The sequence below is a fragment of the Nesoenas mayeri genome, assembly GCF_963082525.1.
Source record: "Nesoenas mayeri genome assembly, chromosome: 1".
Lineage (NCBI taxonomy): Eukaryota > Metazoa > Chordata > Aves > Columbiformes > Columbidae > Nesoenas > Nesoenas mayeri.
This window is the reverse complement of record NC_137541.1, coordinates 62,940,991-63,054,908: the sequence shown is the minus strand read 5'-3', so window position 1 is coordinate 63,054,908 and position 113,918 is coordinate 62,940,991. Positions and strand designations below refer to the sequence as shown.

The window sequence follows — 113,918 nt, the reverse complement described above, 5'->3', positions numbered from 1 at the left end:
ACTCTATCTTGATAAATAGGGTCATGCCTCATGTACTCGTGTTAAAGAAAAAGGTTTAACCAGATAATTATATTTACAACCAATTCAATGTAATTCATGTTATGTACTGAAATATTTAACTTTGTAAATTTTAAAATCAAGTGAATGTGCCACTCTTCCTTGCTTACTGGCATTAACCTTTTTTATTGTATCAAAAAGCCCATTTTAACAACTATCAAAGACAAAGGATCCAAGACCAATAGACTAAAGTGTTACCAATGAAATAGGTAAAATGCCCTTGTTTTGTGCACAGGTATGAATTCTATCTTAATTTTTTTATTACTAGAATTTCAAATCAAATTTATATAAATATTGCATAAGAATTATAATACTCTTCATTATTTCCACTTAGAGAAAAATTTGAATATAATAAAGCACATGCAAGTTACAATGTATGATACAGTATTTAAATCTTACCTATTCATTTATTACCATTTCTAAGGAATTAGTTTGACAGAATTCTATAAAAATCCTGTGATGAAAAACAACTGTTAAAAGTGTAAAATGATAATAGTTGCCTGATTAAACTAAGTCTCATCAAACATGAGTCATAAAGTGTTCAGCTGAAAGCATACAGGAACTTCATAATGTTCTGAACAGCTTCACCTGTAGTCCGATACTTCGTGTTGCTTTTCTAAGAATGTAATGGTTCTGTTTTATAATTTCTTAATCCTTGGAGTCTTTGGGTTGAATACTAAACATGTTTAGCAAGCCTCAGGATCTTAGGAAACAAAGTTAAAGTAGAAGAAGCAGCACCACCTGCTGCTGATAATCAAATCATACATGAACTTTCTCTACTCCCAAATTATCTGCAAAGCTACTCAGAAGTGCTAAATGAAGAGATCAATAGCACTTGGTTTTCAGGAGGACACCCTTCCCAAAAGGAATATTAACTATCTGCCCTTTCTTCACTGTTGGACTTCAATTGGTATCCTGATTCAATCTGGGGTTTCCATGATGCAAGCATGAATGTGGATACATGAATTTCTGATTTCACTACTGAATAATGCTACTATTAACATTTCAAGTCATTATAATCAAACAGTGGCAAGTGTTAGATGTTAATTCACTAAAAACAATTTAAACTCTCTATTAAAGTTCTAACTGGATTTATTCTTTCCTTTTTTTTTATTTTCTTGTGCTTACTCATAATACAATGTCACTACTTGATGACAAATAATATTTCATACTGTGTATGTAACATCATTGTGTTGCAGAATCCCCCAAATACCTCAACAATGTCTTTGTTGCGCTATTCTCCCCATTTAGCACTTATAAGCTTTTCTGGTAACAACCAATAAATCAAAAAACAGAGCTCTCGATATGTACAAATATTAAAAAAATAGAATTTTTGCTAGTTTGCAGTTCATGTAATGTCATCTTGACCATTCTCTTCCCCTCTCTGTACAAGCTGTCTAGAACAGTAAACTTTGCTCCATAAATAATAGTGTATTCATGCTTTTATATGCATTTATGGTAGGTAAAGGTTGGAAGAGGTAGTTGACTGATTTTCACTTTTATCTACTTTGATTTCAGTAAAGGGCTTTGTCACTCTGTATGCTAATGCACCCTTTGGTTTGTAGAATGTACTGAAATGTTTGCAACCCTCTTGGTATCAGGTCCAAAATGTGAAGCATTACTGTTAAGAGGGTATCTTTCTAATGTATTTGTATGTATAGTTTACACCTCTGTGAGGTCTAATAAAGGATTATGGTTAATTAAAAATGTGTTGCAATTTCCTCATCCACAAAGATTTTGCAGTAATTTGCATTCTTTCTTTCTCTTCACTGGCATATACATTTCAGTTCTCAAAATATATCAAAAACATGACATACCTTAATAGGATGTGCTTGGAAACAGCTTCCAGGAAGACTTTTTTTCTCTATGCCTTTCTAGGTACTGAGGCCAACTTGTATCTCCACAGACCTTGGCCCTCTTGGATGTGCTCAATGTTTGCTTTTCTTCAGTCTCTAAATTCCTAGAGTTGCCATAACTTTCTAATATCACAGAATCACAGAACGGTTGGATTTGGAAGGGACCTCTGGAGATTATTTAGTCCAACTCACCTGCTAAAGCAAGTTCACCTAGAGTAGATGGCACAGGGATGCACCCAGGCAGTTTTTGAATGTCTCCAGAGAAGGAGATTCCACAACCTCTCTGGGCAGCCTGTTCCAGTGCTCTGGCACCCTCAAAGTAAAGAAGTTTCTGCTCATGTTTAGATGGAACCTCCTGTGCTACAGTGTGTGCCCATTGCTCCTCATCCTATCATTGGGCACCACGGGAAAGAGTCTGGTCCCATCCCCTTGACAACCACCCTTGAGATCTTTATAAGCATTGATAAATTCCCCCCTCAGCCTTCTCTTCTCCAGGCTGAATAGACCCAGCTCTCGCAGTCTCTCTTCATAAGAAAGGTGCTCTAGGCCCCTAATCATCTTCACAGTCCACCACTGGACTCCCTTCAGTAGTTCCTTGTCCTTAAACTGGGGAGCCCAGAACTAGACACAGTACTGCAGATGTGGCCTCACCAAGGCAGAGTAGAGGGGGATGATAACCTCTCTCAACCTGCTGGTCACGCTTTCCTGAATGCACTCCAGGATACCATTGGCATTCTTGGCCACAAGGGCACATTGTTGACTCACGGTCAACCTATTCTCAACCAGAACTCCCAGGTCCTTCTTAATGCTGCTTTGCAGCAGGTCCACCCCTAACCTGTACTGGTGCCTGGGGTTATTCCTCCCGAGGTGTAGGACCCTATACTTGTCCTCGTTGAATTTCATCAGGTTCTTCTCTGCCCAGTCCTCCAGTCCATCCAGGTCTCACTGAAAGGCAGTACAGCCTTTTGGTGTGTCAACCCTTCCTCACCATTTGGTATCATCAGCAAACTTGCTGATGGTGCACCCAGTCTCTTCCTCCAGGTATGACAGAAAGCAACCTCACAACAACACTGCATAGCTCCCTCATCACCCTCATGTGTATCCCTTGTGGTCCCAAGAACTTGTGTATCTCTATTTGTCTTAAATACTCCATAATTCCATCTTTTGTTGTGGGCAGTACTTCACTCTACCAGTGAACTTATAGTCCTGGGAGGTCTGAGGACAGCCTTACAACTGCAAATGTAAACAGACACAAAAAAGCCCTCTGGCTAGGAAGCCCCTAAATTGTATATCAATGGAGTACAGGAAAGTTTCAATACATGTTGCCTTTCCCTAGATTTTGATTTTGGCTAGAGTGTAAAACAGTTTCCTGGACTGGTTTTGCATCTCATCTTTACTCTGATTTCTTGTATTTTTATCCTGCCAGCATAGTAGTCATTCTAAACTTGAAGGACACAATCCCTTAAGTTATAGCTTTCATGCATCTTCTATATTTAAATATTCATAGCAAATAATTTTTCAACCCACACTGTCATAATAACTGAGCAATTTACAGAGATTTCAGTTCAAAAATAATCACTCAACAATAATAAATATATTTTCATTCTTACTTTCTGATGTTGAGACGCAGTAATCAGAGACCACAACAACTTTTGGATTTGGTTATGTGGCCAAGAAATATTTTTTTAAAAATCTATTCATTTGCAGTCTTAATTACAATTTTCAAGCTTTTAATCATATGTATTGCATGCATTGCCACGAACCTTCAGTCTTGCATGAGAAACATGTACTTCTTATTAAATACAACTCTATGGCAACACAATAAAAATAAGAGCACTTCGCAAGGATTGAGAAATTGCCCAAGAAACTACTAATAATTCAGGAAAAAAAAATCAACACTTTAGTGGCCAGCTCCTTTCTTCAATTGTGCTCTTCCTCAGATGCAGTTGCTGCAGATTAACCAAGCCTGGATATTGGCTTAACGGAAAATTATCTTATTGCCCTAACTTGGAATTAGTTCTGGATTACAGTTGAAAAGAAAAATCAGTCTAGAAATCCACTGCAACTTAAAGGCCAGCAGGACTTCTGGAAGGTTAGTAAAAATTTAAGAGTAGCAGGAGCTATTAAAAATGTCATGGAACATTTTTTTTTTATTTTATTAGTGCAAAGTTGACATTGTGTGTGGAGAATTAAGTTGTCTAAGTAAAAAAAAAAATATATCAGTCTAATTCAGCTATGCATGTTTTTGTCTTATATTTTCATACTGGTTTACACTTGGTTAAAAATACCTTTATTCACACATTGTTGCCTTAATTTTGGCTTACGACCATATGTTTTTACTTATTATATCTTTTGGACATACTTTTTAGATAAAGTTGATTAGTGGTGATTCTAAGCAAATCTTTCATCTCTGAGAAAAGGAGCTACTTCTGAGAAGTATGTTTTACCAACTAAGAGGGCGACTGAGAAATTAACATTCATAAGACTTTGTATGGGTTGTGCTATGCATCAGTGGTACACAGATATTTCTGCTGGCTTTCTGAAAAGAAGTCATTTGTCATCTCTGTATTTTGACAACCAAAACATTGAGAAGAAATTGAACAGAACAGAAAGAAAAGTATTAGTCAAACTGAGATAAAATGAAGATTAAAGCAGGATTTCCAGATTACCACTGGGTTGGTTTTTGTTTGTTTGGGGAGTACTTGGATTACCCTTTAATACAACAACTATTTCAATTAAAATGCACTGTCTTTGGACCAGACTTCAAGGCATCCAGGAATCATCTTCTCAGCATGTGCTCTCTCTACTAAATAATGTTTTCACCAAATAATGTTTGGTTTAGGATTTTTTTTCCCTTCTGTTTCAGGTATCACATATTCTTTGCTAGATAGTGACCTAGTGCAATAGGAGAATCAGCAAATGCCTTCCCAGACCTTCTAACAAAAATAGCTGGTAAGTCTACTGATTTGGGCACACTGTCAAGAAGCAAGAGATAAAAGCTTAAACACCAGCAGACTGAAAATGGAATCAAGTAAGATCTCCCATTGATTTGATACATATTGCATCTAGGTTTCAATTTGGAAAAGAAAAACAAAGCAACAATCCCAGCATTTTTTGGGTGCCCGATACTGCACCATTAAACATGCCCTCGCTTTCCTGGTGATATCAACTCCTTTGAAGACTTAAATGCTATGTAGAATGGATTACAGATCCAAGCGTGGCTTTACAGAACAGTGAGATATTTTAATTCTTCAGGTGCAACAACTCTGGGCACATAATATACTACACAACTCTAATCATTGAAATAACGTTTAGGTTTAAAAGCAGATAGAGCAGAGAAAAACACTTATTTGCACCATTAACAGGACACAGACAAGCTGCTATATTTTGCTCAGTTTTCGACTAGGCATTGGTATTTCAGATATATATTTTCTTTAATCCTTGTCAATAGTTCATGTTCCTATCACATCCATAATTTGTATTCCAGTCCACATTACAGAGGTATCAGCCTGTTACCTGCGCTTGGATTCATAGCAATTTTATTGAAATTACTTGACTTCAGAATCCCTACAAAAATCTGTATTCATTCTGTGCAAGGGACATAGTTTTCTCCTTTTCATATTCTTCAAATCCTTGCTTTTCTGAAAATACTTTATATCATTGCCTTTCCTGCAGATCTTCATCTGTATGTTGTTACCACTGTCGGTACTTCCCAGCTACAAATATTTTTTCATACACATAACTCATTCCTAGCTCTTAGAGCCAAATCAGTCAGTAAATGTCTTGGCAATGTGACATGTCAAGCATATCCCATTGTTTAAGTAATCAATAAATCAGTGATTGACTTCAGGCAAAACACCTGAATTAGTCATTTCTGCAAATATAACTTACTATTAACACATTTCCTGCTACTCTTGTTGTGATTAAACAGCATACAATTTTTTCTACCCAGCTTTTCAATGTAGTTCAAATACTGCATGTTCTCTGCTATGCCAGCCAGAACAGCACCAGTTAGTATTGAAACATTTCCTCCTATCCTTAATTTCACTTTTTGCTCTTTCAATTCCAGTGTCCATACTGTGTAATCACAAAATCAAGATAACAGCTGAACTAGCAGCATGCAAGTTCACTATCACCACACAAGGACTCCAGTGAGTCAAGGAACTTCATCAGCATCCCAGAAACTTAAATCTCTCATTCAACTGGCAACATTGCTACTGCCTTTCTGGGTAACCACTGACATCTAGGGTTTTCCTTTATATCAGTTTGAAATTCCCCTTTCTGTATCCTGCAGAATCCCAGTGGCTAGCAAGTCTGGCTTTGAAATACTGCTGGAATCTTGATGATAAGGTCAACCCTCTTTCTAACCATGGGCACTAAATAAAGAAAATCTTCAGTTGGCAGTATTTGTTTTTCAGTCTTCTTGCTTTTCTATTTCATTTTAACAAGGAAATCGACTGGTTCTTCAAACTTATTTGCCCTAAGAGCCAATGCAGTAACAGAATTACCAGTATAGAAATGCCATCTGAATCTTCAGCCAAGGTTCTGTGAGGTACTTGAAGCATTACATAAATATGTACTATAAGTAGGCCCATTTAAAATGTTTCTCATTAATAAAAGTTCTATTAATAAAATCATTATAATTCTATGACCAAAGTTATTTTTCTGTGTAATGTAAGTCTATTGATGCAGATGGACTATTTTTTTGTCTTGATTAACAACTGATATGCATTTTGCTACTTCAACAGAAAGCTATGCAATGGCTTTTTGTCTTTTTTACTTTCTCTCTCTGGATACTTTTTTTACTTCTTTCATGGACATTTTTCAACAATATTTAACAAGAGGTACGTTTAAACCTTATCTTATTTAAGGATTTTAAATAACTATATGATTTTAAAATAAATTTAAAAATATAAACTACAGGCTTCCTGTATTTCATGTAGCTCTGATTATTTCCCCTGTCAGAGTACAAATCCCTTGATTTGATTTTGTGCTGGTAGTTACCTTCTTTATACATGCTGTCTTAGCTCTAGTCTCCATTCCTTTACTTCTTCCTTCTTTCTATTCCCTTATCCAATGTGAAAACTATCAAATCCACATATTCTTTCTCAGAGTTTGAAAGAGGATTCTCAGAGAACAGACAGATTTTATTCCTTTACACCCTCCGGTTTTCTTTATGCAGCTGGGTCTTTGCTTTTCAGGAAATACCGTTCGTTAAAGAGCTGCCACCACCATTTGTTAAAGTTTGCTTCCTAGAAAGTATCCGTATAATCATGTTTAGCTAACACAATATATCCAAAATAACAATAGTCTGTAAATGTGTATATACATTTTCATCTGAAAGTACTTTCAAATGTACTGACAAATTATTATTTCAGAAAATGTAATTTACTACATATCTTATTCTAAACCTATCCTTTCTGACATACCTTGAACATTCATCAGTACTCTAAGTGCCTTCTTCCCCTCTCTGTTTCTTTTTCAACTGTCATTTTGTGTGTGCACAAGTTTCTTTGTACAAAAAAAACCACCAACAGTGCTAAATATTTTTCCCCATCCCCCATGTTCTAGTAATTATACATTCAGAGAATCTTTCAGGAAGCATTTTCGATGGTATTTGGCTTCTGTGTGAGAGTAAGCGTAGGCCATGAGGAAGAAACTTCGTGCTCCCTTTTGCAGCTCACTATTCCTTCAAGCTTCCCAGCAGCAGATAAACACAGTAATTTATTTGCTTAGAGCTGAAAATTTCAAAAGAATGTTAACAAAACCTCCCTTCAAGGCTTTCACATCCTCAAATGTGGGAAACGAATGGTGATGTTTTCATTTAACATGTGTTGGACAGAATAACTTCTGCAATATGGCTCAGAACACTGGTGTCAGATACAGGTAAATTGTTCCTGGCAGGTTGATTAAAAAGACAGTTTATCTGATGACACCACAGAGTTTTTCCAGCATCTTGTGATTTCTTCCTGGTCTGTTACATTAGTTTCTTAAATTCTCTCAAGCATCAGAACAGGTGAGAATCATTAGAAGTACCCAGACATATGCAACACAACCTTGTGTAGGTGAGAGATCTTCTAGCTGCACAAAAAGCTTACTTAATGTGCCATATAAAATTTTGCAAGGCTCATAAATCTATCAAGGCAAACAATGGAACAAACAAAGGCAACTTTGAAATAGCTCTCCCACTCTAAAAGTTACTGTTCAATATTTGGCTAGAAGTAATAATCAATAATTTATAATACAGTGGATTCTTTCCTATCCTGCTTGCGCCCTTTATTCAGAAAGTTTTATTCCATGCCCAATTTCAGAGTGTACATACAATTACAGACACTACTCAGGAAGAGAATAAATCCGCAAAATTGTAACCTGAAAAGTTTCAGGAAACTGAAAGGCAAAATGCAAAAATGTAAAAGTTGAAACATAACAGTAATTATATAATACTCTATGATGAAGGCCCCTCTAAAACTCTCCGTTTAGATATGTGTCATGTGGTGCCTCAGATTACTGAAGCCTGAACACATTTTCAAGGTGGTATGCCATATAATTTGAACATAACACAAAAAATTGACAGTAACTAGTACAGATAATTACATTATGAGATCATGAATGAATAATTCTTTCTACTTATGGAATATCTCATCTTGTTTTTCAGAAGAAAATGAAGCAGAATTATCTTCATTTTGCACCAGATGAAAGTAAAAGACCAAATTCTGTCTAACTTGCAGAAAATATACAGCTAGTCCATAACACAATCAAGAGCAGCACTCAAGAATTCTAACTCTGTTTTTATATTCACACTTAAAAGCAAGTATCTTACTACAGACATTCTATTATTCTAGATTTGGGAAATAAAGCATCAAGTCTTGGATAGATGTGATGAGAAAGCTACTGAAATCAATCGGAAGTACTGTCTACGCCTTTGAAATGTTTATGACATTCTTTTCCAGTTGCAAAGAGATTATCTGTCTTCAATGTCATGGGACAATGCTACTTCATACATTTAAGTTTGTTGCCTGTTTCTTTAAGTTTTACTTTTAATCTTTCCTAGTAACTGTTTCAAATTCTGTCTTCGATGATAGAGAATTTAACCTGTGTACTAAAATACATACATTAAGTCAACCCAGACTTTTCAGAGTCACTTCAAAGAAAAATTAAGCTATTACATTTACTTGAACATAGTGTTAGGTGAAGATATCTCATATATATAGGGAATATTTTTGTCCCACTTTTAACCTTTCAACCTAAAATTTACATATGGAACTCTCAGATATCAGAATCCACAAGACTGCAAATTCAGAAGGTGATAGTAAGCTAGTATCCTTACATCAACCTAGGAGTCTTATTGAAAACACCATATAATGCAGTCCTCAGATATCACAGACTCCTAAAAAGTTGTACAAATTAAAAACAGATACAGGCTTCTACAAACAATGTACATATTTATATGTAGCAGTTTCAACAGCAATCTAAACTATATATGTACTCCTAACGGGTTTATTTTTCTTCTTCTTCTACTAAAACGTAGTCTCATGGCTTTCCTCATAAAACAGTCACAGATATTCAGCTACCAAAAGAGACTGTAAAGGGTTTTCATATCTCTCTCTGATAGTCTGTTGAGAAATCAATGCCTGGATGAGATCAAAACAAGAATTTATTTCATGTAAGCAGCCAAGTGATACTGAATTAGGAGAGATCAGCAATTGCTACATATTTCTCAACACTCGTTCTGTCAGTAGGGCTGCACAATAGACATTACTCTTTGTCAAAAGACTTCAAAACAGACAAACAAGAAAAAGAAGTTAATTCAAAAAGATAACAAACCAATACTTTTTGAAACACTGCTAACTGACACCCCTCTTCTAACCACCGTGTGGGTGGTAAGCTTTAGGAGTCTTGCAGTACATTTATGAGGGAAACAACAGCATTAGACAAAACAGCTGTAACAAATACACACTAATTTACCCAGCTGATTAAAGTTTCCAACTTTGATTGAAAAAGGAAATGCTCTAAAAAAATCTCACTGTGAAAACAATTCCTTCAGTCTCTAGAGAATAGAACTGTATTTATATAAGAGGAAAGATTAACATGCAATTCAACAATGTCTTATCAAAAGCAAAAGGAGACAATGAGAAATTGAATATTCATCAACACTCCTAAAAACATTCACAGGGGTTTTTTTATGCTTTGGACAGGTTTTGAGTCTGGAAAAGACAATACACTAAATTCATGTGCCAATGATTTGTCATGCACTTCGCTCAGAAGAGGATTAAGATTTTGCTTATTTTAAAGGCTTGGTAATGACATCTCTGTTTACATAAAATGTCAAGAAGAAAGCAGTGAAAGCATGTAAGCACCTGATTATTGATCGAAGAAAAACATTCATCTCACTGTAAATTCAAGATCTGAAGAAGATCAGCTTCAAAACTAAGAAATTATAGTGCATATTTTCCTACTTCGAGAAAAAGTCAGATGACTGCCTCAAACTTATACTTGGAAAATATACTATGGATTTAAACTTGTCATTGAAAAAAGTTTCAATTTAGAAGATTATGCATGTAGTTTATGTATTTACAAACCAGTATTTTGAGGTGAATATATTTTGTTTAAAATTCTCATTTTAACGTTCTAGGGCATGCAGAGGAGCTAATCCACATTACAAACTTGAAGAGGAACACCAACTGACCCAGGGACAACTCTAAATGTCAAGTTGCAGCTTTGGCATTAAAGTACTAATTTTTGTCATCCATATTAACAAATGCACACCAACCTCACTGTAGAATTTTACACATCATGAGACACTGAACAAGTCATTTCTCATTTCTATATTGCTATTAATTTTGGCTAACTTTAATTTCTAACTGTACTTTAGCATCCATCCACTTGACTTACTAGAGAGAAATAGAGAGAGGAATTTCCAAGAAGTTTTCATCTTTCTCCACAGTGTATTTGCACTCATTCAGCACATCTAGATGTAGCTATTGAAAAATTTGATTTCCAGTCCTTCCCTTTAAGCAGTGGAGAAAAATGTCCTCTGAAAATATCATCATTTCGTCCTACCATACACAGGATGAATTTAGTGGATACTTAATATTTTAAATATTAATGTTTCAACGTTCCATTAACACAAAATCTAGGACTAAGAAATTGTGACAAGCCTTCTCAGATAGCAGCTGAGAAAGCTTTATCACTCAGGTAAGATGATGCTATGGATCCAAAATTACCACTTCTCTCCTGAGGAGTTTCTCACATCCTAATACAAAGAGGCCACGGTGTGGAAAAAAGGAGGCTTTTTCAATATTTTACACATAGATTTAATGTTACAAGAAGAAATATTCTTAATCTCAAACACAATTTACTTAACTATTTTCCATTTCTTAAGGAGCTGATTCACTGTAAAATGCGTCTTCCAAATTAGGGGAGGAGGAGTGGAAGATAGAATGTATAATAATTTCAGAAGTGCTAAAGTTTCCACTGCAATACTGGAACAATTTTTGCATCAAATTACATAAATGATGTTGAATGCAAAGTATCCAAATGGATGCAAAAACTACCAGAGGTCTAGAAAATGTGAAAAACAGGGAAACATGAAAGGCTTTGGTTCTCTTAGTTTTGGAAAATGACAGTAGAAGAAATAAGACACATCAAAAGATTGTTGCATTCCATTAACTGCACTGTCTCACTGGCAAGTGATATTTATGAGTCTGTCTGTATAGTGCAAAACATAAATATTGAACATTTAGCAGAATGTTACAGATATGCATAGTTGAGTTCAAAATTTATATTCTGCACATTTCTTTTTAATTCTCTATAGGCAATATTGAAATCTAGTGTCACTGTAAATTTTGAAATTCTTTATGCACATGACATTCCAACAAAACTACACAATTTGCTGAAAATTATAAATAACCTAGCTTCAAAGACTTAAACGTTCCTCTAAACTGGACATTTTTGTAACAAAGTAAGCCTTATTTTATATCTGAAAAACAAGAAAAAGCAGCAGCTGAAATGTGAAACAGGTACAGATTCCAGATTCATTTAGTATCCTTTCTATGGCTATATTATTTTAGATTCTGTCTCTGGTTCAAATTCTCAGCAGACACACTCTAACACTATGCTCAGCATGCAAAATGTTCTGCTCCCTAAAATATGACTTTTTTTTTAAATGCATAATTTTGACAACTCGGTATCTCTCAATAACACAGAAATCAAGACAAACTCTCTACCTTCATAGCAGCGGAAATCCCAAAATTTTAAACACACTTATTACAGTGCCAGTGTGAAGATATTCACAGCTAGTAGGGTACTTCACTCTTATATTTGTTGTTGATTAAAAAAAATAATAATAATCTGACTTCTCCATTTGGTATTCCAGAGATGTGAAGCAGCCACAAGCCAGATTTTTTTTGCATAATGCAGAATTAAGGACAACCATACAGGAAAGTCAAATATGTCAGTGGAGTGGGAACCTATAGGTTAAAAAGTATGAGGCTGCTATGAACAAGAAGGAGGAGAGGGAGAAAAGAGCCTGGGAAACCAATGGATCATGAAAGTGTACCAGGGATAGCCGACCAGAGCAACTCTGAGGAAGTTTAAGAAGTGCACGTCTGGTTCCTCTCCTCATTGATTTTGACAAATCCTTTTTTTGCTTGTTTGCTTTCAGCCCTGTCATCTTGTTTTCTGCCTTCTCCTCCACCCCATCCCCATTTGCTCTGTAGCTTCAGCTCTCCTAACTTGTTGCAGTCATCGCAGCCTCAATATATCCAGTTCAGTGAGCTCGACAAATTTGGCACTTGCCTGACTGTCTAGCATGACAGACAGGGAACCTTTAGAAGATTTTGAGAGGAGCTGCAGCTCCCTGACTTCAGTATAGTTTGAATGCATGACAGCCCAAATGTGATACAGGTCTGACTAACAGAATAATACCACTCATATGTGCTGCGTGCAGTAGGTGACAGCAGCTCTGAACATTTCAATTATACATTCCTTAGGTTAGAAAATGAAAAATAGTTTAGCTATAAGCCTGCCAAAGAGCCCTATCCAAAATCTAGTATGATCAATGGAAACCTCTTCTTTCATATTAATGGAACTAAAGAATGATTTTAGTCTGACTGGAGTTTGGTTTTGTTTGTTTTATGAGAAAGACATAAAGCATGACTATTCTGCAAAGCAAATATTTTTACAGTCCATCAACATTGTAACAGATAGATAACTCAAAACACAAGTTGAGGAAAAATCATCTACAATCACTCTGAATGTATTAACATCATAAAATTCAGAGAGGAAATCAAACCTTTCAGTTTTGGTGTCTTGTTTTGAGCTGCTTACTTGAACAGCTTTATTGCTCTCCGTATGTTACTGGCTAGAGCTCCAACTCCTACATAGAACAACTGGTCAAGGCACTGTTTAAAGAAAAATCCTGAGTTTGTGCACAAGAGTAAACTGGAAACTCATCCTTTCTGACATGATGAAAAACACACTTATGATATGGCACTGAGCTTTAGAGTGCTAAGATTCCAAGGCTCATGCACCAGGCAACATTCCTGTCAGCAAATTTTACATGCCAGATGTCTTAGAGGAAATTAAATCCTGGAAAGCAAAATCAGTAGAAAAGAACACTAGGTTTATTTCATGAAAACATGATCGAGTTCGTTTAGTACAGGCTAAATGCTGTAAATGCTGTAGGGTCTTAAATTGAGCAAAACTCCTACTATAGTCTAGTACTTTACTGATTAGAAATCATAGATTTTGGCTCAATGTGGCTGATGTAAGACAGATTTGAGGTGTTGTGCTGCTACTGTAAAAAGCTTATAAACATATACACAAGTGGAAAGGGAAGAAAAAGAAAAAATTTAAAGTGATATTTGATAAATGAAAATTCTATCTTTAAGTTAATACAAAGAAGAACAGTAGATAGCAGGAACAAATAAGTTAGGAAAAAAACCCTTTGTCTCCATAGATAAGTTTGCTTAATTAAAAATCCTGTTCATCATTCTTATAAAGCTAAGATTAAAAAGGGATAGGAAAGTCCACCATGGGGGTGCAGAGACACTATGGACTTAGATTGCAAAACAAGAATTGTTTTGGTGTGCTTGAGACTTGTACTTACAATACTTCAGCAAAACAAAAAGTGTAATTATTAAAAAAAAAAGAGAAAGAAAGATTATAAATTCTAATAATCTGCTAACTACTTTGCACTTGAATCAAGAATAAGAAAACTAAAGTTCGTACTACATGACTTTATCCTTGCTGAGTTCCCTGGTAACGTATGGCAGAGACATGATGAACTGACCTAATTTCAGTTACTATCAGAATGTGCAGGAATATAGCAACAGTACAGAGAAATGGAGTTCGTCTATCTTCATTTTCAAATCAATGCGAAAAAAAGACTGGAGATGTAGTATCTCTAATCTTGAGTACTTAGGATACTACAATACCTTGACTTATTTCATAATTGTATATTTTAATTATTTATTTTTATATCTTGATATTTGCATAAAATAATTCTATTTGGGGGAAAGTGTTTTGCTATTCAATTTTTTTTGTTTTTATTTGTGGGTGTAAACATTTGCAAGACAGAGACTGAAAAGCTCTTACACAGTTCTGCAGAATGGGATTCTAATATGCTTGAGCAGAATGAGACGCTTCCAAGTAAACACCTGAATCAGAGTAAAAATACTAACTTTTAGCACTTGCTACCTCATGCAAGCTCCATGAAATTCCTTTTGCATGGTCTTTCTTTTTGAGGTCGCATTTCTTGTCCCTCACTGACCTTTCTCTGTTGAGAGTGCAGAGAGGTGAATAGTTAATAGTACAGACTTCTGGCATTTAATAAAATTGGGGAACACTTACTCTGAGAAAGTATTACACAAATAATTCAGAGGACAGAAATTTTGAAGAAGGAAAGCTAGTTAGAAATGTGATAGTGTTACTGAAAAAATAAATTGGGGAAAGCCATATACAGCTTCTGTCAGAGGTTTTGCTGACATTTTAATGCCCTTAAATAAATAACAATTTCAGAAATATTAACCAACACTGACAAATTTGAAGGGCCAAGAACTAGAGGTGTTGAACTCACCATGTCTTTTAGTAACAAATGAGAGCCTAACTCCCCAGGGCTATTTGAATAACCCCAGCTCTTGGCATTTACTGGGCAATTTCATCTCTCTAAATTCAAGTGGCCTTAAATCATCGGCTGTAAGGGGATTCAGGGCTACAGCAACCAGGCTGCCTATTGGGAGCTAACTTGGACATTTGGAATGTAAAATAATGGAAATTGTACTCAAAAGTAACAATTTTCTTTTTACTGTAAAGGTAGTCAAACACCAGAACAAGTAGTCCAGAGAAGCTGTGAAGTCTCCACCCTTGGAGATATTCAAACCCAACTAGACATGCTCCTGAACAATGTGTTGTAGTTGATTCTGCTTTGAGCAAGGAGGTTGGTCCCTTCTCACCTCAACAATTCCATGAGTTCATAACAATAGAACAAAATTAATGAGGTTGGAGAAAATCGTAGTAACTAATTAAAGTACATCCTTGAATTTATATTTACCAAAGGAAGTGCAATGGAATTACAGATACTTTAACAATATGTTGATAGGTGGAGAAATCCAAACAGCAGTTTGCTATGTTGCCTTCCAAAAATCACTAGTCTCGTCCATTCTAAAAGAACTTTGAAAGTAAGAATTAATTTGCATTTCAAGGAGTAACAAATAGAACACATATGTCATCTTATAGTGTCATCAAAGCAATTTAGCTGTATATTTGATTTTATCAGACCTCAGTTATTGTTAATAACATTTGCAATGGGTTGGCCTTAAGTAAATGAAGAATATGACAAAGCACTAAGATGATCTAGTATTCTTATGTTCCATAGTGTCTCTATCACTCTTTCTTACCTATTTAAAACATTTAAGTGTTGATCATTTTGGATCTTCTCTTCCCCAAGCTTATGCTTAATTATATAAAAGAAAAAAAAAACATGCTGATTAGCTAAGGAAGCAACTGCCTCTTCATGATATATTTCTTGATAGCTTTACCATAAAAATGGAATCCCACTTACATGTAAGAACAAATAAGTAAAGGACGTGGCAATAGCCTTCTAAATCAAAATGTCCAAATCTTTTTGCTTTTATTGCCAAACTTCACATAAGCATAGACTGGTGGCTATCAATTAAGTGCAATTTGTATATGTTTAATGTTACAGAAAGATTAGAGGTGGCTAGAATGCGTCTAGATTTCTGTTTGAAGAAGGCTTGTGTTAGAGCTATGTAAATCCCATGAGTCATGTGTATTAAATGTAGATGTTTTATGTCAACATAAAGATTTAAAGGGTCCAATCGTATTTCTAGTATCCCTAGCAAAATGAAAGACAATTATAAAGAAGAAAATTAAAATTATTGAAATAACTGAGAATCATCAAAATTGTAAAAAGAAAATTCTATTGCTTCCAAGAAGATTTTTCATATTTGATCAACACACACATTCCCACAGTGGATGAGCTTCCCCCAATATTATTTAACATCTTCCTTGACCTACATTTGAAACTGATATTGTTATAATCATATTTCTGTGTTTGCAAATTAATAAATTCTCCTAGAAGTTTCTAGTCCAATGTCCTTGAAAGCACTTTGGTGATGAAGAAAGCAATAACCAGCTGCTGCTTCACAGATGCTAAAAAGCGTAGAACAAATGATACTGATTGTAATGATATGTTGCAAAAGCAATAGCACTGGAGCACTTCTGTTGAAGGCAGCCTTCCTGTTAAACAGAAGACCAAGCACAGACTCTTCCTCTTGTTTTGCTACGGATTGCAAATCTCTTAAAATGCCAATAGGGTTTATGACTAAAATTGAAAAGAAATTAGAAGAAACCCAGCAAAGGGACAAACAATATGAGCTAAGACTCCTGTGATAGTGGAAATTACATAAAGCCTTCAGTTAGCTAGTAGGACATAGGAATTGCAATCAGACAACATCCAAGTACAGATTTCTTGAATTTAAGTTAATTTACTGAAGTTATTTTATTTTCCTTAACTTCTGCTGCTTGAAATTAACTTCCACTGACAGCTACAGATCTTACTTTTAAATAAAGCTAACTTCCTCAGCTCAAAAACACTATCAATTTTTCTTTAAACATGCAAGTATATTTGATTGAAAACTGGAGATTTCCTGCTTCATGGAAAATGTCAATACCAAAAAAAAAGAAAAGGAAAAACAAATCCAGGCAAAAACAAACTAAATACCAGTCAAGAATTAGTCAATATTTCATTTTTCCACTAGAGAAAAAGTATTCATATACAAGTGCTTGTTGATATAGATTAGAAACATAATTTGACATGGTGCAGAATGAACTCATACTAATCTGGGAGGAAATACAGGCTGTTGAGACATCTTAGGAGAAATAAGTAATTGAATGTCAGAACCAAATATTCTACATATGGAAATATTGACATTGATAGTAACACTTAATTAAAAAAATTAATTATACTGAACTAAACTTTTGTGGAGTCTCTTGAAATGTATCACATTTGTACAATGAAGAGAAATGTGCAGATCACAGCTGGTTTCTGTGACAGTTCTCTGAGTAAATCTATAACTTACAAACTGGGAACATAGATCTTACATTCTAAACATAGATCTTACATTCTGTACAAAGAAAAAAAGCTTTCAGAAGTGAGTCACTGGGTAGGTGCTGTGGATGAGTAACAGCAGGTAAACAGTTTTATAGAAAAGAAGTTCTCATTTGTTGGTGCAAGAGGACTACATAGTTTGGATCTCCTCCATTTGAATAGTCAAGGACTATTTACTAAACTAGAGAGAAATGGATTTAATAACAAAAAGGGAGGGTAAAATGTGGGAATAAATGAACACTTGCTTAAGACAAACTCAAATCACCAAGAACAAGTTCATGTCACCAAAAGACATGTAAAGAATTCATCTGCCTATCACCTGGGCTCTTAGAACTCTGATATAATCTACAGTCAGAATTTTTCATTTCTGAATATATATTTAGCCTAGTTGATATTACTCAAAAGTGATAGGATGATCTGCATGACTGAGCAACATCATCACTGAGTCTAACCTTTCTAAGGTGAATCAAGCAGTTAAAAACCAGGAACACCCTCTGTTAAAAAATTAAAAAAAAAAAAAAAAAGACATAATTAAAAAAACGTAGTTTTGAAATTACTGACAAAAGTGAAAACAGATAGTCTTTAAAGCTTATTAAAGTCCAAGATGCAATTCTTCTTAGTAGAGTTTCAGATGAAGAAAAGGAGCTTTCAGCTTTGTTGTCACTGAACTATCTCACTGCAGCAGCAATTTCAATCCCTTAACACTTAATTCACTGACCCTGACAACAGGTAAAGGTGTCAGAGACCCTCTGGGCTGAAATGAGATGCAACGACTGTACTGCTTAACTCTGAGACAAACATCACTTCTCTAGGTTCCCTGTGCCTGGTTTTGGATAGGTGATATTATATGAGCCTCCAAAATAATATAAGTTTTCTTGGGTCTGCAGGTATCTTTCCATGATCACCAAGGCCAAAGGTGCCTTTATACAGACTTTATACAAATCTTGATAGATGCGAGAAGCAGCTAAACCTTGATTTAAGGTCTTACAGCTTCCTTCCACTTCTTAGTTGTAAGGACTGTACTTGGCCATCATATTGCACTTGATACTCTTTGATAAGGTTCACTTGACCTTATGTTCCTGTTTTCCTGACAATCTTTTTTTCCCATATGTTGATGGTATAAGAGATGCAATAAAACTTCAGTGACCTTAAGTAACTTTGTTTCACTCAGGAAAATTCCACCTTGGCATGTAAACGCACCACCAGCTGAAGGATTTCAAAGCACAAGTTCCATCTTGCTGACTTCTCTTTTCACAGGTGGGCTACATTCTGAAATCTAAAAGTAAAATAGCTGATTAAAAAAAATGAACCCTGATTTTTTATACCCTTTACGTGCTTTCTGTCATTTAATTAGCTTTACCATGGGATTCTTTCTCAAACATAGTATGAGTGCAGAGCCTGCCTTCCACCTGGGGACCCAAGTCCTCATGCTGCCAGCCAAAACCAGATCATGCAGCAGAAGTTAAATGAATCTCAGCTGCAACAAAGAAATGAACTACCTAGGATCCTGACAAAGTTCTACATGGTAATTCTAGAAGAAAAACTGTCAAAGAGAGCTTTTCCCCTATGATGGCCTATTTTAAAATATTTCTTCCTACCACAAGTTTCTTACTACATTTTCATAAAAGTCAAGATTTCAATCAAACAATGTTTTATCTTTTTATATATATACATAATTCATTCTTACCATGTCTGGAATTGTTTACTGCTTTAGTTGATTCTCACACTTTCAGTGAGTAGGAAAGTTGCTTAGTAAAGTTTATTATGTGCAGACAAGAGAGAACAGACCTCTAATGTATGTATTCTAAGATTAAAGAAAAAAGAGCATAAGTCAGAATGATTAAATAATGTAAGAAAATAAATCTAGTAGTTGGTTGCACATTCTAACAAAAGGGTTGGTTTTTTAATTCACAAAATATGACTAAATATATTATTTATTAATGAATTGCCCTAACTATGCATTCATCCAGATAAGAAATAGCAACATCTCTAGCACAAAACCATTCAAAAAATAAGACACTAATGGGATCAGACATTTATTACATTAAAGCAAAGACAAGCAAAAATAAAAGGCACTAAAGGGTATAACCATGACTGACTTAGAGGTTGATAGAGATGCTGTATTGATGACCTTCCCCTACAATCTTTTTCAGTATTTTTTGCATCACACTGGAATCCACAATAGTCTGTTATTCTACTAATTACAAAATTTCCAGACAGTGCAAATGCTCTTCTGACTAGCTCTTTGGTGTTAAACAGAAATTACCAAATAAAAAACATACCCCTCATTTTTGTTGCCATCAAAATGCGAAAACCATAAAAAGTAAAAGAATACATTTCAGTAAGAAAATTAGTTTCGTCACCTAGATCAAGTAGACCCACAGTCATAAGTTTTACATAGAACTTTCAAAAAAGAGCTGGTGTGGGTTTTCCATTTTGGCAGCTGATATTATCCAGAAAAACTCAGCTGTAGTTTAAGTGTTCCTTTTTCCTGCTCAGACTTGTAGTAGCTTTCTAGATTTCTGACAGTCATCCAGATTTGCTAGTAAATAGCAGCAAGCAACAACAGAAAAGTTAATATGCTTTCTTGTAAAGGCAATGTATTTAAAAATCATAGTAGCTTCAGTAGGAGTAAGTATTTCTGCTTCCAAGTTTCTAGAAGTTTTATGTAATAATAATTGGTAGAAAAATGTGATGCTCTTTATGCTCCCACAAAAAGAAAGGCTGTAGTCTCAACTATAAACAAAAATGGAAAAGTTTTCATAGAACAATTTGGTTTTTCTTTGCTGTGTAGTCTACAGTATTCAAGACTCTTCATGATACTAATGTTAAAATACGAAGTAGGAACCAGTACCTTATTCTGTTCCAAACTGCTCAGTTAAAGTTTTACAAGTTCTGCCTTTTAAAGGATATGTACTTTCCCAGCATTACAGCATTTTTCATCAAAACAATATAAGATCAGGTTTTAAACTGGAGGTCCCACTACTATCCTGTATCTGAATGCTAGGAGTTTCTGTGTCCTCCAGCCACCTGCATTTTCCATTAAAAAAAATAAAGAAACCAAGCTATCCAATGAACATTCGCCCTCCATTAAATGCTTATGATAGTGACTGTGTTTATGAAAAATTACAACAATATTTTACTAATGTTTCATGATTAAAATATTATATAATTATAAGCAGTATCACTGTATATCATTATTATTGAATACAAAAGCATCAACAAATACATAGATTCAATGCTGGTGACACTACTGAATCTGCAAAGTCAATGCTGAACTTGAACAATGTTCAGTTTAATATATGAGACCTCCCAGCAGCAGAGGTTTATAGCAGCAGCCTTTCCTATTACTTTGCAGTCTGGCAAGCCTGTGCTAGAAAGGATACTATTCCTTCTTTTCATGCTCCATATGGCTATAAACACAAGAAATCTCCAGGAAAAGAGAACTAACCAGGACAGTGTTGTGAACACTGGGAAGAAAAAGAGTTCATGCAGTTTGAAGTAGAAACAACTGAAAGGTTAAAATTGACATGGAGAATCCCCTCCTTGTTTTCCACAAGAAGTGAATAATAAATAAATTCATATGCAATAACTCTCACTAAGCAAAACTCTAGATGTCACTTTATCGAGATTAAAGGTCCCAAATCATCTGCTGCTAAAACTTGTTCACATGTATTTATTCTGAAAATTCCTCATGTAAATAAAAAACTACTGCTCAGAACTGTTGTATCAGTCTTAGTGTAGGACAGTGAAAGGCTATTATTCTGTCAAAATAATTTGTTTATTCATATTTGGCTAAAATATTGTAATTAAGTCAATTAAGAAGTTCCATGGGATACATGCTAAACCAACGATTTGCTCCCCATAAATTAAACCACAGTCTCTTCCACTTCTTCAGTTTCAAATTAGTGCTTGCTTTCTTCTTTTCAAACATTCTTCTACGGAAAGTTACATACACAGTTAATTCTGAAGGATCTGTGTATATCAGAAAGCACTGGAGCTTTCACTTCTTATATCCCCAGTTAAGGCTGCCTAAAAAGCAAACTCAAATTGACAAGTTGATAAGTCAGTCAGAACTTGAGATAAGCCCAGTCTCCCTAAAGTGTCACCTTGCCTCATAAAGGAATTAAGGATTAAATGACAACTAACTTTTTTGATCACCTGCTAATATTGCCCGTGAGAGCAACAGGCAATGGAAAAGTGTGTTCTGCAGTAGCAGTAAAGGCACCAAACAGCAATTTTCTGCTCTGTTAATAATGGGAACACACAACAATTTCAACATGCAACCCAGAAGCTTGCCATCGCTGTTCCAAAGTCATATTCAAGGCACATAGTTGAATGGTGTAGGGAAGATCACAATTCTGCTGCATGTGTTACATCTGTTCACAGACACAAATTGCTGCTGCCTGTGCTGTGTCTGTTCAAGGACACAGAGGAATTGTTTCAAAACTCCGAGCTTAGTACTTTTACCAGTACTAAATTCATATTTTGAAGAATGAGATATAAAAAAGCAATTAAAATCTCTGATCATAATATATTAAATCAGATGCAGTACTCTGGGTAAATTATATTTTTTTTTCCTTCAGGCTGCAATTCTTTATGTCACTAAGCTTCTGGTGACTCACACCACCATATCGCACCAACAATGCTCTCAAAATGCAAATTGCCAATGACTTCTTTTAGCCCAATATAAATCTGGGAAATAAGTGTAATTCAATGCAGTATTTCCGAGAGTACCATAAACATCTTTCCACATAAGTCTAAAATAATGGCAAACGAAGTTCACTTTTATGCCCAAAGCTATTGTCATGTTGAATAGATATGATGTAATATTTGGAAAACAGAGGCATTCTTGCATATGGCACACTACTTCACAAAGCTAACATACTTTTTATGTATTTGAATGGGTATCAACAGAACACAAAGAGTTGAAGTTTTTCCTGTAGTTGGAACGCTCAACCATATTCATTCCCTAGAGCTGAAGAAAGCATGAACTGAGACAGAAGCTTGCCTTTCAGTTGGGAAACTTAATGGGTCTCTCCTCCTAACCACTTAGTTCACTGACACTTATAGGAAGTTATTTATCTGCAAGACCCCTACTTTTCTTCCACAGCCCAAACAAATTTGTTTGAAATTAGCAGAGATGCAGAAGCTGAGAACACACTCTTAGAAAATCCAGATACTCAGCGTGACTGCCTAAGTCTCATTTCCTTAAGGAGTCAGGGTAAAAAACATCAGGTATATGTCAGAAATTTCAAAATTACTTTTTGGGGTAAAGAACATCTAATTTCTTCTGGAACATGCTTCTTGTTCTCAATCAAACCAAAGTTTGTTGGTGTTTTTTTTTGTTCATCTCACTATTATATACAATAATCTTAAGGGGAGCATAGGAAATGATGTTCAAAGGAGCTGTGGTCAGCTGTACTATTTTCACCCAGGGAAAACTAAAAGATGTTCCATCGAAAACAAATAGCATGCAAATTGCCTGACTTTTGCATTATGGGGTAGAAGGAGAAAAGCATCGCAATAATCTTGTGAATTTTGACCCCTATTTGCAGATCAGATAAGGTTAGGTAATAAATTCAGCTTCTATTTAGATACTATGTTAAGCCACAAGTATGTTTCTCAGTGAGTAATCTACAGGTGAATAAATTACCCAGGTCTGGTGAGGCACATCTAAAATATGCAGTGCAAACGCTCTTACTTACTATCAGTTTCTGGAGCCAGCCAGATATAAAACTAAGAACTGAGTAAGAACTGTGTCTATCAGAGAGAAGTACTTGATCCCCAGTATTCTGTTAAAGAATAGGGTTTTTTTCCAAATCAACATAGAGTTGTAATACAGTTGAATTACACTAATGTAGTGTTCTCATTGAAGGGTAAAATTAAATGCCAGTGACAACAATTAATACTCCCCATCATCACACTAAATTTCCTTGATTACACATGAAATCACCAAACTAGAACCGGGAAAGAGATGTTGTATTACTGGCAATACTACTGTAGCACATTACCTGCCCCATTTATGCATCAGCAGTTGACCAATAGATATGCAATGATGTTAAAAACCATTTTAATGACCTTGATGGCAACAGAACAGTATAAATCATTGTAACACAGAGCCAGTGCTACAAAATGAAAGAGCTGCTTGACTTAATAACTTGGTATACTGTTGTCAAGCTTAAGCTAGAAATGGGCTTAAGTGCTTTGTTGATATCAATCCACTTTTTATTCTCTAAACAGGATGAAACAAATGTGATTATTTACAGAGTCTCAGTTGCTGCAGTTGTTTGTCACCCCTTCCATGAATAGTATTCCTGCTACCAGTAGTCTCTCACTTTCGGAAGCACTTAGCACAAATATAGGATAACAGTATAAATTCTTAACAAAAGCTATTTTTATGGCGGCATATATATGTATTTCACAGGACAGGTCACACTTCAACAAGTTTTCTAGTTAAAATGTGATAACTGTATACCTGTGAATGCTTCAGACAGGCCTTATTTTTACTTTCTTATTAAACGCTTAAATAACACATTTCACTTCTGGAAGTGACAAATGAACCCCATGAATAAGTTACACAAAATCTAGTTACATTATTTACCACACCCCAATCCCAAATCACCACACATATCAGGAAAGTGTCGATTAAAAGTATGAAGGTACAAGATTTAGCTCAAAGCTTGTCTTATTAGCTAACTATAGATCCAGCTCCTCTTTTAAACTTCCGTATTTACAGCATAAACTCCTACAGTTGGATTACTACTCATTGTTTTATTATTTTAGAAAACCAAATTCTCCATACTATTGCAAACTCAGAATATTTTCAAGAACTACAAACACATCATGTGGTAAACAAATGAATTAACAAAGAATAAATGTGTTCTATAATTTCCTAATTTATCCTCCCAAATTCCTTTTATTTTCTTTTAATTTATGTTTCAAAAATTAATGTTTGTAACCTCTATTCCTTATAACCTAAAAACAAATACAGCATACATAGGCAACTATAAAAAACCCTGTTTCTCTACCAGCCTATAGCTAAAACAATCTAACCCATATTTTGAGATTTTTGAAAGTGAATTTGAAATATGCTAGCTAAACAGTAAGCTACTAGAGCAGATACAGAAATCACTCAGAGAATTCTACAAGGTTTATTAAATACAAAATACCTGACAGAAATTATCGGGAAACCTTCAAACTACAATGCTTCTCATGAAAAATGCAAGGATCTTATATTGGAGAGAGCACATCCATTTTGGATATAGATAAAACATGTTACACTAATGGAGAAATGATAACACATATAAAGGGAAATTAAGCTGTAAAAGCTAATGAATGGTTCAAAACATTTGAGATAATACTTTTGCATGTTGCATACTGGTAAAATATATACAAAATCAAATATAATACCTCTTACATACCTACCTACAGCAGATGGATAACATTAAAAGTAGAATTCTAGTTGTTACTGTTCCAATTAAAAAATATAGCTTCTATTCTCTTCACTACAAAGATGTTTTTGTTTACATCGAAGATCAAATTCTGGGCCCCAGTCACACTCTCAGATACGGGTGCATGAACCTAATCAGCTATGCAGTTATTTCTTTTGTTACCAGGACACATTTCTTCAATGGCTGAATATATAGTCAGTCATGCTTAAACATGATTCTTAGGCAACTACTGTGCAGTTCCAGTTTCTTGCTCTTAGTATCGCCTTTTGAAGAGTTCACAGGAGATTGTAAAGACTGAAGAGAGATGATCTCTAATTAGTTTTATGACTATGAAGCACCATATGAAAAACTGCATATAACATGTTTCATGATGACCCAAGCTTTATAGAGCAAAACACAGAAAAAAAAAAATCTATTCTGCATAGATTTCCTTTTTGGTTTAGGCATTACAGTTGATTCACTATCTACTGATTAAATCTCCTTCCTATTTCGAAAATTTAAAGGAATAGAAAGTTCATAATTTACCATAGGTGTCTATATGAACCTCTGATTAAACTGATACTTACATACTAAAGAAAGAACTGATATCTCACTTATTCCCAAAAGCACAGAGCCACGTTCTGTGAACTACCAGAGTTGTCTTCCATTTTCAAATCAATATAGATTCAAAAACTGCATTCCTGTTCTAAAGACAGAATATCATTAAACAAGATACAGTTCTATTGATACTGGAGCTAATAAACATGCTTGGGTTTAATTTACAGATTATGTATCTTAGGAAAGAACAAACAATTAAAAAACAAGCTATGTTTTAAGAAACGATTACAGGAAAATGAATGAGGATGATAATTTTTGTGAAGGTGAAGGAAAGAGGAGCGATGATCCTCTTCTCAGTTGAAAAAGTGATGTTAGACATGCAGGTAAAATACATGATCGGTAAGTAGGGAGAGTTTCTGGCACAAATGAACACAAATATTTAGCAGTAATGAAGGGAACCACTCTTACTCAAACAAGCAAAACACATGAGCACCCTTCTCCAAACATGACACAGCATATGATCAGGCTGAAAGGGAAAAGGTACATTTAGTTCACAGCACTCTCTTTTACCATCAACAGGACCTACAAACATCTCTAAATCAAGGACCAATCTTACAGTCTGTTGACTTGATGCTTTCCATCTTCACCAGCTGGCAGTACTGATCTAGACTTTCCCTTTGGAAGCATTCAAGGACATATGTTCTTCTGCCCAGAGTAGCAACCAAATCCCTTTTCTCTTGGAAACGAGAGTGCTTACAGTTAGAATTAATACTGACGTACATAGCTGACTTTCTTACCCTTCTTTTATAAAGGCAGACAGCTGTCCCTGAGATCTGGTATTGTTAGACATTTAAAGGTGATGTAATATTGCAAAATTTATTATTATTGAACTTTGACTGCATTACCTACCTTTTGTCACCCTTTGCCAAGACTAAAATGCCTAGCATTTGTGGATTCCAACAAGCTGGTAACTAATAGTAGTAACTGCTGTTATTAGTATTACAAATTAGTTGGCAGATAAATATTTACACTTCTCCTTGTGAATTTTTCCTCATATACTCCAGCTCTAGGCTGAGTTCTACTCAGTCATATGTCAGCAACACCTTAATTTAAGCTTGTGACATTTTAACATGTAAGATCATGTATTTCATGGTCTGGCTAAGCTGGAAATGTCAAGTCAATGCAAAGATCTCAATGAGACTCACTTCCCAGTCCCAGAATACTCAAAGGTAACGAACTTTACTATGTTTCTGTCTATGTATACATTCATACAGATATTTTTACTTTAATGAATAGCTATTGCTAGTCAATACCAGAAGTGTTTTGCATTTATATTCATTCTGTTCTACCTATGAGCTCTTTTGGACTACTAGTAACTAAATATTCTGGCTGGTTTTGACCAAGGAATGCCACAAAGTTCCATTCAGACTTTTTAATTCTAAAAACAATTATTCTATAGCAGATTGTATATACAGAATGTATTCAATGACACTTTATAATATACATGTCATGGATTTCATATATGTGAGAGCATAAGACCTCAACCTCCCACAAATGAAACTTCTGTGTGACAAAGACCCACTATGTTTTGAAATTATTGTAATCATAGGCACATACACACAGGTAACAAAACACTACATTTTCATTTGCAGACTTAGTTCAACATATATCATGCTTTTCAAAAAACCCCCAATGGAATACATCATTAACATCAATTTCTTACCTTTATATTTAAAACTATCACCAACAATTATTTCTGACATAAAAACAACCTGCTTTGTATTTGACCGTATGTTCTCTATTCTAGCTGATGACCAAATTCTGCTGTTTCCTACAACATGTATATTTCTAAGTCCAATTATAAATTTAACTTCAGTGATCTCTTTGGGTTGATAAAATGCTTGCTGATTTAACAAGCTTCATCTCTAAATGATGTTAAAAGAAGTAACAATTTAAAGTGGGAAGAACATGTTACATAAGCTTCACTTGATAATAAAGACCAATATTTCATTCAGCACCTCAGCTCTCACAAAAATATGTCAACTTAATGGCAATACCTAGCAAAATGTAGAGCTTGTCTATTTCTAATGAAAAAGCACTTAAAGGACTGCAATTAAGTACGTCATCGGAAGCATGATTTTGCACGATCATCATGTGGGAAATATTGCAGCGACAATCTTATTCAATATAATCAATGTCATGTAACTGTTTAGCTTTTGCACCCATTTTAGTATGCTGATGATAAACAATTTCCTTACCATTCTAGAAATGTTTGCCTGTTTATGAAAGCAAATTCCACAACAGGAAAAAACACAGATGATTGCAATTGACACATTTTTTTAACATCAAAACACTGTTGGCTTTTAAGATTATCTATGACTTCATCTACAAAAATATTCAAGAGATTATTTAATCAGAAATGATGATGTAAGGAGAGTACTAAATAAGGACCCATACATAAGTGCTCTTAAGCACCAGTTTACTATAAAAATATCATAATAATGGTAAGATACATTATTTTTTGTTTCAACTTACATATCTGAGGAGAAGGCAAATGAACCAGCTTGGCATCTACTCTGGACATCTTCATGTCTTACCACACAGTTCTTCATATATTACTCCATGACTTTGATAACATATACATACAGTTTAGAGCAAATATTATATATTATACATAAATCAGAAAGTCATATTCTGAAGTCAAGTAGGTCATATTCTTTGTACAGAACTGTCAAGAGGTGTGGAACCATACCATATGAGTTGACCTCTCTGTATTGTCTCCAACAGCTGTTTCTATTAATGCTTAAAAAACCTATGGAATGTAATAAATACATGCTTGTTGCCCATTTATTAAATATGAAGAGAAAAATGACTCTCCACTACTTTCCACCAATGACTATACAGCTCTCCATCATTTGCCACCAATAAATATAATGTCATCATATTTAAAAGTCTTGTATTACATTTTACAAAGTCTTCCTTTATAGATAGAGCAGTAGAACTCGTTTTTGTCCTTCACACCCCTCACCAGATTTAATTCCCTCTGATCTTTGTTTTTTCTAAGGTAATCTCACACACCCAGTGAGTGTGTGTCTATAGTCTCGCAGGTACCTGCCCTGGCTTCCACATCCCTTGTGAATGTGTTTGAGTTTTGTCAGGAGCTTCTTGTTGATCAACACAGGCCTCCTGTCACCTTGCCTTGAGTTTCAGAAGAACAAATCTTGAGTTTAGAGGAGGTGACCCTGCAATCCTGGACCCTTCATTCTCTCTGGGCCTTCATTCCATGGGTTTGGCCCAAGTAGAATTCTAAACAGAGCAAAGTTTGTTCTTCTGAAATTCAAAGCTGTGATGCTATTTGCTCTATTCTCTTCTCTCAGAATCCTGAACTCTTTCATAGTCACTGCAGCCACAGCCTGGTCACTTTTCACATCCATTTACCAATTATTGATATCAGGTCCAGAGTGTTTCTCTCCCCTCCTATCAGCTTTTAAGTCAGTCTGCATCAAGATGTCATCATCAGTGAATTCCAGATGTGTCCTGGACTGTTTGTGACCTGCTGTGTTGCCCTTCTAGCAGGCAGAAATGCATAGAATTTTTTTTAATGTTAAAATCCAATCTTAAAACCTGATCATTCCTTGCCCGGAATTATCTAGCATGCTTATTTAAAACTAATTATTGTAATTATAGATGGCACCTCTGAATCAACAGGTAGGTAACCAATTACAGCTAACAGCCAATTTAATTTCATTTAACAGCAATTTTTAAGCATGAAATCTGTGAAATAATTAGTAGCTCAAGTTTCCAAAAAATTTTGAATTAGGCTTGGGTAAGCAATGGGTAAATGCGATCTCTGTCCTCCATTTTGCTCAAGAAAAACATATGTCAAAAACACAGAAGAGATTTAAAGATCCCTACATAGTAATAAAGACAGTGCTGGAGATTTTGATAATTTTGTAAAGGTTTGATTTTCTTCCAATAGGCCCATTATTTTGAATGGCAAGCTGGTGCAAACTGTGATACTGTAAACAAGAGTGAGGAACAAAAATCAATCTCTGAGTTCAGATCCTAAGTAGAACAACACTGGCAAATCACTGTATAGCCAAAAAGAATCACTACCCATGCAAAGTAGCAATGACTCATCCAGCTGAAGCTGTAATTTATATTGGTTCTATTTGTGTATATGTACCACTTCCATTTAAAATAATAATAATAATAATCTCTTATATAAATATCATGTGTACTCAGATGCCTCATACTCATGCGTATAGCATAAAGGGCAAGGAACCCTTGCTCCTTTAAAAGTCACATACAAATCTATGTCCGTAGCAGCCAGGGTCAGCAGAAATGGAAACAGAGTATGTTAAGGGACGCATGCTGAAAACATCTCAGAGAATCAGACATAATGTCAGCAAGTAATTATTCTTTGAATGTGAAACAATTTGGATATAACTATGAATGGCAGAGAGCAGCCCCCAAAATGGTGAGACAGAGCAATTTCAGCTGCAAACAACACTTTCATCCAAAACTTGGTATCTAAATGAATGACAAAGTAGAAGTCCATGCTTGGCAAAAGTCATTGCAGCAGTACATTTCACAGAAAAGACCACTGATGTTGCTTGCCTTTGGGCAAAATTACACTTAATATCAAAATATGAGGGATGTCAAGCAAGCACTAAACGCAGGAATACGCTAAGCTATTTTACTGGGAATTTAACTGTGTCTAACAAAATATAACTCCGGATAAGGCAAATCTTTCATGATTCGATATCAATGCAAATAATTCTTTATATTTCACTGACAACAACACTTTCTTCCATGAAAGATGTCCCTGATTAAAACAGCATTAGCTCATAACCAGAATGAGATACTTTAAAAGCAGAAAGTTTTTTCCTTCTAAATAACTAAATTTTTGTGTAATTCTGTATCTTATGGCATTGATCTTTGTAGACCTTGGTGCTCATCTGTCTAGTGGACTGCTGCCACAGTTAGCAACCCTGGCGCCTGTGTTTATAGATTTGTTCAAAGCTTGCTGAAAGCACTGGATAACAACAATCCACACATCTGGATTGTCAACACTAAAGAAGCAAACATCTGCCAAAGTAATTTGGCTGACTCCAACAGGCGCTCATCTATGAGAACTACGAGGCATGCTGGCATGAAGGTACATAATCTACCCAGAACCTTATGTGATTTCTTCTGGACAGCTTCCATTGGGATCTCCAGTGTGACTGACATTCTGTACAGCAAGTCTTGAAAACTTTCATAAGTATCTGGCTGTACTTTTGAGTATCAGTGGTAGCACAGTCTCATCTGCAGACAAAGGTAATACAGTGTATAAACCTTATGATTAATGGCCTGCAACTCCCCTTCCTTAGAGCCTGTGAGACACATGTCTCAAACATGTAAAAGTTCACATGCTTGTGATGAAAAAGACCCAACTATAATTGATATAACAGGAGCAGGTAAAATTTAGATAGTATCCTGGCTTACATAATAGTAAAGAAAAAGCATTGCAAGATTACAATACTCTCAAAATAATAATATCACTCTTAAATCTTGGATAACAATCACAAGCATTGCAATAATATTCTACTGCTGCAATTAAGAGGTCACAAATATTATAAGGTTCTGTAAACCACAGTGCTTATACCATAGGAATGGCAGGAGGAAACAGTAGAATAGTCAGTATCAAGGACTGGTATGGCAAACAAAAGAGAGAATACGAGATGGGTCCTTTCTAGGTTTTAAATTTTACTTCACAATAACAGAATGAAAAGATACCTGATTCCTCTGGCTAGGGCCCAGAGGAGAAACCCAGACCCGCACCTCAGGTATATGGCTCAGTTTACCACATAAAAAGCATACTACGGCATTTCTATGTTCTTTTCAGGCATCACAGCTTCTTGTAAGCACCTCTGACCTTTGTTTTCATTTCAAGAATTACTTACAAAATAGCATATCTCAAGAACGTACCTCACATCCAAAGCAGTGTAAAAATACTTTGTGGACTCATAATGCAATGTTACTTACTGCTTCACAAGAAACAAGGTTCCTAAAAACTGAGGCTTATACTCTCTCACAAGAACAAAACAATAGTATTCGCTGCCCTGTAATAGTACTTGCTTCACTAAGGGTTAGTGGATTATTTCTGTGCTCTTTTAAGATTCACTAAATGATTTGTTAAGGTTGCTTAAATAGTTTCTTGCATTGTGAAGCTTTTCAATTTTGATAATATTGAAAAAAAAACAAGTTTGACTTTTATGTAACATAGAGCTGGTTTATTTACTGTTCAGTCAATACTAGGCATTAGGCTCAAACACTTGTATGTGACAATTACAGTAGTTATACCACCAAATAAAGTTATTACAGTTGTTTCATAATTCATGCCTAGAATTCAAAATAACTGTGAGAAAAATTTCAGGCACATTATCACCTAGATTTTGTTTACTCACATATACCACATCAGATTTCAGATGTTAGGAGTTCATATTTCATTGTAACAAGACACAACATAGAAGCAAAAAGTTTCTCAAAATAGTTTTTATTGCTCTGTAAGAAGCAGTAGGTTATTAATTACTATAAAAATAAAAAGCCAATTTGATAAACTATAAAATGTAGAAGCTAGTATATTAAAAGATTTTACATTTTTACTTAAATGCACTTTCCTCATTTGGGGAAAAGTTGGTATATCCAAAATGTCTTTTAATCGAGATATGCTTAGTCCTGCAAGAGATACTCTCCCATGAAACTTCTTATTAAGAAGTTACTTTGGCAAGGTGGTTTACTTTTCCATGAAGTTTAGCAGTGATTGAGCAGTGATTAAAAAACCCACAGTTCCAACACTGCTGGTCAGCTCTTCCATGTAACATCCTCAGTTCATGGATTAGTGTTGTATCACTGCCTGTTTCAGCAGGAATTGTTACTACTCTTCCCATACTTCCCTAAGACTACGTGACATCTCTCAGCAGCACTCATATTCCTTCCTTTGACTTATTGTAACAGGTTTAAAGACAAAATGTATACTTGCCACCCATGACTACGATTGATGTATTGTAGACTTGTCTAGACTATTAAATAGGAAACTTACTTTCTCCTTCATAACACATCAGTAAAAGAAAAAAAACAAAAACAAAAACACTGTACAAAATCAGTTTTGCTACTGAAAATCTACAATTTGTTCCTAGTCTATAACACTACAGAGAAAAAGCAGGAAAAGCAAAATGGAGAGTGAGGGATGAAAACAAGGGGGAAGCGGTGCTCTTTCTGCTTAGACAGGTTCTTTGTCAACTCCCTAGTGGTTTGTCTTGACTAGGAGGATATTTGCCTCCCTGCGCAAGCTTAAACATTAAAACAAACAAAATTAAGAGATGGGAACTATCTAAGAGGTACACAGCCACTGAATGAGTGGCTTGAATCACTAACATTAAGAGATTAGCTGAATTTGAGCTGGCCCCATTTGCTTTCCAGATAAGGTTAAAAAAAAATGTTATGCAGAAATTCCCGCATTTCCTTTCACAGAGTAATAGGTAGACTTGAAAGACTTCAAAATAAATGACTGACTTTAAATTTTCTTTCTACATTCTTAGCACACATATCCGACTATATTATACTTGTAGCTGGGAAAGGTCCATTTTCACAAAGAAAATGCAGACAAATATAATTACTTGAGTAATATAATAATAAAGATTTCTAGATATAAGTTCTGAATAATGTCACCTGCTACAATGGACATCAAAATACAAATTAATAATTTCAGCTGTAAAACAGTAGTAGTCTAAGCTATTGTTAAATTTTACGCTTTTCAACTCTTTTGTGAATCAGTTTTGATCAAAAACGGTGATAGATCACGCCTTTACAGCAATCCTACTTGCTTAGATAGATTAGTTCCTTTTCTTTAAATTGCCTTAACGGGAGGTAAGGCTTTATAAACAACACAAATGGACATAACTTCTTCTGGGAACTTTGTTACACTGATCCATCAAAAGGAACTAATCTGTGCTGTTCTAAAAGCATACAAAGAAACGAATTATCCATGCTAAAGAAATTTTTAAGTAGTTCTAAACAACAGATGAGATTAGAAGGATTATAGAAAAGATTACTCCTTAATATGAGTCATTTTAAAAGAATGAACTCAGCCATTGAAGTGGTTTCCATTCAATCTGTAAAATATATAAAGTGGACACAGAAGGAGAACATACTCATTTACAACTGGAAAAGCTTTCTCAACATTTTAAAACTGTTTCACTTCTATGCAAGCATTAAGTAACCAAGAATGTGTATCTCATCATACATGTTAATTCTCTCTCTCTCTCTTTTTTCTCAAGGTTTTCTACTCTCAGTTTCAAAATCTCTGCAAAAGATAGAAGATGAAGATATGTTGCTAACCACATTAAATCTAGGAAAATCTCTTCAAAATAGAGATAGAGCTGCGAAGAGAGTTGCTATACCTTTGCTGAAGCATTATATGACTGAAGACAGCAGTGCTTTGGATGAAGAGGATGACAGAAACATGAAGTTTCTGGTGAGCTTTCAGTTTTACATTTTGGCTTGACTGTAAAATGGACATTCTCTTTATAACCCCTTAGAAAACAAGTACATTAACTTAAAACAATAACCTGCTGAATATACCAAATATCAGTTTAGCACACTATAGTCAAGAACAAATTTTCAGTTGCAATTATCTAATTCCAAGATTTTAAAATGTGTAACTTGAACAGTCGAATAAAAGAAACCTGATTTTTATAGAACAATATGTAGCCAAAACTTGTGGGAGGAAAAGCCTATATTTGTGTTTGACTCAGCATGTCCCATATGCAGCAACAGGTTTTTAAGCCCACCAAATAGAAGACTCATTATTTTCTCATGTTCTTTAACATAAAACCATTTCAGCCATTAATTTTAAAACAGCATCTTGAAAGATAAAATACTTGCACCGCTAAGTATAAAGTATGAAATGTCAAGTATAATAAGTGAACATAACTGACTTTCAACTGTTACTCTTGTTTCCCCTTAAAACAGGACACAGGTTCGAGACGTGATTTCTTAAATCATGTTATGCCAATCAACTTAGGTAGAAAGCAACTACCTTATCTTGCACTGAAGGGAGCCATGGCTCTTCCAGCTGACACTGAAATTCAAAATATTGAATCAATAGAGGAAAGAGAAACTGCAGATGAAGAAGATTCAGTTAAATTCCCTATAGGAAGAAGAGATTTTGACAGTAAGTATATTTTCACTTTTACACAAAAATTATTTAATTCAGGTAAAGAATTGCAATTTCTATATAGCAATTTAATAAAGATTCATATTAAAAAAAAAAAAACCACGTCATGTTTGGGATTTCCTAAGGCTGATGAAATCTTGGATTTCCATTTTACATCTATTATATTCAGTCCATGGTGGAGGAAGCATTTGTTATATTAATATTTTCATAGGCCATTAAGAATTATAGTCCTCTGATGATTTAAACTTTCAGATTTTTTTCCTGTAGCTCTCAGGTGTATGCTGGGAAGAGTCTATCGACCTTGTTGGCAAGTCTGAAAACTACTGATCTACATGACCTTCTTTGAAGATTAAACATTTTATTATGAATTTAATGTAATTTGAAGTTCCTGTGTTTTAGTGTGGCTATATATATGCATCCAAAAATATATTGCCATCACACTGTAGAGGGAAATATAATTCATTACCAAAACAGAACATAGCTGTAATTACTAACATTGTATTGTTATCAAAAAATAAAAGACTTCTGCATAATCCAGACTTGTAAGTATTTGTTTTATTACGCACAAGCTACTTCCACTTATTTGAATACGAAAGGAAGCAATTAATAAATTGCACCTTTTTCTTGCAAAATTTTACAACTTCTGAACCAGTCAGTGTACCGTGTATGTCAAAATAAAAACTTACAGATGAAAAAAATCAGTCAATTTTGCCTGACCAGCAATCAATTTATTCTTGCTTGAAGTTTTGCTGCGTTTTCTTTTTTCACTGATTTTGCTGTCCAATTCCTCTTGAGGGTTGTTTGAAGTCTTTGGTCTTTTAGCATTTTTTTTCAAAAATGGTTCATTTTCCTTACCACAGATTACTTTGTCATTATTCAAGCCCATCTGTTCATTCTTGGAATTCTTGTTTCTTGGCTGACAACTCAGCTTTCTCATTTCTGTAAAACTTCTAGTCTGCTGAACATTTTCAGAAATAGTTCCAAGCACTGGTACATCGAGACTTGAATTCATACCTTCTGTCATGTAAGAATATCAAAATTATATGTGAAAAAATAAAAAGTTACCTAGGATTATTCATTTTTTTTTCTATCATAGAACTATCATGTGATTATTTTAGTTCAAAACTAGTGCTTTTTCAGTAAAAAAATCCTTTGCTGGTCATTGCAGTTACATTTGCTATGTGTTCATAAGCGTACTATCAATTTAAAATGACATAGCTTAAAAATATTTGAATAGCAACTTAACTTAGAATTGGATTTATAACTTTAAGATATTGGAAAAGATGCTTAAATGGCCTATAAATTATAGATATGATATGGTTTATAGAGGAGTAAATCAATTTTTTCCTTTCGTTAATGGCAAAACCACAAATTTCACTCAGCTTACTTTTGTAAAATAAGTAACATTATGTAACGTATGTAAAATGTATCTTTTTTACCTCAAGATAACATCAATATGTATTTTTCAGACTGATACTGTCAAAGCATTAGCATTTCAATTTTAATGCAAATACACTTAACTGATCATAGCATACACAGAGCAATGAGACATCTAATTTTTTCTTGAAAACATATTTACACTTGAGTTTTACTAAAGCCTTGTTTTATATATTTGAATAATTAGAAATATTAGTATCCCATTTACTTATTTGAACCTACTACAGCTCACCTGTGAGATATCCAGCTTTTAAATGTCGCTTTGGTGCAGGATGCATGCAGGTTGGAATTTGGTTACTGCTGAGGAATTGCTGACCATTTCTTTCACTCAACTCATTTTTATATGTGCATGCAAACTGAGATTTGATTGAAGATTGCTTCATCTGTAAACAGCAATTTGGTATTAGCTTGATTTATTTACAAAAGACAATATTTGTAAGACTAATGAAATAACAAGTTTCCCCGATTATTCTGTCTTTAAAGCTTTTAGATCACGTAAAATACCAGAAAAAAATAGTGTGCTCACATAAAAAAAAATATTTATGAAGTATTTATTTACGAAGTGTAAAGGCTTTCAAGAATACTAATAAATGATTCTATTAAAGTCCTAAAGTAATTTTAAAATAATTTTCATTTATTTCAGAAAGTTACATATTAACTTTAAAAGATTCAACCTCAGATTTTCTGTCAAAGTCCCCTCTTTTGATAGACTGCAGACTCTACCATTTTGAGTAGCAGTCATAGATACTACAGTGGATTATTATACTTCTACAAGTCATTATCTTTGAGAGGTCAGTTCATAAATGGCAAGTACAGGATGAAACTCACAACTTAACCAATTTATACAGAGGACTGCATAATAGCAACATTGAAAAGGAATAGTAGATAATATAAACTAAGCTTCAATATACCTAAACCTGGAATATAGAACATTATTTCAGACTCATCTTTGGCAAATTTCAGATTTCCCATTTACTCACGAAATAAAGTGATTTTCTCCTTGAATGCCAATGTCTAACTCCACATTTGTCATAGAATCAAAGAATGTCCTGAGTTGGAAGGGACCCAGAAGGATCATCGAGTCCAACTCCTGTCCCTGCACAGGACAACCCCTCAGTTCACACCATGTATCTGAGGGCTTGTCCAGTCTCTTCTTGAACACTGTCAGGCTTGGGGCCGTGACACCTCCCTGGGGAGCCTGTTCCAGTGTTAATCTACTCTGGACTTAAAACTCTTACTGTGAGGGAAGACTTTATACATACACATTCACAAGGTTTTGTGTGCTTCAAGTTTATGCCTGAGCTCACCGAGTCATTAAGTGCATGTTAACTTTATACTCTTTTCAGAAAGAGTTTTAGAGGATAGAGAAGTTATAATTAGAATAAGCTTTAAAACTTGAAATAATTAACAATGCAACTCAAATCTAGTTTAAATTTAATCAACAACCTATTGTATTGTTACAAGATTCAGAACATAATGGGCTTACACTTTCTTCAAGCTGTTTCTGTAATAGTAATGAAAAATAATTTCCTATATTTCTTGTTTCTTAAATGCTTCCTTTTAATGCTTTAAAATTCCCTCAATTCTTTATTGTTCACCAGATGACACACTTTCAAAATTATGCAACAATAACTTGCACCGAGTTCAGTCATTCATATTGCAAGAGGCAAATAAGCTACAATTTGTGCTGACTTGACGAAGATATAATAAACACAGCACAAAGAACAAACTTGAGTAAGAAAGCCTGATAACCACCATTTATAACCAACAATAAATTCAGTTATTTTTTGGGACACCAAGGTTTCTTTTTACCACCCTCATCTGACACTTCACTAATTCAGTTTGCAGAGACTAGAATATGTGGAGTCAAAGGACGGAAGATCAAATACTGAAAAATTTGCAGCATAAACCCATCTGTCTGCTTCAACTTCACTGAAGCTTGAAATATGTCTCAGAACTTTACTCTGTATTGCATCACATACCCTGTAGTCATTTGCAAATAGTATACAAAGCTCTACCAAATATGACTTTTTCAGCTGATGCTAGTACTAATCTAGAGGGTATATACAAATCAAGAGTGCAAGACCACATTTGTTGAAGCAGTCAAACTTCCCAACTGGTCTAGAAATGTATATTCACTAGTAAAAACAACTGTACTACATTAAGTGAGGCAGCAATAGGTAAATTTTAATAGCAGAGCAAAAGAGCACAAGACTAGTGTTGAGTTCTACAGTAGAGCTTCACTGGAATGCTTTTAAAGAAAAAAAGGTAACTTAAAACTCGATTGAAGCACACATAATGCAGCCTGTGAAGAGTTTGAAACCGCTCCTCGAAATTAGAGTTATTTCACATTAAATTCCCCAAAATTCACTGTATTGGGGGCACCATTCCAATGTCCCACAGCTCAGGGAGAGCAAAAAGACATTCAGAGCAGAATTTGCTAATCAAGTAGTTGCACGAATGGCATACAAGTAACTCAAACTTAATATCCCCTCTCCTCTTCACAAGCAAGTGAGATGTTGCTGTTATCCCTATACAAAGAAAGAAATTCTGCTGCATTTCAGAAAAAGAAGTCTGCTGTTAGTCCTGTTCAGCTGGAAGAAAGCATGACAGAATTTAGGACAGTGTTTCAGCACACATAGGTCAATTACTAGTGGTAATAAGTAGATAAAGCAAAACATTCTCGCACCTTGACTTCTGTATCTAGAAAAGTTTTTCAGTTGTTCAAGATGCCAATATAAAATATTCACTTTTATATGAAATATCAATGGTGCATGCTCTATTTATTTCTAAAAGTCTAGTTGATAATCTATTCCAGATCTCCTTCCAGCATCTGCATACAGAGAGTACTGCCAATATTTGGTCAGTAAGAATGTTGAGATTTGGTTTTTATACACTGGAATGGCATAATAGAATTTGAAAACCTACATCAGTAACAACAAACACATGTTTTTATTTTCTAGCCAAACAATTAGAATACTATTTGGAAGAGGAAAAGAGATAAAAAGAGAAAATGTCTTTTCTCCACCTTTATCCTTGCCCTTTTAAAACAACAACAACAAAATATTAAAGATTAGCTGAAAGAGAAAGTTGAAAAAGGGAAGGGAGTGCAAAGGGAAGAGTAACAAAACAATAAATGGTTCGGATTATTGCCAAACCAAGGCATCATGTTATTCAAACATGAAAAATGTCCTGAATAGTTCAGGTAATAGAAAGCTTTCATTGTACTGAAATGATCCAATTTTTTTAGCATGACAGTTTACCAGCCTTTTGCTATCCTAAATTAACCTATTACTGTTTTGAGAACATTTAACCTCAAATCACCTCATTATAGGGTTTCAAAAGTACTCAAAACTCATAGTTACAGATCCTAGGAAAGTAGTTTAGGAGTCTTGTAGGGAAAAAAAAAAAAAAAAATCTATACAAGTGTGGTTTATCAACTGACACTAATAAAGTCTTTCTTCAGATTTTGTGCTGAACATAACCTCCTTCTCCCCTCACAATACTGATTTTTAGCATACTCCACACACACCGAAACTTCCAGTCAGTTTAGTGTTCTCCATAATTATACTCCACGTAAAAACAAATATTTCTTAAATAGATGGGACTACTACCTGACAAAGATTCTCCTCTTCATTACTATGAATTTTCTGTTCACAATTATGGTGGGCATACAGAAAACTTTTGATAACTTCCTGCTGATAGTTTTCCAAGTCACAGTTTATTTGCAATGGAATCACCAACAAGCAAAACAATTCTCTCAAGTAACAGCATTTAGAGAACTAAGCAATGAAAAATAAAAGCAGTGCATGAAGCTAAATATTAAGTCATTTTATATACGCACGAACAAGTCACATGAGAAAGGCAGACTGAGATTTTTTTACTTTGTGGAGCTTTTTCCTTGGAAGGATTTCTATACACAGTAAAATTACAATGAACTTCAAGCATGCCAAGATTTGTTAGATTGCTTAAGCCACAAATTCTTTTTAAAACTAGAGCTACAGTTATGTTCCCAATTGGAAGGAAACAGTACCTCATATAGGAAAGGTTGTCTACAGTTACATTACGAAAAAACCACGCCAAACTACTGAAAGTCCTTGCAGCTGTTTCAGGGTAAATGTGTTAACAACACTGTAGGATTTCTAAAACAATGTATCAAAAGGCCAAAGCAATCCTAAATTTACAAAAAAACAAAAACCAAAATGAAACAAAACACACACACCAAAAAAAACAACCAACCAACAAAAAACAACAACACAAAAAAAACCCAAACCAAAACAAAAAAACCAAACATCAACCCTGGTGATCTCTCATATATTGCATGCTCACAGCCTAATAGCTTTTGTTCCTTCTTAAGTCCTAAATTTCCCTAGTTATACCCAATCCCATTAGTTCATTAGTTCAGGAACAGTATTTTACCAATAATTTGAAATTTGGTGGAGAAGAAAGGTGAAACTCTTATTGTGTAAGATTTTTATTCTCTTAAGTTGCTCTTTAACCTAAAAGAAGCAGGTGACTGTAACAGCCCTTCCATTCCCCTCTCCCACCAATAAGCAGGATTTACATAACCCCATTGAAACGAAACAATAGGGTATGTACCCATTTTAGATAAATAGAAGTACAGATTAAAGAAACAGACATAAGGTTAGATGAACCCTTTTTAGATAAAATACCTCTCTCCTGTCCAGTTAAACTTTCTACGTATTTTTATAAAGCAGAGAGGAGTGATAAGTACAACTGACAACAAAAGACATAACTCAGTAGGTGTTCTATGGACTTTTCTGAATTAAAGACTCCTTCCACAAAACACCATTCACCAGAAGACACTTAAACAATATATTGCAAAGTTGAAACTCTAAATTGTCTCTCAAAGGAAGACTTTCTTATTATTACTCTTACCCGCTTCTACTAGAAGCAATGAAAAAATGCAACATGCTAGTTCCCCAAACAACTTTCTCCTCAAGGGATAAGAGCAACAGCTTTGCCTCCTAACAAATGCTGTTATAGTTAGGTGATCTTTCTGCATCTCTTCCAGTATTTAATGAGGATCGAAAGACAAAAATATTTCTTTGCCTTGCACTGTTGCCAGGAATTTGTTTTGGCACAATGGAAATACCACAGATTTATTTGATTTTTAAACACCAATTCTAGTTTGTGACTACCCTTTTACTTTATCCACTTTCCATATTTTTAGATATTAAGCACATGTGCATCTTGTTGTGCCCTAGGTCTAAACATTATCAATCTCCATTCCTCCACATAATTCTGCAGAATTCTTGTAAGAGATCAGTTCCCTTCTTAAGGAAGGAGAGGGCATAATGATTTGGGGGTTTTTTGTTTGTTTGTTGTTTTGTTTTAATTTAGAGAATTATTTCTCCTTTCACTTCCTAGACTGTCCTAGAGTTCTTTATTCAATACATGCATTCTGATGGGATTCAGTATACAATCAACCTAATCATTACTACTGTGTTTTTCTTTCCCTCTCAAATGCAGAAAAGATTACTTTTATGGGACAAGTACTAATGAGAGATCACAAATTCGTAATATAGACTAACCATGAAGGGCAGCATGGTAAAAAAGTCCTTAGGACAATTTTATGGAACTAACTAGTGCTACCATCACACATATTGCACAACAAACTTCTCAGAAGAATCACTGACATTGAGAAGAAACATCACGTTCCTATCGTCTTATTCAAAAAACATATGTATGATATCGCTCCTTAGGTAATTGTTAAAATTAGTGCATTTTGCATAACAAAACTTAAAACTGTGAATTTCACAAGCAACCTGTACACATTTCAAGACAGTTGTATGAAATAATAATGAAAACTGGTATTCAGTGTAAGGAGGTGATAAATACTACTACAGCATATGAGATCTATGGTCATGCACAAACCATTCATTGTCCCAGGTGCTCCACAGTAAAGACAGAACAAAATTTATTACTACCAAGAGACATTACAACCCAAGACAAGAAATACATGGGTTCATAGAGAATGGAACTGATACTGTCATTGTAATGGACACCCATCTCAACACAAAGTGCTGCTATATTTTGGGGAGAGGTTGATTTAAAGGCACAGAAAAAGGTTTTGAAGGAGGATAATGAGTTCTGCAGACACTTATAGGAAATCTCTTCAGCCATAAGAAACAGTACGAAACAGAGAGCTGAAAGAGCTAGTCTGAAAATTAACAAACCAACAGTGAAGATTGGTAGTGCAGGCTGAATTTAAGCAAGAACAGATGTCTCAAGTTAGCAAATTAGAAATCATCATTGGGTTGGGATAGGTTAAAACAAGCATCTTATATCAACTACAACTTAAAGTGACAGATTGAGATGCAAACAGAAGAATAGCATCTAGCATCTAATCATTTTGATAACAAAATTTTGTGCAGCCATCTCAGTGAAGAAAGACAAGGCAAAGCTGCAACTATCAAGTCAAAGAAAAATACACAGTAGCACACCAAAAGCTAAAATAAGCATTTAATAAACAATTAATAAATTGCAGTTGAGTGGACATACAAATAGAGAATATATTCCAGAGGTGCTATGAGAGAAAAAGTAACAGGACACTGCCCTCAGTGTTGAATATGCCAGGAAAGACACCTCAAAATCAACAGCTGGGTATTCACAGGATGGTACAGAAGTAACAAGACATGTCAGTTTTGACACTTAGGTGTCACTAAGGACACTTAAGTCAGATATAGATCTGTGAACTGTTCATGTAACAATAACAGCTGAACTTCTGTTTGTAGAAGTATTCATCCACAAAGAAGGTATGGAAAGAGAAAAAGGAAGACAAGGAAGGAGAAGAAACATGCAAAAGAAACTCTGTAGAAATTGTTAGAAAGGTACAAAGTAAGCCAGAGAAAGACAAAATGAAAAATTAATATTTCAACAAAGACAGCAGAATTTTATGTGAGAGGATGGTGACCAAAGTTGAACATAGAGAACTATCTGAGTATTAGTTAGAAAAGTTACTAGTTGCTCAGGTACAGCAATTCTAGTTGACTGGAAGGAGAAGCAAGACTAAAGTGAACATAGAAATACCAGAACAACTCCAGACTTCAGAGAAACATAGTGCAGTTTAGATGGCAATGTTCGGCTGATACACAGAAAAGAGAACTGCAAACATAATGTGAAACACTCAGACATGTTATCTTGCTTAAGAAGACACTATGCTGATACATAATTAAGGAGCATTTAAACTCTGAACTGCACGATTTTTATTTTCACTTTTTTTTAAATGCAAAACCATCTTGAGATATTTGACCTCAGTTCCATGTTGTACTTTGTTTCTCTGGTACAACAGGAAACACTGGAAGAAAGCTGTAAAGTCTGGTTGTCATTACTAGTGGCAGTTTAGCATCCTCAATGTTGGTCTAAGACAAGGGTGTCAAACCACTCCCACATTTATGCAGTCCTAAAGTTACATTCGGCCCTTTGAAGGCAACAACAAGGCTGATGTAGCTCTCAGTGAAAATGAGTTTGGCACCCCTGCTGTATTGTATTAAAAAGGATCATAGGAGTCACAGAACCTTTTTAGATTTAAGCACTACAAAAGCAGCAGTATCATGATGAACCTTTGCACGCAATTCCTGCTCCTGAATTAGAACTTGTTCAATTATTCAGAGACTTCTGAAAGAACTACTATTTGCTAATCTGGTATTTTTGGTTAGCAAACAAGTATTTCAGAAAAAGTAAAAATAGTTTCATAATATGATTCGACCTCAAGACTCACATTTTTGTTAGTTTGTGTCAAAAACCTTGTAAGTTTCCAGCAAAAGTCCCAAAATATGACAGGCAATTACTTTCAAATAATAATTTTATTTGTTTTGATACTGAGCACAGCTGTTCATGACTCCAATTACAAAACCTCCACTTAGATAAGAAACTGTCTCTTTCAATGTGTTATGCAAGCAGCATATCATATTTTTACTATTTGATGAGTAACACTGCAATTTAAATGAGCTGTTTATTGTAAAATTAATATAATGCAGATCCCTCATCAGCTTCAATCTTTCATAATTCACCTACAAGTTTTAAGCTAAATTTCACCATAATTAGTGCATTTATCCAAAACCCCATTCCAAAAAAAAAAAAAAAACACTCAGAATGAAGTTGGAGTATATTTAAAACACATACTGGAAATATTGACAGTGCTTTTAATTTTACTCCCTTTTAATGACTTTCTACTTCTCAAATAAGTAATACAATAAAGTTCTCCTCATGTCTAGTGGCAGAAACATATTTTGCATTTTGCTATTCTAGAACTTATTCTGATGGCTTAAAACACCTCTGTTTTCTTCCTTATTTAATAATTACATTTGTGCTTTTACCTGTTGTCAGGACTAAGCTTGTAAAAAAATATTAAGTCACTATTTTTATTTAGCGCTCTATTGAAATGCTGTGGAAGATAAAAGCTCTGACTCCTTCCATAGTCCTAACATTCAAGTCCGACAATTTTGAGGAAAAAAATAACTACATAAAATGCAGTACACTGGAAGACTGCAATTTTCAGAAACAGTTAAGTTGTTCCTTTGAATAGTGCAACTCACAATACCAACATACTCTTGTAATGTTCCATTTCATCTACAAAATAGCAAACATTAGCATCTTTATTTTATTGCTCACAAAGAAATGTCATGGAAATGTCCTCAGAATGTTACAAATAAAAAGCATTCCCAAAAAAATGCAACAAAAAAGTAATTATTACACTTTTAGAATGCCTATATCAGAACCAAAATCAGGTGCCTGTGTTCAGTTTTATTGTTGTTTTCACATAGCTTCAGTTTTATTTCTACAGTCCTGAAATACACAGATGGTTAAATGAAGCAATATAGATTAACTCATTACATCTCCATTAAGAGATCTGCATTAGGAAGTACTTCTAAGTCTTTCCCACCTGGAGTTTTAGATATTTCCATTCATATTACAACACCGTTCAAGTTGGGCCAGTTACCACTAGTGAATCACAATTCTCTTTCTTTAGCTATGTGATACATTTAAGGCAAGTATTTGAGAATTTTAACACTGCTGTTTTCATTTTAGCATTATTACTTCAGTACATCTAGGAGTCGCATAGCAATTTCTACACAGTACCTCCTTTTTTTTTTCATCCATAGATTTCTGAATACGTTGTCTAAGAGGCTTTGGAGAAGAATCACTGGATTGTGCTGGAGATCTATACTTAAAAGAGATAAGAAGTATTTAGAACGTGTAAAAGCAATTAGTTAAGAAAAATAGCTACCACACCAAGTTCCTCAGGAACAGGAAGATATCTTCACTCTCCAAGCTTTACTTTGTTTTCTCCCGTCTTAAGTAACCACATGTACTGTGACAACTGAAGACAGCATAATGAAAACAAGCCTACAGTTCCAATTTCTGGTAGCATTTTGCAGTATGTTTATGACATGCAGTTCTGCAGCTGGTAATGAGTTACCAAGTCACTATTCTACTCACACCCCTTGAATAGCATCTGGTTGACATCCAAAATAATTTTCCTCATATTTAAAGACTTTTCAATAGAAGCACTCACACACACAAAATGCTTCCACCCTCCTATATTTGAGTATGTGAATAGTTACGTACAGGGATGGAAAATGTTGATGCATGTAATGCAAAAAGTTATTGATGCATACAAGAGGGGATTTTCTGGTTTTGAAATAAAAATAAATAATCCATGCATCCGTAAATAGTAACTTCTCCGTTTATGCTCATGTCAGGCAAGTGTGCATATAAGGACAGTTATTTCAAAAATAACTCATTATTTTATTTATTTAGCTCATTCTATTCAATTATTCCATGAATAAAATCTATTTTGTTTAGTTCATTCATCATTTTATTCATTTCTATTTGTCTCTGGTGCAACATTTCTGCAGGACCTTGCAATGCTTTTGCTATTTAAATTGCCAAAATATGTGGCTTCAGCATACTCCTGTCTAGACTGTTGTTCTGCTTCGTGAGTCCTCTTCGTAACCCGCAATGACAAAATTCTCAGCATCCCACTACTCCAACAACTTATGATTACTCAGGATGAGCAACTTATTAAATCATCACTGCTCTTCAGTGCTCTTTAGTTTCCTTTTCAGTGCCCACAGAAATGGATTTTCAAGAGATTATGTGCTTTGTACACCAGATCAACATGGATGTTCCTTAAATAGACAGAAATTTTTAAAGCAAGAGAAGAAATGAGCAAGTAATGACTAGCTTAAGCATTACTAGGATGAGAAGATGATGAGAATGATATAAAGAACAGCAGCAAACAAGTTGTCCCAAACACTGAATACCTGTTGAACCTACAAAACCAGAAAAAGAGATCTTTTATTGCAAAAAGTTATCAAAATACTTAATCCATGGTCAGGCAAAATTTAACTCTAAAACATAAATAATATAATTAATGATATCAGAATTACCTTATTTTGATTTCAATAGCATCACTACATTTTTGTGTTTGCTTAAAAAATTTGAACATACTGTGGAAAAACAGCATACTTCTGCCTTGCATGCAGCTTCAAAATATTAAAAAATAGCAAGAGAAATTGTACAATGCAAATCTAAAAAGAATATTTTACGGAAGATTGAAATGAAGTGCTAACAGAAGGAAAATATTTGACAGATAAACTAAAGGACAAATAAAATAAGAAAAACCTCAGCTTGGTTAGGATGTTCTAAAACACTGAGAATGTATTGTCAGTGCTTACATTCAGTTCCCAAAATGCATGTATTTCATAAATTTAAATGAAAATATTTCTAATTAAAGAAATCCAACCAAAAGTTAAACAACACGATTGCTGCTTCTCAGCAGTGGCTTTTTTTGCAGGATTTCAGTGCAGAGAGATTTATCTACCCAAATAATCTAGAAATTTATTGAAAGAACAGTAAAACAAAGCAAGAAAAATTCCTGAAATGCTGAAGTTTTGAACGAGAGGTGCTCTCAATTAACCTCAGTCTACACCTGAAACATTAACACTGCTTTCTCAAATTGACCTGAATCCAGACAAAACTACTCACGAACTTGAAGCATATTGAGATTCATTAGTAAAGAAACCTCTAGAAATAACAAAAAGCATTGTGAAAAACTACCATGTAATCAAAAACCATAAACCATTTACTATATGAGGTGACCAACAATATGATGCACAGAATCAGATTCGTAAAAAGAATATGAAAACTGCAGTGATGTTGACTGCCAAAGGTACTGTCATTTATCCTGCAAACTGGTCCAGATTTACTGTTAACAATAGATTGGCAAGAAGACTACAAATACCATAGATCAAATATTTGAGACACAAGCACTACCAAAAAAGTGCTGTGCCATAAGGTACCTGTACACTGGTACAAATCAGAGTGACACATTAGCTACTACTCTGTGTCTATTAAGGTGTTCAGCATTCATAAAGCAACTAGAGCCTTACAGTAAAGCTGCTTGAGAAATGCAGAACACAAAATCCGATAAAAACTGAGAACCAGCTTTGTTTGCAAGTTTCAGTTCTTGCAAATTTTTTTATTCCTAAAGCAATAATTTAGGATCATAAATTCAATATTTTTAATATTATCTGTGTGCTTCCATTTAAATATTTGATTTATAATTAACTTATTTAAAAAAACTATATACCAGAAGATAAAATCTAAAACAAATGGATCACTGAGAATTACTAAGGAAAACATAAGAATTGTCTAGATTATTATATAAATTCCCAGATAGCAGTACCTGTTTACACCTACACTGAGAAGATTTTAAGTCAAACAATGTCTTATCCTTTTGAGGAAAATTCAAGAAAATTAATTCAGCTGAAAAAAATCAAATGAGGTAAGTGAAACCAAAGCTCTCAGTGGGCACTCTTATTCAGAAGTGTTTTAAAACCCATTTTAAATTAAGGAGTTACTTTAAAGGGAAAAAAATATCAAGATCTCTAGCTGTGAATAATAGCAGCATTTAATTCAGAATAATAATTCAGGTGAGCCTTGATTCCATTCACATCAAGGATTAACCTAAATCCTATTAAGCTCCTTTTCATTCTGACAAAAATACAAACACAGTGTGGTTTATTAAATTCACAAAACAATTTAAAAAGCAACGTGGATCAATTTTCCTGAATCCAAAGTATCAGAAAAATAAGAGAATGAAATCAGATGTATTTACATCTTGTTATATAATGAAATAGAATTGTATAGCTACAGCTATTCTCAGATATTTGAGGTGAAAGAAAAATCCACAATATGTTGTTATACACTGCCTTTTACGCTAAAATTTACAGGTTTATTTAAACTTATTACTGAAAGAATTTTTTTAAAGTTTTATTAGAGTGTGCTTGTTCCTTTGGCTTCCTCAAAGACATCAAATGATAAATCTAATAGAACCCTTAAATTCTTCGACTTTCAGGATCCTCCGTGTTCCAATTTAGGACCTATCACTGGTTTGCTCTTTCCTTGCTGTTAACCTCACAGCCTTGCACACTCTGGTAGTGTTATGGTGGGATCATGGGAAATGACTGCCAGCAGCATAAGAAACACCCCTTCTCCTACCCTTTTCATTTTAGCTCCTCTTTTATGTCAGGGAACCCAAATATGTGCATGCACTGAGCTTAATAAAAGGCCACACAGCCCCTGCCCTAAGGAACAGACACTCCAATCACTGCTAAAGGCACCAAAAGCAAGGACAGTCAATAAGGGGTTTGAGCAGGTCCTTACAAAGACAATTTTGTTACCCTGAGAAAAGCACTAATGCGGAACCAACCATTATACTACAGAGGATGCTCATCTGGGAGCCCTCACTGCTTTACTTCCCTGCTGGCCACCAGGTAGAGCTTTTCCTCTCCCTCCTCTTTTGATTTTATTCTTCCCCAAAGCACCTTTCACCATTAGAGGTAACATATGCCATCAGCTACTGACCCTACTAATAAACCTCCACGTATGCGAATTTGTTTCAAGATACTTTGTGCAGTACTATCCTGATTGGTGGATCGTAACAGGAAAAAATATTTAACCATTTAAAACTTCTTCTTCAAAATAATTATTATGTAGGAAGAAAATGGGATATAATCCAAAAATCTCTTGTGTTGTAGCTAGATAAAGAAGGCATCTTCAAAATTAATAGTAATCTAATTAGCTACTGAACAGACAGTATTTGAACCTAGGAGTTAAAATTCAACTTAAGAGGTGAATATTTGGAAGGTTTGTTGCAAAGGATATTTCCTCACGGGTTTTGTTCAGCCTAGAAATGTAGTAGCTCAAAAAGTTCATATTATCAAAGTATCTTGAAGATAGAGCAAATGTGAATGAGGACGCAGAATACTTTTGAGACTACTTTAAAAATGCTTTCCCTTTACACCCAACCTCACAACAGATCACACTTTGTTCATTTGCTTTGTGTAAGTACTATTAATGCTTTTTTTGCCATTCAGTATAAGATTTCCTAAAAAAAACCAACCAAATGAAAAAAACCACAACACCACCACACACTAAACAAATACAAAACAAACACAAAAACCTTCTAGAACTCACCTGAAGAGTGTCAAAACAGAGGTGATTCCAAACAAATTTAAGTTATCATCATCATATAAGAGTTCTGCTTTGTTCTGCGTAGGAGGATTGACAGCTTCTTCATCCAGAAGAACTAATAAGACCTTTACAGTATCTCTGCCACAATACGCAGTGCCATGATTTATGGAATGCAATTTTGGCTGAAAGTAAATAAAATTAAAAGGAACAGACAACAGGAAATGTCAACAAGCCAGCCCAATAGGTCACCTCCAAAAACAAGCCATATCAGCATAAGGTGTGAGAATCCCTTCCTTCTCCTTCCCAATAAGCATTTATGTGGAACCTGTGTATGGGAAAGTTTCTTCCTCATTCCAAGCAATTAGTAGAGTTTAGATCCCTGCCAGCTAGAGGTATACACTGATGAGTAAGTCACACAGATACACACAAATATCTGTGACGAAACCATGCAGCAGATATTAACGTATTATTTTCTCACAACCAATTTGAGTGCTATGGGATACACAAGCACATTCTGATGAAGTTCAACTCCTCTTACTAACCAAACCTGTTAAAGTAGTTGGTTAGATGTGAAATTTCCGTCAAGATTTGACAATAGAGGTATTTGGCACAATCTCCTACTGTTTGGAACAGGATTAATTCCTCACAATTTCCCACAAAAATAAAGAATTCCTTAAAGAAAATAATAATCCACATCTGGAAGTGCTCAATGCTACAGTCAGCAGTATAGATGTATTATAGAACTCCATAGCCACTATGGGACTGCAAGAATTGCAAGTTTGCTACATTTTTCTTTAAAAGTACTAGGAGTTCCACAGAGAAAGTTAGGACTTAATACACAGTAGTAGATTTGAAAAACTATAGGCTTTCTTATTTACCAATACAGAGAAACATTGAATAGCCTGACTCCGTTCAGAAGGACAGGAAGAACTGCATTTATCTAATCAGTTAACTGCTTTTAAACACAGTCTTGAAAAGATCAAGTTCTATTTCTCTCTCTATTTGATTACATCAATTAGTGTATGTAGCTTTCAAGAAACCATAGCAACATATGTCAGTCAGTTACTATAAGTTATAATCAATAGCTAGAAATAGCAATTACACAAATGGTTGTTACTTGTCTTTACAGAATTGGCCTATTTCAGTACCATTTAATTTCCTCAAAATTTATTCTGAACTTCTTCAGTCGTTATATCACCACATCATAGATTTTTATAAAATGTCATGTGTGTCACAGTAGATTTGTCTTAATGAGAAAAGTACAAATTTGGTATCGTCTTGACTGATTATACACAAAGGAAAAAAATAATTTTTAGAATATAACATAACCTCCTAACTGCCTATTGATGACCTTCAGAAATCCTATGTACTACAACAACAGTGACCTTGTGGACTACCCATGGTCTAAAGTCATGTTGTACAAGGCACAGTAAGAAATCAGCAAGCTCAAAATCATTACTCAAATTATTTTTTCCATAAAAGAGTTGACCGGTCTTTCAAGGGTAGTGACCATTAGCTACTCCAGACTATTCTGGCTAGTTCCAGAAACATCAGCCAGATTTCATTTATGGTAGTAATTTTCTCAGGAAGAAATTTATCATAATTCCTATTAGTCACTCATGCAGTCTTCAATACAAAGTAGCACTTCCTGCTACATAAAGTAATAACTTTTCCCAGAGCTCTAGATTCTTATAAAACAGGTATTTGCAGGAAAACTGAGCAATGACAGAAGATAATGGCCACTGTCAGGAGAAAAGCAAATATTTTTCTAACAAATTAACTCTTTTCAGGCACATTTTATGAGGAAGCAGTCTTCCCAAAAGCTAGCAGAGGCATTATTTTCAGCTCTATAGTTGAGATGTTGTTTTACACCTGCACTCAAAGAAGTGAGTCAGCCTCTTACATATGGAAAACATAATATCCTATCAGAATCAGTTTCTCTGAATATCAAATCTTTTTTTTTTAAAAAAAAAAATTATAGTGTCAGACTTTGGAGGTTTCTTTATAAAGTAAAAAAAAATAATAATTTTAAAATAAGTTATATGTGAAACTAAGCACAAAGCATTAGTCTTTGCTGTCCTGAGATCTCAGTGGTACAACACAGGTGCTCCATTTTTTTTTATACACCTTAAATTCATTTGGAAAGCTAATGCGATTTTGTTTTGTTTTAACTAGTAATGGTAATGAACGCCTCTATATGCTTTATAAAATGTTCTTCTGCATCAAACTCCACTAAAATATACAATTTGTTCTCAGTCTCTTAATAGTTGCTAAGCTTCCTTTTCCACCCCTTGACTCTGAATCACATATTGAAGTATTATCATTAAAATGGGCATTCATTACAGTCTTCTCAAACTTCATTTACATAAAGAAAAAAAAAATATTACCCACACCAAAATCAAAATAGCAACACCACAACACCAACAAATTTAGACAATTTACACACACTCCACTCCTCATACCTCCACCACAATTACAAAAACTAAAATTCTCCACACTTTTTCCACTCTAGCAATGTTCAGTCCAGATTTTGCCTGTTACTTCTCCCAGTTACCATCCTTGTCTTTAATTCCTCAGGCTCTGCACTAAGCACTAGAAAGGACTGTAGTGGGCTGATGTTGGCTAGCCACCAGGTGCCCTATCACTTTTCAAAAGGGAGAGGGAAATATGATGAAAAGCTTGTGGAGCCAAGCTGAGGACAGGGAGCTCACTTACCAATTACCATCATTGGCAAGCCACACTTAAGGAAGCAAATCAATGTAATTCATTGCCAATTAATCAGAAGAGGATCCTTCCCTTTTTCCCAGACTCAACTTCACTCCCAACTCTTCTACCTCCTTCCTCTGAGTGGCACAGAAAGATGGGGAATGATGGTTGTGGTCAGTTCCTAACACACTGTCTCTGCTGCTCCTTTTTTCTCACACTCTTCTTCTGCAGGTGGATTTCTGCTCCACTGTGGATCTTCATGGGCTGCAGAGGGACAACTAGCATGACGATGATCTTCATCACATGCTGATGGGGAACCTCTGCTCCATGCCTGGAGCACCTCCTCCCCATCCTTCTTCACTGAGCTTAGTGGCTGCATAGTTGTTTTTCTTATGTACTCCTACTCCTCTCTCCCAATTGCTGTTGCACAGCATTTCTTACTCTCTCTTAAATATATTATGGCAGAGGTGCTACCACCATCACTGACTGGTTCAGCTTTAGCCAGCAGTGGTTCCATCTTGGAGCTACCTAGAACTGGCTCTGTCCAACATGGAGGCAGCTTCTGGTGTCTTTTCACAGAAGCCACCCCTGCAGCCCTTCCCACTACCAAAACCTTGCCACATAAACCCAGTATAGCAGTAGATTTGTCAAGCCAAGTGGCACATCAGTCACATCCAGGCCACAGTCATCTCTAATGACTCTCAATTACATGCACACTGTGGTGAGAATGGTGAAAAGGATTAACTTAAAGCCCATCATCCTGTTATGTACTCAAGGTTCCTCACTTAGAACTATAGTAGAACCTGCCCATCCACAAGTAGATGGGATATTCCAGTAATCGATTAACTTATCTCAAGAACAGGCAAAAAATTCAACACAGAGCAATACTCACAGTAACATAATTAAGTTCATAAGCTGCCTTCAGGTGCCCATTTTGAGAAAAATATTAACTTCACACTGTTCTCAATGAGCTTAAGTATTTAACCATATTTCCTACAACACTAGGATACAACGATCCTTGCTACCTTTTTCCTCAACAAGGATACTGGTAAGAAATTTTATAGATTAATTAGACTATTAATACGGCCTATGGAGAACAATAAGAAACACAAACTATTTTGGAAAAGTAATTTTTTTGTGAATGTCTCTGAAGAACAAAGTTTGATTAAAATAGTTTTACCTAGCTTACAATGATCTAAATTTTCATCAACTTTACCAGTAATACAAGTAGCTAAATAAAGACAAAACTGATAACAGTGATCAATTTTTCAGATGGGGAAGAGAAAGAAATAGAAGTATATGAAAGGGAAATGGGGAAATACAGTGATGGAAGATTCAGGGGAAACAGGAAAATGAGGATGAAATATATACTCCAACTGCTCAGTGGAAACACAGATTTTAAGCAGTTTAACTAGCCACTAGGGCCTGGCTCTCATTAAAAAAGGCCTATGGAAGTCTGATTAAAATTTGTTTAATATCTTATATTGCCATGGGGTAATTCCAGTGATTGCACAAAATAAAGGATTCTAATGAAGTGCACACATTCAAAGCATCCATACATTTTTAAAAGTTTCCTAGGCAAAGATATATAACACTAGACATTTTGTATATTGACAACGTAAAATAAAGTTGTTTCCATCACAAAAAGGATCATAATGTAAGTCTGAGCAGATTCAGAGTATAGAAACCACAAATAGAAAGCCTGTTTTCTGCTCTGCACACCTGACTTAAAGAACTTTAAATATTCTGATTCCTTCCATGAAACTAAAATAATTACTAATTTCATTAGTGCCTTGAAACACTAAAAGATAAAAACTCACACTTTGATTGTTTGGGGTTTTATTTTTATTCCCCTCCCACTCCACATTTTACCGCATTTTAGACTTCTTTCATATTTACCCTTATTTTGAATGCCTTATCCTTAGAAATACTTGATGCTGAGCTAATTAAAAACCGTGTATTTTATTCATAATTACTGATACTTGTTCTCAAATCTTAATTCCACTTTCATAGGTTTGTTTATTTGTAAACTTGTTATAGTTGTACTGCCTTGAAATTAGTGGCAAACCTCACAGTTGTAAGTATCTACATCTATAACTGCACAAATAAATTAAGTTTTGAAGAGTACTTTATTTATAATTTTGAGGTAAGAAATTTAGTTTAAGTAAATCAACTTTTCAAAATCCACACTGTAATTCTCAACTATAAGCCTTGCAACAAGTTTAAAACAACAGTGTAGAAGAAGTGACACTGCTCTGTATTGTATAGGAAAAGACAATATTCTGTAGAAAATCCTTTAAAAATAAAAAGGAAACAAAATAGACAAAAGACATTTGCTTTCTTGCAAAGTTAAATAGCAAAAAAAAAGAAGTCACTTTACCCGTGCTGGACTGACTCCAGTAGTGCTGGCAGTCATGACTTCATGTTGTGAATCAATAATATTTTTAATCTTCAAATCCAAATCTTCTACAACTTCCTCTACTGCCTGACAGAAAGGATCCCCATTGCTTCGGCCTTTTATCAAATGCATCTTCACTGTTGACAGAATTCGCCCCCCTGAGATTCTGAAAATAAGCACAGGGTCATCTCCGCATTAATCCTGGCAGCACTTTAGTATACTTACAAGTGTTGAGTGTAGCCAGTCTTCACAGCTACTCAAAACTCTTCAGAGAACTGCTTTTATCTTTTAAATCAATCAGCAGTGTAAAAGTATTGTCCAACATAATAGTTTGCTAAAGAAGAGACTATAAAGAAAGGTAATGAATTCAGCATTTAGTCATACTGAGCTGCAACACAAAACTAACTTCTCTATAAAAGCTCAAAGAAAAGTACTTTCTTTAAACCCACAGTTACCCCTTTGCTCATAAGCTGTTAAGTCTAAACAAAATGTTTCACTGAACCACACATTCCAGTTTAACAGCCTATTAGATTTGGATCTTTTGTGCTTCATGAAAGTGCTTGAAAATATCAATCTGCTTTCAATTTTATTTAAATAGATAGTAATTAGACTAGATGAACATCATTGTTTGCCATAAAGGCACACACTATTAATCTCTTTTTTCAATCAACAAGAAAAAATGCCTTCTGAAAAAAATACTTAGTAGTTTAATTAGGAAAAGTCCATGCAGTTTGACAACAAAAACATAAATAATTGGATCTGATAGATACAGGGGATTTATTTCAGCTCTTCTTATAGAAAGATAAGAAGGAATTTGTGAGTGCACCTAAACTATGTTTAGATTGTGAATTTCATTTCATGATCCTGTACCTTGAACCATGCAAATTGCATGTATGATAGACTACTTAGGAGATCACTTTTGGATGAGAACTACTGGGTCTGTTCCCAGCAAAACTCTTGAATGATTAACAGTTACAGTTGTACAGATGACACTCCAATAGGTAGAGTATTGAGAGAACTAGACCATGTCTTTTTCCCTCAGACTGGCAAGATTCACATAGTCTATAAAAATAGAAATATAACAGGCTTCCAGGTAGACTGTATTATCCTGAGTGCATAAGAAAAAGAAAAAATCAATTACTACAGAATCACAAGAAAACCCAAAGATCTTGTGCCCAAAAAAATGGTTAAAGGGCCTGAGGCTCTTGGGACAATGCACGTTGATTTAGCCCAGACCTGATGAATGAGAAGCAGCAGTTACAAGTACAAGAATCCCACTGGTCATTTGTCAGTGTAACTTTTCCACTCAGGGGTTGAAAGTGCTGCCCTGAACAATGCTGCCCAAAATGAATAAAATAAAAGAACCTAAAGCTTAGAATTAGAGTGAGCATAGTCCCATCACAAGAGTGGAGAATGCAAGTGTTAGGAGCTAATTACTTATTTTGCAAGTATAGTGTGTGGCGAATAGCTGCAAAAGCATATGGAGGTACAAAAGCAGGAACGAACCAGGTTAAGTAAGTTAGCTAGAGAATCGCAGATCTTATCTCAAAGATTATAAACTATATTGAGACAGCAAATGTGTCCCAACTACTTTAACGAAGACTTAGTGAAAGACAGAGTAAACTTGAGTTAAAAGCTTAATAATTTTGCCCAGTACCTACATGAACCGTGAAGCACTAGACTGCATGTTTTACCATCGCTTGAGTTTGGGCAAATAAAAAAAGCATTACAAGAACCACTCAGCTCTCCTACATCATAAGGTATATCTTCCAAGAAGCTTTTTGAAGTTGCATGTTGTTTGGAAACTTTATCATTGATTCTCTGGTCTTCTCAGAACAGGAACCCATCATCCAGACCAACAAAGTTGATTATAATCAAGATTCCTCTTGCCCCACTGAGCAATCATTTATCTTCTCTTTAACATCACATACATATAGGCACTTCATTATTTCCCTGGGACATTTTGTCTTCTATTTCATTCTCCTTCTGCTTATTTTCCTCAAGCTTTTCAGAGTGTGGTACTCTATATTTTAAACTCTAATCTATAGAGGGTTTTTTAATTCATTTCTTTCCATTTTACATTTTTACATGCAGACTTATTTTCACCTTTGCATACCAGCTGATAATGCATGTCCCCCTGTGCTCCTGCTTACTGAGCCTAAAAGGATTACTTTTCTTTCAATTTGCAAGGTTAGTTTGTACGCATTAAATTCTAAAGATTAATTTTAGAGTTCTAGTTGGAAGAACCTCCATCAAATGAAACTGTGTATTTACATTCATAAAAACTATTAATATAAAACAAGAAGACAGGGCTAGGTAAGAACAGGAACTGAGTCAGAGGAAAACTAGTTAGTCTATATTGTTCCCTGTTAAAACACATAAAGGGAACAGGCCAGAGACTTTGCTGTTTTGGCTTATTCTGGCTGAACAGAAAACCTGAAGTTGAAACTTTTTTTGGTTTTTTTCCAGGTCAAAACCAAGTATTTCCACACAGTTCTCAGCTTCAACTCTTACAGATTAAAGATTGTTTAATTTACAATAGATTTGCAGCCTGGGTTAAACAGAATAACTTGTGCTTTGCACAATGCATGCACTTAGTCAAAAGAAAAGTCACCCTTTGAAGTGTCTCTATGCACAGGTCACAAATCGGCCAGATCTTAGAAAGGCTAGTTAGAAAAGAAAAAATTAAATAAAATTAAAAAAATGTGGTATACCTCTGCTCCAAAAAACACAATTCAGTCTAACCACAAGAGAATGAAAAGTTCAAGGGGAAGAAAGAAAAAAATTATCCAGTACAAGTTGTCAAGAGGTAAGAAGAGAGCACCGCTGAAGTTCTGTCTCAGAGATGCGTATATGAACCATAGCCAAGTATCCTAATGCTTCTTGCCAATTTGCTTTATTTCCCTCAGCCCTAAACTGACACTTTCCAAAATAATACCCTCAAACGAGAAAAGCACTGTATTAAATGAGTGGTATCTGTTCCATAAATACTGTGCTGATCTTCAAACTCTAAGATAAACAAGCAGGTGAAGGGATTGACTGAAGTTGCCTTTGAAAGCCAGGTTCATCAGTCCTTTGTGTCAACAGATTTCTTGAGCTTATCTACATCATTATAATTTCCACACATTTAACATACATATACACATATGTATGCTGGAAGAAAAAGTATTATTATACATTTGGCAATGAGCATCAGTCAATTTTGATATTCATGGTCTTAACTTAAATGCTATGCAGTGTATGTGACTCGATTACCTTGTAGCTTTTGACTAAAAGAAAAGTGATAAAAACATTTTCTATGTTTATTTTTTTGCCTCTACTACCCAATGCCAACTAAGGATATTTGCTATTAGAAGTAAAGTTCATTTAATCTCTTTTTCTCCCCATATTCCTTTTTCTTTTCCAGGAAAGAGTTCCAATCCACCATCAGATATACACAGTACTAACTGGAGCAAAGAAAAGGAAAAGTTTATTCATGCTTCAACTAGAATTTATATAAACAGGCCAAGACATAGAATGCTGATCTAATGTGTGTGGGTTAGTACTGAAACACTGCGCCACAGCTTATGCCATTTTACATCAGGATATGATATAACAAAATAAGGTATCTTGTGAAGTTTGCTTTATTAGTCTTGAATATATTTATAAAATGTTGAATCCACCTCATTTGTGATTTTATGAATATTTCAAAGCTTACTACAGAAAGTCCTAACTAACCATGTCTAGCAGTTTCAAAAAGTACAGTCAAGCAAGTCTCAATAGGAGAGGCATTCTTTTAATCTCTTTATATGTGCCATATAAACACATATCACACAGGTGGAGATGGCTAGAGCTCTGTCCATGCTTATAGAGTCCTTTTTGTGGCAAAAAGAGTATCATACTTTTCCCAGAAAAGACAATTCACTAAGTCAAAAACCAACTCAAGAAATAATGATCTTAAACATGAAACTATAAATTAACTTAATAATAAACACACTAGTTCTATTTAAAGCAATCAAATAAGTTATCTGAGCAACTTAAGATCCACCATTAGGACTTCATTGTTAGTGAGGTTTAGAAGGATTAATTGAAAGCATGAAGATAAAAAGCAAACATGGTAAAAATGCAACTTGGGTTTTGCTTTTTTTGTTTTGTTTAGTTTCATTGTTTGAATTTGGTTTGTTCTTTGTTTGGGTCTTTTGTTTGTGTTTGTTTTTCCCTTCTCTGATAGCCTGCATTATTTTTCATTTGCTTCAGCAGATGGGAAGAGTCCAACAAGCTCTACCATCTTCCATTACTCAGTCACAATTTACTCTCTTATTTCCTGTGCACAAAAGCCAGGACTGCCCAGGACTATGTTAAGGGATGCATCTCAGACAACTGAACTGGCAGCCTCTAAGTGTTTAGTTTTACAGACAATGTTCAGTTACCTTTTTCTTTTTTTAATTAAAACATTTCCAAACCTTGTAGATGAACTGATGGGATGAGGGGCTCACTACCCCCAGCATGAAATGGCATTACAAGAGCAGTAAACTGTTCAGGTGGGATTCATCTCACCTGTCTTATACCCAGAGAGAAAAAGAGGTATCTACATGAAGATAAAATGAATCACACGCTAACAATGCCTTATTTGCATCAATGCTTCTAAAGGGAATTTAAAATAAAATAATACAATGTAAAACTTCACCTGTTAACTAAGCATTGTATAAATCATATCTTCTGTCAATGGCTGCTTCTACTAAAAATATTTTCATATCTTGTGCCTGCTTGAACACTTTTGCCTTACATCATCTGCATCCCAGTCCTATCTATTTCCATCTAATTTTCCTTATCAAACAGTTTTTTATCATGTTGAGGTAATTAATTTATAAGAAAGTAATTGCATGTCTTGTCTATTTTCTTCCTATTGAGATTATCACATAAACAAGCTCCTCTGCATAACTAAAATTTAAATTACATCACCAAGAGTTCTTCTTACAGAACTGGGGCCTTAGTGTGCAAAGTTAATATGATGCAGAAGCATTTCGATTTATTTTCTGGAGATACACATTTTTTTTTGAAAACACTAAAGTAGCACAGAGAAGGAAAAAAATAAAAAAAAAAAAAAAAAGAGTTGAGGATATGGACAATGTTCAAAACCTGATAAAAAGCAGAACAGACTCCCGAAGCTTATTCCAAGAATAGAAAACAATGTATCAAAATTCTGTTATACTAAGGTCAACATTTTTATTCATTCATTTCAACTTCTCTAGAGGTTAAATATTGATGACAAATATATATCTATCTAACTTATGTAGTGGGAACAAAAGTCTTAAAACAGGCTGTAAACACCTAGTGATGATGGGATGGGAGGGAATCCCAGACTTTTTCTTAGTTATGGATTTTGTAAGGTGTTTTAGAACTTGATAAGAACTGAACATTAATCCAATTTTTGAATTTAGACCTATATGAATAGAGTACCAATCTAATTCTATTTTCAAATGCAAAGAAGCAGGATGTTAACTAGAGCTTTATCTACCTGGGTTGAAAAGCAGGGAAAAAATTCCCTAAGAAACCATATAAAATACAAATGCTCTTAACAGAGCAGTAACTGTACCTTTAAAACAAACCCAATGTTTTTTCTAATTATGTTATATGCATAAATTTAGAAAAGAAAAAAAAAAAATCAGTAGTTCACTTTAATCTGTATTTCAAAATTTCAGCAATAAAACTGTATCAGTCAACTTACTTTTTTCTTTTACATATACATCTAAAGTCTAGGTAACTATATCTAAACATCCATAATACTCAAAAATTTCACTTCAAACAATGGACACATGCATTATTTCTCCAATTTTTTAAACCATATAGAACTAAAAATTAGGTGAAGACCCTACCTTAAGCCCTTCAGAGTTTTGCAGTTTATTAGATCCAAAATAAAAGTACAGAAAAAAAAAAATAATAATGCTGTTGCTAAGTATTTTTCTATGTTGCCGCTGCGACTTTTGTTGTGTTGCCAAAAAATTTCTACCTTTGGCTTCTTCAACCAAACTAAAAGCGACTATTGTCAGAAAGCGCCACCATCTAAAAGATCTGGTACCTTACCAAAAACTTACTGGAAAACTCAAAATTGGTGTTGTCAGTGTCTGCTCTCACCAAGGCTAATTTGGGATATTCTTCATAGCAGGCAATGCTCCTCAAGTCCTGTGATGTAGCTACTATAAATTTAAATATGTATTTTCCTCAGAATAAGATTCTTGATCTGCAGCCCTGTGCGCTCCATGCTACAGTTCTGTTGTTCCGTCATAACATATCCAATGTAACAGCTCCTTCTAGACATAGTCACTTTTCTGCAATTTACTGAAAGTTATCAGAACCAGAATTATGGGCAGGGAGCTGCCAGACTGCTGCTGCTCAAATCTGGATTAAAGGGAGGCCATGGAAACAGATGAACTAGTAGTTTCATATTTGTATAATGGCATAACATCAAGATTTTTCTGTCCAGCATCAATATCAAGGTGCCATAGAACCACAGCCTCCATGTCTTCTTTTTGATTAAGGGACTACACTTGAATTTCAGTATCTAGGACATCATGATCAGTGTATTCTCCAGCGCCAGCCTAAGCTAGGAAGGAAATGGATAACAAATTACAAAAGTTACAATTTAATTAAATGCAGTATTGTACAATTGGAACACTTAAAATACCACACTTCAACTGTGACATCTTAAGTCAGACACTCTCAAAAGACCAGCTTTTTCAACATTTTTTTTTTCTTGCAAATCCAATTTAAACCACAATTCAGTCTATTTTAGTATTACTTACTTCTTAATATTTTGAAACATTCTCAACATTAAGTTTAAATGACATCAATCAGACTAAAAATATCAGTATTTCCATTATAAAGTTAAATGTGTATGTAAAGCAGATAATTCAAAGTTATGTTAAAACATGTTAGTCTTTGAAGTGGCAAGCATTTTCAGGAAAAAAAAATTAAGATTCTGGTTTAATCCGCATTTTTTGTTCTTAAAAAATAATTATTTTCTTACACAATTCTTTCTGATATTTTAATATTTCTTCAAAATGCAAGATCATTTTTAACTAAGTCACAAGCCCAATGTTTGTTAACATGCTAGAATGCTAATACAGTCTTAATTTGGTTCATTCTATATAACCAGTTAATATTTTAAAGCCACACATATTTATTCTTCATTTCAACAATGCAATGAGTTGAGAAACTAAGGACAGTTTGGGGAATCACAGGTTCATCAGCCTCAATGTGTTCTCTAATAAAATAATGTAAAAAGTCCTCTGGGAAAACATTTCTGGTATGTGAAGGATTCTGTGGTGGCTGGTAACTGTAAGCATGGATTTATCGAATGTAAATTATGCCTGACCCATCTGTTTGTCTCCTGTAATAAAATGACTGGCTTTGTAGACCAGGGAAGAATGGTGGATGCCATTTACCTTGATTGTAGCAAGGCTCTCAACACTGTCAGAAAATACTCTAAACATACAAATTTGGATGTTACAGAATGGATGGATAACTAGAGTTCAAAACTGGTTGGATGGTCAGGCTGAGAAGGTAGTAAACATGTAACAAATGGAGCACCATAGGGGTATATCCTGGAACCTGTTTTATTCTTTTAAATATTTTTGGCAGTGACACTGTGATAAAACTACATGTTTATCAAGTTTGCAGATGACACCAAATTGGATGGAATTGTCAATATACTTGAGGGCAGAGCTGCCATGCAGAGATACCTAAACAGACAAAAGGAATGGGCTGACAGGAACCATATGAAATTCAACAGGACATACAAAGTCTTAGAAAGATATAAACCTTTGCAATGATACAAGCAGCTCTATGTAAAAGAACCCGGGACTCTTGGTACATGTTCAGCAAGCTAACTGTGAGCCAGGAGTGTGCTTTGGCAGCAAAGAAGGCCAACAGTATCCTTGGCTGCATCAACAGTAGTGTAGCCAGTAGTCTGAGGAATGTGATTATTCCTCTCTAATCAGCACTCGTTGGATCAAATTTAGAATACTACATCCAGTTTTGGGCCCCCCAGTCCAGGAAATACACTGATAAACTGGAGCAAGTCCAGCAGAGGGCTGCCAAGATGGTCAGGGAGATATGCCCTGTGAGAAGCAGCTAAAAGAACAAGTTGTTCAATCTGGAGAAGAGAAGGCTTCAGAGAGATCTACTAACAGCTTTCCAATACCTACAAGAAGGTATCTAAGAAGATGGAAGCCAGGCTTCTCATGTTGACAGTTAGTGGAAGGAAAAGAGACAACAGGCATAAATTGAAACAAGAGAGGCCCCAGATTGATACAAGAAAAAAAAAACTTCACCATGAGGAAACTCAAGCAGTGAAGCAGGTTGCCAAGAGGGAGACTCTGCAGTCTCCATCCTCATAGTTTTCAGAGCTTCATTGGATAAAGCCCCGATTAACCTAGGCTGACCCCATAACTGACCCTGCTTTGAGCAGGGTGTTGAACCAAAAACTTCCCAATGTTCTTTCCAATTTTAATTATTCTATAATCCTAAATTTAAGGAGTCCAGTAGACAATGTTTTGCACACGCTTGCACAACTTTCCAGCAATTTTAAAACACAAATCTCCAGGGCTGTGTGAAAGCTATCCAATTAACTCAAACATTCAGCACAAGACCAGAAAAAGTCTCACATGCATTTTCTCCCAAAATATTACTGCATCTCCAGATGTAATCACAACTTCACAAAAGCAATACATAAGAAATAGCATTTTCCCTGTCAAGGGAAAGATCAATGCACTAATCATAGAAGTATTTTCATTGGAAAAGACCTTTAAGATCATCAGGTTCAACCATTAAGCTAACACTGCCAAGTTCACCTTTAAACCATGTCCTTAAGAAACTTATCCATGCATCTTTTAAACACCTCCAGGGATGGTGACTCAACCCCTTCCTCTGGGCAGCCTGTTCCAGTGCCTGACAACCCTTTCCATGAAGAATTTTTTTCCTAATATCCAATCTAAACCTCCCATGGTGCAACTTGGGGCCATTTCATCTCGTCCTATCACTTGCTACTGGGGAGAAGATATCAACACCCTCCATGCTGAAACCTCCTTTCAGGGAGTTGTAGGCAGCGATAAGGTCTCCCCTCAGCCTCCTTTTCTCCTGGCTAAAAAGCCCCAGCTCCCTCAACCACTCCTCAGACTTGTGCTCCAGACCCCTCACCACCTTTGTTGCCCTCCTCTGAGCTCTCTCCAGCACCTCAATGTCTTTCCTGTAGTGAGAGACGCAAAACTGAACACAGGATTTGAGGTGCAGCCTCACCAGTACTGAGTACAGTGGAACTGTGACACAAGTGCAAGACCAAGCACTTGATCTCGTTGAACTTCATACAAGTGGCCTCAGCCCATCAATCTAGCTGGTCCAGATCCCTTGGTATGGCTTTCCTAACCTCCAACAGATCAACACTCCCACCCAATTTTCTGTCATCTGCAAACTTAGGGAGGGTGCACTCAATCCCCTCATCCAGAGAACTGATAAGGATATTAAACAGAACTGGCCCAAATACCAAGCCCTGTGGAACACTACTTGTGTCCAGCTGCAAACTGGATTTGAGTCCATTCAGTAGAATTCTTTGAGCCCAGCTATACAGCCAGGGTTTTAATCAGCAAAGAGTACACATGCCCAAGACACAAGCAGGCAGTTTCCCCAAGAGAATGCTGTGGGGAACAGTATCAAAGACTTTACTGAAGTCTAGGTAGACAATGTCCATAGCCCTTCCCTCATCCACTAATACGGTCACCTTATTATAGAAGGAAGCAGGTTAATCAAGCAGGATCTGCCTTTCATAATGTCCAAGTGCATGATCAAGTCAAGCAGTATGATTTCTACAACTGACTGTAGAAACTGCTCATGGGCCTCAAATGAAGACCCACTCTTAATCATCACACTCGCTCAAGTGTGTTGAATGGAACAGTACAGCAAACTTTAAACAGCTAGTAATGTGAGCTGTGCAATAGTGTCACCTAGTGGTCAGTGCGTACAGCAAAGTCAAGGCCCAATTAAAGAAGAAATTTTACTGCCCATCTACCAACCTCGCTACTCTACAAAATCTGTGGGGACTTTTAAATATACATATGTATATATATACACACATATCTATATGACCCAAAAAGTGCAGTAACCAATAACACAAATGCCTTTCCGTCATTCAATTTTAAGTCACGCACATATTTACAAGCTTGAAAAAAGTCATTCCAGAAATAGAATAAGTTGTTTCCAGATGTAAGAAGCATCGTTGTCTGGTTTTACAGCATCCCCAAACTTTAAGGAATTTTCATGCAACTGATTCTTGAAAGATCAGCGATTTCTTCTAATTTTAGGCATCTGAAGAATGAGGAGAGGCAAACTTGAACTATTTCAAAATTTCAGAGATTTGTAAGAATGTTCATTCTGCTCAGTGAATAAGTTTGAAACTACCAAAGTTCCTTATATCTTTCCATTTCTCCTGCTATCAGGTCTGCTTACACTTTGTGCCATGCTTGAATCAAATCATAGTAGCATCATCAAATTTTCACTCTGTTTGACAGCTTTACCTTCCCTCATCTCATCTATTGTTAGGTGAATTACTTGGTGATGAGAAATACATTTTTGTTATTCTCTATAGGTTAGCAGATATTCAGTTGCACCATATCTCCTACTATGTTCAAAATACTCTTAAGTACATCCCACCAATGTCCAACATCTTCAAATTGGTTTCAAGGTCTCCAAAGCAGAGGAACTTGACTCAGGCAAATGAAGAAAGCCTCTTTCCAACATGTGCTCCACAATGACCCAGCATTTAATTGGCTACTTTTTATTTTATCCAAGTTCAAGTTTCATAAGATCTACATTCTAACAAGATCAGACTGAAATAACATACTTGTAATCATCAAGTAAACAACTAAAAATACTGCATTTTTCTTGTGGCACAGCAAATTCTGAGACCTAGTTTTTGCAGCTTCGCTAATCTCTACATCAAAGTAACAGCAATACTGCAGGTAGGTTGTTTGGTTGTCTGGTAAAAATTTAATACAAAGAATAAGCTCAAAAAAAAAAAAAATCTATAAGCTTACCCCAATTGCTTTTCAAATATTTATATTTTCTCATAACATTTAAGTTGTAAACATTTACTCTGAAATATTAAATAAGTACATTATTATATTTTCTTTCATGCCCCCATGTAAGACACATACACAAAGAAAAAAAAAAGGTGTATAATAAGACAAAAACATAACAGAAATTCTATTACCTTGGATTTAAGATTTCACCAACAATTTCTTGCAGCTTGTCAATAAAATTAACGAAGTTTGAAAGGCCTTTTACATGGGCTTTTAAAGGATCAAATAACGAAGATGAACAGCCTCTTCCTCCAAGTTCTACGGTTCGGATAAAAGATGTTGCCGTCTATTAAGAGAAATATTCAGAAATATGAAACTGTAGACATACATGAAATGCACATGTTGAAGAGAGCCTCTCCTATAGTTTTGCAAAACAGTGGTTGAAAGCAAAAATGATCTAACTGAAATCACTAAAATGCCTCTTAATAGCAAGCTTTGTACATCTCACCATATATAATTGCAAGATCAATACTAAAATAGTACAGCAGTATTTAAAAACAAGCCAAAGCAAAAATGACCCAGCCAGTTTGATATTTACATTGGCCTTTTAACAGCTTAGAAAAACATTTATTAACACAGCATATAGATTTTGTTGTTGCTGCAGCTGTTGTTTAAATGCTCATGTTTACCTCACAAAAACTACTCTTATATTCAGAGGGCTTTCTATGACCCAGGAACAAATTTAACAAAAGCACATAAAATCAAACTTCAGTAGTATATTTATTTTCAGAGGTGCAAATTAAAATAATGTATACTTAAAACTTCTGAAAAATTATGGCAGTTAACGCTTCTATCATCACAGGTACTCAATTCTGAAAATTTTTGTATATTCTAGATGTTATAAAGACATTGAAAACAAGAGATGTCCCAAAAGCAGGACACTTTAAAGGACAATCTCTCAAATTTTAAGGCAACACTCAGAATAAAAAGCTTAGAACTTCTACAGAAAGGTCAAAATAAAGATAACAATCCAACACACTGGACACGGGTGCAGCAAGATTAATTCTACAATACATTTTAATTTCAGGCTATACAGCTAAATCATAAAAGCTCTTAGGGTTCGAAAGAATCAAACTGGAATTACTCCAGCAAAGAAAGTAAACCTGCCTTCAGCAAAGAAAGTATTCCTGCCTTTGTGCTAAAGATTTCCTGTGGATCAAGTACAGTTGATATGACCTTGCCTTCCAAATGGAAAAATATTCTGGCTTTGCAGGACTTCTACAAGATACAAATGCCAGAAAAGAGGACTTCTTTACATGGCAGAGAAGTTTCCCCTCTGGCAACTGTGAGGAAGAGGTAATAAATCCAGTCCAGACATACAATTTTTTTTATACAACGCTAACAGAGCATTAGGAGCTAAAATAATTAATCCAGGAACTGAGATTTCACAAATTTTCCATATTTTTCGACCATAAAAATCTGAGAATGCAGCTGCTTCAGTGACTGTTACATACCTCTACTGTTTTTACTTGGTCTGCTGTTGTCTGCACAGAGGCCACCACACATGCAAAATTTGATTATTTTGAATATAAGGGACTACAGCGGTTCTTTGGAGAAAGAAATCCTACTCAACTATTTTTGAAATGACTCTGTGCTGACTAGTGTAAGTACAAATGCACCTCATATACCAAACTAGATTCTTCAGCAGCAAGCCTATGGGAGCACTGCATATTGATGACATAGCTTTTTATATTCCTATATAAGGGTATTGAGGAAAGACTATACTGTCTTAAGGTTTTTTCCAGCTCTGTGCCTTTGAGAACAAAATGAGCAGGAATGTCCCATATCAGTCACATCCTGAAGAGTATTTCAAGACCAATCAAGCTGCAAATCACTGGAAAGCATTAACTTCCCCAAATTCCAAGTCAAAACTGAAAAAACAAAACCGAAACCCCTTCAATACCCTCATTTTGAATTTCGGCCTCTGTTTTAGTGCACATGTCAAAGGCAGGGTTTTGTCACCAGGTTGCTCTAAGAGAAACAATTTGTACACCGTTTGGGTTCCAGATGTCTCAAGTTTAACAAATGCACTGAAAAATTCTGGTTTACTATTTAAACAAAATACTTACTTACATCACTTTGGAACACTGTAATGGATTGCTACAAGCTTGGTTTTGTTAATGTTAATACTGCTTTGTGAAATTTATTTAACCCAACTTCATTGCTTTTAGAGGTGTTTGGTAAGTAGCAACATAAAGTCTAATGCCATTTTTTCTTTGTCTTTTCTTTGATATGAATACTCATTGACTCATTTCAGAATACTTATCAAGATGACAAAATTTTAAAAGCAATAATAAAAAGCGTATCTTATACCACGTTTAAGACAGTAAACTTTTCTGGAATTTCAGCCACTGTTTGGGATGAACAGTCTCAATGCCAGTTTTAACCATTTGACCTTTTAGAGCTCTAAATGCACACACACACAACTATTTTTCCATGTGTCTTTAGATCTCATGACTAAAGAAGCACCCATTTCTTCACATAAAACCTCTGTTGTGAATTTAACTTAGAAATCACGTTTATGGTGGTATTTGATGTGCCTTGCAAATGTCAGTCTTGCATATGAGATTAAAGCAACACTTTATGTTTATAGATCTATTTCATTGTTTCTGATATACAGTGAGTCTCAATTGACACACATACCAGGAAAATGGACATTTTTCTCTTCTGTGAGGCATGTTTCAGGGTAGTGAAGGCTTCTCTCCCAAGTCCTCTGTCAGGAACATTTAGAATATGAGCCAATGCCAGATCATCCTTAGAATTCACCAACAGGCTTAAATACGAACATACACACTTCTTTGCCAGGATTGCCACCTGTATAAGAAAACATTACACAAATTGGTCATCCTGCTACTAAATTATGTTCCTTTGTTTTTTGACAATGCTAACTAAACCTGTACTGATATGATTTTTGTATCTCTAGCTATTAAAATTGGCTACCGATTTGTACTTAGAAACCTCTTCACAGATATTATTTTTCTAGCAAAGGCAAAATACTAGCATCATTAAATCACATAAGGATTTGTCATTAACTTCAAATAGCCTAAGATTTTAAACAACTCGCTGTCTCCATGCCAGATTCAATAATGCCTTGGCTCCCAGGGGATTTCAATCATAGAAATACCACTGATTGACTTTAGGCATAAATTGTGACCCAGCTCAACCCTCACGATATATTACAATTGCTTATATTGCAGCACTGTTCTGGACCCTGTAAGAACAATCCCTGAACTGAATAATTTACAGCTTTGTCACAAGAAAAAACAGAAAAAAAAAAAGATGAAAACAAAGGCCATTAATTAAAGGAAAGGTAATAAGAAAACCTATATTTGCTATGGTATTTCATCTTATTCGATGGGATGTATAGAACAGAACAGTAGGCAGTAAAAAACAAAAAAAACATAAACAAGCATGTATGTATGACAGTCTGAAAAGATAGATTCAAGAGTAGGAAAAAAGGGCAAAGCATCTTTTTGCTACACAGATCATAGCGGCAAGACAGCCATTATGTTAGTGATAGAAGTGCTGTCTAGGGTAGAACCTTAGTTCAGAATGTATTTTTCTTCTTCAGAAATACTTTGATTTGTACCCCAATATTAAATTGAAATTGCCACTTATCATGAGAAAAGCAAGTCTGGAGATGACTAAAGCTCCAGCATTTCAAGCATTGTTATATAGTATTCTGAGATTCTTGTTTTGGGGACCGAAAGAGTAAAATTAAAGAATCCAGCATTCACAGAAAGTCCTCAAGTCCTCTACTGGAACAAACTTTGTTTACTTTGCTACAGCTACCACTAAAGTGGCTATTCAGATCTTTTCTGTATGTATGGGAGTAGGAGCTAACAAAATGAAATTGAAGAAGTTTACTTCACCTACCACTTCACCTTGCAGCATTGGGCAAAACATTTAACTCTTAGTCAAGACAATGTTTGAGTGACGGTGTACTTGTAGAAAAATTTATTCCCTGGTGTTTCAAGGCAGATTAAGTTTACATCAAGTGCCTGCCATAAAAGGAGTGCCTTCCAGAATATGAGTTTCTGCACTTAGCCCCTTACACACACTTACAATATACTCAAGAGATACAGAGTTGGAATACACATCTTGTTTTTTTAAACCAGTAATATTTGAATACCAATAATTGGAAAAGGGAACTATGCTATCTTTCATGTTAAGTTTTCAATATATCCAGAACATTACAAAAGAGACAGAAATTATTTTTACCTTCACATTCTCCTGGCCCTGTCGGTTGACTGATGTAGGAGTAGAAAGAACAGAACCATTATTTTCTTGTATATTCATTATGCCAGAAATAAATTCTAACAGCTGAACCTTTAATAAAAAGATTAGATAGAATAAACTTAAATATGAAAAGGACTAAAGTATTATTAAAACCTGGTGAAACTATGTCTCTACCAGTTTGCTAAGGTTTTGAACTTAGAGTAGCCCTTACAACCTACTTTTCATTTTAGTCTTTAAAACTATGACTGTTTAGTAGAGAAGTGCGGTGTAAGATTCAAGTTAACTTAGCAAATATATTAAAAACAGCTACATAATACACTTGCACTAAAAGCAGCTGCTTATGATTTGGAGAACATTTCATATGTTACACTATGTTTAGGAAAAGCTCATTTAGGTTAAAAGGGACCTATAGAGATCATCTAGTACAAACCCATGCTTGAAGCAGGACCAGTTTGACTACGTTGCTCAGTGATATGCTGAGCCAAGTTTTTAATATCTCCAAATAAGAGATTCCACATCCTCTCTGGGTAACGCATTTTTACTAGGGCTGGAAAGTAAACAGTTTTAATCATGCTGTAACTAGTAATTCATGGCATGTTCACAATGTACCTCGGTTCAATGAATGTTAACTGAGTAGCTGAACTGGAACCTCTTCTGGTTTCTGGAAAAATCTAACATGGAACTACATGTAGGATAGGGATGGTTTTGCTTTTAAGCGTGTAGTATGATAATCATTAAAAATATTTTGACTGCATATCAACATACAACCCAAACTCCATGACACATGTTAAACACTAAGCTTTGTTCTGCCTTATCAAATCTCTACGGTTCATTTTTCACTTCTGGCAAAGATTGATATTCTCATTGAAGAGATGTGGGACCCACTCATCCAGCAAAACAACAGAAAGAAATAATTTTTGAGTTAATTTAAGATCTCTTTAAAAGATTTACTAATTTAAACTCATCTACTTCCCCAATGGAAAAGCAAAGCAATTTGTGAATAATTCAGAGCTCCTGTGTATATTTAGATGTGCCATAAATCCTTAACTGGAACCAAAAATATGTCAAAGCAATATCAGAGATCAAATAAATAAAATACTTACCGGGGCTATGCTTTCATCTTCCGATATAAGTCCAAGACTAGAGCACTTCTGACATATGTCTATTAGATCTAACATATTGCTTCTTGCTAAGAAGGCATCATAGGCCTTTTTTAGGTCACCGTAATTTTCAGGTTCTTTCATGTTTTCATATGATAATCCCAGTTTGTCATGTAATAAATACTTCCAGGTTTCCAATACATCACTAAGCGAAACTGTGAAATCTCCATGGTGCTAATAGAAGAGAAAACAGCAAAAATATTATGTTTTGTATTGAGCATAGGTTTAAAAATAACTTTAAAACAAGCCGCATGTATTTAAAAAAACAAACAAACAAACAAAAAACCAAACAAAAAAACCAGCAACAACAAACAAACACAACTACTATAATGTAAAAATTTAAGTTTATAATAAATAAAGTCTTGATTATGGTTGAAGTTCTTCCAGTGGTTTGTCTTTTGAGTTCAGTTTTGTTACCTACAGTGTTTGATCTTGGTCTTCAAAATACCAGGTATGTATATTGAACTTCACTCGTAAGAAAATACATGTTGACTTCTGCAGCACTACTGCTTACATGAAGTTATTTACTTGCAGAAATAGTTTTCAGCATGGCAGGCATTTACATCACAAAGGCAGTGAGTTTAGCTCTGTTACCTTGCTTCAGGCAGTAACCTGGGAAAACACATGCCATCTCCAAAACAAGGAGCTCTTTTTCCTGTCTCTAATAGTTTTTTCAGTCCAAAAGATCCCTCCTTAGGGTTCTAGCATACTTAGCACAACTTTCTTAATAGGCCTGATAAAGATATGATTCCAAAGTCCTGAAAGTCAATTATTTTGATATTGCCTAGACAAAGAACTGGGAGTCAAAATGAAAGAGTACTCATGCATATTACTGTCAGAGCAATTTTTTTGCCTTCTAATTTGTGCATGGGTTACAATAACCCAGCACTATGAACTTGCATGCTATCCCACACATCACCAGAATATTGAAATGGCATTTATGTTTTCTGGAAAGGACTTGTTTTTCATTTCAGCCTCTCAAAAAATTAAATATGTAATCACTGTATAATGCAATTTACACAGAACAAAAAGCAGTAGGTTGCAGGAAAAAAAAAAAAAAATATTGTTTTTTCACTTTGTTTTGTTTGTTTTGAAACAAAATCCCCCAGGACTACAAAAAAAAAAAACAAAATACAACTTCAGTATGGTACTTAAATCAAACCCCTTCCTCACCAGACCATCACTTTCATTCCATCACAGATATTGCAATTATTGGTTCATAGGCATAGAAACCATACAGTATTATAGTGTCTTCACTTCTCAGTGGCACTGTATGTTGTGTCCAGGGACTCTCTATTTTAGAATGTCTGAAATCCAGTAGTCACATTTTATGTCTAAAGAGACAGTTTTTTTAGTATTTGTAGGTATTGTAAGCTTTCTAGGGTTAACTGTACAGCAAAGCAGCTTTTATTTTGACAGTGACAGAACAGCAATTGCATCTTTTCTCCTGCCTTCCCCAAACAAATGGTCACTGACCATTTTAAAAATATGTGCTCAAGACTGCTGTGCTTAACCGCCACACTGTTGTTGTCTCCACTTCTGTTGTTTTCAGGCATAGTCCTAAACTGCATATTGTTGTCTGGCATTGCCCTCACGTTTTGTGATTTGCAATCTTGTCACCTCTGGTCCTATTGAGTCTTTGTTGCTTGCATATGCACTTGTACAAGAGATAAGTTCCCAAAGAGTGGTACATAAAGCATATTAAAGTAGAATAAAGCAGCATTTTGAATAAGTTTCCCATTCCAATTAATGCTGATAGTGCTGTGCACAGGTTTAGAAACTGGTTCATGTAAACACAAGTATGTAGACGTAAGCATCTGATGCAATATAACATATTGCTATCTCTCAGAAGCAAAGTCAGTGAACTCGCAGGCCAATACCCCAAGCTTAGAGAAATGGGTGGTGGGGAAGGGGAACTGCAGGGGGGTGCAGGTGTCAAGCTGGAAAAGTACCAGGGCCAAAAAGCAGAAGTATGCTCCATTTAAGGAGGACTGGAGAGCTACAGTACATATGGGTCAGTAGCAAAGTTATTAGTTGCAAAAACAGGATTCTGAAATGGACAAATAAAAATTGTACTCATCCAAGCAACAAACTGCTACTTTCTGAAGTTGACACTCTCAACTATAGTGGTAACAAAAACAAAAATTTAGCACACTTAACTACTTATGATTTGGTTACGCACAGTAGGGATGTGTATCATTTACTTTTTTAAAAAATCCAACTAAATATTGACTACTTCAATCTTTTTTCTGCAAAACTTCAACCTTTGTTCTAAAAAAGAGGCTGTCCCTTGTATAGAAGGCTACTCAGCACTGGTGAGACCACATCTGAGTACCGTGGCCAGTTCTGGGCTCCTCTGTACGAGACACACTGAAGAAAATCCAACCAAGTCCAGTGAATCATCCACAAAGATGAATAAGGGACAGGAACATCTCATGAGGAAAGGCTGAGAGAACTGGCACTGTTCAAGCCAGGGACTCCAACAACACTTTTTTACTGTGAGGGTGACTCAACACTGGCCCAGGTTGCTCAGGGAGGTTGTGGCACGTCCATTCTTAGAAACATTTGAAAGCCATCTGGACATGGTCCTGGGTAACTCATGGTAGCACAGAGTAGAACTAAACCACACACCAGAATTGATTTCATCCAGAATCAGAAAGAGACAAGCACAAATTTTAAAGGGAAAAATATATTTCTAAAATCAACAATGAAGCGTTTTTTACTCCAGTCTCACAATTCTAGTGCTAGAAGAGAGATTTACAAAACGTTTAAGATAAGCCTGAGAATTTAAATTCACAGACTTAGGAAAAACAGTTGTTTTACATAATGTCTCAGTTTCCCCTCACTACCAGCTAAAACAGCCGTGTCCTGAAAATGATAAGTGATTACTTATACTAATAACTAATCTTCTACCCCTCCTCATCCACAGGTGCAAACAGAGTCAGTCTAAAGCAACTACCCTCAATTGAACTTGAAAACTGTTATTTCTATTATAATAATTTCTATAATATAATTTCTATTATAATATTTCTATTTCAAACCTTAAGAAAGGTTCTTCCTGGAAGTTTTCCTAGATTTTAGGTCTATGCTACTCCATCTATGTAAAAGGTATTAACTTTCATCACAGAACATATGCCACTTGCCTTTATGCCATGTAGCTACAATTATGTTACAACACAAAGTATTTTCAGAGGAATTCAAAGCATGGAATTTTTCTTGTTGTTATTCCTTTTGTCCCCGCTATTTGATCAATGTTTATCACACTGTTTGCTGCTCTTATTCTTGGTGAAATCTAATGCTAATCAGTTATGAGATCTTTAAACTTTTCTGGAGTTCTCCAAAAAGCTTTATTATTTTTCATTTCTACTGCATATACAAATCACAGAATCACAATGTGGTTGTGGTTGGAAAGGACCTCTGGAGATCATCCAGTCCAACCCACCTGCTAAAGCAGGTTCACCTAGAACACATTATACAGGAACACATCCAGGAAAGTTTTGAGTATATCCAGAGAAGGAGACTCCACAGCCTCTCCGGGCAGCCTGTTCCAGTGCTCTGGCACCGTCAAAGTAAAGAAGTTTCTCCTCATATGCAGATGGAACTTCCCATGTTTCAGTTTGTGCCCATTCCCTCTTAGCCTGCTGCTGGGCACCGCTGAAGAGAGTCTGACCCCATCTTCCTCACACCACCCCTTAAAATATTTACAAGCATGGGTAACATCCCCTTTCAGCCTTCTCTTCTCCAGGCCAAACAGTCCCAGATCTCTCAGCCTTTCCTTATAAGAAAGATGTTGAAGTCCCCTAATCATCTTTGTAGATAACAGGTAATACACCTAATCCATTAAAATTGTCCAGGCTCCAAAAGAAAGAGAATCGGTTTTGCTGTTTGTGGTAAGTTTGTTATTGTTGTTGGGTGTTTTGAGGGTTTTTTGTTTGGTTAGTTGGTTGTTTTTTGGTTTTTGCTTTGTTGTTGTTTTTTTTTTTTCCCTGCCCAGCCAGTCATAGCCTGTTAATACGGTTATTTTTCTTGAAGTAATTTACTTTATCATAACAGACTTATATTCTACAGGTATTACATTAACAATACAAAATTACTGCACTTAAATTGGAGACCTAACAGGGGTCATGCCTACAGCTGTAATACTCTTCATCCTAGCTAGAAGCAATATTTTACTCTAATACTATAAACATCGAAATAGACATGCAAGTGAAGAAACCAAACTTCAGAGGCAGCACATGAAAATGCTAAAATAGTTTCAATCCACATATGCAAGACAAGGTTCATAACTACTGGCAATTTATCTTCTTAGACCAACTAGAATAATAATAATAATAATAATAATAATAATAATAATAATAATAATAATAATAATAATAATAATAAAAAATAGGTTTTGAGCACTTGGTCTTTCTTCAGATTTGAAGTAAAAGCAGGTTATTTCAAAATTAAATGAGTTCAAAATAATTGCTTTAATTTTTGTTAGATCATCTCTGAAAAAAAAAAAAATACTTGGAATGAATCTTTGCTGGAGGAGAAAAGGAGAAACTGGAATAAATTAGTTATCTCTAGCAGAAGAAAACAGCTCCTCCTTATAGTGAGCTGTTAAGAGAGACGTAGTAATGAACCATAAAATTATCATCTTTATCATGTCTGTAATTTTTGGCATCTAACAAGAATAACACATTTCACTTCCCAGAGTTGGCTTTGGAAAAATGTTTGTAGTTCTCCCTTGAGAATCACAACAAACATGACAAACAGCAATTGCCTCCACAGGCAGTTTTGCATTATTGTCCTTTATCAGTTCTCTGAGAGTTCATTTTGATACACAAGCATTTTCTAGTTTTTCCCATGTGGGACACTGGGATCCTGGCTGGAATATGTCACATGCTGTGAAGTACAAATGTAGAATCTTGAGATTCTAATATTTCTGCTGCAATGTTTATTACAGTGGGGATGAATTAACTGGTTTTATGTTTAATGTTTAGACATATATTTTAGTGCCTTGCTGCATCTGACCCTCAGTTAAAACTACAACAAAGTGACAAAACTGTGATTTCAAGGAGATGCTTAAGCAAAAAGTCCAGTAAGTGAACCAAGTTTGAGATGTTCTAAAGACAAAGCACATATTGCAAGAATGCTAACCTGTTTATTGACTTCAGCCATTGACAGTTGTAACGCCATTAACATGCAGTCTGCTCCACATACAGTAGTCCTGTCAAAGTTTGAAAATAAAGGCCACTGTCTTCTGAAACACTTGACCAAGTTTAGAATTTTTTGCTGAAAAGCAATCATTGTCTAGAATAGAAAACAGAAATAATTAAGAGAAACAGAAGTGAATATAACTAAGCAAGATCCTACACACATCTTTACCTTCCAATAAACTGTACAAATCCTCTTGTATCTTCTTGCAGATCAAGTTCCCAGAATAAACTCCTCCCACTAAACTGAAAGGCTGTTGTGACTCACCTCACTGTGAAGAAAAGGGGCTAGAACTGCTTACATACGATGTGTCCTCGCAATGCCCTTACATTATATCAACATAAAAGATTAAGTGTTATCACAAATCTCACAGTCTCTGAGAACAGCCAGTCTGAATACCCCAAGGAGTGTATTCTGTACTATCTATATTTCCTATACATTCGGACAAGCGTCTATCATAATGTTTTAAACCTGGCAACAACTCCATATCTATCTAGGTCGGGGTATTTTTGTCTTTTTTTTTTTGTTTGTTTGTTTGTTTTCCATTACATAAGTCACTATCTTCCCTATTTCCTTTGGCAACGAGTTTCAGTATCGGCTTTGAATTTGACTTCTTCATGCTCTAGTGTTTTTCACCTTCTTGCATTTGCCAAGACACAGGTACACAGCATGGTAGAGATGAGGGGAAAAGAGGAGACACCAGGTAACAAACAAGACTGTAACTGTGACTGCAATTACTTACTCCCCAAAACGTTTGAAGGGGACAACCTATTTTATTATTTTACATTGACTTGAACTAAACACGAGGGCCATAGAGGATGAAACAGGTGGGGCAGTTGCAAGTCAGTGTGGGGTAGCCAAAAATCCCTCCGGAGGAGTTTCACAGTATCACAGTATGTTTGGGATTGGAAGGGACCTCAAAAGATCATCTAGTCCAATCCCCCTGCTGGAGCAGGAACGCCTAGGTGAGGTTGCACAGGAACATGTCCAGGTGGGTCTTGAATGTCTCCAGAGAAGGAGACTCCACAACCCCCCTGGGCAGCCTGTTCCAGTGCTCTGGAACCCTTACTGAGAAGAAGTTTTTTCTCAAATTTAAGTGGAACCTCTTGTGTTCCAGCTTGATCCCATTGCCCCTTGTCCTATCATTGTTTGCCAACGAGAAGAGCCTGGCTCCATCCTCACGGCACTCACCCTTTATATATTTATAAACATTAATAAGGTCACCCCTCAGTCTCCTCTTCTCCAAACTAAAGAGACCCAGCTCCCTCAGTCTTTCCTCATAAGGGAGATGCTCCACTCCCTTCATCATCTTTGTTGCCCTGCGCTGGACCCTCTCCAGCAGTTCCCTGTCCTTCTTGAACTGAGGGGCCCAGAACTGGACACAATATTCCAGATGTTTCACAATATTCACAGAGTTTCTGTGTCTCCCCCGACTCTGAGAGGTTTCCAAGGGACAAGACCAGACACCCGGAGCGAGCGCCTAGGTAACAACCCGAACGAGCCAAAACACTTGAGAAAGGAGCTCCAAATCCTAAACGCGACACCACCACCCCTGCCCCGCTCCCCCAGCTAAGAACCCCGGCTGTGGCCGTCTCGGGGTCCCCCCTCCCTACGGCCCAGCCTTGCGCAGCTCCCCCCAGCCCCTTAGGTACAAGGCGAGGCCACCGCCTCCCCCGGAGGAGGACCGGAGCCTCGACACCCACTGGGTCCTGCTCCCCGCGCAGGGATACCTGCGTGCTCGGGAAGGCACAACTGCCCGCACCGCGAGTCCGTTGGAACTCGGCGCTGCCCTCACCGGCGGTTTAAATTTAAACCCCCCGCAGCGGCCCAATGAGAGCGGGGGAGCTGCTGCCCCGGAAGCACAGGGTTGCTGCTCCCGGGGTGGGAGGTGCCGCTGCTGCTCACGCTCGCTGTTGGCGGGAGAGGTGCCGGTGGGTGATTTGGGGCCGCTGAAGTGGTGTATAGTGGGGGTCTGGCGGGGGAGGGATGTCCCAGGGTGGGGAACTCGGAGGTTCGACTGGTCAGACCCAGGAGCCGGGCCGGCTCAGCCGCTGTGTGGACGACCCCGGGCCCTCGCCTTTTCCCAAGGCCTGTAGCGCTGTGGGACATGCGGGGCCTCCGGCAGCCGCGCTCGGGAGCTCAAGCCAGGCCCTGAAGGGAAAAGGAGGGAGTACGAGGTCGAGGGGGGGAGAGGGAAGAAGGGAGGTCGCGGACACGCATAGGGTTCTGCTGCCCGAATTGTGTTTCCTAAAGGAAAAGGAAGCCGATGGCATTCTTGGTGGTGTCACTTAAAGCTGACCCGATCTAGGTGTTCCTGCTCGGGCAAGGGGGTTGGACTAGATGATCTTTAGAGGTCTCTTCCAATCCCTAACATTCTGTGATTCTGTGGTGGCCTGGGTTTGTGGGAAGCCTTAAAGAAAGTAACTACGGATAGGGTTAAAATTTATATTTGGCCTTAGGAGCCCAGCCATACAAGTTGTATGGTTAAAGTATTTATCTTAATGTGATGGCTTGTAGTATTAACTAATAAATAAATTCTGCAAATACAGAGAGCCTTTTTGGGTCTCAGTGATACCTGGGTGGCTCCCAAGTGAAATATGCAGTCTTGAGTGCTGAGACACTTATATTGTTGACACAGAAAAATCTGTCAGTGGTCTGAAATTTAAAGCTGTTCCTTTTTTTCCATTTGGTGTGTAATCAAAAGTCTAAATTCACAAAAAAGGCTTAAACTAGTGGCAAATCTGTCCTGGCACTAAAAGGAGCGATTCTGAAATCAGTTATGGATCTTGGCCTATTGTACTAATGCACGCTTGAATACAATAAAGTTCAAGTTCTTTGGTACACAGAGGTATAGGTGCTCTGTCTACAGTTGGGGTGGCTTAAGTTATGAAACGATCTTTAAATATTATGTGTGACAGTATTCTCATTTAGAGTTTTGAAGGCTTGATTAATTGTGCTTTTTGTTAGACACATACAGTCTTTAAAGAGTACAGAAGAAAAGCGAATTTGAAGGTAGTTAAGTATCATTTCTTGTCATTTGGTTGAAAATTTAAAGATTTAAAGATTCTGTATCTGACTTTTGGTATTTACAGTTACTTAGTTTATTGTCTTGGTGTTGGGTTGCCAACTGTAGCACCGAATCTGCAGTTATTGCTGAAGCGTGTGGAGACAGTTTTGAATGTATGCTAGTTAAATTATTTAATCTTTTGATTGGTGAAGCTACATGCTACATCTAAAAATAATGAGCTTAAGTGCAGCTTTTTTGTTCTTAAATGTGATGTTACAGGAAGTTTTGATATGTTGTACTGCAAATACGTTTTACATTTTTTCCTCATGCAAATGAGTAATGCATGCTTTTTAAAACTTTCTGTGTAGGAATGTAGATTTTAATCCTGGAGAAGACATCACTTCTATGATACCTTGACTTAGTCCACTGAAAATGAAACAAGATTCTACTAGAAACACTGCTTACACTGTGGATTGTGAAGATTATGTGCATGTGGTAAAATTCAATCCGTTTGATAGCGGAGATGCATGTTCCCTCATTGCATATGGTGGCAATAATTATGTAGTTGTTGGGACGTGCAAATTTCAGGTTAGTTTGTGTTATTGTTGATTTTATTAGTTTTCCTGAAACTTACTTTTCCAGCACCTCTACTGAACAAAGACCGTGGTCTCTTTCCTGTTTCCTCTCCTCCTCACCTAAGCAGGGGAGGGGTTTGCCTGTTTATTACATTAACAAGTCTGGGATATTTGTTCTTAAAGAAAATACATATGTAAGTGTATATATATAAAATACACATTGATATAAATTACTGTCCTGCTGGTATAAAGTTCCTTTTTAATAGAATCATAGAATAGTTTGGGTTGGAAAGGACCTTAGAGATCATCTGGTTCCGACATCACTGCCATGGGCAGAGACACCTTCCACTAGACCAGGTTGCTCAAAGCCCCATTCCACCTGACCTGGGAACACTTCCAGGGATGGGGCATTCACAGCTCCTCCAGGCAGCCTGTTCCAGTGCCTCAACACCCTCACAGTAAAGAATTTCTCCCTAATATCTGATTAAACCTATAGTCTTTTAGTTCAAAACTGTTACTGTTTTAATTCAAAACTGTGCTGTCACTGTAATCCCTGAATAGAATGCAAACAAAACAGGAGTGCTCTGCCAGAAAAGTAATCCTGTTTTAGTATCTTTTGCTAATGTGGTGACTGCTATCTGAGAACTCCAGTGCACAACTTTGGAAATATATGACTTAATATTTACTGTACATTGTTCTTTATCGTCACAGGGTAATTGGCTCTTTTTTTGCTCAGTTATATTTTGTTCATATTTTGTACACTTGTTATCTAGATTAAATTATCTTCTAAAGCTTTCGGCCAGCCTGCAAAACAACAGAGATTACAACTGCTTTCAACTTTACAGCTAAACTACCTGTGTTAATTTCATAGATATTTATTTTAAGGAAGGACTATATAAATAATTACGTAACTTTTTTTTTTTTTTTTTGCTTTCCCAATCATTTTATGGGATCTCTCTCATAGACTGTTAGAAACAGTAAAATATGTTTTCTTACCTTGCAATATTGTAGACTAATTCTATTATGAAAGTTTTTAAAATGTAAAATACTGTCTACTCTATATTTTTATACTGTAAACAATTTTTTATTAGCTTTTTTTTGCTTAGATGCTTAAAAATCAATAGACGACAACTGTTATCTTTCCAATCTATTTTAAGTTTTTTTTCTTAACTCACTTTTCTATGATACAGTATTATTTTTGTACTTTATATAATATGAATAGCAGCATAACTGGTCTTATCATTCCCCGGGGTATTATTGTTGGAAATTTTCTGAGAAGCATGTAGCACTAACCATAAAAACCATTGTCATTTCTATTGCCCTCTATCTTGTTTCTGGTGTAGGCCTTGAAATGAAACTAATGAAAATTCTAACAACCACTGCTACAAGGTAGTTTTTCTATAGTTTTCATAACCTGCCTTCTACATGTGGAGTCATTGAGTATTTCAGAGCAGGGGAAGAAACTGCTAATCTTACTCCTTGCTTATAGAAGCATTAAAAAACTAGTTTCTTCCTAGCCTCTACATTATGCAAAGGCCATACATAAAGGTTCTTCACCTTAAAACAGAATCGGGACATAAAGAAAATTTTGTAGCAATATCCTTTGATGTGCTCCATTAAATGTTTTGAAAACTTTTAAAAAGTTTTTTAGAGGTCAAGAAATTGACTAAGACCACAACTCCAGCTCTTGTTTTATTTTTCCCACCATCCAGTGTGCTCAGCAGTGGGAAGAATAGACCAGCTAGTAATTTTGGTCGTATTTAGAGGATGGAGGATACCTCTCTAGCTCCTGCTGATTGAAGAATGTTGTTCTGGAAGTGCTAGCGTTTTTCCATAGTGTAAAAACAACTTGGAGAAAAGATAGCTTAAATGACGTGCCTGCTTTTGTTCCTATTGTTTCCTGAGATTGCAGTGTGTACTTACTTACCATGCTGTTGTAAGTGGGTTTAGTTATATCTGTGAATATATTACTTGTACAAAGAATGGGCTCAGCATCTTTGTATCTCGGTTCTGATTTTTGTGCTCTGCATTGGCCTCTGGCTTGAAACTGCAATCATTTCATCTATTTTTGAGTACTTATATATTTTAAGTTAATACTTTTTTTTTTGTGTTCCAGGTTTTCACTTTGAGGGTGTTACAATCTAAAAAGATCCCACATACATGTAATTTTGAAAGCTTTTTGTTTTCTTATAAATCAGAATTGTTAGAAGTCATCAAGGTAATGTTCTGGATTAGCTAACTACAGTATTTCTACAGGAGGAGGATGCAGAAGTGGAAGGTATACAGTATAAGACACTAAGAACATTTCACCATGGAATCAGAGTTGATGCCATAGCATGGAGTCCAGAAACTAGACTTGATGCTTTACCTCCCCAGATAAGGTATTTATAATAAATTAGTACAATGGATCCTTGTAGTTTATCTGTGTCCCCTAATTCCTTAATACTGGACTAAGTTTAAAGCTTATGGATAGAGTCTAACTCTTTAGAAATCACATTTCAGTAGTACAACTTTTCATTCTTAGAGTATTTTTCTGGGCATTCTGCTTGTGGGCCTTGCCCCTCCCACCAGTGAACTAGCAGTAAATATTTTTTTTCCTTATTCATTTTAATGGACCTAAAATGTAGTTAATTCTTTCTGTGTACATCTGTTAAGGATTAAGGATAAGACTGTTGTAATGTCCTGCTTTATAAAGCCACCTGTAATGGTCTGCATAGTATGGGCAGTGTTTAGGAGTAGGTCAGATGATATTTGTGCAACTCATTGAGGTTTAAATCTAGAAAAATAGTTACCTATTAAATATGCACGTAAGAATTAAAATGTTCTCAATAGCTTGTAAGCCTCTTCAAAATTATGATGGATACTTAGTGCTGCATTTTTATACAGTCTTTTGTTTAATATATATTAGAAAATGCTTTATGAATTTATGTTTCAATATTTTAGAACACTAATAATGAGAGTTCTTTTTTGTGGTCTACCACTTGAATTCTTCCAAGGGAAGTTTCAATGGCATTTTTGAGAGATATTTCAGGTAATTGAGAGGTGTTTCAGATTTAGCTTTGTAAAATATCTTGTGTTTCTTTCCATGAAAAAGTGTTCTCAGCAGTTAAAACACACTATTTTATAGATAAGTTCCAGTTATAATTGTGCTTGTTGCCAAAGGAGAAAAGTTAAGATAGAAGCTTTTGATTTTTTTTTTTTTTTTTTTTTCAAAATATGAATTTTCCTTCGCATGTCACTTTGCAGGTTTAAGCTGAAGGGAAACTGTTAAAAAGTCAAATATTGCAGTATTAATCAAAAGGCTTTTCTTTGGGTGCAGGTTTTGCACTGCAGCTTCTGATAGGAAGTTAAGGCTCTTTACTTCAGACCTGCAGGACAAGAATGAATTTAAGGTAAGGGTAACGAAGTTGTTTCGTTTTTTTTTAATTATTTAGTCTTTAGTGAAGTCTAATCTTTAACTGCCCTTCTATATAATTTTGCTTAGTGTGCTGTGAGACAGAACAGTAAACTGTGACAGATCCTAAATCCATTACCATTGTATACTTTATACCTTTCTGTCTTTCAAGTGGGACTAACTGTAATAATCTGCTACGTGATCTTTTGATTTAAAAGTATTTATGTAACAATCTAACCAAATTGAAGAAAAGCAAATAGAGGCTTATGCATCATCTAAAATGTACTCATAAACAGAATGTTCTACAGGTGAATCTCAGCTACCATGTTGGATATGTTCCTTTGTATAGAGACCTGTAAAACTTTATATGGTGTTGGTTATTGGACTCCTCTATAAGAAAAGCACATTTAATAGTTTCTTTTTCATGGAGAACCGGAAGGTGCAATTCAACTCTTTCAAACAGTAGAAAATTTCAAGAAAGAATACTGAATTTAGTACATAACTGCAGACAGGTACACTAAATATGCCCATAGGCTGTCACTTGTTTATTTCTAAGATAGAAACCTAGGAAATGTTTACTTCAAAGCAAATGTCTACTTCAAATACAATTTCACTTCCACTTTTTCCAGTGAAGATGGTAGTGTTCTTGTTCAGTGATATAAAAGAAGCCAGGTATAAATACTTTCATTACTTTATAAGCTGAATGTTGGTTTTCTGGAGATTGCTTTTGTTTGCAAGGCATGTCGACTCCTATGTCACTTGGATGTGTACATACATTTCAAAGTTCTTCCTTTGAAACAATGTCCTAGTCCAAATAGTAATATTAATTAGATATTTGTGCTAACCAGTTTGAATTTGTTTTGTTGAAGTCTTCATCCAAGAATAAGCAAGGCTAATTAATACTAAAAAATCAGAGGAGGGGATCCCTTCTTTTTTAGGGCTTTGAAATATGATAATGCCTCTTTTGATTAGTGTTGTGTATTGAGCATAAAGGAGAAAATAATGGACTTTCATTTGTGGTTTGGTAATTTGTGTTAGTAAGACAACTACATTTGTCATAAAGAAACTAAGTGAATTGCAGATGTCACTTATGTGGCCATACTGATAATGGAATGGATAAAGGCATGGCATAAGAAGATGGCTGTTACTTAAAAAAGGAATGTCTTTTCTTTAAAGAAAATAATTTTATGTTACTTCATACATGCACATACCCTAAATTTCCTTCTTTCATGTTTGGTCATCTCAAATGGCTTTGTCACCCAGGCAGTGGGATAACTGACAGTTACAATCAACTTGGATGGCACTTCTGACACAATATTTCTAAAAATTCTTAATTCTGTTTGCTTGTGAGTTGATGTCTGTCATTCCGTATTAAAGGTATCTATTTATATGATATCTGACAGTTTTATGATACTGAAGACAACAGGTTTTAATGTTAAGTTGTGAAATAAATATTCTAATTTTTAGCAGAACATAAAATTACTTATTAATTATGTATGTCTACTGCAATTAGAGAGATTTATAGAACTGTTTTAAGCTTGCAGAAGAAAGGGAATGGATGAAACCATAATAAGTGTAGATGACGAAGGGTTAATAAGTGGAAATAATTAAACACATGGATGAACCTGGTACTGCAGGCTCTATTCAGCTAAATTAATCATCTACGTTCCATTTTTTTATTTATTTTGGGTTAACAAGGGACCTAATGGACTGTCTGCTAAAATCACTAAGTCCCTTGGCTTCAGTGAACACTGGTTGAAGCCATAGATATGTGTTTTTCTACCATGTTTAAAAAAATATGTAAGCTGTTGATTATTTTTAGTGGAGATTAATTGATGGTCAACAATTTTATGTGTTTTTGCCAAAAAAATGAATGTGGCAGCTGAGGTAGTTCATAACTTTCATACCTCCTCCTGTCCCTACATCATCTGGTCCTTAGCAAAAGGACCTTCTAAACCTTCCAGAGTTGACTTCATGTCTGCAGCAGGTTTCAGACTCTCCACATTGATGTGGGATGATGTGGGATACAGCCCAGGCTTAACACTAGGAATTATCAATGGGATCTGCCACTTTGCTGCTTAGGAACTAATTGCTTCCAGAGAAATAATCAGTCTTATAACCTCACACAAACACAGCTTGGATAATTCATGAGCTTAAACTTTTAACATAAAAGTTCAAATAAGCAAGTTTATTCTAATGAAAGGATTCTAGTAAGCTGTTTATTACTGAATTAGAGTGAGATAATAACACACTTTAAAAATAACAATGATTTTGAATATACCAGATAAGATTATTCTTTTCTAGCTTATTAGCAATGCATGATCTATATTACAACCAGAGAAGCAAAGGGGGCAACTCAGTAGCACGATCTGCTAAATGATGTTTTTTCAGAACATAGTTTCTCTGATGGGTTATTATTTTCCCAGTTCTGACAAGATTTTTTTTTCTGGTATCTGACCAACACAAATGAGACTTTAAAACATGCACTTCTGATTCAAGGGAATTTGTTACACAGTAGCTTTGACTGAATGCCTAGAAAGAAATTTGAAATGCCAAATTTACATTTCCATTAAGATAGCAATTATTTTTCATACAAAAAGTTCACTGGAGAACTGATTCATCTGCCCTTAGGACTTCTTGCTACACAGAATGCTCTGACTTGAAGTTATAAACTTCTGCTGCAAAAGCGTGTTCATAGCGTAACATCAGAATAATTTTTTTACGATAGGTAGTGAGTATTAGAGACCACAGAGCAGTAATACAACACATGTTGTACATTAGGATGTGATATTTAGGCTGAACAGCCACAGCTGTAAGTACTAGAAGTATAGAAGGGATTTTGCCCCAGAAAGAAACGAGCAATTACAATATCTGAATTATTCAATGTCAGTTGATATGAATAAGCTCCCCCAGTGTCTAATGAAGACAGAAAGATCACAGAATTTGAATTTTTGTCAGCTGAAGAAATCGTGGATGCTTCTTCATTTTTGGCACTACAGAAGACTAAAGATTGTTTGGTGCTTATGTAATGCAAACAAGAAGTGTTGGCTTGAATTTACCAGTTTCTTATACCTGGATGATCATTATACTGTATACTTCTTTTAAAGAAAAAAAATAATCTGATTTAAAGTATTTGCAAAATCTCCAGTGTTCACAAGTACTTGGAGGGCTATGCTGAGCTGGCTTTCAATAAAGTTTGATACAGTGATTTCTTAGTAACAGTCAATTGATACCTCAGAAAAGCTATTTCATAAACCTGAGGTTGAACTCACAAAGAACACATGGAAGACTTCAATCCATTGTACGGCTCGCACTTCACACATGAGATTTGCAGGAGAGGTACAAAATGTGCAAACAAAGCTGAAGGAAGCATGTGATTACCGTTAAAATGTAATCTCTGAACATTTTGTCTTTTATAGTAAACAATTAGGATGTGTTACTTCTGGAGGGGTAGAGAGAGTAACTTACTCCGTTTTCCCAGTGGAAAAACTGTCTTGATGTAATTATTAACAAGGAACTTGAAGCATACTGAGTTTTCCATTCCTTTGTCAACACAACTAATCCAAAATTTATGGGTTGAATCAAATCCAGAACACCAAACAAAAGGTAAAATATGACTGATGGTTCTTCGTGAAATATTTTTCTTCTTTGGAGCTTTTCATTTGGAAACGAATTGTGGTTTCCTTCTCCTGCTTCAAATTTTGTTTAATAAAAAGCATATTTCATCAGAACTGTGGAAGTAAAATGAGGCAGGATATTTGAATTCAGAATGCTGAAAATTTTCAAAAGGCTTGGCATTCCTGTCTAAATAGTTTACCATCATCTTAGGATATCCACTAGGTTTCAATAAAATTATGAGCTATTGGAAAAAAATAAGTTGGCTGCTGAAAATGTTTCTGTATTGAATTGATGAGGCATTCGTAAAAGTTTTAAGAGAGGGGGAGAGGGGATTTAGTTATTGTGCATGCTTGAGAGTTGGGTTGTTGTTTTTTTTTGAATCAGCTCTGCATTTGTTCGTCGGAATAACTGCACTTAGAGAAGAGAGAATGTGTTTTCCTTTCAGAAAAAATGGAACTGGTTGTTTTCATTCAACCTTGTTTTCCTCTGCAATCTCTTCATGTCATGCTGTTATACAGAGGATATTTTTATCTCCTTTTATGATACCTTGCTGGGCAAAGCAAGAGCAGCTGTGCCTTGAAACTTTATCAGTGGGACTGAGGAGGATGGAACAGTAACAGATACATCATCTACACAAAGTCATTTACCTGACTTAAAATTTTAAGGGAGATTTCTGTCAAAAAGAACATAGATATAGTTAATGAGAGAAAATACATTTAAATCCTCAGATGATATAACTAGCTATGGATTTTCTAGTGAGAACACACATGATGTATTCATACCTAGCCCCCATGTTAATGCATTTGAATGTACTTTAAACTTTGACTGGACCCTAAAGGAGATGATTTCTACATACTTGCTTAATACTAAATGTGTTTTAAGTTCTTTCACTTAAGTTTTCAAGGCTACTTTAAACCTCAGAAGATTACTAGTGTCTGTAGATAAATGCAAAACACGTAATAGAATTGAGGAAGGAAAAAGTGTCTTGATATTATGGCCAAAATAGCTGAAAAGCCTTTGAAATAATATTTAACTTTTTAATTTTTACTAAAACTGGGATTTTGTTTGTATTCAGAAAAGCTATGCTAAGTTGGTTTGTGCTATAAATTATTCCCAATACTTTGAAATAAAAAGGTCATGATTGAGAAGCTTCAGGTGAGAACAATTACACAGTAACAAGGTTCCATTTGAAATGACATCATGCTTTCTGAAACAACTATGTTTGCTTTTGAGTGACAGTTCACATGTACATTCACCTCATGAATGCTCATATCCTATTATTAGAGAATGGACAATCTATTAATTCATGGTAAAAGAAGAGCATGCACTGTAACCCATTTTATATGCTGTTGTGCTGAAGAGGAAAGAAAGCACAAAGCACGTTCTCTGTTCTTTTGAAATAGTTAATAGAAATTGTGCTTAATTACTAAGGCGTTGTATGGCTTGCCTGGTTTTGCTGTGCTGCTGTTCCTCATTTTTGGTTTTCTTAAAGTCTCCAGTGTGCATTGTCTTCTGTTTCATCTCCTTTCACTGAGTTTTTTCACTTTTTTTTTTTTCTGAAGGTAGCCTTTTGGTCGGCCATCTTCAGTGGATGTTCCACTTGGGCAGTTTGTGTGCTGACTGCTTGGAAAATGGACATATACTGGACATGTGGCTGGTTTATTGTTCCTTCAGTAAACAAAACTCTCTTGCTGCTTGCAGGAACCCCTAGTAAAAACTACTGTTCAGTGGAAAGATTTACAAATAGCAATCTGAGTTCTTTAAGATATGTAGATCATGCATACGTTCACTTGCTGCTCATTCTCCTTTTTCTTTCTGGGATTTATTATTTTCTACCTTCAAAATTCAATGGTTAAAAGGAAGATAAAAAGTTCTGGTGCAATTCACTGACCTCTGTCAAGCAAGGGCATCAAGTTGACCTCTGTGGTAACTACAAGGCATAACGGGGGTCTTTTCTCCTATGCTATGAATCTACACAGGAATTATTAATAGATATTTTAAAGAACTCCAGTTACTAATAAATATTTTTTTTACCTTCCATGTAAAGTGAGAGCTTTATCTTAACACTCACATATCTTCCTTTTAGTGGGTTTATTAAATCAATGAACTGATGGAACACTCTGAACTGAACTGATGAAACAAACAGCTCTAAAGTAAAAGTATTTTTTTTCTGGTTGACAGACATTTGACGGCCACTCAGATTATATTAATGATCTGGTGTTTGCTCCCAAAGATGGTCAAGAAGTTGCAAGTGTTAGTGATGATCACACCTGCAGGTATGCGTTTTGTTCAAAACATTATTGAAATAGTAATGTTTGGCTTTTTCTGTGTACGTATTCTTTATATGCTTGCTTAAATAAATAAGCATTTATTGGTTTCTTTTTTCTGAACTTTCATAACCCACTAACAAGACTAGTCCACCAACATGGCAAGAAGTGGACTCGTCTTGTTAACTCGGTTGTGGACTGACTTTTTGTTTTGACTTGTGGGTTTTGGTTTTTTTTTTTTTTTCAAATAAACATTTTGAACTAAGTAGATACAATGTGAAGAAAGCTGTTCTGTCTTGGAATTACGTACACTATAATTTCCTCTGCTGGGACAGGAATAAAAGACATGAGAACAGGAGAGAGAAGATATGCATAGCTCAGCACTGAACTGTACATACCCTCCATCCACTCTGTCATCAGATGAGTCAGGTTTAAAACCAGTATATAAATGTGAATTTATCCACTTATTCAAATGTATTAGCCTTGCTAGGAGGTGGGATTACGTAGCCTAAGGACAATGCCATATTAATACAGTCATACTGGCAGCTCATAATACCATTACTGTAGCTGTTTCAAACCCATGTGTTTAGTTATTTGTAACTGGAAGTAAAGGAGAAACATGGTTAAATATGTTGAAACACACTGGTTCACGTTTTGTAGTACAGGAGTTTTCCCTTGACAAAAGGTCCCCATCCTCCTCTTCCAGTAGTGCACATGAATCTGTAAAACTGCTGTTCTTATTCACAGAATCACAGAATGTCAGGGATTGGAAGAGACCTCGAAAGGTCATCCAGTCTGATCCTCCTGCCGGAGCAGGAACACCTAGATGAGGTTACACAGGAAGGCGTCCAGACGGGTTTTGAATGTCTCCAGAGTGGAAGACTCCACAACCTCCCTGGGCAGCCTGTTCCAGTGCTCTGGCACCCTCACTGAGAAGAAGTTTCTTCTCAAATTTAAGTGGAACCTCTTGTGTTCCAGTTTGAACCCACTACTCCTTGTCCTATCATTGGTTGTCACCTAGAAGAGCCTGGCTCCATCCTCATGACACTCGCCCTTTATATATTTGTAAACATTAATGAGGTCACCCCTCAGTCTCTTCTCCTCCGAGCTAGAGACCCAGCTCCCTCAGTCTTTCCTTATAAAGGAGATGCTCCACTCCATCATCTTTGTTGCCCTATTATTCCTCCAATGCAGCTCACAGTTGGAGAGATCAGGAGGGCAGCTATGTAGGCTTTGCAGGTTATTAAAGTAGCAGCAAAAGACTTGGGAAAGTCTCTTAGTCATAGCTGTGGTAACTCCAAACTTGTCTCAGTTAAGGAACTGTTTGTGTTTTTTCTCTGATTACATAAATTATATATTTGCTCTTTGACGTTACCACCATATCAATTCTTATATAAATGAGGAGGTAGTAATCAGGATAAAAAAACAAAAAACAACAACAACAACTTATTTTTCACTTAAGCCATCTTCTACCTGCTAAGAGAGAAGGGTATAGCTCTTAGAATTATTACTCTGTGTATGAGATTTTTGTAAAGGTTAGATCATCAATTGGTACAAATCAGAGTCAAGTAGCTTTAGTTGGTCTACTCTGTCATACATAAATGGAAAATCTAAGAGGCCTATGATTTTAATACCCCTGGATAATTCAGAAATACTCCTTTGACGAGTAGGCAGATTTTTCATAGACACCCTATCCATATTCCCAATAAAATCATTAGGAATGAATAGTGGAAATATATGACTTATTCATAGCTTGTTTTGATTTATTTCCTATCCTTGATTTCTTCATTAAATCTAAACTAATATTGGACTTACTCAGCAAAGAACTGTTTGAATGTGTGACCTTTTTTGTTTATTTTATGAAATGCTCAGTGTTTCTGGGATGGAAGAGAATTCTTTTAAAATCAGTAGTCTAACTGATACTAAATTAAATGGAAATAAAAATGATACAATTAAGGTATACTATCAGGATTTCAACTTAGTAACTCTGAAAGATATTTTATGCAGTAAACCATAAAGTCTTTGGTTAAAAGCCATGGGAAATAAGTAGGATTTTTTTTGGCTACTCGAGTTCTTATTTTTTCCATTCATGCATGTGGAGCATGAAGACTTTTTTTATTGAATTTAAAGGTTACCCTTTCAAAACTAATGGAAAATGCATTCCCCGGGACTTACTAAAATCATTCCTTACTTACTCTGTAATTTGTTTCAGCAGTAATGTAAGAAGAAGAATAATTTTTCTGTCTGTACTGCGTTTCTATCCTGAAATTGTTCTCAGGATACATCATCTGTTAATACCTTTAGAAGAAAGTTCTAGAACAATTAGTACAAGGACATGAAGTTTTAAGTATTTGGTTGTTTTGTTAGAATTGCACTTCTAAATCTCAATAATGTCTTAATACAAGGCCTCAGTGGGTGCAGAATATATACAAGCAGATGTAGATTTTCCCAGGTTTTCACTCAGTTTAGCAGACATCTCTAGTGCACCCAAATTCTCAGGTTTCATGCAAGAAGCTGCTGAAAAAGTGGTATCTCAGAGCTGAGTTCAGTCATTGTGGTTGGAAGACAGAGAATGTATGTCAGATACTCGTTGAAGAGGCTGTGGTGGTATATTCAGTGTTCTTACCTTTGAATTCTTGTTTCTTGCAGTCTTTGTTGGCCTTGTTCTCAAAACACAAGACTTTTTCAAAGCTGTGAAGGAGAATTGAATTAAAAATACTCTTGCATACAAGTTATTGCAGTAACCATCTATGTTATGTAGTTGTGAATGTGTTGGGTGCATTCATAGACAAGGGAAGAGGTGTTGGCATGTAAATATGCTGTACACTTTAATACTCTTGTGTTTCTCTGCACTGAGAATGTCAAAACTACTATAACCTTAAAAAGAACGGCTTTTCTGAAAGAAGACACCTTGGGAAGAGTCTTAAAACCCAACGTGTTGCAGTTACTTGCAACTGTATTTATATGAAAGATCAAAATTCATGTAACTAAAATTGCATTTGCAAAGTTGATTAAAAAATTCAAATCCTGGTTCCTAAGTATTGTATATTACTTCCTTCATTTTGTCCTAAGGATGGCTATGTTACAAGACGGAGGAAGCTGTTCATAAGCATATAGGTAATTTGTATCTTTGGCTGGATATTGTAATTTTCAAATTGTACTTATTTTGTGTGATAATTTATAGTAAATAATATTGATGAACTTGCAGGATAGTTTCCTGTGTTTAACTTTTTAACGCATTTCATAATTGCTTTACTCCTTCATAAAAAAATAGAAAAAAAAATTATTTTTAAAGTTTGATTGAAAAATTCAAAGAAAATGTTAAAAGAGTGGCGGAGAAAACAGCTAAAATAACTATTGTTATATTAAACAAAAATTTGAATCAGTTTTTTTGTTTATAAGTCATATGTGTTAACATATGGAGTACAATTGAAGTAAAAATAAAGTAAATATCTATGTGTGTGTGTGTATTAAAAATAATAAAATTTAGGGTATTTATACATTTCTGCTAAAAGCCTAACTTGGTCATGGCAGAAAAGTAAATTACTTCTTGGATTTAATCGAACTGGTTTACTTGAAATCTGTTTTTTCTTCAGGATCTACCTTCTGTATGTCAGTGTCAAAATTCTGTGCAATGTCTAGGTGTAATTAACATAGTTTGCTGATCCGTTTCTTGGTGACCTAAGAGCCTGTTTAAGAAATAAAAAAAAATTATGAGAGCTTTAAGTAATATTTAATTCTCTAACATTATAAGCACTACTTTGAACATTTGCATTATGCGTAGGAACACGTGTGTCCCATTTTGCTCATGAGAAGTGAGTAACTCCCTCTGCACCACTCTTAAGAAAAAAAAAAATATACATATATATATATTGCTGGCTTTTTCACTATGATTTGGAAACACCATACACGGGGCTGGAGGGTTTCAGATGTACAAATCATTTTGGTTTGATAATTAATGAAGCCTCTGCAAAAACACAGGAAATGTTTGAAAAGCAGCATGAGCTTAACAGACACCCCTCCACTGTTGGTAGTTTTTGACACTATCTGATGTTTCTTGAAGTATTTCATGCAAAATACCATCCTGGTAAAAACCACTAGTGTCATACGCATGCTAAAAATTAACCTGTGACTGTTAAAAGGTTAATTCAGTCAGGCTGATGACCACCTGATACTCCATCCTCATATTCAACTGAAATATCACTGACAGTGTGAGGCCCTTAATCATGGCAGTTTGGCAATTTCACCAGGTGCTGGATTATCTTGTACTTTAGGAAATTACTCATCCATCTCTCTCCCTCCCGCTCTCTTTTTCATTACACCTTAAACTATGTCATCTTCCTCTGGTTTGAGTGTATAATAGAAAAGAACGTACAGTTGACTTATCTTTTACTTGATCTGTGAATGTACTTGTTATTTGATTCCTTTCTGAGTTGTATTTGGTTACTTATGCTGTGGCTCCTGTTGCTTCATAGAGAAGGACTTTGTGAATTTATCAGTCACTTGTCAAGTTCAGCCGTCTCTGTTGCACATATCACAAATGCCAGTCCATCAGAAGGTTTGTTTTTCTCCCTGGACATTTGATATCACTGGAAACTGAATTAACTAGAGTCTCAAAATGTATTGTAGTGTTTAGTCTGTTTTTAGTGGTTTTTAATGTGTAGTGTATTTGTTTACATGGTACTCTTATGTCTTGTGTAGGTTGTTTGCTAGACAATATGAAAGAAAGCCAATGGTAACACCTGTTTGTTTGTTTGTTTGGGGTTTTTTTGTCTTATGTTCTTTAATGTCTTGCCAGCGCTCCTTGCACTTGAGTCTTACCTTGTTAATTCAGTAAATATTTCAGTTTTAGCTATATTGAAAATGCTATTATCACTATTTCCTGCCTCCAAAACTATGTTTGATTTGTGTCTTCCCATTCACAGTGCACTCAATTATGGATATTTGCCATTTTTTTAAAAAAAAGGTATCTTATTTCATGTTGTTCTATCTCCATCTCTTCATTGTAATAAAATTCCCCCGTGTTGGTTCATATAGGAAATGTCATACCAAAATATTTGAAATTTCTGAGATATGCTGATTACAGTTATAATTCTAGTTATGCATTATAATTGATGAGAATAAAGGACAGTCTAGGATTATTTTTGACAGTCTAGTCTTTGACTTTGCACACTTTTTGTAGGCATCCCTCTATGTCCTCCTAAATGTAGTCTTACACAATTTCTGTCATACTTTACAGCTGCAATGTAAGTATTAATCAACAATTTTTGCTGCATTTCATAATCACTATGCGAGTATTAACCAGGCTCCTGTTACAGGATCCAGTCAGCTTAAAAAAAAAAAAATTCTGAATCAAATGTTTGGAACATTATTTCAGTGTAGTCTTAAGTGTGGATGAATAGGCCTTTAGTTGGGAATTCTTCAAAATATGCGGATGAAATGGTAGCTATTTCCCGTGTGACGCATTATGACTTACGGTAAGGGTCACACAGTCCTACAACACATTCTAGTCTATAAATTCTTCTAAATACAAATCATTGCATTAGATTTGTTTAGCAATTACATTTTATTTTAGAAACTCATTGGCAAGATTGTAGTTGAGTTTCTCAGTAACAGTCATCCCATTGAAACATTTTGTTTTATGTCTCCATTGAAAACAATAAGCTGATAACTCTAACAGCTAATTTTTCTTTGGTTGAAAGAATATGACTGAAGCTTCACATTTTTGCAAAAATACTGCTCAGTCTCTGGCTTTGTTTTAGATAACTTTGCGTAGCTGAGTAGTAGTAGCAGCATGTATTTCTTGGACTTACTTCTGAGTATACATGTTCTGAAGTGCATGGTAGCAAAGAAGGGTCAGTTGAGACACAGCATCACAGAATGTCAGGGATTGGAAGGGACCTCAAAAGATCATCTAGTCCAATCCCCCTGCTGGAGCAGGAACACCTAGATGAGGTTACACAGGAATGTGTCTAGGTGGGTTTTGAATGTCTCCAGAGAAGGAGACTCCACAACCTCCCTGGGCAGCCTGTTCCAGTGTCTGTCACCTTCACTGTGAAGAAGTTTCTTCTCATATTTAAGTGGAACCTCCTGTGGTCCAGTTTGTACCCATTGCCCTTTGTCCTATCAGTTGTTGTCACTGAGAAGAGCCTGGCTCCATCCTCGTGACACCTTTGAGACAGTACATGTGCAGCTCCTCTCCTACCTCTACCAACATTGCAGGGGATAGTCAGAATTACATCCCACAGTTACCAGTGAAAAACAGATCAGTGCCTGCATATCCAAGTAGATATTACAAGAAGCTACTGGTCACATGGACTGTAGTGCCAAAATCCAAAATATTCTAATTACTAATTCTTTAATAACATTGACATTTCCTTTGACCACCAAAAGAAACTGTTGGACATGGGTGAGCTTTCTGAAAGAGTATTTACATGTTTACTCTATGAAAAGGCTTTTATTTCATGGATCAAAATAAGTGAAGTAAATGCTGTATAAGCACAAGTTTAGGAAGCTGTATGCACAGTCAGGAGATAGTGTAAGATGGCTGTGCCTGGTGGACTGGTGCTGGGCAGCACTGATGAATTTCCAATTTCTCCCCATGCAACCATTTCTGTGGCTTTTTTGGCACAGTGTGCTGAGCAGGGAGTTCTGCTACCTCATTCTGCTACAGCCTCTGCAGCAGTGAACTGTTAGCTGGTCAGTGCATTACCTGATTTATAAAAACTTAAATTCTTTATTTTGACAGTAAAATAAATTACTAGAAATTAATATTACACCTTTTCTTCTGAACAGCTAGAAGGGATTTCTACATTTCCACTTCAGCCTTCTGTTCTTTCCTGTCCTACCTAGCATCCTCTTCACATCTTTGATAACACTATGGAGTTGGCAGAAGACCTGAGACAAGGCCAGTGTTGGTTGTGTTCTCCACAGTGTTAACTAAGCTTTGCACTTCCATTTTCCTTTTCTCACATCTTGCTCCCCCAATTCCTTGCGCTCAGTGAGGAACTTCACTCTTCACCTTTGTTGTGTGATGTCTGTAATAGGAATCTCTCCTTTCTCCATAGCCCTCTAGGCTTTTCAGGGGTGACAGGATTTTCCTCACATGTAGAAGGGGTATTTAAGTTAGATAATATTTAAAACAAAACAAAACAACCCACACATATTGGGCATTTTTAAGAGTAGGTCAGACACTAATCGATGAGTACAAGTATAGTTGATCATGCTTTGTAGTTGGGAATGGTATCAGATGTCAAGGTTCATTCCAGCCCCCACCCCATTCACTAGAATTGTTGGAAAACGTACGGTGAAAGAATTCCCTTTTTTACTTCCATCTTCAGGGGATTGGAGAAATACCTGAAGGTTGCAATATGAGTTTGCACTTTTACTATTACAAATGATAAGTTTTATTCAGTTAGTATTTGGTTTTGCTCTCTAGTTAGAATTATTTATAATTCAGAAAGTTAGAATATAGACTAAGGATCATCTCCATTGCAAAAAGCTTTTCAGACATTCTAATGAATACTTTGCCAATTTTAATAAAAGTCCATTGTGTGATAAAATTACTGCACATATACAGTATGTCATTATCCATATTCATGTATGCAACATAAAGTTCTTCCAATGTAGTTTGAGTATCTTCATGCTTTGTGATAACTGTAGTTGTTTGTTTTGTTTGTTTAATCATAGGATGTGAGTGTCAAGAGAAATGTAGAAATATCTCAACAATTTTCTTTAATGGCATTTGCAACTATGTATTTTGTGTTAGTTTAAATTTTGTGAGCACAGCAGCATATCGTTTTTCTGCCCTTAGTTACTTAAAAAACAATGAATTTACTGAGCAGATTACAGATTATTTTGAGGCTTTCCTTTATTCAAACTTCGGCCCTTATACCAACTGTAGTTATTCAAACTTTTCTCCTTTAAATTTGTTGTGAAGCTTTTTAAATATTGAAAAAAAAATACCCCAAGCACCATAACAAGTCTCTACAACAATGGTTGATAGGGTTAGGAGGAGAAGTAAAAGGGTGACACATTGCAGGTTACAAAAATAAGGCTGTATGGACATAACACTAGTTTGCATTGGTAGTAAATCACGGTCATGTTAGTAAAGATTCAAGGGCTTTGAATGGGAGACAAAATACTCAGTCTTTTTGGATGGATTTATGTGATAGGAATGTGGACAAAACTAGAGGGTTTTATTAGCATCTGTAGCTGATTTGGTCATGATTACTGAGTAATTGAGTAACTGAAATTCAGTTTGGCTAAATTTTTGGTATTTGCACATTTTTTTAGTTGCAAAGAAATATTGAAAAGAGTTAATTGAACACATATGTAATTGTAAATTTCCATACCAGCATGGACTTGACGTGTTCAGACAAGGATCTATTTTGATATATATTGCCTGTTTTTTTTCTTTTCAATACTGTTATATGATCTTTGTTATCAATAAAGAAGAAACTTACCATTCTTACAAAGTAAGAGATACAGTTTTGGCATTTTATAAATAACAAGAAAGCATAGATTTCTGTCTCCACACCTAGCAACCTCACTCACTTCAGGGAAGGAAACACGATGGCGTGCTCCTTTGGCCAAAATGATTCACTGCCTTCTGTTATATCATAATTTTCTCCCTGCACAGTAAATACACATGGAAAGTGTTGATTTGACTTGGACAAATCTACAAGGCAAAATTTTTGGCAGTAGAAGAAAGTATTGTATGTTTCTAAATTACCTAATCAAGTAGATATTTCATTTTTTAAGCCGTTGTCAGGTTTTTGTTTTGACTTTTTTTAATAAGGACACTGATCCTTCAAGATTAGAGACCCTGTGTTTTCCGCAGGGAAAACAAATATTTGATCTGTTGTGGTTTGGCATAAGAAAACAACGTTGTTCATGAAATATATTTACTTTATTCCCATATATTTTGTCTAGACTTATGATGTATTATTTAAGAGTTTTTTGAAATCTCTTAAATATAAGGCTCCAAGCACCCTGGTGAGGTATAAACTGAGAAAGTCTGGAGGAAGTCAGCAAAAATCGTCTAGAATAAACAATAATAGTATGTAGCCACTCAACTAACTCAAAAGACCAGGCAGAAAACTACTTAAAAAATTGGCTGTTTCTAAGGTTTTGCTTGAAGGGAGGAAAGATATATGTGTATGTTTCGGTGTGAAAATGCATATAAATGCCATGCAGCCTTGTGGTTCAGATTGATGTTCACAACCGTGATGTCTTTGTCCTACAACTGAGCTACTGATTTTGTAGGAAAAGAGGCAGTTGAACAGTGGCCATGAGGTGAAATAGTCTCTAGTTTTGGTTTTGTTGCATTTTATAAATGAAGGAGCTTCATGGCTCATTAACACTCGAATAAAATGCATCCAAAGAAAACTCGCTCATCACCTAACCTAGTTTTGGTGTCTCAGCATACGCTTCTCTGTCAATCCATATTGACCAAATATTGATTTTTTTATTTTCTTTTTTTTTTAAATGCTTGATATGTACTGTATGTGCTTCTAAAGGAAAATATTAAAGTGGCACATACAATTTATTACTTGAAAGCTTGCCAAGACCCTCTGTGGGTTAGTGTTATCTCTTCCGTAGATCCTTTTGTTTGCCTTAGCTTCATTTTTAGTTTATTTTATTTCCATTAGTCAGTCTTGTCGTACAAGCAAAAATATTGAAATTTATATATTAGACAAACAAAATACGTTAGTATGTGGTCTTGCCCTTTACATGGTAATGTGCATGATTTAGGTTGCTGGTATCAGCTGACCTTCCTGCTTTGTATCGTCCCACTGTTACTTATGGTATAGTACAAACACTGTAGTGTCTTCTTATGAATAAAGTGGGAATGTATCATCTCAATTTCACATCTAAACAACTAAATGTGTCAAATTATTTGGATATTGCTGTTTTAAACAGAGGCTCTGCCTAGTTTGTCAATGTAAAAATACATTATCTTCAGCAGTGACCTCTTTTACTGACATCTTGAAGTGATAAAGCACAAACATTTAATTTGGTCACTTCCTTTATGAATGTATTGAGGCACTGAAAGTTAATGCATTTGCAGTCAAACGGTAATAAATAGTTAAATACTTTGCCTTTTTTGTTTGTTTGTTTAGGGTCTGGGATTTGGAAGGAAATGAGAAGGCCCATTTTGTTTTGCGTTCTCCCGGAATGAGTGTTTGCTGGCATCCTGAGGAGGCTTTTAAGGTTGTGTTTTCCAGCTCTTTACCGTCACCACCTTTAAAATAACAGGAGGGTGGACTTATCTAATCTGTGAATCTTCGATGCTGTAGAAAGATTGAAGTTTGGGGAGCTAGTGTACATTGTAACTGGATATTGGTTGGATCTGCTAATGTGAAGTCACTGTAAATGAATTCTCATTCTCGTAATTTTACCCTCAGTCACTCACTCCTCCCATCAGAAATATTCCTTCTTGATGACATGCATCAGCTGTTGCTGATAACTATTCTGCTTATTCCATATTAACTTACAGTTACCAGAGAAAAGTTCAAGGTTTTCTCAGTTGTGGTAACACGGTTCACCAATAACATAGACTCTTATAAAGCATGCCAAGTTTTTAAAAGGATCCGTTTGAAGTTAGCAAGGGATTTTCTTGGTTTTGTTCTTGCTTCGAATATATGAAATCTGTGCTGAAAAATGAAAACAAATCAATAAACTGTGATTTTATACTTATCTGTTTATTGTACTGGGGAGGATTAACCAGCTGATATATACCAAAATATTCAGCTTCATTAATGGTCTAGCGCTTGCAGTTTTGGATTTATTATTTGGATTTATTATTCCAGTCAATAACTGCCTTAAGTAGCTACAAATAGTTGTTCAGATTACCACAAAAACAGAGAAAAGCAGTCAAATAAGGTACCAAAATATTTACACAGCAATAGGGAAAAAAGATCTCTATTCTCACCAGACTTTCCACCAATATTGATATCCAGTCCTTACTAAGAAAACTAGGAAAACTGTTGATTCAGATGGTATCACAATTGAATGTGTTTGCTACTCTTTGCTATTGGGCAACTTAGTTAGCAACAAAATTACTATATTAACCTCAAAATATCGCAATATTACACCAGTCTCACACATTAGTTTGTCTTTTCTTTTACCCTTATCAAAGAGCATGGACAGTTTGTGGTTGGTTTTTATTGTAAAGAAAAACCCCTTCAAACAGCTAGTAACACCTGACAGACTGGTGGTTGCTGAACAGCTTATTGCACGTCAAAATGCTTACTGCATCATGTCTTTCAGTTTGCAGAAGAGCATGTTTTGTTGACAACTCTTTTTCCAAACAAACTTTGATGTCATTGGAATATTGTTTTTAATGCTTCTTTGCCTTCCTTATTTAATGTTTGTTACTATATGAGCACCATCATCTCCTCATGGAGAAATGCTCTTTCATCGTTTAATCAGAAGGCTCTTTCTACAATACCTAATAAACAACTACTTGAATATATTACTTCAATAGAAAAAGTTTAGATAAAATGTTGCAAACTGTTACTGGATGAAGCAAGAAATGGTATATAAATTCAGTAAGTGTGAATCGGAATTCTGTAATTACACTGATCAATACTGTTGTTTCCTTGTACAGCACTATGTCTGTCAGCTGGTTCTTTGTAGTCAGAACAGGCACTTTTTAATTTTGAAAGAATAACTTTCTGCTTTACAATTCTAAAAGCGCACTTGTGGTTAAGAATTGGTGCTTCTAAGTGTCAAAATTATATACAAAGATATCTAAAAATGTATATAGATAAAATCATGTAACCACTATATATAAAAATATGACAATAGTATAGATTAAAGTGCTTTTCATATATTGGTGGAAGAGTGTTCAGGATGTTTTCTGGTACAAAATGGAAAATTGTACCTATTTCTATGTTAGTAATATTTGCTTGAAAATATGCTGGGTTTGCTATGGAGTAGAATCACAGAGTCATAGAATAATTTGGTTTGGAAGGGACCTTTAAAGGTCATCTAGTCCAGCCCCCTGCAGTGAGCCCCCTTTAAGCACTGAAAGGCTGCAATAAGGTCTCCCCAGAGCCTTCTCTTCTCCAGGCTGAACAACCCCAACTCTCTCAGCCTGTCCTCCCAGCAGAGCTGTTCCAGCCTCTGATCATTTCTGTGGCTCCTCTGGCCCCTCTCCAACAGGTCCATGTCTTTCCTGTGCTGAGGCCTCCAGAGCTGGACACAGGACTCCAGGTGGGGTCTCACCAGAGCGGAGCAGAACAGAGGGGTAGAATCACCTCCCTCGACCTGCTGGTCATCTTTCTTTTGATGCAGCCCTGGCTTCTGGGCTGCAAGTGCACATTGCCAGCTCATGTCCAGTCTTTTCACCCACCACAACCCTCAAGTCCTTCTTGTCATGGCTGCTCTCAATCCCTTCATCCCCCAGCCTGTATTGATACCAGGTGTTGCCCCAACCCAGGTGCAGGAGTTTGCACTTGGCCTTGTTGAAACTTATGAAGTTCACATGGGCCCACTTCTGGAACTTGTCCAGGTCCCTCTGGATGGCATCCTGGCCCTCAGACGTGTCAGCCACGGCTTGATGTCATCTGTAGATTTGCTAAACGTGCACTTGATCCCACTGTCTGTGTCATTAATGAAGATATTAAACAGCTCTGATAAAAATATTAAGATTCATTACATGCTAAGTTTCCAACGTTCTATTAATTTCTCTTAACAGCTGATGGTAGCGGAGAAGAATGGAACAATACGATTCTATGATTTAATTACACAGCAGGCCATTCTCTCCCTAGAGAGTGAACAAACACCGTTGATGTCAGCAGACTGGTGTTTAAGAAATACTCTTAAAATTGGAGCAGTTGCCGGAAGTGATTGGCTAATCTGGGATATCACTCGCTCCAGGTATTTTTATACACAAGATAGGTTTCTTTATTCTCTTTTTAAGCTGTAGGTAAAGAGATGTGGATACTTTGCTAACATAGCACTTAAATAAGATCATTCCCTGGCATTCTTTGTTTCATCTTTACATATCAATATTTATCTGTTACAAGTCACATTGTCTTTTTGTCCATTTGAGACAGCACCTCACTACTCTGACTCCCTAAGTTATGTATTTGTTAAAATTTCATTCTTAATCATAAAGACATAATTATTGAGCCATAATAAACTGGATAACTATTTCACTTTTACTACTCCAAATTGAGATGTAAGCTGCAGGAATGCTCTGGTTTTCCCTCGGCTTCTTCAGAGGGAGTACACAATTTGTCCCCTTCATTGTTTAAATGATAGATGCTTTTGGTACTTAGAGTTTGAGCTCTAGTTGTTTGCAAAGTGTTTTTTTACCCTGAATGTCTGTTTTAGTTATCCGCAGGAGAAGAGACCTGTCCATGTTGATCGAGCCAGATTATTCAGGTATAAGTGCTGTCTGTATTCTGTGATTTTTGTCTATATAAATCTGTGTATATGTAAGCAGTTGTGAGTTAAGTGAGACACCAGAGTACCAGGTCCCTAAAATAATTTTTAGGGGAACCTGGTCTATAAACTTTGTGAATGACCCACTTGTAGTAAATACATGTAACATTCCCATAATTTTTTTTCTGTTTTACAATGACACGCATGTGGGGCTGTGGGTGGTAAATTGTTTACAAGGCATTTCTCTGAATGTCTTTCTCTGGTGTTAGTGGAATATCTGAGAGCTTCACACAGTTAACTACAAGGGAGAGAACCCCACTTTGTGTGCACTTCTGATAGTCCAATAAGGATATTTGAAAAGTACATAAATTTTATTCTTAGGTGGTCCCGAGTGAATGAAAATCTGTTTGCAACCACTGGATATCCAGGGAAGACAACTACTCAACTGCTTGTTCATCATTTAGGACATCCCCAGGTAAGCTTATGTGAGCTTATAACTGGAATTGCATCTGTTGTCTTCAAATACACTTAACCTGCTGATTTAAAAGCTGCTTGATCTATATGCTTTATTTTAGTTTGCCTTATCAGTGCTAAGGGGAAAAAAAAACTTATGATTTAATAAATTTTTCAGTTATTCTAATTCAAAAGAGTCTAAAAATGGCTGGTTGTGTATTTTACAGGCTTCAACTAGTTATATTTTAAATCATCAGTGAAAGTATATCCAGAAGCAATGAACCCCAAGCATAGGAAATATTTTGGTTTTGTTGGAGTTAGTATACATTTGTAATGCTTACAGTAAAAATACTACCTCCAAACATACTAGTTGTGAGTATGTTTAAATAACAGGAAGTAATTTCATTAAAAAAGGTTTCTAAGTTTGAAAGTATGCCTTTAAAATAATAATAATGAAAATAGTTGTAACAGTTATCATGGAATATTTTGCTGTATCTTACTTAAGTGTAGTAAGTAGCTAGTGGAACTAAGTAGCAGATAATCATTTTTTTCAGTTAGATTTCTGTTGTATTCTAACTGTACTAAAGGAGTACTAAATCCATAGTGTTTATTTGACTATGCATATTGGTATATGTGGTATAGAAATCATTTATATAGTAAGTTGTATTGATATTTCTGTGGTTTTTTTTTTTAAGCCCATTCTTACTGGCACTGCAGCTGTAGGATCTGGTTTGACGTGGCACAGAACTCTTCCATTATGTGCAGTCGGAGGAGATCATAAAATTTTCTTCTGGGTAACCGAAATGTAAAACAAGCATTTGCCTTTAGTATGAAACTTTACAGTATAATGTCTCCTTTCTGGTTAAAGAGAAGGAACTTACTCTTTGTACTGGTATTTATTCACTTGGAGAACATACGAAAGGAACAAGTAAAATACAAAACTTTTGTGTTTGATTTTTTACCTTGCGAATACAAGAGCTTTTGTAAAATCGGTTATCATACATCTGAATCTTGGTTACTTCCCTTAAAATAAAATGTACACTTTTTTAATATGGTATTTGGTGTGAAATGAATTTTTTAAAGGTGTTTTTTTTTTTCTTTTATGATATTTTGTGTCCAGCAATCTCAGTCTGGCAATCTCGCTCAGTTAACACAGCTCAAATACTTTGAAATTGTCCTGAGTACCTGCAGAAAGAACACCTGTCTCTGTATTAACTTTCCCAACCATCACTATAAGAAAAAGATGCAATAATTTGCTTTCATAAAATGTTGTCTGTGAATCTATTTGCTGAATAAACCATTAGCAGTGAAGAAGCTAATGGTATAATCAGACTGACCATTTTAAGTTTATGTCTCTTAAGATGACTGAGTGATTTACTTCAAGTATGCCAAATATTCTGTTGCTTTTTCTCTGTTTTCAGCCTTTTACTTGCAGCCTTTTACAGGAAAATCAGACATTCTGCTTTCTAGAAGCATATTTTTTCTTGCCCTTCTCATACAAGAGTGCAAGTGAAGTGATATCAAGATGTTCAGCACTTCACAGCATTGTAGCCATCCTTATTAGCAGTAGTTAGATTTTAAAATATTCTTTTGTTTGTCCGTAGTTATGCTGGACACATACAACCGATTCAGAATTAGGACAGCAAAAACCAATATTACAGTCAGCTTATAAATATATGACCATATTTTAATTCTCATCATTTCTTATCCTTGAGAAATTTTGCCACCAAAATTTACCTAAAATATGAATATAAGGCTCCTCATAGATCTGTTTTCAGTATTGTCTGTTGAAGGGGAGACCGTATCGCTGTCTACAACTACCTGAAAGGAGATTTTAGCATGGAGGGTGTTGGTCTCTTCTCCCAAACAGCCAGTGATAGGACAAGAGGAAATGGCCTCAAGTTGCACCAGGGTAGGTTTAGATTGGTATGTGGAAAAATTTCTTCATGGAAAGGTTTGTCAGGCATTAGAACAGGCTGCCCAGGAAACTGGTGGAGTCACCATCCCTGGAGGTGCTTAAAAGGTGTATAGATGAGGTTCTTAGGGACATGGTTTAGTGCTAGAATTAGGTTATGGTTGGACTCTGTAATCTTGAGGGTCTCTTCCAACCAAATTAATTCTATGATCCTATGATTCTAATATCATCCTTTGTAAGAGACAGGACTTAATTTCCTCAAGATTTAAAGTTCTGCTTCATTTAGTCACAAAGGTGTTCTACTGACTGCCCACTTTAAAAAGTCAAAGCAGTTCCCTAAGGCTTTTTTTTTTCTGGAGAAGTTACATTCCTTTTTTCTCTGAAGTACTATTCTACTTTTAAAGCATGTTCCTCTAGTTGCAGTGCATGTTAAAGTTTTTAAGTAACCCCAGGCTGTGGACTAATTTAAAAAAAAAAAATAAAGTCATTCTAATGCGAATAAAAATTTAATACCTGCCGGTAAGCAAATGAACTCTTGCTGTGTGCATTTGTAGGTTTACGTGAGTTACCAACAAACTAAAAGCTGCTTACCATCTGTTCCAAGATACTATAATCATTGGATTGTATTTATCAATGTAAAATACTCTTAGAAAAATGTGTATCGTAATTAAATTGATACTGTTATAACCCTAGAAGTTCTTTTTAACCTCTTAGGATTGTTACGTGTACTTTAAATTTAGTTTGTTTGCCCTCTTCTAAACAAGAAATACTGTTTGTGTGTGTCACAGTCCACTCGGTGATGGGCTCTTGATGGTTCATTTACTTTGATGTCAGAGCGCAAAATTCAGGCAACCAAAAAGCCAAGGGCTTATGATTCAGTCCAACAGTGTTACTTTATTAATTTGCCCATAAAGCAGTATGCGATAGAGAGAGAGTAAGAAAAAGGGAAAAGAAAAAAAGAAACAGGGAAAGAAAAAAGGAAAATAAAGTGGGAATGAGGATGCATTTACCACCAGTTGAGCTTCAGAGGCATCCCTCTGGTCTTCGGTCCTGTAGAGTCCTGCTGGTCCTCCATCATGGGTCGAGATCCTCTGGTAGGAAGATCTTGACAGTGTCCATTTGGGAGTCATCTCTTATGCTTCTTCACCCCCCCTCACTCCCATTGTTTGAGGCCAGTCTCCGCCTTGATTTCGCAACCCAGGCTTGTACTGCGCAGGCTTGAAAGATGCACGCTTTCTTTTGCCAGTGCTTACGTGTCCAGCATTCAGGGGTCTTTCTCTGGTCCACTGGGTGACCTCAGGACCCTTGGCAAGCTTCTGGGCATGCTCTTTTTCGTTGGCCATTGTTTGAGGGAGCAGGTGCGGGACAGGTGTGACTGAGGCTGCCGGTAAGAACACATCTTCTGGACGGCAGCTATTGTCCCTGGGTCAGAGAGACCCTCATAACAATAACTTTCAGGAGGCGGGGGCTGGTTTGGCTGAAGCAGCAGGCGAAGTCCATGCAGCAGCCATTGTAAGCAGCAGCCCCCCCGTTATCGGAGAAACCAGTGCAACACAGTGCTTCTCCTCAGGCCTCTCTCCAACTCATTGTCCATGCGTTCTTTCTGTCAGGGCCTCAGTTCTCTCAGTTCCTGATGGCGATGGTCAGGCACATCTCCAGACCAACTCTTAGAGTATGTTATCACCATTTTCTTCCATGTTAACATTCTCATTATTCTTCGTTAATATTACCACAAAACAGACAAACAAAAAAAGCAATAATTATCATAGATCATGAGTTGTCATTTGTGTGGCTGGTAATATCCTGGGCTCCATAAACTGGGATATAATTGGACAATTTCAAACTGCAGCTTGATCTACAATTATCCTTACTAGGGAAGCAAAACCTGAAATTATCACAGAATTTATTTCTGCTAATTTTGAAGGAAAGCAATTCCAAATCCCAAATTAAAACAACTTCTATAGATAGGAAAGGGAAGAGTCCAAAATATTGAAATCTAAAAGATGGCCCACTTTTCTAGGCTTTCAATGAAAGAGGTAATTATTGAAGTGATATTTGAGATCCTTGTACAGAAAGCTAGGAAATTATTAAATACAACAGCTGGGTGCCACAAAGAGAGTAAGTAGTGTTGGTGTAAGGGTATTCAGCAGACTTAAATGAGGATAAATATTCTGGTATTACAGTGGTCTCCAGTTGCAATCAATTGCATGCAACCTTTTGACCCCCTTCTTTTTTTCCAAATCATTCACCCACCCACATATAATGATTTCATACTAAAAAGAAGATACCCAAAAACGTTTTATGATAGCCAGCTGGCTATAAGAAAACATAAAAGGTGCAGAACAAGCAGAGGACCACAGAAAAGTTGATAAAAGTGCAAATGGGTCTAAAAAGTTAGTAACTACTTAGCCTGCAACCAAGAACTGAATAGCAGCGTTATCACTGTCTTTGCTGTTGTGTTTTCTGTGGACAGTTTGGACTGTCTTTGCTGTCGTGTTTTCTGTGGACAGTTTGGTCGTACAGGATGGGAGTGAGTGGTTTGCATTTGACTTTGCCACTTCCCTGAGAATCTCATTGATTTTCTTAATGTTGGGGTTGTCCAGTGCCTCTTGGCTTTATCCTGTAGTAGTTTGTAGGGAGCGCTCTTGAAGCAAGAGCTAGGAGCTGCATCTTCCCAAATAGCATTGTTGTGCCTTTGGTGTCATCATCTTCTCAGTTCACCTTTGATCATGTTCCAACATCTCGTTCTCTGTCCAGTTAGTCATTCATTTTGAGCCAAAATACCACACTGCAGTTCACCTGAGCTTTTCCCTTTCCTTTGTATGTCTTTTCCCTGAGACTCCTGAGGGCATATGTTCCTCCCTCAGAACAGGAAGGATTTCTGAACTAAAAGAAATGTCATCATGGAGTGAGACATAAAAATAGGCTTTGATTTTCATGACATAGCTGCACGTGAATACTTGAAAAATGTTTTTATTCAATCTTTGTTTAGTGATCTATTTCAGAAGTTTCTGATCATTTTCTTGGCCAAAACTAATGCAAAGATTGCATCCTAAAACCATCTCAAATTACTAAATTGTAAATCCCAGTAAAACTCTTTTTTCAATATTTTTAAATTATTTTAAGACAGAATGCCTTGGTCTGATATCTGATGAAAACTTCAGCCTGCTTCTTCCTATTATCCTGATGGAATTTCCATTACATTCAGCTTTCAGTTAACAAATGTGAATTAACCAGGCCCCATCTGGGGCCTTTCCCGGGAGGCCTCCAGCTGCTCACTGCTCCTTGAACTTGCCCTGCGTTCTGTGGAAATCTTCATTACAGGTGAGCGTAATGAATACAGACAGATCTTTGCAGACAAAATGTATTATTTGTGCTTGAAATTACTATTTCCACCCAGAAGGCTGGCTATTTGGTGCAGTACTGAGTGGTGTGGGGACCTTCACCGCTCTTCCCTTGCGATGCAGCAAGTGGTCTTACTATGTCTAATACACTCCTTGTGCTGAGCAGGGGTCCAACTTGTCCCCTCTTTGCCACCATCCTAGGGACCTTCTCCAGGGTGGTGCAAATAACTGGTGTTACTATAAGACTTAGGTCCGTGGAGTCCATCTAATGTAGAACTTGTGTGTGTTCTGTTTGCCAGAAACAGTCTGTTTGCTATTTGGACTTGGATAACTAAGAGCTGTAAAATAAGTTTTCCCTTTTTTGGCTTGGGCGGTAGAGGGTTAAAAGCAACTGCCTGAGTTACATGCAACCAAAAGGAAATCCCAGTATGTAGGAAACCAGAAAATGCTACGCTAGAACTTCTACAACTTGTCAACTTTAAGATGGGTTTGGAAGACACTCCAGTCTTGACTGGTGTGTGCTTACACTGCAAAATAAGCAGACTAGAAAATGTTTCAAGATACAGCACTTTATCTCATATCCATATTTTGACCAGAGAGTACAGACTTAACAGGAGGTTTAATTGGCTTGTAGACAGAGCTAGAAATCTTTGTAGGTATGAGAAGGCTTGGACTGGGGTACTGCTGTCCTTCTGTCCTTCTGGATGTGCAGTGAAACTGAGACAGAATCACACAGAACCAGAGAATCATAGAATGTCAGGGATTGGAAGGGACCTCAAAAGATCACCTAGTCCAGTCCCCCCACCGGAGCAGGAACACCTAGATGAGGTTACACAGGAATGTGTCCAGGTGGGTTCTGAATGTCTCCAGAGAAGGAGACTCCACAACCCCCCTCGGCAGCCTGTTCCAGTGCTCTGTCACCCTCACTGTGAAGTTTCTTCTCAAATTTAAGTGGAACCTCTTGTGTTCCAGTTTGTACCCACTACCTCTTGTCTTACCATTGGTTGTCACCAAGAAGACCCTGGCTCCATCCATGTGACACTCACCCTTTATATATACATATAAACAGGTTGGTGTTTTTTCTGCCCACTCTCAGAGCAAAGCTTTATGTAGCACCTACTTGTGCAGAATGTCATACACTATAGTCAGTACCCATGACATGGGTATGTACAGGTGCATTTTTTAATTTTTTTTATTTTTTTTTTAGAAAACCCAAGTGGGGAGAGAGCAGAAATTATTTTGTTCTGTAGTTAATTCAAAAGCCAGGATGCTTGTTTCTAATACTCTGTTTTTAAGGTCTACTTAAAACTGTTTACCAAGGATTGGAATAATCTTGCCAAATTCAAGGCTCTTCATATTACTTCTTTCCAGTATAAAATGGGTATTTAGGAAAAAAAAAAGGAGCAGTTAATGTTTTTAGCATGTTCCCCATGTTCTTCCATACAGAACAAAATAATTAGTTATGTTGCCTTAGCACAAGTAGTTGGAAAAGTGAAATTTGAAGAGCCATTTTCAGAGAACTGCAAACCATTTATCATTTAATTTCCGTATTTTTTTTTAAATGAACCTACGTAACACCTGACGTTTGTATTTCTCAGTCTATTTAACTGTCAAGGGTTGATAATTCTCTGAACCTTCTGTTTGCTAAATTTGTACATATTCTGACATACCTAAATTATTGAGATAGACTTTTTTTTTCTTAATTCAGTTGAGGGAAAAAGCGTTGAGGCAATATCAGTTTCATGTAGAAAGCTTTGCCAGAGTACCCTTCGCAAGTGTGGATTTAGACGACTCCATGGGAAATCAAAAGTATGTTAATCCACACTCTGACCTTTTCAGCTGTTCATTGGACCACCTTAGTGAAAATAACTATTGCCTCTATGGAGGATCAGGTGACACCATGTCTGAATTGGTTTTGGATCAGCTTTTTGTTTCTGTTTAACTTGCCTCTCAATTGTATAGCTATTTGAGTTCTGTGCTGATTCTAATAGGATATTGTGTCTTGGGACCTGTAACAGTATATATAAGCATAGAAAATGCATACCAACATTTTAAGTTACAGTAGCACTTGCCAGTTTTCCCAGCTTGTGCAGTTTTGTTTTGCAGTTGACAAGAGGCTCTGATTTTGTGCAGTATAAAAATGTATGTAGCAGATCAGTTTCAGTGCTTTGAAGCCCATGCTGTTGCCTCTACTCTTTAGCCTATGCTAATCACAAGACAAAATACGTTTTGCTAATGATGAAGAAAAAGCTTTGGCCAGCTTTCTGTACACACAGCTTTTGCACTCCAAGTTGGCCTTAGCATCTCTAAGGTTAACACCTTCAAAATACTAATGTTCAACTGACCTGCATTTCAGTACCTGTTAAACAGTCTTAGATCTTCCCTTCACTGAAAGGTGGAGCTACGTGACTGTGTCTTTAAATGCCTGCACATACAGGTACACATGCATAGGGTATAAACTGCCACCAGTGAGGGACTGTATTATGTTTATTCCTTAATTTGATGTTTATCATCCAGTATGGGTGCTGCTACAAAGTACATTTTCAAACTGAACACACTGTAAATCTGGATATTATCACTCAAATATTTTTTTTTTATAAATCCCTCCATTGGGGGTTCAGTCAGTCATTAATAGTTCCAGTTCAACAAACCTATTGAATTAAAACATTTTTTTAAGAGGTTTTGGAAAAATTTGGATCATTTTCCTCTACTCTCTGTTTTTCACTTTTCATACCCCGCATTTCCTAATTCCAGCTGGGAGAAAAAGTGCTGTGTTGCAGCTTTCTATGTAGTATTTTTGGCCAAATTAAAAGCAGGAAGTACCAGAAAGTTCATAGAAGGGCATATTGTGAGATTTCTTGTCCAGCTTTACAGACCAAGAGATTCAGATAAGATTTGACAAAGCATTTGCATTATTCAATTTCTGTGGCATTGCCTGGAAAACTTATATTATGGACATTTTCTGGTAAATGAGATTAATTCTTCTTGAATATAGTTTAGGAGGCGTTTTTGAGGTAATAAGGTGGCAAGATGATTTAGGTAATTTAAACAAACAGCTCCTTTGCCCAACAAAAATGTGCAAATTTGCTATAAACTAGATTAAACCTATTGAACTCTGTAGGCTAATCCCCTGTCCTTCCTTTGGGAGATATGAGAAATTGCCAACTACAGTCATTGCTCCAAAACATAGCACGAAACACAGGTTGTTGAATAATTCAAACATTATGGACAAAATTACTTTGCTATGCTATTTTAGTAAGAGAGTAAGAATTATGTGCATATTACAGCAGGTTATTAATAAATATATAATGAAAGTAAGAAGTGCAAAATCACCGTACTGCTTCAGTACGTAGGTGAGAATTTTATGTAAACTTGAGTTGCAGATCTAAGTGCTCTGTGCAGAGCTGCCATGGTTCCATACATGGGTTTGTAAAATGCTTAGCAAAATGAAATAATTTGGAAGTAAATTCAGGATTTTGAAATTTTAAACCAAAATTAGCATAGCACATTTGGGTTCTAATCTTCAAGGTATTAAAGTAATTAGCACGTTTTTATTCATCTCATCACATGAGAAGCTTCCTACTGATAGCCTCAGACTATGGTCTAACAGATTCTTAACTGCTCTAAATTTAAGATCGTTTTTTAAATTAAATGTAGCAGTATTTAGATGTAGCCATGAAGAATTTTCACCAAATATTTTTCCACTACACTGTATTCGTATTCACTGCCATAAACAAGGACCTCATATCACCCTGATTTGTCTTCCCTTCCAGTACTACACAACCTTATAATTTAAATGAAGTAAAGTTTTACTTAACAGGTTGAGCTGTTGGTAGTCTTTTGTTCTGATATTATAACAAATATAGCACACATCATCATTCTAGGATTTTTTTGATTCTCCAAAACTTAGCCCAGATATCAGGACTGGGAACTCCATATTCAGTATGACATTCCATCCCTTTTTCAAAGGACAGATTCTCTTCTGAACTGATTGTTCCTGGCTAACATGAGAATAAATTCTGAGAGTCAGTGATAGTTTTCATGGAATAACCCAATAGATTCAATTTCCATATACTGTTCGAGTTGAGGTTTACCAACAAATGTGAATGTGTGTAATGGTCTGTCTGGAGCCATGTCTTTGGGGATTTAAAGGTCGTTTCTCATCTTTAATTCATGGTTAATCGACAGCCTGGGGGTTAGATGCGTGATCTGTATGCAATTGCTGTTCCTGACTCTCCATAGAGGCAAAATGTCCTGAAATGTTTCATGACTTGTTCTTCAGTGGCTCTGATCCCAACCAGTTGTCTGACTGTCCCAGAGAATAGTTGTCTTGGCTCACATAACACCTCCTGAAGATGCAGAAAGCAGATTATTTAATACTATACAAGATGGCACCAAAGGTACTTTCTGTTCAGCTCACAGTCTCTTGCACATAGCTGTATATAGTTGTACATATCTCATTCCAAATTTTGTCAGCACAGATGGGCAGTACCTGGAAATGAGCTCCCTTTCCTAGGCCTTGACTGCATCTATCAGTTTCAGCCAGTAGAGCTCAATCAAGCACAACACAGAAGACCAGATGTGTCCAAAAAAGTATTACTGTCGCCGTTCTGCTGTAATGTCATGGGTTGAGTTGCATGAGGTAGCAGAGTTATCTGCATTTTTGGTACCGAAGCCAGCAAGGTCTTACTCTGTAACCCTCCTAACCAGACTGGTGTTCAACACACACTGTGGCTGGTTTGATTCTACACATGAACCAAGTAGAAAACAGCCCCTTCTCTAACGCTGGTTTGCGGTGATTAGAAACGACGCACACTGGGATGCAGACAGAGACGCACAGGCGCAGAGTTCTTGTTAGCAGCGAGAGCAGAGCCAGGCAGAGCTGAGCTCTCTTTTATTAACGGTTCTCAATTTATATGTTTACAGATACAGGACTGGACGTTAGACAGGATGCTTTTTCAAAAAATGTTATTCTAAACACACTACACTCATGTCGTGACCATTTTCAGTCACGTTCCCGTGCATATCTTGTGGGCAGCGTTCTGACCCGCTCGTTCACACGCCCAGGCCCAACATTCACATATCATACATATGGGGGCAGTTTTCCAACCCGAGATATCATTCTCACTGGCCTGGGCTAGCACTTCTTATACTCATAAAAAAATACTTCTGTATAATCTGTCCAAGGCCCTTTAGCTGGAACTGCTGTTCCCACACTGGTTCTCTGCCAAGATGGCAATCTGAACTGCATTATGGGAGGGATCATGGTGATCTACAACCTACAAATGGTAAGTGGGGACAGAGAGATGAGAAATCCTTTCTGATGATGCAACCCATTTGAGCCATTCAACCTGTCGTTGTATTGGGACCCTCCTTCTAAATGGTCTGGTCAGTCCTTTGAAACTGTGGTAGGGAAAAATAATACAAGCAACC

General features: G+C 35.9%; 3 protein-coding genes across 3 annotated transcripts; 2 read left to right on the top strand and 1 right to left on the bottom strand.

Moving 5' to 3' along the window:
* Positions 1-33,807: 33,807 nt before the first annotated feature.
* PMCH (pro-melanin concentrating hormone) lies at positions 33,808-35,075 on the top strand (the record flags this gene model as incomplete). The annotated part of the gene is made up of 3 exons (XM_080338974.1): positions 33,808-34,056; positions 34,554-34,755; positions 35,026-35,075. 3 exons carry the CDS (start codon positions 33,808-33,810, stop codon positions 35,073-35,075), a joined length of 501 nt encoding a protein of 166 aa, XP_080195100.1.
* Positions 35,076-35,440: 365 nt separating this feature from the next.
* PARPBP (PARP1 binding protein) lies at positions 35,441-76,607 on the bottom strand (the record flags this gene model as incomplete). The annotated part of the gene is made up of 10 exons (XM_080354060.1): positions 35,441-35,775; positions 36,428-36,578; positions 45,301-45,382; positions 49,705-49,883; positions 54,788-54,971; positions 66,048-66,202; positions 68,560-68,730; positions 70,138-70,245; positions 71,259-71,489; positions 76,458-76,607. The coding sequence occupies 10 exons, from the start codon at positions 76,605-76,607 to the stop codon at positions 35,441-35,443; spliced, it is 1,746 nt and encodes a 581-aa protein (XP_080210186.1).
* Positions 76,608-78,419: 1,812 nt separating this feature from the next.
* NUP37 (nucleoporin 37) lies at positions 78,420-104,424 on the top strand. Its single transcript, XM_080363180.1, has 10 exons — positions 78,420-78,445; positions 79,890-80,109; positions 82,353-82,477; positions 83,416-83,488; positions 89,290-89,384; positions 99,500-99,590; positions 102,082-102,263; positions 102,723-102,773; positions 103,155-103,248; positions 103,922-104,424. The coding sequence occupies exons 2-10, from the start codon at positions 79,954-79,956 to the stop codon at positions 104,033-104,035; spliced, it is 981 nt and encodes a 326-aa protein (XP_080219306.1). The 5' UTR covers positions 78,420-78,445; positions 79,890-79,953; the 3' UTR covers positions 104,036-104,424.
* The last annotated feature ends 9,494 nt before the right edge of the window (positions 104,425-113,918 follow it).

Excerpts from the sequence above, each read along its gene's own strand:
- NUP37 (XM_080363180.1), top strand. The coding sequence starts at position 79,954 with ATGAAACAAGATTCTACTAGAAACACTGCTTACACTGTGGATTGTGAA. Across the intron at positions 89,385-99,499 it reads AGTGATGATCACACCTGCAG|GGTCTGGGATTTGGAAGGAA; the intron begins GTATGCGTTTTG and ends TTGTTTGTTTAG. Across the intron at positions 99,591-102,081 it reads ATCCTGAGGAGGCTTTTAAG|CTGATGGTAGCGGAGAAGAA; the intron begins GTTGTGTTTTCC and ends TTCTCTTAACAG.